The sequence below is a fragment of the Balaenoptera acutorostrata genome, chromosome 4, assembly GCF_949987535.1.
Source record: "Balaenoptera acutorostrata chromosome 4, mBalAcu1.1, whole genome shotgun sequence".
NCBI classification, from domain to species: Eukaryota; Metazoa; Chordata; class Mammalia; order Artiodactyla; family Balaenopteridae; genus Balaenoptera; species Balaenoptera acutorostrata.
The window spans coordinates 116,188,344-116,332,522 of NC_080067.1; the positions used below are offsets into that span (position 1 = coordinate 116,188,344).

General features: G+C 34.8%; 1 long non-coding RNA gene across 2 annotated transcripts; it reads left to right on the forward strand.

The window, feature by feature from the left end:
- Positions 1–29,755: 29,755 nt before the first annotated feature.
- On the forward strand, positions 29,756–101,771 carry LOC130708120 (uncharacterized). Of its 2 annotated transcripts, none has more exons than XR_009008186.1 (4): positions 29,756–30,044; positions 32,998–33,092; positions 81,740–81,899; positions 101,459–101,771. It is a non-coding gene; the product is annotated as an uncharacterized LOC130708120 (long non-coding RNA). The 2 variants fall into 2 exon arrangements; XR_009008187.1 differs by lacking the exon at positions 101,459–101,771 and adding an exon at positions 89,843–92,247.
- Positions 101,772–144,179: the final 42,408 nt, after the last annotated feature.

Consider the following 144,179-nt stretch of genomic DNA (forward strand, 5'->3'; position numbering starts at 1 on the left):
ATTATCTTTTTAATATTATCACTAAAATTAAATACACTTATCATAAAGCACAGAGTCTGGTATACGGTAGAAGTTCATTAAATGTTTGCTGACAGTCTAGAGGCATAAATAAATTGATGGATAGATTAAAGAGTAAAATAAGCTCAGACAAATACATGCATAGATTCAAGAAAGAAGCAATAATTTTAGTAGTAAGATAATAAAGAATAAGTATTTTGTCTGTAAAGAGTAAATGGAGAGACTATAATTTGAAAAAATGGGATGAAGTGCAAGTAAGATGACTCAGACTAGTATCTTTCCTGGTAAAGATGTTCAAGTCTACTTCCAAAAGTCAGACAGTAGTACCTGATGTAAATCTATGTACATGTATTCCTTTCAAATTATTTGTTATCAGTATATCTAATTCCTAAGTTGCATATGGTCAGAGATTTTCATTTTATCTTTAATGTAAATAAAGTAGAACATTCTGTACACACACACACACACACACACACAAAGAGTAAATGGATAGAGTAAGTGCTCTCAATACTTTTAAACATAATTTCATTTAAAAATAAGTTATTTGGAGTAAATGGTTTCCCAAGTCCCTTTCAACTTTAACAGTTCATTACTAATGATACTAATGTTAACTCTGGGTAAACAGCAGATGATTGTGAAATAGATACAAATCTTATTCCCTTGAATTTTAGTTTTCTTAAATGTTTTGATTTTTTTAATGCATTCAGTATTACAGAATTAAGTACTATTCAGTGGATATAGAATATGTGAGAATGATTATGCAGAGAAATAGTGTTGGCGATGTATATGCAACAGAGAACTAAGAGTTACATTATTGTTTCCTTTTGACACTCCTAGGTAACTGTAACATGTTACCTGCTATAAAAAGCACAAAAATAAACTCAAAATAGATTAAAGACCTAAACTTAAGGCCTGATACTATAAAACTCTTAGAGGAAAACATAGGCAGAACACTCTTTGATGCAAATCGCAGCAAGATCTTTTTTGATCCACCTCCTAGAGTTATGAAAATAAAAACAAAAATAAACAAATGGGACCTAATGAAACTTAAAAGCTTTTGCACAGCAAAGGAAACTATAAACAAAATGAAAAGACAACCCTCAAAACGAGAGAAAATATTTGCAAATGAAGCAACTGACAAAGGATTAACCTCCAAAATATACAAACAGCTTATGCAGCTCAATATCACAAAAACAAACAACCCAATCAAAAAATGGGTGGAAGATCTACGTAGACATTTCTCCAAAGAAGACATACAGGTGGACAAAAAGCACATGAAAAGATGCTCAACATCACTAATTATCAGAGAAATGCAAATCAAAACTACAATGAAGCATTACCTCACACCGGTCAGAATGGCCATTATCAAAAAATCTACAAACAATAAATGCTGGAAAGGGTGTGGAGAAAAGGGAACCGTCCTACACTGTTGGTGGGAATGTAAACTGGTACAGCCACTATGGAGAACAGTATGGATGTTTTTTAAAAAACTAAAAATAGAGTTACCATATGATCCAGCAATCCCTCTCCTGTACATATACCCAGAGAAAACCGTAATTCGAGAAGATACATGTACGCCAATGTTCATTGCATCACTATTTACAATAGCCAGGACATGGAAGCAACCTAAATGTCCATCAACAGAGGAATAGGTAAAGAAGATGTGGTGCATGTATACAATGGAATATTACTCAGCCATAAAAAAGAATGAAATAATGCCATTTGCAGCAACATGGATGGACCTAGAGATTGTCATACTGAGTGAGGTAAGTCAGACAGAGAAAGACAAATATCATATTATATCACTTATATGTGGAATCTAAAAATAAAGGTACAGGTCTTCCCTGGTGGCACAGTGGTTGAGAATCTGCCTGCTAATGCAGGGGACACGAGTTCGAGCCCTGGTCTGGGAGGATCCCACATGCCGCGGAGCAACTAGGCCCGTGGGCCACAACTACTGAGCCTGCGCATCTGGAGCCTGTGCTCCGCGGCAAGAGAGGCTGCCATAGTGAGAGGCCCACGCACCGCGATGAAGAGTGGCCCCCGCTTGCCACAACTAGAGAAAGCCCTCGCACAGAAATGAAGACCCAACACAGCCAAAAATAAATAAATAAATAATAAAAAAATTAAAAAATTAAAAAAAATAAAGGTACAAATGAACTTTATCTACAAAACAGAAATATAGTTACAGATGTAGAAAATAAACTTATGATTACCAGAGGGTAAGGGAGGGGAGGGATAAATTGGGAGATTGGGATTGACATATACACACTACTATATATATAATAGATAACTAAAAAAGACCTACTGTATATTACAGAGAACTCTACTCAAATAATCTGTAATGGCCTATATGGGAAAAGAATCTATAAAAGAGTAGATATATGTATATGTATAACTGATTCACTTTGCTGTACACCTGAAACTAATACAACATTGTAAATCAACTATACTCCAATAAAAATTTTTAATAAATAAATAGATTTTTCTACCCCCTCAAAAAAAGGAACACATAAACCATTACCTACTTTTCATAAATTCACTATTCAGAAAGCCCTTTTCATGCCACATTTCTTCTTCTCTGTCATCCCAGCAGCATGATGCATTACAACAGCAGAGAATAAATTATATCACACTGACAAGAGTGTCTTGACCATTGCACATTTAAAGAGAGGAGGATGAACATATTGTGAATCCATGGTTAGGTGTCTGGGAACCATCACCACTGGAAGCAGCTATGAGACCATTATGATCAGCAAGCACTAACACTGCAAAGCCTGTAGTTTTTAGATGTATGCATAGTACTGCATTCAAGTCTTTTTAAAAAAAATTTTTTTTTTCAAACTTGGACACATTTTATGAACTGATAAACTACTAGATAAGAAATACTATATCTACAACATCTAACAGAAGACTGTATACTTCAGGGCCTTTTCTGATTTCCAATCACAAAATAAATTTTTTCTTTGAAGTTTTTCTTTTTAATATTGAAGTGAATGCATATTGAGATTCAATAACTAAAAGAATAGACCAATACAGTTTGAAAGTTTAGCTATTTATTTGTCCATTATTGCTCTTCAGTTGAAGCCAAGTTAAAGTATTGGTTTTTCAGGAGAAAATAGACATCCATCTTCCAGTTGGCTAACCTATCTCTTGAATTCCAGATGCTTCATCTCCTAATTTTATATCTTCACCCCTGAGTATTCTATTCCATTTCAAAGTTTTTTATTCATTAATCTTCCCCAGAATATTTTAGAGTACCACATTCTTTGCAGTCATTTCTTTTAAGATTCTAATTACCTTTTGTAACTTACTTGTCTTCAGATGATTCCCAAATTTATCTTTCTTCTTTCTTTTTTTCAATCTTCACTTCAGAATATTGCCCTGGAATAACTCAGGCATGCAATAACTCAGTAAGGTGTTAGTCTAAGTATCTTCTCTCTTTTTCTATCAATTAAGTCATTATCCTTCTGTCTCAATAATTAATCTTACCTTATCCTTGACCTTAAACTTCACTCCTTTATAAAATAAATCTAAAATACATCACTTTTTCTTATCTCCAATATAAAATTTCATTCAGTAAGTTGGACATTTTTAATTTCTTCTTGCCATCTGCCTGTCCTTCCTCTTTACTATTTTGTAATAGTAAAATGCAGTTTGTAGAATGTGGATTGCAATGAAATGAACCACCATAGCCTACACTTCAGGTTAATACAATTCTGTATTCAATTGTTTTACAAAGAAATTTACTGAAAAACAAACTCTATCCATATATTAATACGCACAAAAACCTTATGATTTTTGGAGAGAATCAGAAGATGGTTTTATAAGTGTATGTGACATTTATACCCAATTATTAAAACTGTTGTCCTTTTATCCTTCTCTTACCTGTTATCATAATCTTGTTTGAACTAACCTTCCCTTCACTCAGTTTCCTTTTGCCTTATTCCTTTCTCTTTGTTCTAACTTCCCTTTAGAAATTCCATGTTTCCATCATTAGCTTGTGTTAATGTTTTCTAGATTAGTGGTGTTACTTAATACAAAAATTTAAGTATTAAATACTCATGACTGACAAACCCAGAAGCATTAAAAAATGTACTGATGTAAATGTATTACAGGTATGTATTATGAACTATAAATTAAATTATCAGGGAAAAAATCTCTAAATATGAAAATTTTCTACAGTATTTACCTTTTTCCATTGCTTTGTTCAATGGACTTAAAAATCTTTCTTAATGCTTTGTTAATTATGCTTTAACATTTAGTAAAATAAAATTACATATTTAAGGCCACTGAGCATAAAGGAAATTAGAAACAAGTATAAAACTATAATTGCCATAAAGTAAAACTAGTCTGTACCACTACACAATATATTGATAATTCTCCAAATTTATTAAAGTAAGGGGTATAATATTACCTCTTAAATTCTGCATTTTGATTGTTGTAAGAAAACAAAATCAATGGAAAAATTGAATATAAGATTTAGAAAGTTCAAATGTGTAGACAGGTTCATATCATGTAGTATACATATGGGAAAAAAAAGGCATTAATAGTAGATAAGATTTTACTATGAACTTTTTATTCTGCTTTTTTCTTTCAATAACATTGTAATAAAACTAGATTTTGTTCACCCCAGACAGTAGCTATATTGTATATACAAATAGAACCCACTTATATGACTTTTGTGATAAAGCAATAAATTGGCATCTTTTTATAAAAAGAAGAAAAGTTACAGTACTTAGAACTGCTGCAACAGTCTCAGACTTCTCACCAAGCAACTCCTATGTGTAAGCTAATAAATGATACTTCTCTTTTTGAAGTTGGTTCAAGCTTCTGCTGAGACTTTCAAAATGTGATATATCATTTTAAAGGTAATAGGGAAAACTTTTTTATTACTTTAAATTAAAAGTATTTATAAAGATTTCATTCTGTCCTTCAGCAAAGGTTGTTACATTCTTGCTATTATTGGAAAACAATGGTTGTACTCTTTTACATTTATTTTGATCCCACTGAGCTACCTGCTTGAACAATAATACTTTCTTGAATCTCATTATCTGGTGATGTGATTGTGATATTGGATTTCATTGAGATAATCAACGTAAACATGACTGGAATTTATGTATACTCTATACTCCTGCTGTTTTTAAAATGTCATAAAACTAAAAATTTCCTTAGAGTATGATGTTTCATTTAAAAATAAACCAATATCAGGCACTTTTGAAACAGTTATTAAACAATTTAAGTAAACTTTTTTCCTTACCATCAGGCTTTCTTGTTAGCTCTGTAGATACATAAGATTATATGAGATATACTACACTGTATATTGCAGTTGATTAAATTCATGCATATGTCATTATAGCAAATCACAGGTGAAAATTAACTAGATATATCATTGTTTCTGCTCAAGTATCAAGCTAAAAATGTATACATTTAGACATATATTTGCTATAAACTTCAGTTTCCCTCACATTACCTACTTCTTATAGAACAGTACAAAGAGGTACAGGTTATAAAATACTTCGGTGTCTATCCCTTAAATGGAACATGTTTTTCCCATTGTGAATTTCTATCTTAATGAGAAGTATTAAACAAACAATCTGATGTAATTTTATGTTTGTAAATGTGTTGTTTGGACATTTACAAGCATTCTCTAGAAGTTTTAATATGAAAGTCTCTTGCCTACCATACACCCTCACTCCAGTAAATTTGGTGGAACATGCTTCAGCTGGTAGCCCAGGTATTTTTCCATGCCACAGGATTTTCCTGACAAGTATATAGGACAATTTTAGAGAAAAGACAATAGTGAGCTTTTTCCACTGGTTTGCAGAGTTCCTTCCCTTGCTGAGAGAGCAGGGAGAAGCAGAGAGAGAGATTGAGTGGTGAGCACAGTTTGAAACTGCTGTCATAAAGGTTAGAACTGTACAACATTCAGTTATAAACACCCACTAGAAAACTTGTAAATTTTCTATGATATTAACAACAGAACCACACGTTTGTATTACTCTATGGGATTTGTATGGGGTTTGGGGGTGAGTGGTCTGTCAAAGTGACTAATGAACTCAGTTCACTGAGTGTTCCTTACATTTCTAATAACCCCAGGTCGGCAGGAGGCCTCCCCACTGTTTTGTCCCTGATGTTGCCTAGTTCTATCTCTGTGTCAACCTAGTTTTGAAACAGCTGCCTCTCCACAAGAAATTCAATCACCTCAAGACTTTTCTAGGAACAATGAAGATTTCAGAAACAGTGGGGAGGAATCCCTGGTGTAGCAATCAGCATTCTGTCATCTGGCTTCCCCTCCAATGCTCTGTCTCTTTCTTAAACCCCTACCTGCCCCATGCCCCAGGACCTAATTCTTATCATTTTGTTATGCAGAGTTCCTTCTATCTTGCCTGGAATCCTGGCAGTCAGTCATCACCTGAGCTTTGTATTTCAACCAATAGGCCAAGAGAAGTTATTAAGGTTTAGTCTCAACATTGGCAGGTGCCTCCCTAAGAGAAATTATCAGGGTGACTCATTAGGGAAAATAATTTTAACTCTTTATATAAACAAATATTTTATTCAAAATATATTTAAAATCTGATCTCTTCTCACAATTTCCATGTCACCACATTTGTGATATTGTGATTTATATATAAGAAATATATATCAATATTTGGTCTTAGTACCCTGTTCCTGGCACAGAGCTCCTAAATCCCTCTGAATTTCCCAAGTGAGGAAAGTGATAAAGATGTGGTTTATATGTTAATGAGGTCATTTGGGAAGCTCTTAGGTCACCTAAGGTTGGGGGCTGATTGCCAGCAGGACCAGCCATGTGATTAGTAGTTTGGAACTTTCAGCCCGACCCTCAACCTCTGGGGAGGGGTTAAAGGTTGAGTTTAACTTCAAATGGCCACTGCCTTAACTAATCATGGCTATGTGATGAAGCCTCCATAAAAACCCAAAAGGATGGGGTTCAGAGAGCTTCTAAGTTGATGAGCACGTGGAGATTTGGGGAGAATGGAGCACGTGGAGAGAGCATGGAAGCTCAAGGTCCTTTCCCCATCTCTTACACCTGACTGTTCCTGAGTTATGTCCTTTTTTAATAAACCAGTGATACAGGAAGTAAAATGTTTCTCTGAGTTCTGTGAACCGCTCTAGGAAATTAGTCAAACCCCAGGAAGGGGTCCTTGGAAACTCCAATCTATATATAGCTAGTGGGTCAGAAGCACAGGTGACAATCAGGACTTGCAATTGGCATCTGAAAAGGGGTGGGAAGGAGTCTTGTAGGACTGAGCCATTAACATGTGGGATCTGAAGTTATCTCCTGGTAGAAAGTGCCAGAATTGAGGTGAATTGTGGGACACCTGCTGGTGTTGGAGAACAGTTGAGCGTGGGGAAAAAAAACAGTCATTAGAATTCATGTTGGAATCCTTCCATCTCTTCTGGGTAATTATACACACTTCCTACTGCTTTGCTTGCTTCTACTCTTGCCCCTAACCCACACAGAGCAACCTGAGGGATACTTATGATATGGAAGACAGGTTGTGTCCCTGTTATGTCTAAGATGTTACTGGTGTCCTATCTTACACAGAGTAAAAGAAAATGTTTTCTCTGTTCTTATTTATTCTCTTCCACTTCATCCTTACTCGTGTCAGTGTAGCCTCCTTTTGCACCATCTCCACATCAATCCACTCCTATCAGAGCCTTTGGATTTGCTGTTCCATGCCTAGAATGCTTTTCCTCAAGACATGTGCATAAGTCACTCCCTTTCTCACTTGTTTCATGCCTCAGTGTCATCTTAACAGGGAGGACTGCAAAATATAGCAAGCAATCCTCCACACCCCTACCAGCAACACACTCACAAGTACATGCGTATTCCAATCTCCCTTAACCTGTTTTATTTTTCTTCATAACACTGAACACCTACCCTGTCATCATAAACTGGTAACTTAATAAATGCCAGCTAAGTACTGACTTAAGTCTCAGATTTCTTTCTTTGCAAATAGAATATAAAATATAGTCTTGCAATGCATGCAACATGTATTCATTTATTTAGCCATCTATTCTGCAAATTACTTAGCAGTAATTTTCGTTTACCTCAGTTTATTCAACAGTAAAATTGAAAAAAGTTTTAGCAACTACTACTTACAGTGTTTTAGGCAATATAAATTTAGAAGATATATTTAACTAATTGGCTTAGTGCCTTAGATTAAAATGCCAGTCAGTATTAACTATCAATACTGTAATTTTCTGAAGGACAGGTAATTATATTAATAACAAAATAAATAATAATATCCCTGATTCTATTAGTAGGCATTTTTAGGTCTTAAGAAGCATACCCTGAGATGGGGATTCTTGTTAGGAAGATGAATCAGAGGAACACTCTCAGGAGAGGGAGTGAGGAAAGTAGGATAAAGCAGTGAGGGGGGCGGGGGGATAGAGGTAAGTAATGTGGTACCTGCTAGAATAGCTTAGGCTTGATCTCACAGGGAGCACTGATCCACAAGTTACACCACAGAATCCCACCTAGATGCAAAAGGGTCAAATTTTTGTCCCTCTATGACAGTCATGTATGGCCACAGAGGACATGGGGGGCTCAAAGTGGAGGCTCCCAGGCAAGGAGGTCTGCCTTTGCCTGAAAATGATCCTCTTGAGAAGAGAGTACCTGTTGAGTTGTTAGTGGCCAACACTCACTACTGAAGGATGGGTGCACCCCTGCTAATGGGATTTGGGTAGATGTGGGGGGAAGGATAAATTATAATTTATTTTTATTGGAAAACAAATGTACAATTTGGAATGGATCTGAGGCAAATTGTGCCCTAAGCAGATTTTCTTTAAGTAGCTAAACCAAAGTTTAAAAAGCAAGTAACAATAAAATATATGTTTCTGGTACAGGACCAGAGGTACAAAAAAATAGTGTACAAGTACCTGGATGTGTACAATGCACCTGTTTTGCAATAGTGCAGCTTCTAAGTACACACTCCTTAACTCCACACTTCAACAGCGAAATGCTGATAGTTCCTAAAGAAAACTACTTAAAATCCAGATGTTCCCTTATTTGACCAACTCTAAGTTTGTGCAGAAGGGCTTAGAGATATACAGAGTAAGCTACATGCAACATGTTACTTGATCAATTTTCTAAAATAAGGTTTCAGGACAATGATAGTAAGATGAGGGAAGAAACACTGTCTACAACTTCCAAAATTTTATCATAATTAAAAAAATTAAAGATACTGAATGTAGGGTTTAAAATTCATTGACGAATGGCTCCATATTTGTTTCAGTACGGATAATTCATGTCCTTTCCACTTCTTCCTACCTTGTAATTGAAATCCAATTTTAGATTGGTGATCACACTCAATTTTGTAGCCTCCCAGGAATCCCTGAAACTAATGGAGCATGCAGTGGGATGGTGATTGATTTCTTTGGGTTTGTTTATCTGAAATTTCAAGCAGATTAACAGATGGAATGTCAGATTCAAATGAAGCTTTATTGCTTCAAGTGAAGGAGCAGCAATTAGATTGTTGTTTAAGTAGATTAACACTCTGAACCCCTCCCTACCTGGTCCAAATACTTACCACTAGGACATACAACTGTAGACTCTAGGCAGCTGAAACAGCAGCCAAAACATACTCAGCCATTGATAAAACTTTTTCTCCTTTAGTTATATTTTCTGTTGAACCTCTTTGCCAATAATATAGCTCTTCTGTTACTTATTGCCCAAATATATGCTGAATAGAATACATTTTAAAGATTTTGATGTTCCATGTTAAAATATGATAAACTGAGAAACATTTAACGATTAAAGTGTTAACAATTGCAATGCAGACCATAAAGCACTTGATGTGGCAAATAAATAAGAGAAATAGTCCCTGGGTTATTGAGAAATCAGGACTATTTTAAAAGGTCCATTTTAAATAATTAACAATCCACTAAGACGGCACCTCATGAATGTCTTCTTGACTCAAGCTTAGCTCTTTGGTCTTACAGAATGAATGTAGTGAAAGGGTTTTAATAACCAAATTTACAATATTTTGTACTCCTGTATATTTTAAATCAATTCCAGATAGATGGCCATCCTTTATCTGATTTACTGGTCAACAATTCACGCTAAAGAAACCTGTGATACGCTCCTTTCAAAAGACACATAAAATCGATAGTGCAAAGAGTGACAAAAGGAAATACATAATTATATACAGTCACTAGATAGAATTATTATAACTATTTGCTAAGTACTGAATTAAAAGTGGCTAACTGTATACAATATCCTATAGCAGGGTTTCTCAACCTTGGCACTATTGATATTTTGGGACAGATAATTCTTTATTGTAGGCTAGACTGTGCATTGTAGGGTGTTTGTTGTTGTTGTTGTTGTTTGACCTCTACTCACTAGACACTGTTAGCAATCTTCTACCCAAATTGTGACAATCAAAAATGACTCCAGGGCTTCCCTGGTGGCGCAGCGGTTGAGAGTCTGCCTGCCAATGCAGGGGACACGGGTTCGAGTCCTGGTCTGGGAAGATCCCACATGCCACGGAGCAACTAGGCCCGTGAGCCACAATTACTGAGCCTGTGCGTCTGGAGCTTGTGCTCCGCAACAAGAGAGGCCGCGATAGTGAGAGGCCCACGCACCGCGATGAAGAGTGGCCCCCACTTGCCGTAACTAGAGAAAGCCCTTACACAGAAACGAAGACCCAACACAGCCATAAATAAATAAATAAATGGATCATCACGTTTAAAAAAAAATGTCTCCAGATATTGCCAAATGTCCTAGGGGGCAAAACCCCCAACTGAGGACCACTGCCTATTAATATGCTATGTCTGATGATAGATATAAAATTATGTTAATTATTGAGGGTGCCAAAGATACAGAACAGGGGCTCAGTACTCAGAAATATTGCTGTTTATTCCAAGGCTATCAGAGACTCTTCAGGCTGCTGAAGATGCAGTCTTAGGCAAACTGAACAGTCAGAGAAGCCTGGTAGGTAGAGAAGGCACAGGAGAGGGTGCTAAGTCTACTTTACTATGAGCCAAACAATGTGCAACCCAACTCCCCAGAAGCACCTCTCAGGCAAAGAAAATACAACACCTACCTGTATTCACAGGATTCACTATCATGTTATGAACAACATGCAGACAACTTAGGAAGATGTCTTTATTATTTTTATATGTATAAGTATAGCATCGCTGCCCTCCAACCACTCCTGACTGTGTGGAACACCAGTCTGTATGGACCATAGTCTGTGAACTCATGGTTATAATGTATGCTTGTTTATGTGTGTGTATGACTAAAGACAATTTTAATTTCCTAGACCCCTGTCTTAACTCCCAGCACAAAAATTCTTTATGCCAAAGTTTTGTGGTACCTATACCTATAATTAAAATATATGAGAGAATATTAAATTTTCTCTCCCAATATCCCATTAGAATGCTAAAGTGCATCCCATAACAGTTTTAGGAATCTGGAAAAAAATTGTTAGGAACCAAATTTCCAGAAGTCTGTCACATTTTTGCATGTCTTGTCACCAGAAACACTGACTACCTTTATTCCAGATTATTTTCATGGATATTTGTATGAAATCCAAATGAAATATCTTGGAAGGTACAGATAATATCTTCATCCAGGGACAAGAGAGGCATGCTTACTGTCTAGTATAATGAAGATAATATTTCCCTATGGAACAAAAATCAGTCAGGTTTATTGCCTATTTAAAAGATTTGGGTTACCTGAGCTCAAAGCTCCTTGTTTGGAACACAACTCACTGTATGCAAAGGTATATCCTTGCACTTTCCACATCACCCTGTGGCAATTAGGACTCAGGGAACAGTACAGGAAAATGCTTATATGCTGTCTGCTGCCTTTGCTGTGAGTAAGAGAGTCTTTTCTCTCACCCAGGAATGGCATGTCTTCTTTCAACATACATGAAAATTGTGGCAGGCAAACTTACACTTTCTACTCCTCTATGCTGCTGCTCTATACAGAGTCTTTCTTTATGAAGGCTGTGTACAAGTTAAGTGACCATCCATCCTGGTCTGCCTAGACTTTCCCAGGTTTAGCACTGAATATTCCACATCTAAGGAAACCCTTTGGTCCTGGAGAAACCAGGACAGTTGGTCACTATACATATGCAAATTTGCTTCCTGTTTCTTCTCTTTTCTTTCTTCACCTTTTTAATTTTTTTATCTTTCTTCTTTTATTTCTTTCTTTTTTCCTTCTCCTCTACCTTCTCCTCCTCCTTCTTCTTCCTCTTCTTTTTCTTCTTCTTTCCTCTCTCTCTTTCTCCTTCTTTCTTTCCTTTTTTTTCCATCCTATTCAATTATTCAATCAGGTTTTTAAAAAGAAGGCAAAGAAGAACTAGTTTCAAATGCTGGGCATCAATAAGACACACCTTTAGAACAGGAACAGTAGGTTTCATAATTAACTGGGAAACTGATAGGAACCGATTCTTGATGTTTTAATAGTTTTCACCTTTATTACCTACTATTTATAGATAATTTTTCATGGATTCCAAAATTGATTGTATAACTATTCTCAAATATTTGCTGCCCGTATCTGTGGGAGAAGGTAATCCTCATCTCATTCACTGGACCTGGACATGAGATTTGAATGTTTCTTTCTGTGGGGGGTTTAGCTTCACATTTCACTGAAATCAGCATTGCCTCTGTGATTTACTTTAGTCAAGAAAATGTGAGCAGAATGACACACAGCCCTTCCAAAGAGAACTTTCAAGAGGCAGAAAATTATTCCACCATTGCCCTGTGCCATTTGCTCCCAGATTGGCAATGTCTCACATAGGGCCAATGCCAAAATCTGAATCAGTTAACTGTCTCTCCTGTACATTGATACAAACACACAAAATGATAAAGATATCAACTTCGTTCTTTGCTAATGTCTTTCTCATTCTCTATCCATTTTAGCTCGGAAAAAGAAAATTATTTACCACATAGAACAGTCAGAAGTATTGCTGATTAGTTAGTTACCAAAGATCAGTAACATAAAACCAGGAAAGATTCTGTACCTGATTTTTTTAAATTGATTTTTATATTGTAAGCAATATATTTTTTCCAGGACTACTCTATGTATTTGAGGAAGCCCAGTCTCTAAGCCATACAAAAATTAAGAAAATAGAGATAATTAATACTGAGTTGTGAAATTTTAGGTGAAACTACTTTAAGAAAATCACAACAGGACTGATGTCTATAATAAATTATGGCAATAAATTTATGAGGAAAATCATATAACAGTGGGAGAAAAACATACACACAGAGAGAGGACACAAATTACTAATAACAGAAATGAAAGAAGGGACACCACTATAGCTCCCATGAGCATTAAAAGGATAATTAAGGAATACTATGAACAACTCTATGCCAACAAACTTCATAACCTAGATGAAATGGACCAATTCATGGAAAGAAACAATCTTCCAAAACTCACAGACACAAAAAATATATACAATATGAACAGAAGGCACCAGGCCCAGATAGGTTCACTGGTGAATTCTACCAAATGTTCAAGAAGAAAATTGTACCAATTCTTTATCATCTCTTTTAGAGGACAGAAGCAGAGGGAATACTTCCTAACTCATGCTATGAGGTCAGCATGATCCTAACACCAAAACCAGACAGAGACATTATAAAAAAAGAAAACTACAGACCAATATCTCACTGAGCATAGATGCAAAAATCCTTAACAAAATATTAGCAAATTGAATCCAGGTAGGATTTATCCCAGGTATACAACACTGATTTAACATTTGGAAGTCAATTAGTGTAATCTCACACATCAACATGCTAAAAGATAAGAGCTACATGATCATATAAATAGATAACAAGAAAATCATTTGGCAAAATGCAACACCCATCCATGATAAAAACTCTCAGTAACTAGAAGTAGAAAGGAAATTTCTTAACTTGATAAAGAATATACCTGCAAAACCATCTACAGCTAATACTAGTGAGAAACTCAAAATTTTCCACTAAGATCAGGAACTAGGCAAGGTTGTCCCCTCTCACCACTGCTTTTCAACATTGTGCTGGAAGTCTTTTAGCTAATGAAATAAGATGAGGAAAGGATTTAATAGGACTACGTATTGAGAAGGAAGAAATAAAACTGTATTTTTTCATGAATAACATATCATTTAATTCAGAAAATCCCAAGGTATTGACAAAAAAAACTCCTGGAACTAAAGCAATTATACCAAGGTTATAGGATACAAGGTTAATATACAAAAGTCAATCACCTTTTTAAAAAAAATTAAGCTTTATGGAACCAGTAACCTACAGGTCACCTTTTAAAGTTAAAACAACTTCTTTTTGATTGCCAAATTTTTTGCATGCTTCTTTTTTTAACTGTTGCATATTTAGTTGAGAAATGACTTAACCTAGTAATAGATTTTGGTGATATAGGAACCCTGTTAATTCTGAATGACTATCTCAAAATAAATGAGTGAAAGAAATAATTTTGAGTTAAATACTTACCAAAAAGTCACTTGGGGACTTCCCTCGTGGTACAGTGGTTAAGAATCTGCCTGCCAATGCAGCGGACACGGGTTCGAGCCCTGGTCCGGGAAGATCCCACATGCCGCAGAGCAACTGAGCCCATGTGCCACAACTACTGAAGCCCGCACTCCTAGAGCCCGTGCTCTTCAACAAGACAAGCCACTGCAATGAGAAGCCCATGCACTGCAACAAAGAGTAACCCCCGCTCGCCACAACTAGAGAAAGTCTGTGCACAGCAAAGAAGACCCAATGCAGCCAAAAATAAATAAATTAAAATAAATTAATTAAAAAAAATAAGTCACTTGGATACATTATCACTATTAGAGAGATAAATGTAGGACACTGACTGACAAATATTTCAAATTGTAGCAGATCCCTTAAAATATACATTCTAGTTATTGTTTTTATGACTTATTCTAGCACATTTAAAAAATCATGTTTGAAGTGTTCCATTTTTTCTATTTTTGTAAGATAAAAAAAATCATAATTTCACACACACAAAAAAAGTCAATCACTTTCCTATATGCCATCAATGAACAAGTGGAATTTAAATTAAAAACAAAATACCATTGTGTATATGTGCCACAACTTCTTTATCCATTCCTCTGTTGATGGACACTTAGGTGGCCTCCATGTCCTGACTATTGTAAATAATGCTGCAATGAACATAGTGGTGCATGTATCTTTTCGAATTATGGTTTTCTCTGGATGTACACAATGGAATATTACTAGGCCATAAAAAAGAACGTAATAATGTCATTTGCAGCAACACGGATGTACCTAGAGATTATTATATTGAGTGAAGTAAGTCAGAGAAAGAAAAATATCATATGATATCACTTATATGTGAAATCAAAAAAAGAAGGGTACAAATGAACTTATCTACAAACTGAAATAGAGTTACAGGTGTAGGAAAAAAAATTATGGTTACCACAGGGTAAGTGTGGGGTGGGAGACAGATAAATCGGAAGATTGGGATTGACATATACACACTACTATACATAAAATAGATAACTAATAAGGACCTACTGTATAGCACAGGGAACTCTACTCAATACACTGTAATGGCCTACATGGGAAAAGAATCTAAAAAGCAGTGGATATATGTATATGTATAACTGATTCACTCTGCTGTGCACTTGAAACTAACAAAACATTAAATCAACTATACTCCAATAAAATATTTTTTCCTTTCTTTTTTTTAACATCTTTATTAGAGTATAATTGCTTAAATTGTTGTGTTAGCTGTTGCTGTATAACAAAGTGAATCAGCTATATGTATACATACATCCCCATATCCCCTCCCTCTTGCGTCTTCCTCCCACCCTCCCTATACCAACCCTCTAGGTGATCACAAAGCACCGAGCTGATCTCTCTGTGCTAGCGGCAGCTTCCCACTAGCTATCTATTTTACATTTGGTAGTGTATATGTGTCAATGCCACTCTCCCACTTTGTCCCAGCTTACCCTTCCCCCTGCCTGTGTCCTCAAGTCCATTTTCTACATCTGCATCTTTATTCCTGTCCTGCCCCTAGGTTCTTCAGAACCATTTTTTAAAATAGATTCCATATATATGTGTTAGCATACGGTATTTGTTTTCTTGTTCTGACTTACTTCACTCTGTATGACAGACTCTAGGTCCACTGACCTCATGACAAATAACCCAATTTCTTTGATTTTTATGACTGAGTAATATTCCATTGTATATATGTGTCACATATTCCTTATCCATTCATCTGTCAATGGACACGGGTTGGTTCCATGTCCAGGCTATTGTAAATAGTGCTGCAATGAACACTGTGGTACATGACTCTTTTGAATTATGGCTTTCTCAGGGTATATGCCTAGTACTGGGATTGCTGGGTCATATGGTAGTTCTATTTTTATTTTCCTAAGGAACCTCCATACTGTTCTCCATAGTGGCTGTATCAATTTACTTTCCCACCAACAGTGCAAGAGGGTTCCCTTTTCTCCAAACCCTCTACAGCATTTATTGTTGGTAGATTTTTTGATGATGGCCATTCTGACTGGTGTGAGGTGATACCTCAATGTAGTTTTGATTTGCATTTCTCTAATGATTAGTGATGATGAGCATCCTTTCATGTGTTTGTTGGCAATCTGTATATCTTCTTTGGAGAAATGTCTGTTTAGATCTTCTGCCCATTTTTGGATTGGGTTGTTTGATTTCTTGATATTGAGCTGCATGAGCTGCTTGTCTAATTTGGAGATTAATCCTTTGTCAGTTGCTTCAATTCTGAGGGTTGTCTTTTAGTCTTGTTTATGGTTTCCTTTGCTCTGCAAAAGTTTTAAGTTTCATTAGGTCCCATTTTTTAATTTTTGTTTTTATTTCCATTTCTCTAGGATGTGGGTCAAAAAGGATCTTGCTGTGATTTATGTCATAGAGTTTTCTGTCTATGTTTTCCTCTAAGAGTTTTATAGTGTCTGGCCTTACATTTAGGTCTTTAATACATTTTGAGTTTATTTTTGTGCACGGTGTTAGGAAGTGCTCTACTTTCATCCTTTTACAGGTAGCTGTCCAGTTTTCCCAGCACCACTTGGCGAAGAGGCTGTCTTTTCTCCATTGTATATTCTTGCCTCATTTATCAAAGATAAGGTGGCCATATGTGGGTTTATCTCTAGGTTTTCTAATCTATTCCATTTATCTATATTTCTGTTTTTGTGCCAGTACCATACTGTCTTGATTACTGTAGCTTTGTAATATAGTCTGAACTTGGGTAGCCTGATTCCTCCAGCTCCGTTTTTCTTTCTCAAGATTGTTTTGGCTATTCAGGGTCTTTTGTATTTCCATATACATTGTGAAATATTTTGTTCTAGTTCTGTGAAAAATGCCATTGGTAGTTTGATGGGGATTGCATTGAATCTGTAGATTGCTCTGGGTAGTATAGTCATTTTCACAATGTTGATTCTTCCAATCCAAGAACATGGTATATTTCTCCATCTGTTTGTATAATCTTTAATTTCTTTCATCTGTCTCTTATACTTTTCTGTATTCAGTTCTTTTGTCTCCTTAGGTAGGTTTATTCCTAGGTATTTTATTCTTTTTGTTGCAATGATAAATGGGAGTGTTTCCTTAATTTCTCTTTCAGATTTTTCATCTTTAGTGTATAGGAATGCAAGAGATTTCTGTGCATTAATTTTGGATCCTGCTACTTTACCAAATTCATTGATTAGCTCTAGAAGTTTTTTAGTAGCATCTTAGGATTCTCTAGGTATAGTATCATGTTGTCTGCAAACAGTGACTGTTTTACTTCTTCTTTTGTGATTTGGAATACTTTCATTTCTTTTTCATCTCTGATTGCTGTGGCTAAAACTTCCAAAACTATGTTGAATAATAGTGGTGAGAGTGGGCAACCTTTTCTTTTTCCTGATCTTAGTGGAAAATGGTTTCAGTTTTCCACCATTGAGAACAATGTTGGCTGGAGTTTGTCATATATGGCCTTTATTATGTTGAGGTCAGTTCCCTCTATGCCTACTTTCTGGAGATATTTTATCACAAATGGGTGCTGAATTTTGTCAAAAGTTTTTTCTGCATCTATTGAAATGATCACATGGTTTTTATCCTTCCATTTGTTAATATGGTGTATCACACTGATTGATTTGCATATATTGAAGAATCCTTTTATTCCTGGGATAAGCCCCACTTGATCATGTTGTATATTCCTTTTAATGCATTGCTGGATTCTGTTTGTTAGTACCTTGTTGAGGATTTTTGCATCTATGTTCATCAGTGATATTGGCCTGTAGTTTTGTGTGTGTGTGTGTGTGACATCTTTGTCTGGTTTTGGTATCAGGGTGATGGTGGCCTCATAAAATGAGTTTGGGAGCGTTCCTCCCTCTGTTATATATTGGAAGAGTTTGAGAAGGATAGGTGTTAGCTCTTCTCTAAATGCTAGATAGAATTCTCCCATGAAGCCATCTGGTCCTAGGTTTTTGATTGTTGAAGATTTTTAATCACAATTTCAATTTCAGGGCTTGTGATTGATCTGTTTATATTTTCTATTTCTTCCTGGTTCAGTCTCAGAAGATTGTCCTCTTCTAAGCATTTGTCCATTTCTTGCAGGTTGTCTATTTTATTGGCATAGAGTTGCTTGTAGTAATCTCTCATGATCCTTTGTACTTCTGCAGTGTCAGTTGTTACTTTTCCTTTTTCATCTCTAATTCTATTGATTTGAGCCTTCTCCCTTTTTTTCTTGATGAGTCTGGCTAATGGTTTATCAATTTTGTTTATCTTCTCAAAGAACCAGCTTTTAGTTTTATTGATCTTTGCTATTGTTTCCTTCATTTCTTTTTACATTTATTTATGATCTGATCTTTATGATTTCTTTCCTTCTGCTAACTTTGGGGTTTTTTTGTTCTTCTTTTTCTAATTGCTTTAGGTGTAAGGTTAGTTTGTTTATTTGAGATTTTTCTTGTTTCTTGAGGTAGGATTGTATTCCTATAAACTTCCCTCTTAGAACTGCTTTTGCTGTATCCCATAGGTTTTGGGTCGTCGTGTTTTCATTGTCATTTGTTTCTAGGTATTTTTAAATTTCTTCAGTGATCTCTTCGTTATTTAGTAGCATATTGTTTAGTCTCCATGTGTTCGTACGTTTTACAGTTTTTTTTCTTTAATTGATATCTATTCTCATAGTGTTGTTGTCAGAAAAGATACTAGATATGATTTCAATTTTCTTAAATTCACCAATGCTTGATTTGTGACTCAACATATGATCTAACCTGGAGAATGTTCCATGAGTACTTGAGAAGAAAGTGTATTCTGTTGTTTTGGATGGAATGTCCTATAAATATCAATTAAGTCCATCTTGTTTAATGTATCATTTAAAGCTTGTGTTTCCTTATTTATTTCCATTGGTGAAAGTGGGGTGTTAAAGTACCCTACTATGATTGTGTTACTGTCGATTTCCCCTTTATGGCTGTTAGCATTTGCCTTATGTTTTGAGGTGCTCCTATGTTGGCTGCATAAATGTTTACAATTGTTACATCTTCTTCTTGGATTGATCCCTTGATCATTATGTAGTGTCCTTCTTTGTCTCTTGTAATAGTCTTTATTTTAAAGTCTATTTTGTCTGATATGAGAATTGCTACTCCAGCTTTCTTTTGATTTCCATTTGCATGGAATATGTATTTCCATCCCCTTCTTGGATTGATCCCTTGATCATTATATAGTGCCTTTCTCTGTCTCTTGTAATAGTCTTTATTTTAAAGTCTATTTTGTCTAATATGAGAATTGCTACTCCAGCTTTCTTTTGATTTCCATTTGCATGGAACATGTTTTTCCATCCCCTCACTTTCAGTCTGTATGTGTCCCTAGGTCTGAAATGGGTCTCTTGTAGACAGCATATGTATGGGTCTTGTTTTTGTATCCATTCAGCTAGTCTATGTCTTTTGGTTGGAGCATTTAATCCACTTACATTTAAGGTAGTTATTGATATGTATGTTCCTATTACCATTTTCTTAATTGTTTTGGGTCTGTTTTTCTACGTCTTTTCCTTCTCTTGTGTTTCCTGCCTAGAGAAATTCCTTTAGCTTTTCTTGTTTGGTTGTGCTGAATTCTCTTAGCTTTCGCTGTCTGTAAAGGTTTTAAATTCTCCGTCAAATCTGAATGAGATCCTTGCTGGATAGAGTAATCTTGGTTGTAGGTTTTTCCCTTTCATCACTTTAAATATGTCCTTCCACTCCCTTCTGGCTTGCAGAGTTTCTGCTGAAAGATCAGCTCTTATCCTTATGGGGATTCCCTTGTATGTTATTTGCTGCTTTTCCCTTTCTGCTTTTAATATTTTTTCTTTGTATTTAATTTTTGATATTTTGATTAATATGTTTCTTGGCATGTTTCTCCTTGGATTTATCCTGTATGGGACTCTCTGCGCTTCAGGGACTTGATTGACTTTTCCTTTCTCATATTATGGAAGCTTTCAACTATAATCTCTTCAAATATTTTCTCAGTCACTTTCTTTTTCTCTTCTTCTGGTACCCCTATAATTCGAATATTGGTGCATTTAATGTTGTTCCAGAGGTCTCTGAGACTGTCCTCAATTCTTTTCATTCTTTTTTCTTTATTCTGCTCTGTGGTAGTTATCTCCACTATTTTATCTTCCATGTCAGTATCCGTTTTTCTGCATCAGTTATTCTGCTACTAATGTATTCTAGAGAATTTTTAATTTCATTTATTGTGTTGTTCATCATTGTTTGTTTGCTCTTTAGTTCTTTTAGGTCCTTGTTAAATGTTTCTTTTATTTTCTCCATTCTATTTCCAAGATTTTGGATCACCTTTGGTATCATTACTCTGAATTCTTTTTCAGGTATACTGCCTATTTCATCTTCATTTGTTTGGTCTGGTGGGTTTTTACCTTGCTCCTTCATCTGCTGCGTATTTCTCCATCTTCTCATTTTGCTTAACTTACTGTGTTTGGGGTCTCCTTTTTGCAGGGTGTAGGTTCGTAGTTCCCGTTGTTTTTGGTGTTTTCCCCCAGTGGGTAAAGTTGGTTCAGTGTGTTGTGTACGTTTCCTGGTGCCTGTGTTCGGCGGATGAGGCTAGATCTTGTCTTTCCGGTGGGCAGGACTGTGTCCGCTGGTTTGTTTTGGGGTGTCTCTGAACTTATTATGATTTTAGGCAGCCTGTCTACTAACGGGTGCGGTTGTGTTCCTGTCTTGCTAGTTGTTGGGCATGGGTTGTCCAGCACTGTAGCTTGCTGGTCGTTGAGTGGAGCTGTGTACTGTTGAGACAGAGATCTCTGAAAGAGCTCTCACTGATTGATATTATATTGGGCCAGGAAGTCTCTGTCAGTCCAATGTCTTGAACTCAGCTCTCCCACCTGAGAGGCTCAGGCCTGACACCCGGCTGGAGCACCATGACCTTCTCAGCCACACAGCTCAGAAGAAAAGGTAGAAAAGAAAGAAAGAAAGAAAAATAAATAAAATAAAATTACTAAAATTAAAAATAAAAAATATATTATTAAAATAAAATTAAAAGAAGAGAGCAAGCAAACCAATAAACAAATCTACCAATGATAACAAGCACTAAAAACTAAACTAAGATAAACATATTTATCAGAAACTAGTCCGTCACATACAGCAAACCCCAAGTCTGCAGTTGTTCCCGAAGTCCACCGCCTCAATTTTGGGATGATTTGTTGTCTATTCAGGTGTTCCACAGATGCAGGGTACATCAAGTTGATTGTGGAGATTTAATCCACTGCTCCTGAGGCTGCACTGAGAAATTTCCCTTTCTCTTCTTTGTTCGCACAGCTCCTTGGGTCCACCTTTGGATTTGGCTCTGGATCTGCATGTAGGTTGCCCTCTGGAGTCTGTTGTTCGCCCAGACAGGACAGCATTAAAGCAGTGGCTTATTAGGGCACTCTGACTTACTCAGGCGGAGGGAGAGGGTGGGGTGTGGAATGCAGGGTGAGCCTGCAGTGGCAGAGGCCTGCATGACATTGCAACAGCATGAGGCGTGCCGTGTTTTCTCCCGGGGAAATTGTCTGTGGATCATGGGACCCTGGCAGTGGCGGGCTGCACAGGCTCCCAGTAGGGGAGGTGTGGATAGTGACCTGTGCTTGCACACAGGCTTCTTGGTGGCTGCAGCAGCAGCTTTAACATTTCATGCCGGTCTCTGGTGTTTGTGCTGATAGCTGCAGCTCATGTCTGTCCCCAGAGCTCGTTTAGGCAGCGCTCTGAATCTCCTCTCCTCATGCACCCCGAAACAATGGTCTCTTGCCTCTTAGCCCAGTCCAGAGATTTTCCTGGAATCCCTCACATCTAGCTGTGGCACACTAGCCCCCTTCAGGCTGTGTTCACACAGCCAACCCCAGTCCTCTCCCTGGGATCTGACCTCCAATGACTGAGCCTCAGCTCCCAGCCCCCACCCACCCTGGTCAGTGAGCAGACAAGCCTCTCAGGCTGGTGAGTGTTGGTCAACACTGATCCTCTGTGCGGGAATCTCTCTGCTTTGCCCTCTGCACCCCTGTTGCTGCACTCTCCTCCATGGCTCCGAAGCTTCCCCCCCATCCACACCCCATCTCCGCCAGTGAAGGGGTTTCCTTGTGCATAGAAACTTTTCCTCCTTCACAGCTCTCTCCCAGAGGTGCAGGATTTGTCCCTATTCTTTTGTCTCTGTTTCTTCTCTTTTTTTTGCCCTACCCAGGTATATGTGGTGTTTCTTGCCTTTTGGGAAGTCTGAGGTGTTCTGCCAGTGTTCAGTAGGTGTTCTGTAGGAGTTATTCCACATGTAGATATATTTTTGATGTATTTGTGGGGAGGAAGGTGATCTCCACGTCTTTGTCCTCCACCATCTTGAAGGTCTTCCCAATAAAAATTTTAAAAAAATAGCATCTATATTCACAACCCCCCAGATGAAATACCTCGGTATATAATTATGTACCAACAAAATATGTACAAAATCTATATGAGGAAAATTATGAAAGTCTGATAAAAGAAAGCAAAGAAGATCTAAATAAATGGAGAGCTATTCCATGTTCATGAACGGGAAGACTCAATATTGTCAAGAAGTCAGCTCTTCCCAACTTGATCTATAGATTCACTGCAATCCCAATCAATCAAAATCCCAGAAGTTATGTGTGGATATCAACAAACTGATTCTAAAGATTACATAGAGAGGCAAAAGACCCAGAATAGCCAAAAAATATTAAAAGGGAAGAACAAAGTTGGACAGACACTAACCCAGTTCAAGACTTACTGTAAAGTTTCATTAATGAAGACTGTTTGGCATAGCAAAAAACAGACAAATAGGGCTTCCCTGGTGGCGCAATGGTTAAGAATCTGCCTGCCAATGCAGGGGACACAGGCTCGAGCCCTGGTCCGGGAAAGTCCCACATGCCATGGAACAACTAAGCCCGTGAGCCACAACTACTCAGCCTGTGCTCTAGAGTCCGCGAGCCACAACTACTAAGCCTGTGTGTCACAACTACTGAAGCCTGCACTCCTAGAGCCCATGCTCCACAACAAGAGAAGCCACCACAATGAAAAGCCCGGACACCACAACGAAGAGTATCCCCCGCTCGCCGCAACTAGGGAAAGCCCTTGAGCAGCAGCTAAGACCCAATGCAGCCAAAAATAAATAAAAATAAACATAAATAAATTTATTTTAAAAAATAGAATAGACAGATAGATCAAGGGAACAGAAGAGAGAGCATAGAAATATACCCAAATAAATACCGTCAACAGATCTTTGACAAATGTACAAAAGAAATACAATGGAGCAAAGATAGTCTTTCTAACAAATGGTGCTGGAACAACTGGAATCCACATGCAAAAATTCACTCTAGACATAGACTTTACACCCGTCACAAATATTAACTCAAAATGTCTTATACACCTAAATGTAAAATGCCAAACTATAAAACTCCTGGAAGATAACATAGGAGAAACCTGAACAACCTCGGATACGGCAATGTCTTTATATACAACACCAAAATCACGATCCATGAAAGATATAATTGATAAGCTGGACTTCATTAAAAGTAATAATTTCTGCTTTGTGAAAGACACTGGCAAGAGAATGAAAACACAAGCTGAATTGGGAGAAAATATTTGCAAACACATATCTGATAGAGGACCATTATCCCAAATATTTTTTAAAAAGCTCTTAAAACAGTAAGAAAACAAACCACAACTGACTAAAAAATGGGCCAAAATCTTAACAGACACCTTGCTAAATAAGATAGGCAGTTGGCAAATAAGCACATGAAAAGTTGTTCCACATCACATGTCATCAGGGAAATACAAACTAAAAAAAAAGAACAAAAGATATACTACACTCCTATTAGAATAGTCAAAATCCAGAACACTGACACCACCAGATCCTAGTAAGGATGCATTGCTGGTGGCAATACAAAATGATACAGCCACTTTGAGAACTGTTTGGTGATTTCTTATAAAACTAATCATATTCTTACCATACAATCCAGCAATTGCTCTTCTTGGTGTTTACACAAATGAGTTGACAACTTTTGTCCACAGTCTTATTTATAATTGCCAAAACTGGAAGGAACCAAGATGCCTTTCAATAAGTGAATGGATGAATACACTGTGGTACATCAGGACAATGGAATGTTATTCAATACTAAAAAGAACTTAGTACAGAAAAGACATGGAGAAATCTTAAATGCATATTACTAAGTGAAAGGAGCCAATCTGAAAAACTGGCTCCATACTGTGAATCCAACTATATGTTATTCTGGAAAAAGCCTAACTATGGAGGCAGTAAAAAAAAAAAAAAAAAAGTGGTTTCCAGGGTTACAGAAGAGGGAGGGATGATTAGATGGAGTACAGAGGATTTTAGAGCAGTGGAACTACTCAGTGTAGTGTAGTGGAACTATTCAGTGGAACTGTAAAGGTAGATATATGTCATTATACATTTGTTCAATCACATAGAATGTACAACACCAAGAGTGAACCCCAGTGTGAACTATGGACTTTAGGTGATTATGATTTGTCAGTGTAGGTTCATCAATTGTAACAAATGTACCACTCTGGTGGGAGATGTTGATAAAAGGGGAAGCTATATATATGTGCGGACAGGAGGCATATGGGAATTCTCTGTACCTTCCACTCAACTTTGCTGTGAACATAAATCTTCTCAAAAGAAAAAATGTATATTCTATTAACACACACATACACACACACACACACACACACACACACACACACACAGTATTGACAGCCTGGATACCGATTCTAGTTCTTGTTTTCCATAATTAGCTGTCTGATTATATGTAGGTCACAACAGATTTCTGTAGTTATTTCCTTATTGAAAAGTGAAATGATTAAGAAGGTCGCTAAGGTTCCTTCAATTCTAACATTTAGTAATCTCTCTCCACTTCAATAAAAGCATTAAATTTTATGATAGTAATTTTCTGCTTTCATGAGCAGAATACATATTTTTATAATGCCATGTTCTGATATTGGGGTTACTCTGCCTTTCTCTAAAATCATTGAGTGTTCATGTTTACTTTATCCATTGGTACAAGTAGTCAGTGTCATTAATGCAAAATATGTAATTTAGGACTGTTTTCAATAACACTGCTGTTCAACCAGTGTAGAAAGACAGAGCAGCTGAAAAGGTGCAGACCAAATATTCTTCTTTACAGACAATTCTGGACATACTTTTATGCAAAGTTCAAGCTCTGCTATCTCCAATGTTAAGATTAAATGAAGATGTAAGAATTCAGTAGGATTCATTGTGTGTTATTTCTGAAGGAACACAGTTGTCATGAGTCACCATTTGAGTCAATAGTAATTAAGGCTCAAATTACCACCTTTCTAAATGGCATGCTGGCTCTCCATGGAGAGTAACAATAGGCTGTATAAATGTGGAGTCAATTTAACTTGTACTACGCATCATGTGAATCATTCTCACTGTAAAAGGAATTTGCGTATAAATTAAGGTATGTTTAGTTCTTTCTCCAGATCATAGATGGCTAAAGACTCCAAATGAGGTGTTCCTCCAAAGATTGGGAACTAGTAGGAAAATTTCACTCTGATCTTGAAGCTGGAAAGATTCTACATAAATTAATGAGATTAGCCATCTGCAGAAGTGACCTATTCTAACAGATGGTTCCTAAATGTGAGAATGATTACACAGGGGGGCTTCTCAAATCTCATTAAAGAGACTCAGATAAAGCCAATATAAGATAAACTGTGACCTAATTAATTGTAACTTCTTCTATGTAAAGTCAGCAGAAGGCTAAGGCATGACTGAAATCTGCGGGAAAAAATGGAGAGCCAAAAGGCCAGAATCTGACACTGGCATCCATTCAGGCAACATTTCTTGAGTGTCTACTTATGGGCCAAGCACTTAGCAATATGTTGGCTCTTACTTAGAGAATAGGAATCACAACACTGAAGATAAATGTTTATATTTGTTTGGCAAATATGTCCTTTTGTATAAAGGGTTGGATTAAACTACCAGATTTTATTAATGTTACTAATTAAAATCCTCAAATTTCCTCCAATCAGATCTTTTAATAAATTTGAACTGATTAACCAGTATAAATATTTTGTTTAACTGTTTTTTAAAATCTCAGCATACTTAATTAAATTATTTTATTGAGAAAATACTAAGTAGAAGATATTTTGCATAAAGCTATGGAGAATGCAATAATTAATATGTCAATGTCTTATCTGCTGCCTTAAAATTATGTAATCATAGGGGAAATAAATCCATGAAAACATAGCTACAATATTAAGTAAAAAGATATAGAAAAGAATTAATAATTCTTCATCTGGCATTTGGAAGCAGAGGGTAGAATAGGAGAAGATTTCATGAAAGGTATAACATGAGCTGAATCTGTAGAGATGTAAACGTCTCTTGAAAGGAGGAATAGCACGCCAAGTGGAGGGTATAATGTAGTTAACTCATAAAAGGAAAAAGGTGAAACTGGAAAAATTTCTGGAATATAGCGGGTATGGAGAGGAGTAATCACAGATAAGTGTAGAAATATGTTCAGAATAAGGTCACTGTATATCACATGCCAAGATAAATATATTAAACTTAATTCTTTAGAATGCAGGAAGCTACTAAAGTATTGAGTTAGCATGTAAATGGGGATCATGATTAAACATTTGAATGTCTCCATGCACAGTTATAAAACTGCTTTCTGACTTTTAAATTAATCTATTGTTATTTGGATGAATATACTAGCATATGAACATCCCTAGGTAGACTGATAAGAATCAATATCCAGATTATAAAGTACTGAGAACCAGACTCTGGTCCCATGATATAAATGTCTCATGAAGTCATAAGATAACAAAACACTGCTGTAGATGTTTTTACTCACCCTCTTTCCTCTAGACTATGATAAAGCCAAAATTTTAAAAGCTGAATTATCACTGAATTAAAAACTGAATTTAGTCAAACTATGATTCATTTAGTGAAATAATAAGTCTTTATTAAAAAAAGAAAACTTTTTTCTTCCTCAAAACTACTTAGATAATTACATTGTTGTACATGTATCCTCCTTAGAATTTGAAATTTCACGTACTTTGAGATTAGAACATTGTTTCAGCTATCTTCTTTTTAATGAAAAACACATCTTTTGAGAGTAACTTTTAAAAATATATTTTAATTTGTACTTCAAGTCACAGATTATAGTTTTAAAGTACTTTTCCATTTAAGTTTTCTTCAGTGAAGAATTTTTAACATCATTGACATTAATAATTTCTACCTAGCTGCTTTTCTTTTCAATGTATCCCTGAATTAGAGACCAAAATGTCAAGTTATGTGCTCCTAGAGTCCATTACTTAGAAGATCATCATAAACCCTGAAAAAAAGAAAGATAACCAATTTATTAACTTCAATGTAAATGAAATTTGTCTTCTGGTTCTTTTAATTACTTGATTCCATAACTAAAACAAATTTCTGCTTAATATCACAGATTTTGATACAAAGTAAAACTGAGAAAATCATTTCATACTTATGTGTCACTTGGCTATACATTATATCAACAGTATATTTGTCTGGAAGCACTTTTTAATTTTTAATTTCCTAATGAAAGGATATTGGTGTATTGTTCTTTTCTTCTAGATAAGTGGTGTCTAACACTATAGAGATTCCCATGGAAATAAGCAAAAAGAAATAAAAATAGAAAATTAAAAATCAAAAAGTTCTTCCATACCACCAAAGAAATGGGAAAAATAGGATTCTCTCACAGGATCATGTAATATTAAGCTGCCAGAATGGTGCTAATGTTATGATTTTGGTTAACTCTCATTCATGTCAGAGGTAGGATTAGTTTAGAACTCATGTTCTCCAACAACACATTGCTAACGCTTGGGCTTGAGCCACAGGTGTGGGCTAGAATAGCTCAGTCCCATTTGATTTCAACCATGCAGCCCACCTCACCTCCACAACACTCAGGAGCAGTGGGGGTGGTATTAGGCATCTTTTACCCTAGGTGTAGCCTATCATTGGCACCAAGGGCAGTTACCCCACCCCTTCTGCAAGCTCTATGTCAAACATCAGGCAGTCAGCCAAGAACAGTACTCTGGATTGAACTGTGACTCCTTAAAACGTGTTGAAGTCCTAATGCCCGGTATCTGTGATTGTGACCTTATTTGGAAATAGAGGCTTTGCAGATGATCAAGTTAAGATGAAGTCATTAGGATAAACACTAATCCAATATGTCTGTATCCTTCCAAAAAGGATAAACTTGGACATCGAGACTGAGAAAGAGAGAAAATGCCATTGGGGGATTTGAATTACAATGCCACACGCCAAAGAACACCAAAGATTGCCAGCAAACCACCAGGAACTAGGAGACAGGCATGGAACAGTTTCTCCCTCATAGTCATTGGAAGGAAACAATCCTAGCCTCCAGAGAGGTGAGACAATAAATTTCCATTGTTTAATCCATATAGTTTGTAGTATTTTGTTATGGCAGCCCTATGAAACTAAAACAAGTGACCACAACTATCTCCTCTGAGAGAATATAAGACTGTTACTCCACAGTACAGACCAGCCCTTCCAATCAATGTGGTCACTTCCTATGTCTTCTAGGATGGTCTTCTAGGATGCTCTTCCAGATAAGGGACAAACATTCTTATTGTCCCTTCTGATGGTAGCTGCAAAAGACATGGGTACGTCAAAACTGGAACAGATCCCAACCTCGAAATGCAGTGGTTATTGTCTAAAGACTTTCAGAGTGCTGTTTTTGGAAGATGTGTTATTCAATGTTAATGCTATAAAATTCTAAACAGTCAGTTTAACATGACTAAAAACTGAATCATTGTTCACAATTTTCTGTGTATTCTGGGTAAGACTGATTTGTGATTACCATCAACAAAGCACAGTAACAATCTTTAAGAGAGTCATCAGGAGCCAGCTGTCATGGGCAGCATGATAGATGATCAACATAATGAGTAATGATGAAACCCTAGAATTATGTAAATATTAGGGAAATGTAGAGGCAAAAAGGTCTGTATAGTTTCAGTACAGACAAATTCTATATTGAATATAGGGCCATGGAACAGTGAGTAATAGCAGAGTCTCTATCTTTTTCTTGTGATGAGAGGTATAAAATTAGCCAGTGCTATAGAAGAATATTTGTGTTCCCACCTAATTCATAGGTTGAAACCTAATCCCCAATGTGACGATGTTTGGCAGTGGACTTTTGGGATGTGATTAGGTCATGAGGGTGGAGTCCTTGTGAATGGAATTAGTGTCCTTATTAGGAATCTCAGAACTCTCCTTCCACCCTTCATTCACGTGAGGACACAGGGAGAATGCAGCCATCTATAAACCAGGAAGTGAGCTCTTACCAGACACTGAATCTACTGGTACCTTGATCTCGGATTTTCTAGCCTCCAGAACTATAAGAAATAAATGTTCATTGTTTAAGCTACCCAGTATACAGTACTTTTGTTACAGCAGCCCAAATGGACTAAAACAACCAGATATGACACATTTACAAATAAGAATGCAGAGGGATGATTCCTGGAACTGAATAAGAAGAGATGGTACTAGATACTAATAAGAATATTCACGTCCACAGATTGGAGAATGAATGTGTGAGTACCTCTTTTATATCCATTATTTGAAATCTTCATTGATAAATCACTACTTTTTACAAGGGCTCACAGATTTTGCATCATGTTTTTTAACCAGCCTGTTTATATAGCAAAAGGGGTTAGAAGTGAGGGTTGGTAGTAGGCAATGGGTGGGGAGAGCGTTTCTCCAGAAAGAGGACCAGGGTTTTATGTTACAAGACCAAGATAGATCACAAGAACAAGTGATCCTTTGAAAATTATTCCCAGATCTCCTTGGCTGCCCTCATATCCGTTCCTTACCCTTCCCCTGATCTTCACTGAACTGCAAGGCACCTGACATGTGCCAGCTTAGTATTTCTAAGTCCAGTGTCAATTTGTTGGTTGCAAACTAGGATTTATCATTGGGAGACACTGGTGGGAAATTGGAGGATTGATGAAAGAATTCAGTATATTGCTGTCACAGTTTCAGGCTTATAAGGCTTTCTGGCCAAGGCTGTTGCTTCTCTGTGGTTTCAGCTCCCACTGGGTAAGTCCACTGTGTGCTTGTTCCACTGTCCCCAGGGCTCAGTGACAGTCTCCACTCAGATTCTGTCTAGCTTAAGGGTAATAGTGTCTTGCTAAACAATAACCTGAGATGCAAATATCTGGAGGACCTCAAAGTGTTTCAGACACCAGCTATTGATTATGCAAATAACCAATGCCCTGAATAAATCCTATTATAAATATTTGTGACAACTGCCTTATTTACCTACACCAGTAATATTTATCTACTTCAGCAGTGCCTTCATTTTCCATGTGGTACACCAACTGTGGCAAATCAAGTCCTATTTCTGGATTTCTTTACAAGCTTTCTTTTAATTCTACCATTTCCCCACCCATGGCCCTGAGTATGGCATGAGCAGTACAAGAGTCCACTTGAAGGTGGTATCCTCTGGAAAAATGTAAATGTAAACAAGACCCAGGACAACACAAAGGCTCTTGTAACCAGCCCCAGCTGGCCAGAATATGCAGCCTCCACATACACATGACAAGGCATCTTTAACAGTCTCCTTTTTCACTTGTACTAATGACGGTTGAAAACTGGTGGGAGAATTTCACCTCAGAGCTGATGTTTTCTGTCAGTTGGCTCTGTATTTTCCTACCATTTCTTTTAGAGATGGGGCCTGAAGTGAATGAATATTGGTCCCCTTTTAAGAAAGACACCAGTAGCACTATTCTTTCTACCTAAGGGTGTTTGGGTCTTGGGATACAAAAGGTTGATTGGTGACTCCCATCAAAGGTACTCCTGTCTGTATGTCATAGACAGTTAAAATAGTGAAGCACTGAAGTTCATAGGGGAAGATTCCTTGGTTGGCTTTAATGGGTTAGACCACTAATGACTGATGCATCTGCTATGGTGTAGATGGACACCCTACACTTAGAATAGTACACTGCCAAGGTTTACTCCAAACAAAGTGTTAGGCCAGTCAGAGAATAATGGCAATACACTGGCTAGTGTTAGGATGCTGTATAAATTGAAAGGAAAGTGTTTGTTGCAGGGGTAAATCTCCCTGCCATGGTTAGTTCTGGAGAGAGTTCTTCTCTGGCTACTGGAACCCTTATTATGCCAAAACAAAACAAAAGAATATTTTTTCTTCATTCATTTCCTGAGACAGAAATATTTGCAAAACTACACACGATTTATGGGTGTGTCTTCCAGTCTATTTCTAATAGTTGAAAAATATAGTTTTTTCTCTGTAAATATAAGAAAAAATCAAGGAGACATAAGATAAAATTCAGTAATTAAAAGTTTAAAAAGAGAATCAAATAGGAACAAATACCTCTTATACTATCAGGAAAACACTTCTGAAATTTTCTAATTCACATTCCAAATAATATTTCCTCTCTGAAACAAGAAAAGTCAGCTATAAAGGATGATAAAATAACACTGTGGTGAGCAATTACTTTTCACTCTCCCTCTCCTGTCCTTTATTTTAGGGATAGTGGCTAAAATGGATGGTCAATTGCTCCAGCTTTGAAAGCATTTTGTACTTTTCAGTGCCAAACTGTGTTAGTTATTTTCTGTTGTGCTGTTCAAAGAAGAAACATTCTGTACCTGTGCAGGGCTTTGTTTGGTTTCTTGCTTTGTGTTGTTTTGTCTTGGTTTTGTTTCAGGGTCAAATGATGGTGGTGGGACAGATCCTTCCAAAATTAATGTGTTTTCACAGCACATTGCGTTGCTGCTTGTAGCACCCCAGGATTTCACAGCCTTCTTCTTTCATATTCAGTGGTTTAATGATACATTTTTGCAGTTCTGTATCACAGTTCTTTAATTCGGCAATTGAAGTCACTCATAAATAATGATCGGCATAGGATGGAGAATGTCTGTTCAATATTAAAATGATCTCAACTTCAGTTCTCTGAAAATTGCTGATGATATGGCTGTCTTGACTAAAATCTGAAGTTTTATTTTTCAAACATAGTTTCTATAAACAATCTGGTTATGAAGACAATAGTCTTTTCTTTCAAATCAATACATATGTGAGATATTTTTCTGTGTCAACAGTCACTGGCTATAAGGTGTATTTTACCTTTAAGAACTTCAGGGAGTAGTCATTCTGTCTTGTCTTTATTCTCTAGAAGAAAACTGTGTTCAAACTGAAGTCCCAGTAATGAAAGGTTTTTTTATGTTGCAGAGAGGCCATTTTCAGGAGGCATCACAAAGGTAAACTGTTCTGAAGTCACTGAATCCTGTAAGAAACTAGCCCTAGAACCTGAGATGGACATTTCCAAGCTCATCTTCTCAATGATTTTTTTTTTTGGCTGCTTATTAGAATTCAACTAATCTATCAGCAAGTACCAATTGAGCTCCAACAAACACAAAACTAGGCTCAGTAATGTAGAGAATATAAAGAAAATGTCAGCTTCAATTCTAGCTCTTAAGTAGTCTATGAGAGTTCTCTTAACTGACCTCACTCTTTTATCACTTCTTTAGACAAAATTGTTTCAGAGATGGCGAAGACTACATGTTTGGAGATATCAACGTTTCTCGCCTAATTCTGGAAATTCTGAAGTTTCAGTTTCAGGCAGGTACTGATAACTAAATTTACATGAGTTCTTAATTTTTAGAGTTGATGAGTGGTTTGCAGAATATGTCTAAATACTGTCAACTTTCTTGTCACAGATGCTTGCCTTTAACCACTTTGTTACTACTACACAATGTAACCTAACAATTTAAAGTAATGAATCTCATCCCAATATCTGAGAATCATAAAAGACTGTGATTTCCAGTTGCTTAAAGAAGAATTTGGGTGTATAAATTGGTGGAATCTCTATTCATCATAAGAACAAACATTAAAAGTAATTGACACATTTTGTTATAAAATGTACATCATTCAGAGAATTTAGATTTTTATCTCTACTTTGACACAGATTGTAAGGAGTTCTGGAATTTCCCATTTATATCCGTACCCTCAGTTAGGTGGAAGACAGGCCAGCAGATATATTGGTTAAATAAATTATGACATACAGTTGATGGAATATCTCTGTAGCAATTAGTTAGGATGTGCCAGGATGTTGACCGATGACATAATATCACGTACATGTTTATGGCAGGCAGAATAATGACCCCTCAAACTTGTCTATATCCTAATCCCTGGAACCTGTGAATACGTTACCTTACATGGCAAAGGGGACTTTGCATATGCGATTAAAAGTTAAGGATCTTGAGATAGGAAGATAATCCTGAATTATTCATGTGGGCCCAATGTAATCACTAGGGTTTTTATAAGAGCAAGAAGGATGCAGAAGAGTCAGAGAAGATGTGACAATTAAGCAGATCTTAGAGTGATTCAGCCATTAGACAAGGAACCTGAGCAGCCTCCAGAAGCTGGAAAAGGAAGCAATAGATTCTTCCCTAGAATCTCCAGAAGGAACTCAGTGGTGCTAAGACTTTGATTTTAGTCCCATAAGACCCATTTTTAGACTTCTGAACTCCAAGTTATAAGATAATATTTGTGTTGCTGTAAGCCACTAAGTTTGTGGTAATTTGTTACAGAAACAACAGAAAATTAATTCTTTGAGTTTAAAAAATCATATTAGAAATTTTAGTTCAAGTTAGCAGAAGAAGCAACCTTATCTGCCCTCTAGTTCCCCCTAAATCTTATTGCTGTGAAGTACAAAATGTTAAAATCTGTAATAGCAAAGAGTACAGTGTCCATAGCAGAGATGGGTCATTAACATGCAAACACAATTAAAAATATTTCTGACAGGTTGAAAATCAAGACATACAAAATGAGAAATTAATCAGAATAGAAGCAGCTGCAATCTTGCACAAAAAATCAAAGTAGAAAGAGTAGAGATGGGAGGTAATATTTTTTTAAAGCCCACGACTTTGGGACAGGTAAGTTTTGACAGTGGGAATGAGTAGTGGGGCAGAAAACGGGTTGATTAATTGAAAGGCTTTCTGTGGTAAAATTTGCTAGGTCATTTGGCCCGACTCATCCTCTGTCCCCCACCCAATTCAGCTTATATAGGGCTTTAGCACCTGGCGTTTTTCCCAAGGAAAATACTGGAGCTCTGTTTATAGAAATTGCATGGCTGGGGGAAAATGAAGTTTTCTAAGATGAAGTTAGGACTTCAAAGTTATTTCATCTCGTTTGAGATTTGCAGAGGAGGGCTAGGAGCAACAGTGGGTCTGCTTCTGGTTTCCACATACGGTTACCAAAGCTTGCCTGCAAGTCCCACAGCTCTCCCCAATATCTTTAACTGCCAGTCAGACTTATAATCAAGGAAACAGGGCTTTGGAGAAACTAAGTTTCAATACATAACCACAGAGGAAACCCAAGACACCTACATACAGTGATCAACATGCAAATGCTATTAAAGTATTTCAGACAGATTGAATAACAAGGCACACATATTGAGAAATGTATCCAAATAGAAGAAGCTGTGATCCAAACTAACTCTTTATTCTTAAATATTAACAGAAAGCCAGAGTCACCAGATCTTTGAGAAAATAGCACTTTGGATAAGAAGGAGAAAACTGGAGAAATGTTTATATATTTTAAGTTTGTATCCTCGGAGTTGTTTGATAAGTTATTGAGGCCATAAAATACAAACAAGAAAAGTTTGCTGTAAAAATTGCGGAGAGGGCTTCCCTGGTGGCACAGTGGTTGAGAGTCTGCCTGCCAATGCAGGGAACACGGGTTCGAGCCCTGGTCTGGGAAGATCCCACATTCTGCGGAGCAACCGGGCCCGTGAGCCACAACTACTGAGCCTGCGCGGCTGGAGCCTGTGCTCCGCAACAAGAGAGGCTGCGACAGTGAGAGGCCCGCGCGCCGCGATGAAGAGTGGTCCCCACTCGCCGCAACTAGAGAAAGCCCTCGCACAGAAACGAAGACCCAACACAGCCAAAAATAAATAAATTAATTAATTAATTTAAAAAAAAATTGCAGAGAATGCAAAAGAAATTTGCAAATTTAAAAAATATAATTTGAATAAGTAAATACAGTCGGAGTAATGGCAAAGAGGAAAAGAGTGTGAAAAAAAACAGTCAAAACACAGAGGATTGATTGGGAAGATAACATTCAACTAACAAAATAAATGAAAAGAAAAAATTAAAATGAGCGAATTATGCCCCCAAATATTGAAATAATTTTCCAAATTGAACAGGACCACTAAGTTCCTGGAGAGTCAAATATCAGAAAATCAAAAGAGAACCAAGATCAACAGCAAACAAAATAAAGAGAAGATTCCAACTGGTATCAAATATTTCTGTAGTTCACTTACAGGAAACTTTAAAATGATAAATTATAAACTTATTGTTGGAAATAGCTTTTAGTAACATTTAAATAAGTTCAAAGGTTTTCTAAGCAATTGTTATAATGCAGCTAAATACCTCTTCCTAATACTTGGCCCTGTTTCTCTTCATTTCTCCACAATCTGCCTCAGCTGCAATCTGGTTCCCAACCAGGATGTTGCCTCTTGTTTATCATCAGGCTCTGTCCCTCTGGACTTGGCATTTCCCTGGGTATTCTCAGCAAGTTTCTGGTTACCCTCGTGGACTCTGGCTCAGTATCACACTGACCTTCCCCACAGTGAGTCACTTCTGAGAGCTCACGGCCTCTCATATCCTGCAAGCCCAATAACCAACCAGAAAATCCTCTATGTTGGGGAGAATGGGAAAGTCTTATGGTTTTTGCTTGAAATGGCCAAATTCATTTTAATCCATCAGGGGGCTGTGACAATTTTTGTTGGGGAGCAGTTTCGTATTTTTCTTGTTGCTTTGATTTTAGTTTATTCCCTCAGTTATTGAAATGACATACATTTTTTTCTTGTAGTATTTCTGTCAATGTTCTTTCAGTCATCCAGAGTTTGCTCACTGTAAAGTATGTTTTTGAGCCATCTGCAGCTACGATTCACAGCCCATTCATGTCCAGATCAGCCAAACACATTTCAGGAGACATAAGTTGAATGGTGATAGATTCAGAAGTGACACTAATGGAAACGCTCAAAATACAAGATTTGTTGCCTGTCACACTGCCAAAAATTACAGCCATATTGAAAATTAGATGTGCATGCGGCACAAGTCCTCAAAGTCTGAAGAAGTTTCTCATCCTAAGATGGTTTCTAAGAAAATGCTACATGATTTAAAAATGCAACCATTCATGAACACAGACAAGAAAGTGATGTGAGAACTATTGTGTGCAGTTTTATGTGTTACCACAGCAGTCACTTCTTACTGTAGGAATGAGGTGGTAGAGACCTTCCCAAGAAGAGTTCCTGAATGGCTCTAAAGCCTAAAATCAATGTTTACCCATGTTTTTAATAGCACTTTGCTTTCAACATTAACTGAGTTTATTGAAAACTCCCACTGTCCGCTTTAAGTATCAAGTTAAATTGAAAGTTCCCAGTGGTGCTACTGAAACCTACAACTAGCAGGCACCCCTGGTTTTTCAAAGAGCCAATGACCCTGACTATCATTGGTTGCTTAAACCCTTGGCAAGCAGCCGCAGGATTTCTGAAATTAGCTGCTTTTCTAGCCTGTTTTCATTGAATTAAAAAAAAAAAAAAAAAGCTTTATAGAAAGTAATTACAAAGTCTTTCCATTAATTCTAGTAATTAAAGATGACTACACCTATTATTAGCTTCTGTTCTTTTCTGCATTACTAAGAGAGGCAAAGGGAGCTTGACATAAAAGTTTATCCCTAGCTGGACATGAATTTTTTAAATCAAATAAATGGGAATATTACAAATGTATTCTGTTTGAATAACTTGGAAAATTGAGAATTTTTGCTTTGAGTGGAAAGAGGCATTAATTTCATAATAAAAGTAAAATGTGACCAGGTCAAAGAACACTAAAATGACCAAATCCCATTTCCTCATTCAAGTATTTTTTCAAAGAAAAACTAGTATGGAGGATAGCAGGAATTCAGAGACCAGTAGAAGTGGATTCTCTTTCCTAAACTGCCTGTACCTTAATTTGGAAAATGGCATTCTGGAGAAAAAAAGTGTGTGTTCCCTTTGCTCTCTCCATATGATGTTTATGGCATTTTGACTAATGCCCATGTACTTAAGAACATCATCCAGCTATTACCAGTTTAGCATAAGAAGAATGACCAAAAACAAGATTCAGAAGACCTCTTTATATGGCCATTTTACGATAGTTGTGTATTAATATCTAGAAAGTAGTTGTTTCTTCCTATGACATCCATAAGTAAGTCCAGTGTGGAGAAGCATGAACAATGTATTTAATATTTTAATGATTATTTATTATTTATCCTCTCTTGTATTTAAACTATTTAAAATTAGAGGGTTTATCATGATATTCTCCGAGGGACACAGTAGAATATTAATTACTGCAGTGGACACGTGTTTGTTTTCTCCTAAGCACTCATTGTTACTGCGTACTCTTTATCATTGTCCCTAGTTTCTAAGTGCTATTCCAGGGAGGTTAACCAAACTCCCATCTAGGGAAGTAAGCATGAATCCCTGACTATACCAATCATCACAATTCATCCCCTGGTCACAGTATTTGCTTTAGCTATGAGAATGTGTTTAAGTTGGCCCAATCAAAGCGGAGCATAAAACCTCTGCTCACAGTTCTGACATATACACTCTCTCCAATCAGGATGATGTACTGGAAAGATGCACATTTTGTTATAAAATGGACGCAAGCCTTAGGATGAGCTTATATGTGGAAAGGGCAGAGCCTCGGAAAACAATGAGTGATCAAGATGGAGACACAATTAGGCCAATCCTGGATCCCACCTTTTTCTGTGAACTTTTGTTTTATTTTGGGTTTTTTTGTGAACTTTTGTTTTATTTTGGGTTTTTTTGTGAACTTTTGTTTTATTTTGGGTTTTCTTGTGAACTCCTAAATCAGTTTGATTTGGATTATGTTCTTGTAACCAAGAGTCTTGACAGTTATAATAATAAGAGAAGATAATAAAGAAATAATTTACCTGTGAAATTAACAAAAGATTTTTAAGCCAAAAGAAATGGAGTTTAACAAATATTCTTGATACTCTGCTTCTCAGTCAGGGCACCATGGTACAGTGATAAATCCCAAGCTCTCCACAGTCATATCAATAAATTCTAGTTAATACATAACATGTATTTTTGGTAAAACTGAGTATATTCATTGTTTTGATGAATCATAAAACACTTATTATACTATACCTAGGTTTTGTCAGTTGCCCTAATCAGGAATTTGAACTCCAAGGGTGTTCAGTTATAATTAAATTTATAAAATCTAAATTTGGGAGTAATGACTAAAAGCACTTCTAATATCCATATCTCAAACAATACTAGGCCTTTTCCAAATAGCATAATAAATCTTAGAAATATGTCTCTATTGCTGAAACATAACTAGTGGTTTGTTAATCACCATGATGAATATTAGCAAGGGATTCTTAGCAAAATTAATAGTATTCAAGATATGTAAATTGACTAAAATAATTAAGAACCACTCCTCATCTTTGCATTATCAGAGCATAAAATTCTCACAAAACTTGATCAGCAAATGGTCTTGTGTCCAACTACTGAGTTCAAAAATTTCTAATTTTTGTTATCAACTAAAAGGAAAATAGAATTTTATCTCTGGAATATTAGCATGTCTGCCTTATATGAACCTTTCATTCAAAGTGGGGTTGAAGCATCAAAAGGTCAGAGAGCTGGGGTTTCACTGAACTTAGAAAATAAGTGGCATGAACTATTTTATATCTACTTGGTAATGTTTGCTTAATATATTTCTGTATATGTGGATGGAATTGGCCTAAGGGTTTCTTTCCATTTAAGAATATAGCAAGACTCTAGGGGTAGAGCTAATCTTCACCTACCTCAAATTTCACCAGAGGTTATCATTATCCAACAAAAAGAACCTAAGCACTCACTGTGCAGGGCCAAAATGGCCTAGAGAATTTTTTAATACCTATTGTTAAAGCAGTGTCTCTCAGGTAACATTGTGATGCATGCATTTGATGATATGGTTTACAGTGAGACACAACCTGTTTCAAGACATAGGTAAGAATTATAATCTTGTCAAAGATGATCTAGAACAGAAAACAGTTATATTCCAATGCTGACATAAAGCTAAATGGTAACTATTAGGCCTAACATTAGGCCTGGGATTATATATATTTTTAATCTAAGCTATTATTGTATTATCTTAAGCTGATTTTTAAACAAAAACTTTAATTATGTAAATAACAAATATTTTTTCATGGAAAAATACTAAACTATTGTATATAAGAATGAAGTCACAAATATTGATTTTAATACACCAATCTCAGTCTTCTTATTGGTTACTAACTGCTGTGCATATCCTATACTTGTTTTCTATGTATTCACACACACACACACACACACACACACACACACACACAGTCATGGGAAATAGACACATTATTTAGGAGGGAAGAAGAAAAGTTATAGAAGTAGTATATTCTTTTTTCATTTAGCATTGTCTCAGCAAAGTAATGCACAAAATTCCAATTTATTTTAACCTAATCATATTAATTGATGTTTATTTTTCTTTTTTTTCTAATACAAACAATGCTGTGGTATATATTATGATTTTTTCTTAGGTTAATATAGGAGGATTTCTTATGTTAATATAGCAGTATTTCTCCCAATCTAAATTCTAATAATTTGAAGTAGAATTGCTGAGTCATAGAAAATGTATGTGTAAAATTTTAATGGATGTTGCTCATTGTCCTTTAAGTTTTATCAGATGAGAGAACCTGTTTCCATATACTGATGTCCCTTTCAACACTTGATATTATCATATTTTAATTGTTTGCTAATCTCACAGAAGAAATCAGTATCCCATTCATGCTTTAGTTAGCAATTCTCTGATTTCATGCAAGGTTAAAAACTGTTTTGTAAGTTTATTAGTGATTAGAATTTCCTCCTCTATAAATTTCCTGTTCATATTTCTGGCCTAGAAATGCTTTCACAGATACTTATCATTGCTACACAGGACTAGTAATTAATAATGATTTCCAACTAGCTTGATGTTTTGATACTTTTAATTCCTCAGTGGTATAACATATCAAAACAATCTAATGTTTTAATGGTATACAGCAAAAAATTATTGTGAATTACTGCTAAAATTTAATTTAAAAATATTTACATAAACTCATATATCTATAGTAAAAAAAGTGTTCAGTCTCCCTGAAGAGGAATTATGGGAGGAAACCACCAATATTTTGTTCTTTTAATTTGTTTTTGTACTTTATATTCAAAGGCATAAAAAAACAGTAGTAATTTGTTCCTAAATCCCAAATAACAAATCACAGTTATGAAAGGTTTATTTTTCAGAAAAAGAAAAGACCACAAATTTCTTATAATGCATCCATAAAGAAAAAAATATTCAATGAATTTCATTTCATCCATGGTACAGAAATACCAAAATATTTGTCACAAAATACTTCAAAATGAAGTGTTTAAGTATTTGGAGTCTTACTTAATTCTAATTTTTCTCTACACCTTAAACAAATTGCTTAACCTCTCTGGTTTTTATTGTTCTTTTTTGCAAAGTGGCAAAATATTTAGCTCATGTTGTTGTTTCAAATTACTGTACTAAGGATGCAGACAAATTAAACACTGCAGAAATAGTTTGAGAGCAAGACAGGAGTAAAAACTCCCTTCGTTATATTAAAGAGGGTTAAAAAAAATACAAGGAATTATACCTTGGGGGCGGGGGAAAGACATATTCTTCTTTAACTTTCATTATCTTCTCTAAAAATTCTGGATAATAATTTTGTCTTTTTAAAAGTTTTAGATTTTTTAAACATGGCTGTCAGGTACATTCTAACACATTTTGTCCTAGTATTTCCTTAAGACATTTTGTCTTTGAATTCTCTTAGAATATTTCACAAAAAAGATACTACAGTTACTGAAATGTCATAGATTTACATAATAGGAATTCAAATTTAGGGCTTAATTAGAAAACCTTCAACAGGTTTCATGTGTCTCTAGTGTTTCCTCTTCCTTTTATGAAGAATGCCTTTTTCTTACCAGAAAAAGTCCAATTGTTTTATTATCCAACACAAAAACATCCAGTTTCAACCATTGCTTTTGTGGTCTCCTGAAGTCATTGTCTTCCTATCTATAGGTTTACATTATCTAACTAGGTACTATGATAGGAAGTGTGCTGTTTTCTTTTTGAAAGAGGTAGTTTGTTGCAAGTTTTAACTTGTAAGTTATTTCCCCTACCTCTGTTGTAGTATTTTTATGCTCTCCATTCTGTAAGATTTCTGATTATTAAAATGAATGGTAATATAGTTTGTTTGAAGAGCATTGATTTATCAATCATGCCACCATTTTTTATGATGAGTATCTCTGACTGTTCAGAGTGATTTCCAAGGAAATTCACTGTTTTAGAGCTGTTTTAAAGAACATGAATAAAAGTTCTACTCTCTGGTTCAATATACCATAGATTTTTAGGAAGATGGTTGGGAGAGTTGTGAAAGCAATTTAAGTTATGCCTCCCACTCCATGTATTTTGTCTAACTTCCAATAATACATTTGGTTGAAAATCTTTGACTATGCCAAGAACTTACAGAACAGCTAGGGAAGTTACACAAATAGATCTTGAGTCGGACATGGAAAATATAGTTATGAATTAATTGATTACCCTTTAGTTTGACTTAATTAAATAGAAAGTTAATACCAGTGGGAAAACTAAATCCTCATTCATAACATAAATTAATATCAAATTATTAGAGGAAAATTATAAAGCAACAATGATGTTTTTATTCTTTGCTACCAGTAGGCATCCATAGATGGCCTAAAAACACATTTATATAAAACATTATATTAAATTAGCACTAGTGATTGTCCCTCATTGAGACATCTGGAAAAGATACTTCAGATAAAGGAATGATATTCGTGAATTCCTGAGACAGGCATTACTGGTAGCAGGTTTTAGAAGATCATGTATTATCACATTAGAATACCTGGCCAATGAATGGCTTGCTTACATTTCAGACAAGGGAAGTGATATTCTCTAATGTTACGTGTAAATTGTTCTTTCTATAAATTTAGTTCTCATGTATGACATTCTTGAAAAAAATATATTGTCATTACTCCCTATATAAATTATTTTTTTAAAGCACACAATATTATCCCATAATGAAGGTGGTTATGTTTTCTTTCAGGTTTTTTCCTCATTTTTTAAAAAAATTAAGCTTTATTTATTTTTGCAGGAGGCAAAGAGAACCAGGGGAAAAGGTCCATGCTGGAAACTAACATGTTTGCCAAAATCATTTGTGTTATTCAGAAATAAAAATAACATACTATTTTTCAGATGTTTTCCATGTTGGAGTTTTAATTACAGCATTGGTGGCAGCAACCTATGTTTTTTTCCTTGTTCTTATGCAGGACCTAGGAAGTGATAAACTAGAAATAGAAAATATTAATGAATAATAGATTATTTATTTGATTTATATTCTTGCTGAAATTACAGAGGTTGGTGTTAATTATATGATTCTTATATAATGTCTTTTGTTTGACTTCAGAAAGGTGATAACAATTAATCTAGATAAGTCTAGAAGCATACTAAATTGTACAAATCAGAAGACAAAGTCAATTTAAAAACGGCCTCATCATGATTTCATTTCAGTCAGACTGTTTTCTACATTTATTTGTATAATACTTAAAGACATTTCCTATAAGAACTATAATTTTTGGTATGCTTTTTTGAATGCTGCTTTTTTCCCCAAAACTTTTAACTATATGATGGAATATAAGGATATAAATGTTCATTTTAAAAGACCAGTCCTTGCATATTTGGGGTGTGCACAGACCAAGAACGGTCCTTAGGGAAGAAAATATCACCCAGTCAACCACTTATTATGTCTCAGGAGTCCTAGGCTAAGTTGTAAGGAAACAAGGCAATTAGTATGCACCCAGTCTAATGGGGCACACCATATAAAAGAGGAGATAGGTTTATAAGCAGTTAACAATATAAGTGTTAATCTAGCACTATGACTGAAGTAGTTATAGAATTATAGAGAAAGAAACAAATTAATTTCTGAGTAGAAAGACTTCATAGAAGAGACAATATTTACACTGGGCCTTAAAGGATGACCAGCATTTTTTCAGGTGAAGAAAGAGCAGGAAGGGTAGGAAGGTGTTCCGGCAGAGGGAGGAACATAAGTAAAGGCATCTAGGTGCATAGGGCATCTGGGGGTCACAGGCCCCATGGGGAGAAGTTGTAGGAAAGGAGGCCAAATTGTGGATGGCAATATATTCATTTGGACTATGATTAGCCACAAAAAAGAAGTGACATGCTACAGTAAGTGATGATAATTACTTTGAATATTGGAGAGGGAGGGGCTGGAAGCAAGGGTGCCATTAGGAGAGCACTGAAATAATGTGAGCAAGTGATGATATCAACTGGATAAAGACAAGTAGAATTAGAGTGAAAACAGGTCCTTAGCGGTATTTTAGACATTAATTTACAGGGTCTAGGGTAAAATTTCTTCTAGAGAGTGAAGCAAAGGAATAAAAATCATAGGAGTGTCTGTTGGGTCCCTGGGTACATGAGAATATATTATTTACATTTCTTTCTGATATAAGAAATCCAGGAAAAGGAATGTGTGAGGGTGAGGACAAGAGACTATACTTATAGTTGAACTTGGTACACTTGACAACACTACACATACCCAAGTGGAGAGAGCCAGTTGCAGTTGAAATATACATCTGGATTTGACAAAATTGTTTGATCCTATAGCTAGTGCTTTGGGAATCATTGGCATATTGTCAGCAATTGAAAAGGGATAAAATTAACAATCAATACTTAAGATAAGGAATAAACAAAAGGTCTCAGCTTAAAGCTTGAGAGCTTTACCAGGAGCTCTCTTCCCTTGCACAGCAGGTATTCCCATCTTTCTCACAACTCTGTGGACAGCTGCAATCTCTCCTTAGCTTTTGAGCCTCCTAACGGCTGCTTTTGGTCTAGTTTCTTGGAATCTTGCCCCAGATATGTAGCATTATATTCAGGTTATTGACCCTTTAAGTCTTGACTGCTTTGATAGCCTTAAATCCAATATTTTTCTACTCAGCTCAGTGAGACACAACAAGCTTGAGGCTGTTACTTCATCTACGGGTCTGTTTCTTGCTGTGAATAAACCAAATTCCTTGACAGGGAAAGTCTACAGAAAAATTCAGCTCACCACAACACATTTTCCTTCTCTCTGGGATATTGACTACTAAATTCTTGGCTTTTTTTTTTTTCTTTTCTGATGACTTCAAATAGTTTTTGTTTTTTTTTTTCAAAATATTATATCCAGATTCTGTAGTTTTTCAGGTGGGATGATTAATCTGGTAACAAGGATTCTATCACATGCAAATATGGAATTCTCCCCTGTAGCTTCTTGTATGTAGCTGTTAAAGAACCACTGCAGTGTGCTTTTATTATAGATATACCCCTTTCTCTTATTAGACTTAAGAACAGGAAATTGTTAATTACTTTATTATATCTTCCTTTAAAGTCCCAGCACTTAGTATCTGGCATCAATAAATGATACATGGATAAATAAAAAGCTTTGAAGAGTACATGAAAGTTTCTGAGAGCTATAAGAGAAGGAGATTGACCCTGAAGAAAAATAAAAGAACCTGTCTTTACATCCCACTTTGTGGAATATGTCTGACTCCTTCACACTTTACCTTCCAGTTATTCTGAACTTCTTGATGGCTCCTACCATCCTGTCTTTTAACCACATTTCATCGACATAAAATAACCTATTTTGTTTTTCTTATCTCTCTATGAAACTCCTTTTCCTTTCTCAAATTCTGGCTAAGCAGCATCTCCTCAGTGAAGGGATCCTCAATCTCCTCCCTCCCTTATGCTACTTTAATATTTTGCATATTTAGTGTTACACTTATTGTGGCTGACATGCCTGTCTCTTCTATGGAGATAACTGAATGTGGTAGAGTCTGCACCTTACCATTTCCCAAACTTCTGGGAGTGTTATTACCCAGTCTCCATGGAGGGCTTGCAGGCTATGGATAAGAGTTTGCTTGCATTTTTTTTTTCCTTTAAATTTCACACACACACACAAACACACACACACACACACACACACACACACACACACACTATGATGTAAATATTATTAGTTCCATTTTATAAAAGAAAAAACTGAGGTTCAGAGAATTTAGGAAAATTATCCAAATCTACAAAGATAGTAAGCAACATAACAGGTCTCAGAACGCTTATTTTTAATTTCTATGCTTCCTGCCCACGGTAGTGTCTGGCACCAGGCAAGCACTATATAAATCTTATGGAACAGAATATAATTATTTTATTATATTATATTATTATGTTGTTGTGTTATATTACATTATATTGTATTACATTGTAGTAAGATATAATAAGTAGGGATTATTTTATCAAGGTTACCCATTTGTAGGTTAATCACCAAGCAGTGAGTCTGAATCACCTTCAGCTATTTTAGGCAAAACAATGAAAAGACAGCAATGAATCATTTACTCAAGAAAATTGATCACATGAAAACTAGAATATTTTAGTAAGAAAAGTTACATAGATCTTTGGTTTTCTTAAAATTATAGACCTTCCAGATACAAGGAATGTGTTAGTAAAATGTTTTATTTCAACAATTTTATAATCTGGGTAAAGGAAAGTAATAGGTTGGTTTCATTTGTAACTCAACAAATGTGCCATCATTGAAATAACGTAAGAGATGACTACTTGTGACAACATATAAATGTAGGCAAGAAACTTAGGGCTTGAGTTTTAACAGTGCATCCTGAATGTCACTGGATTTTATGTCTACTATATCACATTAGTCATTTGAATTGGCTGCTGAAGGAATTTTTAATATTAAAGAATATTAAAATCATTTCTTGAGAAGTAATCAACGCTAGTCAGAGGAAAGACTTTCCCTCCATGAGATTGGAATAAGAATCATATTACCATGAGTTCAACCATGAGAAAGAATCAATTCAGAGAGTAGTGAATTGTTATCTTCATGAAAAATCTACTATTCATTATATCTAATCATGTATTATGTATTAAAATACAACTTATGTACACAATACAAAGGATGCTAAAGAGCTATGGTATTCCCTGAATCACTTTTTATGCTACTACATTGTGAATCACATAGTAAAAAAAGTGGTAACACATGGTATTTCAGGAACAGAATTAAAGAATTAAAGGACATATAATCAACAGAATTACTTACATTCACATGTGCGTGAGCGCACACACGCATGCACACACACACACGTTTACACAGTCAAATCTTTGCAACCAATAAACAGGTTCTGTGCTTTGTGAAAGATCAACAGTGTATATTCTTAGTTTCCCTTTTGCACTATGACCTAGTATTTTCCTAGGCTGTCTTGTTCCCTAATTATTTTGTGTGCATTGAAATAATTTGAAGTAATTTTAATCATTTGAGAACTAATTTACTCAAGTAAATTACAAAATGCTTTCTAAAGTAAATAGAAAGAGTCTGATTATTGATGCCCTTATTTTATATACTTATCAATAAATCCATAATCTGATTTTATTAAGAGATTAGCAAGCTCCAGGTCAACAGCGTTACTGGTAGTTTCCAAAGTTCCACACAAGCTGACCCCAGGTTTATTTTCAAAGATAACTTATTGGGTTGAATGGGACCACTGTGGAAGTTTGAAAAGAAAGATAAAATAAATAGCACATATATACAGATTTTCAAAGTGCCTTTATTTCTTGCATTAGTTGGATTACATACATACACACACATACAGCAGACCACTGGGGTAGGCCAGCCTTTATTGGGTATTTCATAAAGGGAGGGAGGAGGAATTCTAAAACAATGGAACAACTATTAATCAGGAATTTAATGTCCATAACCTACTCAATCTATCAGCTCTTTATAAAAGATATTTTACTGATACTAGGGTACTAGGATATTATGTGTGATAACTACTATAAGAAAACACCAAAAATTAGTATGACAATTCTAAAAAATTGATATTTTTCAATGCTGTCACTTGTTTTTTTATATTCAAAATTCATGAAAAGTGCTTTCTAAATCATCAAAGAGAATATATATGTATATGTGTATAAATATATATATATATATACATACATATATATGTACATATTTGACATCTTTCTATGCAGTGAGTTATTTCATTTTATTTACAGTATTTATAAATCAGTGTTATCTATATGGTAACTCTAACTAAACCAGAATAGTAAAATGACCAGTTTATTCCAAAACCACTCTTAGTAAATCTTAGCTTACAATACAATAACATCACGATATTTTCTAAGGAATTATACACATATTTGTTATTTTTCTCTCTAGTTCAACCTCCTACAGGAAGAGAATTCTGGTTTGCACCAGAAACTTAATAGTGCAACATTACTGGCTCCTTTTTCTAAATACCAGCACTAGGCCAAGACTATGAACAAATATGACAATGTCAATATAAAGAAATCAATCTGGCACAAAGAACGTGGTAATCAAAGTACCTTCCTTTCTTTGAGCACTACTTCCTCAAGAGATATTGGCTGGAGTAGTGAAGTCTGGACTGACTGTGAATTCCTCTTAGCAGAGTCTTTGCTTTGGAAGGTGAAAGAAGATTGGGGTATGATACAAGTTGCAGTGAAGGCATCTCAGGTATATACTTGCAGAGAAAAAGGTGAAGGAGGATATGAGAAGGCTTCCATGATATCAAACACATGATGTTAGAATAGGAAAGTAATTAGGATTCAGCAGAAACATTAGGATTTGCAGAAAGTTACACTTAACTGAGTTGTTTCTTTTTTTTTTTTCTTTTTTTCTTTTCTTTTTAGTTCTCAGTAACTTGATTTTAACAATTGGGGTATTGGGGGAAATAGTTGAAATAAAACAATCCTAGAGCCTGGAAAACTCCAGAAATTACATCACACCATGAATTTCTTAAAACTAATTAACTACAATTTATGAACAAAGAAATATATAATAGTTAAATTTCCCATACATATACCATGTCTGTTAGGTATGAAAATTTTGCAAAGGCCCTATGTTACAAATATCTCTCAAATACACAATAATGTCCCTAAAATTGATATGCTTTATGCTTCTAATGACTGATAACAAAAAAAAAGAAAATATGTTTAAACTAAAGTTGTTAAATCATACAGTGAGGTTATGCAAGAGCAGAACATAAGACATGAAGGTAGAAAGTCCTTATTATGGCTGTATATTTTCACAACCACTTCAAAATGTTTCTTTAATTCTTTGCATATATGGAAATGTGTTCTTTGTTCTTCTTTGTACTTTGTATTTTATGGTGATAATATTAACATAGCCACAAAGAGTAACTTAATAAAGGCCAAGACTGTCCATTAGTGTTCCTAAATTTTCCATACATATTTTGTTACATATCTAAAACTAGGTAAAATGTTAGAGACACCTTTACTAGCTACTTTAGTGATTACTTGCTACACATGAGCTATACACATACCATGTACTACATATTCTGTACATAGTGACGCTTTGAAACCTCATAACAACCCAATGGGAAAAATAATACCATATTTTCATTTTATAGAGTATCTTGTGTAAGTTCATACAGCCAGTGAATACAACTACATCCAGGCAGTCTGGCTGTAAAAGCTGTACTCTTAAGTATTACTCTAAAAAGCCTACATTAATAAGTACCATTTATATAGCATATACTGTGTAGCTAAGTGTTTTGATTATATTTCCCTTTTATTTTTCATGTCATCCAATTCTACAAATTCAGATATTGAGGGTTAGAGACTTCAAGTTCAAGTGATTTGGTGAAAGTTCCAGTGACTATTCCAGTTCCTGGTAACTAATGGAAAATTCTTAAGTTTAACAATTGACTGAATCAATACATGACCACATTTTTAAAACTCAATCACTAAAGAAAAATATATTTATCATTATGCAAAGGTTTTCTTATGTTAAACTGCTAAACTAAATTCTGCAGTCTTATGTAAAATAGATAACTAATAAGGACCTACTATATAGCACAAGGAACTCTATTCAGTACTCTGTAATGACCTATATGGAAAAAGAATCTAAAAAAGAAAGGAGTTAAAGATATATATAAATATACCTATATATAATCTAGATATCTATCTATCTATATATATCTGATTCACTTTGCTGTACACCTGAAACTAACATTGTAAATCAACTATACTCCAATAAAAATTTTTAAAAATTAAAAAATAATAATTTTTTTTAATCTTCAGTCTTTTTCTGCTTTAAAACTTCTACTTTTAAAAGTTCATTGCATAACCTTGAATTAATTAAAATTATTGAAGAGCAATTAAAGTGTTTTGAAAAGAAAAAATAAAGTTCATTGCAGAGGAAGAATGGCCCCCAAGAACAGTGAGAACAAGTCAACATTCTGTGGAAATGATACATGGGGATGATTTCAGAGATCTGGGCTGCTTCATACACTGTATTATAATAAAATTATATATGGTGAAGTGCCTCAGGGTAAAGATATCCAGCCAAGTTTAACAGTAAGGGCATACTTTGCCAGGCAGAAAGACAAAGCCCTAACCTGGGATGCAAGTAGCATGAATCACAATTTAAATGTCGGTAGATTTCACCTATGCTAAATTTTTAAAGACAGATTGTGTTGGGGAGGCAGGTAATTGTGAGGAAGAACTAATTTTAAGTTAAAATGAGCTACATATATTTTGGGGACAATAACTAAAATAATTGTCCTGGAAGGTTAATAACATTATAAAATATAAAAGGAAAATGGTAGTACAAAAGATCCCTATGCTGTTTGATAATTAAATACCTGGAGAGTGAAGGAATAAAGTTATTTATAACATATTCATTAGACATTAAAATTACAGACTGGAAACATTGTTCAAGTTTAATAATAAAGTAACAAAACACAATGGAGAAGAACTGAAATACCATGCTTCTTCCCCCTTAATTTCCCAAGCTCTCTTTCTTAAGGGAAATGTGGCATCAGGTAAGTAAGATTCATCTCCACTTTAGATCAGTAATGGCCTATTAAGAGGTGGCTATGCATACAGTATCATGGGTTATCCTAAAACCTTGCAGCCAACACACCTTCCCAGAGATTAGGCTTATCATTCTAAAAATATCTTTAAAATTCAGTTCCATTCCATTCTTCCTCAAAATCTAGACCATGAACCCAGATCTCAACATTGCACTTTATAGATTTCAAGAAAGATGAGAAACATTTTCTTCCAAGCATAGGAACTGATAATCAGTTTCAGTAGCAAAGTAAGATCCTAAGGCAGACACATGCACTGATATATTTAATCAGGACTATTTGGCTGCTCAAGCTGGAAACATGGATGACAGAGTTTTATTAATTTCCTTTAGCATATAAGTCTGAGTCCTTATGATTAAATGAGAGTCTATTTTAGTTCTGTTTCTTCTTCGCCATTATTACTATCTTTGCTTTATGTTTCTTATCTTGACTATCACAACGTCCTTTAGAAAACATTTCACATTTCATATGCTTTTAATTTTAAAATACTCTCTAGTTTATTCTCCATTCTCCCACCCCACAGCCAGAGGGATGTTTCTAAAATGCATAATTATGATATTTCTCTACTTCAAATTTCTTCAACACTCCACTTGAATATAGGATAAAGTTCAAATGCCTTTGCATAAAATGGAAAGCTCTTTACCACAGTCATACAGAGCAATCTAGTTTTCCCTAAATAGACTATATAACATCTTCTGTTTCTTATGTCTTTAATGACATTTTATATGCATCAAGGTTGATTTACAAACATAAAACCATTCTTCAAACTGCAACTTATTTGACATCTACTTAAGGAAAACACTCTTGCATCTCCAGACAGTTAGGTTCTTCCTCTTGTGAGATTCCCTAGCCCCTTGATTATGGCCTTTTATAAAACTTATCACATTGATGAGAATTTACAATAATATATTGTGGGCTATTCATCTGTGTATTCTTGGTTATTAGTGATGTCAATAAAGTATGCTGAAGAAAAGAAGGGAAAGAAGAATAGAGAGAAGGAGAAATAAGAACAAAGCAGTTGTACCATTAATTCTAATTTCAGGTTGCTCTTAGCTCTTCTCAAATTCTACTAACTTATAAATGTTTGATATTATTTTTATTACACATATGCATTGTGGTAGTTAATTTTATGTGTCGATTTGATTGGGCCACAGGGTGTCCAGACATTTGGTCAAACGTTATTCTGGGGGTGTCTGTGAGGGTGTTTCTTGATGAGATTATCATTTAAATAAACTGAATAAAGCAGATTACCCTCCCTAATATGGGCAGGCCCATTCAATCCACTGAAGGTTTAGATAGAACAAAAGAGCTGGCACTCCCATGAGTAAGAGGGATTTTCCTCCTGCCTGACTGCCTTGATCTGGGATATCGTTGGTTTATTTATTATTATTATTATTTTTCTGCCATTGAACTTAAACTGAAATATCAGCTCTTCCTGAATCTTAAGCCTGCAGGTCTTTGGACTAAACCTACACCATCCACTCTCCTGGGTTTCCAGTTTGCTGACTGCAGATCTTGGGACCTGTCAGCCTCCATAATCAAAGGGGCTAATTCTTTATGATCAATATCTCCCTCTCTCCCTCTCTCTCTCTCTATATATATATGTAAATAATATAATTATATATAATATGTATATATAATTGGTCCTATTTCTTTGGATAATCTTGACTGATATGCACATATACATAAAGATTAAAATGTGCAAGTATGACAGAGGTACATTTTGAATATATTGTATTCAGAGTAAAATGTAATCAGCTTTTCAAACCACAAGAATCAATGACTCATAATAGCTACTTGTATCTATCACTGAAAACTTCGGAAAGCAAAGGACAAAAGTGCACAGGTGTCCTTAGGAAAGGAAAGAAACAATTCTCTGGTTCCACCATTTTCCTGAGTTGGCCTAAATTATCTTAAATCATTCAATCTTCTTAACTTTCTTAAATTTTCTAATGAATTTTTTTCCCCTGGGAAGATATATATACACAATTTCATAGGAATTTTGTTCTTGATCCTTTTAACACAGGTGAACATAGCCTCTAATAATGTGTGAAGTTTTTGCTGATTTCCTTGTTTAACAAAACTAACTCTACAGAGTGCTTAGATTTTAGAGGGATCTGTAGTTCAACCACTTGATTGCATTTGACAGCTGGAGCATTCTAAGGCTCTTGTCTAGGAGACAGTGCTGGAGTTGAAGGCATTGCAAGAACAGCAGGCTGAATAAGAAAAAGACGAAGCGAACACCCTTACATATGTGACTAGATACAAAGAGTAAATTTGAACTGCCTTATAATTATGCTTGTGATGGATAATTGTAATCCAAATAAGACAGGGGGGCATGTAGTAATATTAATAGAATAATTACAAGAGTAAGTAATAGTTAATAATTAATACTAATTAATATTTACTGAGTGTATATAATGTCCAAAAACTACTGTAAACACATTTTATACATGCTACCGAATTTAGTTAACAATTTCTTTAAAAGATAATACTATTATTATCTCCAATATACAGATAAGTTTTCTAAGGCATAGAGAATAAAGGACAATTTTTTTTTTACTAGTTCATAGAACTAGTAAGAAGGAGAGACAAGGTTCAGTTCAGGGCCTGTGTTCTTATCACTGTTCAATTCTACTGCTCACATTGTAACAAGTCTACCAAGTAGGCACCTACCCACAAAGACAGGTAACAGGGAAAAACAGAGTACTGTTTTCAGGGTTTCACAAATACTACGTATTTAAATATTATTACAATAAGTGAGTATGCTGGAGCCAATAATCCATTTATATAAATAGATGGTGAAATGTAAAGTGTTTCCATTTTCATTAAAGTATATTATTTTCAAGTGGAAATTTATTATTTTTAAAAACCCTTTCTGACACTCATGTTGGCCCTCCTGCCTAGATACATAGTAAATATTTAAGAAAGACGGCCCAAATGTATAGTCTGCAAAGAGTGCCAATTTGTGGCAGTTTAACCTGGTTAAGATGTCTACCCCAAAAGTACAAAGGAGTAGACAAATCATTATTTTCATAACGAACTGCTGACAGTATTACATAGCAGGGAATATTGTGACGAGGTGGCATAAAGAAAGTGGCAGGTGGAGAGAGTCAGCAAGCATGCATGTGAAAAGATCAGCTTCAAAGTTCCCTCAGGTTATTGGCAGGTTCATTTCCTTGCAACTACAGAACTCATGGTCACTTTCTCATTGAAAGTCAGCAGAATAATCTTTGCTCCTTTGGGTTTCTGACTTCTAGACTCTCTTCTAAAGGGCTCATCTTTTGTTTAATATAAATAATTTCCCTTGATTAATACCTGTTTTGATTAATTTAAAGTCAATTGATTTGGAACCTTAGTACATTTGCATAATCCCTTCACCTTTGTCATTTTTTTGTTTAGAAGGAACAAACTCAAGGGAAATGGATTATACAAGGGGATAGGTCATTGCCGGGGGTGGGGTCATCTGAGAATTCTTCCTGCCTACATTTACCATGAGAAGTAGACTAACCAATCAGTACAAAGAATTTTCAACTCCAGGTGCTTTATTACAAGGGTTAAGACTTTCCTGGGTTGGAATCAAATTTAAGACCTAGTCTAGCCCAGATACAAATTGAACTAATGCTAGTCTTGAAAATTTATAGACTACAGAGTACAAAACTTCCTATCTTTAATACCTAAATCACGGAACTCTTCTCTTATCAATACTCCCAATTAAGTCTATGTTATTATATTCTGACTTTCATGGTAGCAGGAAATCATTAGCATTTTCTTAAAACACTCCCTTGTTTATTGCCAGCTTCAAATACTCTTGTATCACCAATGGATCACATTTTTCGTGTAAATAGAATTGTCCATTTTTTTTATATTGGTGCCTCCAGTTTTTCAAAATGTATTTTAAATAAATTGAAACCCTCAGCTGAATATGAGATGAGTCAATGAGAGCTTAAAATATGTTTGTATTCCAACAAACACACTTTCTGGTTTTTATAAACAGTATCATAGGGTTAATATATCTTCAACTTACGTTGCACTGAGGAAGTAAATACTTCACTGACATTATCAGTACAAATTATTTTCCAATTTGTATTTGTTTAATATTGATTTATATCATTTTTTCTGATGATTTTTTTCCTAATATTTTACAGTGGTTTAGTATGCTAAACCTATCCTTAAAGAGTACCTTTTCCATGTTGTTATCTAGGTCATGAATGAAAATGTTAAATAGAACTGGGCCAAGTCTCTATAGAGCATTTCTTATTATGTCTTCCAGTCTCAGCCTGAACTATTGATAATGATGTTTTAGATAAGCCATGTACACAGTCATTCTACAATTGCATTTGAGTCTAATAGTTCAGTTGAACAGGCTATTGATGAATATGTCATGTGGAACAAAGTCAAAAGTCTTGCTAATATGAAGACTGATTACATTTATTATTTTTCTTGTATCTTCTAAAGCCATTATTTGGTATGACAAGAGTTTTTAATCTTAAAAAATTCTATGGTGCATCTTTCTCTAACTACTAGAAAAATTTTTCTTTTGTTAGTTAAGTTACAAGCACAAAAGATAAATAAATGTACACTTTTCAGCAGAACTTTTTTTTTTTATTTTAGCTGTAGCTAAAGACTCTTCAGATATCCTGCTGATTCTCAATGAATTATAAGAAACAGTCTAACAGCTTTTTTTCATGATTCAAATCATCAGTGCCTAATACTTTTAACATACCCAGGATATGCACATTTGCAAATGTGCTTTCTCTAACCATTCTTTTCCCCATTGCATCTTTGTTCTTTGCCCTCTTATTCTACAGGTCCCCATTTCAATTGCTTTTAATGGCACAAATTAAAATAAGCAACATTAGAAATTTCTGCCTTTTTTAAGTGTCATCTATTAATAGCTTTACCCAGTTTTTTTTTGTCCTATCTCTTTCAGGCCTGCCCTATGAAATGAATGTTTTACAATTCCCTTTATGCCCTGTGTAATAACATCTAATTTTGTTTTCTTTTTTTTCTCTCCAAATATTCACTAATTCTTTTTTTTTTTTTTTTGATAATTAACATCTTCCTTTTAGTAGTAGTGTCCATGTGTTAAACTTCTAATATTGTGGACTTAACCAAACAGGTTTACTATATTATTTTATTGGTACAATGATTGAGCCCATATACTACATGCTTTTCTAAATAATAACTTGTTTGGATCAAAATGTTTTCAAACTTTAGTGAGAATGGAGGATAAAAATCTTATTCAGTAAGAAAATGCTTTGTAACTTGGAAAAGGGATGATGACACAATTAGTAAGACAAAATGAATTTTGTTTATCTTCAACATATCCTCAATGAAATTAAATAATTTTAGTATGCCAAAATATGTGTTTACTGCCACATAAATGAAGCCTTCCATACCTAAGGCAACATGGTAAAAATGCAAGTAAGGAAAAGAAAAACTAGATTTCTGAGGTCTTATACTAAATATTTCACAGTACCACCCACTTCAAGATGACCTGCTGTATACTATACTAAATGGGAAATAGAATGTGGTACTGTTAGGCATATGACAATATCCCAAAATTTAAAAAGAAATTTAATATCAAAGCAATTAATACTATACCTAGTATAAAATTTTTATTGACTACAAATGACTCATTATTATTGAACTGATTACATACAGCCAGACATGACAATTTGGTGCCTGTAGGTGATGATGGTGGTGGTGGTGGTGTGTAATCTACTTAATGCATGAAGAAATCAAATATCTTATATTTCTTACTTACTGCAGCTTCTCAGACAGTAAAATACCTTGCACTTAATTTTCATGAAAATTATATTTTCCTAAGTTTTTATGGTTTTATCTTCTATTTTCATGTCAGTATATTGGAGATGAGTTGATCCATGAGGATTTACAATTCTATTCATGTTTAGCTCTAAGCCATTATTCAAATTCCAGCTGACCATACATTGGCCATTTTTTAGAATGCTCATTATTTTGTTCTATCATGTAATAAATGTTTTATATAGTTATGACTAAAACATTGCACTGATCATGGGCAATAACAAAGAAGAGCAATAACATAATAAAAGAGGGGCTTCCCTGGTGGTGCAGTGGTTGAGAATCCGCCTGCCAATGCAGGGGACGCAGGTTCGAGCCCTGGTCTGGGAAGATCCCACATGCCGCAGAGCAACTGGGCCCGTGAGCCACAACTACTGAGCCTGCGCGTCTGGAGCCTGTGCTCCGCAACAAGAGAGGTCGCGATAGTGAGAGGCCCGCGCATCGCGATGAAGAGTGGCCCCCACTTGCCACAACTAGAGAAAGCCCTCGCACAGAAGCGAAGACCCAACACAGCCAAAAATAAATAAATTAATTAATAAAAAAAAAAAAAAGAAAGGTTTGATGAGGATATGGAGCAGTAAGAACTCTCACATGTTAGTGAAAGTACTAGAAACACTCTGGACATCTATTTGGTAGCACTGATTAAAGCATACCTTACAACCCAGTAATTCTACTAGATATATACAAATCATAAATCCATACATATGTGCACAAACAGCCTTATTAAAATATGACCAAAATGGAATTAACTATAATAGCCAAAGACTAGAACTAAGAAAATGTCCATAAACTGTAGAATGAATAATGAAAATACATTGTATTAACTGAAGAATGTTTTATAAGCATTGAAAAATAATTATATTACATACAATGACATGGATGAAATTGTATAAATGTTAATATTGAATAAAGAAAGCCAGATATATAAGAATATATATGTTATGACTTCAATTATATAAATTTTGAAAACAAAGAAAAATAATCTTTGGTGTTAGAAATCAGTATAGTTGTTTCTTTGGGTGAGGAAGAGAGTGGGAATATTGAATTGACGGTGGCAAGAAGGAGGCTCCTGGATGCTGAGAACGAGCCTTAATTCGGTTACACAGGTGTGTATACTCTGGAACTTCATTGAACTGTACTGCTTTGTATGTATGCTATACTTTAATAAAAAGGAATGTTATGTATTTGTACAACTGCAAGCCATTTGGAGGGAAATTTCTAAATTGATTAAAGATTTAAAATATTAAATGGCCATAAATTTATGATGATAATAAAAGTGCTTGAAGAAAATATAAGTGAATATCTTTAATATTGGATTTAAAAAGAACATTCCAAGATTTATACCCAATCCAGGAATGACAAGAGAAAAGAAGAAAAGTCCTAAAAGTCATAAAGATTAAGACAACAGAGAAAAACTAAAAAAAAGAATGGGAAACAAGAAATATAATTGCATATGAAAGATACAGGGTTAACTAACTGATCCCCTTACAAGGATAGCAACAAATCATTGTCTAGAAAACTGGCAAATAAACATAAAGAATTTAACATTTATCCTTTTTTCTTATATTAATACTACCATAGGGTAGAAACTAGCAGTTGAGGGGAAGCTTCTCTTTATAGAACATTCTGTCAATTAGTGAAAATACTTATATAATTAGAACATCAGCGTTTTGTAATACTCTATGAAGTAATGCACCTAGATACAGGCTGTCAATGTAAAAATAAAAATGCATCATGGGTGATATAGCTATAAAACAACTGTAAGATTCAGAAGTGTTTTCATTTGAAGGGAGAGAAGAGGTCATTCTTGGGATGGGTCACATGTAATGTCTAGCAAAATTCTATTTCATGACCTTGGTATTTGGGTCAATATTATGAGGGTACTTAACTTATGGTAATTCATTGAGCTACATGTTTATTTTATACAGTTTCCTACATCTTTGTTTTATTATATAATAAAATATTTTAAATGAATTAGCACTAAAATGTATATAGGAAAATTTTAAAGTAGATAAAAAGTTGAATGTTACACATAAGAGAAAATGAACCTAGAGAGTCAATTTAGGAAAAATAATAAAAATTTAAAATAATTATTGCCAGCAACGTATGAGATTCAAATTCTAAAAATAAGATTTATTTCATCTAGTGCATTGTAAAAGATTGAGAAGACTGATACAACACAGGATTAGACATGAGTATATAACCCTTCTGGGCAGGCATTTGGTAATGTGTATACGTCGAACTGTCACTCCTCTGAAGTAACGAAACAAGCATGTTAAAAGACAAATGTAAACAATTTCCTCCCTACCATGTTCTATAACAACAAATAATTGGAAATGATCTAACCATTTAGCAGCGGTAATTACATAAATAAATGTTGGCCTAACCATAAAATGGACTACCATGCATTCATTAAAAATTATGATACAGACCTTTATCTGTTTACTTGAAAATTTGTCTAATATAGAATGTTAACTAATTAAAAATCAGGGGGATTGGAGAAGATGGCGGAAGAGTAAGACGCGGAGATCACCTTCCTTCCCACAGATACAGTAGAAATACATCTACACGTGGAACTGCTCCTACAGAACACCCACTGAACGCTGGCAGAAAACGTCCGACCTCCAAAAAGGCAAGAAACTCCCCCCCGTACTTGGGTAGGGCAAAAGAAAAAAGAAATAACAGAGACAAAAGAATAGGGACGGCACCTGCACCAGTGGGAGGGAGCTGTGAAGGAGGAAAGGTTTCCACACACTAGGAGCCCCTTCGCGGACAGAGACTGCGGGTGGCAGAGGGGGGGAAGCTTTGGAGCCACGGAGGAGAGCGCAACCACAGAGGTGCGGAGGGCAAAGCGGAGAGGTTCCCGCACGGAGGATCAGTGCCGACCAGCACTCACCAGCCCGAGAGGCTTGTCTGCTCAGCCCCCCGGGGCGGGCGGGGCTGGGAGCTGAGGCTGGGCTTCAGTCGGATCGCAGGGAGAGGACTGGGGCTGGCGGCGTGAACACAGCCTGAAGGGGTTGGCGCACCACAGCTAGCCCGGAGGGAGTCCGGGAAAAAGTCTGCAGCTGCCGAAGAGGCAAGAGACTTTTTCTTGCCTCTTTGTTTCGCGGCGGGCAAGGAGAGGGGATTCAGAGCGCCGCCTAAACGAACTCCAGAGAAGGGCGCGAGCCGCGGTGATCAGCGCGGATCCCACAGCAACAGGGGCGCAGAGGGAAAAACGGAGAGACTCCCGCACAGAGGCTCAGCGCCGAGCAGCGCTCACCAGCCCGAGATGCTTGTCTGCTCACCCGCCGGGGCGGGCGGGGCTGGGAGCTGAGGCTCGGCTTCAGTCGGATCGCAGGGAGAGGACTGGGGCTGGCGGCGTGAACACAGCCTGAAGGGGTTGGCGCACCACAGCTAGCCGGGAGGGAGACCGGGAAAAGGTCTGCAGCTGCCGAAGAGGCAAGAGACTTTTTCTTGCCTCTTTGTTTTTCTGCGCGCAAGGAGAGGGGATTCAGAGCGCCGCCTAAACGAGCTCCAGAGATGGGCGCGAGCCGCGGCGATCAGCGCGGACCCCAGAGACGGGCGTGAGACGCTGGGGCTGCTGCTGCCGCCTCCAAAAAGCCTGTGTGTGAGCACAGGTCACTCTCCACACCGCCCCTCCCGGGAGCCTGTGCAGCCCGCCACTGCCAGGGTCCCGGGATCCGGGGACAACATCCCCGGGAGAACGCACTGCGCGCCTCAGGCTGGTGCAACGTCACGACGCCTCTGCCGCCGCAGGCTCGCCCCGCCTCCTCTGTACCCCTCCCTCCCCGCGGCCTGAGTGAGCCAGAGCCCCCGAAGCAGCTGCTCCTTTAACCCCGTCCTGTCTGGGCGGGGAACAGACGCCCTCAGGTGACCTACACGCAGAGGCGGGTCCAAATCCAAAGCTGAACCCCAGGAGCTGTGCGAACAGGGAAGAGAAGGGGAAATCTCTCCCAGCAGCCTCAGAAGCAGCGGATTAAAGCTCCACAAACAACCTGATGTGCCTGCATCTGCTGAACACCTGAATAGACAACGAATCAGCCCAAGTTCAGGAGGGGGACTCTGGGAGCAGGAGATATTAATTTTTCCCCTTTTCCTTTTTTTGTGAGTGTATAGGTGTATGCTTCTGGGTGAGATTTTGTCTGTATAGCTTTGCTTTACAATAGCTTTATTTTACTTCACTATATTATAGCCTCTTTCTTTCTTTCTTTCTATTTTTTCTCCCTTTTACTCTGAGCCGTGTGGACGATAGACTCTTGGTGCTCCAGCCAGGCATCAGGGCCATGCCTCTGAGGTGGGAGAGCCAACTTCAGAACACTGGTCCACAAGAGACCTCCCAGCTCCACGTAATACAAAATGGCAAAAATCTCCCAGAGATCTCCATCTCAACATCAAGACCCAGCTTCACCCAACGACCAGCAAGCTACAGTGCTGGACACCCTATGCCAAACAACTAGCTAGACAGGAACACAACCCCATCCATTAGCAGAGAGGCTGCCTAAAATCATAATAAGGCCACAGACACCCCAAAATACACCAGCAGACGTGGACGTGCCCACCAGAAAGACAAGATCTAGCCTCATCCACCAGAACTCAGGCACTAGTTCCCTCCACCAGGAAGCCTACACAACCCACTGAACCAACCTTAGCCACTGGGGACAGATACCAAAAACAACGGGAACTACGAACCTGCAGCCTGTGAAAAGGAGACCCCAAACACAGTAAGATAAGCAAAATGAGATGACAGAAAAACACACAGCAGATGAAGGAGCAGGGTCAAAACACACCAGATCTAACAAATGAAGAGGAAATAGGTAGTCTACCTGAAAAAGAATTCAGAATAATGATAGTAAGGATGATCCAAAATCTTGGAAATAGAATAGACAAAATGCAAGAAACATTTAACAAGGATGTAGAAGAACTAAAGAGGAACCAAGCAATGATGAAAAACACAATAAATGAAATTAAAAATACTCTAGATGGGATCAATAGTAGAATAACTGAGGCAGAAGAAAGGATAAGTGACCTGGAAGATAAAATGGTGGAAATAACTACTACAGAGCAGGATAAAGAAAAAAGAATGAAAAGAACTGAGGACAGTCTCAGGGACCTCTGGGACAACATTAAACGCTCCAACATTCGAATTATAGGGGTACCAGAAGAAGAAGAGAAAAAGAAAGGGACTGAGAAAATTTTTGAAGAGATTATAGTTGAAAACTTCCCTAATATGGGAAAGAAAATAGTTAATCAAGTCCTGGAAGCACAGAGAGTCCCATACAGGATAAACCCAAGGAGGAACACGCCAAGACACATATTAATCAAACTGTCAAAAATTAAATATAAGGAAAACATATTAAAGGCAGCAAGGGAAAAAAAAAACAAATAACACACAAGGGAATCCCCATAAGGTTAACATCTGATCTCTCAGCAGAAACTCTGCAAGCCAGAAGGGAGTGGCAGGATATACTTAAAGTGATGAAGGAGAAAAACCTACAACCAAGATTACTCTACCCAGCAAGGATCTCATTCAGATTCGATGGAGAAATTAAAACCTTTACAGACAAGCAAAAGCTGAGAGAGTTCAGCACCACCAAACCAGCTTTACAACAAATGCTAAAGGAACTTCTCTAGGCAAGAAACACAAGAGAAGGAAAACACCTACAATAACAAACCCAAAACATTTAAGAAAATGGGAATAGGAACATAAATATCGATAATTACCTTGAATGTAAATGGATTAAATGCTCCCACCAAAAGACACAGGCTGGATGAATGGATACAGAAACAAGACCCATATATATGCTGTCTACAAGAGACCCACTTCAGACCTAGAGACACATACAGACTGAAAGTGAGGGGATGGAAAAAGATATTCCATGCAAATGGAAATCAAAAGAAAGCTGGAGTAGCAATTCTCATATCAGACAAAATAGACTTTAAAATAAAGACTATTACAAGAAACAAAGAAGGACACTATATAATGATCAAGGGATCGATCCAAGAGGAAGGTATAACAATTATAAATATTTATGCACCCAACATAGGAGCACCTCAATACATAAGGCAAATACTAACAGCCATAAAAGGGGAAATCAACAGCAACACAATCATAGTAGGGGACTTTAACACCCCACTTTCACCAATGGACAGATCATCCAAAATGAAAATAAATAAGGAAACACAAGCTTTAAATGATACATTAAACAATATGGACTTAATTGATATTTATAGGACATTCCACCCAAAAACAACAGAATACACATTTTTCTCAAGTGCTCATGGAACATTCTCCAGGACAGATCATATCTTGGGTCACAAATCAAGCCTTGGTAAATTTAAGAAAATTGAAATCGTATCAAGTATCTTTTCCGACCACAACGCTATGAGACTAGATATCAATTACAGGAAAAGATCTGTAAAAAATACAAACACATGGAGGCTACACAATACATTACTTAATAACGAAGTGATTACTGAAGAAATCAAGGGGAAATCAAAAAATACCTAGAAACAAATGACAATGGAGACACGACGACCCAAAACCTATGGGACGCAGCAAAAGCAGTGCTAAGAGGGAAATTTATAGCAATACAAGCCTACCTCAAGAACAGGAAACAACTCGAATAAACAACCTAACCTTGCACCTAAAGCAATTAGAGAAAGAAGAACAAAAAAACCCCAAAGCCAGCAGAAGGAAAGAAATTATAAAGATCAGGTCAGAAATAAATGAAAAAGAAATGAAGGAAACAATAGCAAAAATCAATGAAACTAAAAGCTGGTTCTTTGAGAAGATAAACAAAATTGATAAACCATTAGCCAGACTCATCAAGAGAAAAAGGGAGAAGACTCAGATCAATAGAATTAGAAATGAAAAAGGAGAAGTAACCACTGACACTGCAGAAATACAAAAGATCATGAGAGATTACTACAGGCAACTCTATGCCAATAAAATGGACAACCTGGAAGAAATGGACAGATTCTTAGAAATGCACAAACTGCCGAGACTGAACCAGGAAGAAATAGAAAATATGAACAGACCAATCACAAGCACTGAAATTGAAACTGTGATTAAAAACCTTCCAACAAACAAAAGCCCAGGACCAGATGGCTTCACAGGTGAATTCTATCAAACATTTAGAGAAGAGCTAACACCTATCCTTCTCAAACTCTTCCAAAATATTGCAGAGGGAGGAACACTCCCAAACTCATTCTACGAGGCCACCATCACCCTGATACCAAAACCAGACAAAGATGTCACAAAGAAAGAAAACTACAGGCCAATATCACTGATGAACATAGATGCAAAAATCCTCAACAAAATACTAGCAAACAGAATCCAACAGCACATTAAAAGGATCATACACCATGATCAAGTGGGGTTTATCCCAGGAATGCAAGGATTCTTCAATATACACAAATCAATCAATGTGATACACCATATTAACAAATTGAAGGAGAAAAACCATATGATCATCTCAATAGATGCAGAGAAAGCTTTCGACAAAATTCAACACCCATTTATGATAAAAGCCCTGCAGAAAGTAGGCATAGAGGGAACTTTCCTCAACATAATAAAGGCCATATATGACAAACCCACAGCCAACATTGTCCTCAATGGTGAAAAACTGAAACCATTTCCACTAAGATCAGGAACAAGACAAGGTTGCCCACTCTCACCACTACTATTCAACATAGTTCTGGAAGTCCTAGCCACAGCAATCAGAGAAGACAAAGAAATAAAAGGAATCCAAATCGGAAAAGAAGAAGTAAAGCTGTCACTATTTGCAGATGACATGATACTATACATAGAGAATCCTAAAGATGCTACCAGAAAACTCCTAGAGCTAATCAATGAATTTGGTAAAGTAGCAGGATACAAAATTAATGCACAGAAATCTCTTGCATTTCTATACACTAATGACGAAAAATCTGAAAGTGAAATTAAGAAAACACTCCCATTTACCATTGCAACAAAAAGAATAAAATATCTAGGAATAAACCTACCTAAGGAGACAAAAGACCTGTATGCAGAAAATTATAAGACACTGATGAAAGAAATTAAAGATGATACAAATAGATGGAGAGATATACCATGTTCCTGGATTGGAAGAATCAACATTGTGAAAATGACTCTACTTCCCAAAGCAATCTACAGATTAAATGCAATCCCTATCAAACTACCACTGGCATTTTTCACAGAACTAGAACAAAAAATTTCACAATTTGTATGGAAACACAAAAGACCCCGAATAGCCAAAGCCATCTTGAGAACGAAAAATGGAGCTGGGGGAATCAGGCTCCCTGACTTCAGACTATATTACAAAGCTTCAGTAATCAAGACAGTTTGGTACTGGCACAAAAACAGAAATATAGATCAATGGAACAGGATAGAAAGCCCAGAGATAAACCCACACACATATGGTCACCTTATCTTTGATAAAGGAGGCAAGCATATACAGTGGAGAAAAGACAGCCTCTTCAATAAGTGGTGCTGGGAAAATTGGACAGGAACATGTAAAAGTATGAAATTAGAACACTCCCTGACACCATGCTCAAAAATAAACTCAAAATGGATTAAAGACCTAAGTGTAAGGGCAGACACTATCAAACTCTTAGAGGAAAACATAGGCAGAACACTCTATGACATACATCACAGCAAGATTCTTTTTGACCCAGCTCCCAGAGAAATGGAAATAAGAACACAAATAAACAAATGGGACCTAATGAAACTTAAAAGCTTTTGCACAGCAAAGGAAACCATAAACAAGACCAAAAGACAACCCTCAGAATGGGAGAAAATATTTGCAAATGAAGCAACTGACAAAGGATTAATCTCCAAGATTTACAAGCAGCTCATGCAGCTCAATAACAAAAAAACGAACAACCCAATCCAAAAATGGGCAGAAGATCTAAATAGACATTTCTCCAAAGAAGATATACAGATGGCCTACAGACACATGAAAGAATGCTCAACATCATTAATCATTAGAGAAATGCAAATCAAAACTACAATGAGATATCATCTCACACCGGTCAGAATGGCCATCATCAAAAAATCTAGAAACAATAAATGCTGGAGAGGGTGTGGAGGAAAGGGAACACTCTTGCACTGCTGGTGGGAATGTAAATTGATACAGCCACTATGGAGAACAGTATGGAGGTTCCTTAAAAAACTACAAATAGAACTACCATACGACCCAGCAATCCCACTACTGGGCATATACCCTGAGAAAACCATAGGTCAAAAAGAGTCATGTACCAAAATGTTCATTGCAGCTCTATTTACAATAGCCAGGACATGGAAGCAACCTAAATGTCCATCGACAGATGAATGGATAAAGAAGATGTGGCACATATATACAATGGAATATTACTCAGCCATAAAAAGAAATGAAATGGAGGTATTTGTAATGAGGTGGATGGAGTTAGAGTCTGTCATACAGAGTGAAGTAAGTCAGAAAGAGAAAAACAAATACAGTATGCTAACACATATATACGGAATCTAAGGGAAAAAAAAAAAAAAAGGCCATGAAGAACCTAGTGGCAAGACGGGAATAAAGACACAGACCTACTAGAGAATGGACTTGAGGATATGGGGAGGGGGTGGGGTGAGATGTGACAGGGTAAGAGAGTGTCATGGACATATATACACTACCAAATGTAAAATAGATAACTAGTGGGAAGCAGCCGCATAGCACAGGGAGATCAGCTCGGTGCTTTGTGACCACCTAGAGGGGTAGGATGGGGAGGGTGGGAGGGAGGGAGATGCAAGAGGGAAGAGAAATGGGAACATATTGTATATGTATAACTGATTCACTTTGTTATAAAGCAGAAGCTAACACACCATTGTAAGGCAATTATACTTCAATAAAGATGTTTAAAAAATATCAGTATGTATAATACTATATGTATATTTTGTAAAAACAGACACATAAGAAATTCTGGCATCTTTTAGGCAATAAATTATCTGCTGTTTTTATATCTTTTTTCACATTTGAACATTTTACATGAGTTCATATTATTTTTAATCAGGAAAAATTTGAGGCTGTTGCTACTGAATAAATGATTTCTAAAATCTAATTTGTCTTCTCAAGTACAGAGTCAATATATTTTCCAATTGTCTATATTTAAAAATTTTTCCTCCTAAGGTAAATGTATATTTATCCATTCATTCATTAGTTTCACCAGAATTAATCTGAAGTTTCTATGTGTAGCCTGTGAAAATATACAGTAATATTCTCTATCTTTTTACTTTTTATGTAAGTAGGTATTTTATATATCTTTTGGCAGTTTAAGATTTCTTATCCATTTTTACTTTTTATTATATTTTCAGGTCTATACATGTAGCTCTAATTCATTTTAACTAATATATATAGTCTTCCATTGTATGAATATCCTACATGTTCTTTATTCCATCCTATTTTTGGACATTGAGGACGTTTCCATTTTTTTCCTATTAGGAAAAAATGTTGAGTTGAATAGTTTTATGCAAAGTCCTTCTTGTGAACATATGCAAGAGTTCCTCTAGGACAAGAAGAATTATTTCAACACTGGGTATGCATATTTTTACCTATGTTAGATATCGTCAAAATGTACCCCAATATGCTTATACCAAGTATTACTCCCACCAGCATTATTTGGTATCACCATATATACACTATCACCCATATCCTCATCCAAACCTATAATTGTCAGATTTATAATTTTAGCCTATCCATAGTATCTCACAGTTGTAATCTGCATTTTCCTAATGACTACTGAAGTTAAGCATTTTTTATACCTATATACCTATGTTTACTATTGAAGCTTTTCTTTTCTGTGAATAATGTCCTGTTCATAATCTTTATTCATTTCTAATTGGTTTGATTTTTTATTATCTAATTTATCTTGTAGTGAATCTGAATAATAACCCTTGCAATCTGTCAGATCTCCTGATACTTTGTGCTTTATTTCCTCTGTGCTATCATTTTAATTTAAATATAATTAAATTTAGCAGTATGTCTTTTATGGTTGGTGATATTTATGAATGCATGTGTCTTACTTATAAGTCCCAATCCCAAAGAGTTAAAATTAGCTTTATATGTTTTCCTGTAAGTATAAAATGTTTGTTTTAAATATTTTTTATATTTAGCCCTTTAATTCATCTGGAATACATCTCAGTGAGGTGTGAGGTAGGGATGTAATTTTATTTTTCCAAAGAAATAGCCACATGTCCCAATACTAATCAAAAAGCTCATCTTTTCCCCACTAGCTTATAATGCTGCTTCTGTCATATGCCAAATAACTCCATGTGCTTTTGTGTCAGTTTTGGGGCCTTCTGTTTTAATCTTTTGGTGTATTTGTTTATCTGAGATACACAGTCCTAATTAATATAACTTTATACTTAGCCTTGCTATTTACCTTTGCTCATAAACCACATTATTCTCAACACTTTCTTAGATATTTTTGACCCACAACTACTTCATATTTATTTTAGAATCTTCATTCAAGTTACAAACACATTTTTAAATGATAAGATTGTGATTGGACTTGCTTTCAGTTTATTAATTCAGGGAGAACTGATATTTTGAAAATATTGAAGTTTTCCATTCATGTGTGTGTCACATATTTGCATATATCACATTTTTCAGTTCCTTTAAGGAAGTTTCATCATTAATTCATAACATTTTTTGTTTTGTTATATTTGATCTTATATACCTTACATTTTTGTTACTAATGTAAATGGCATCTTTTTTAAATTATATTTTCTAGTTACATGTTGCTTGTGGGAACACAACTGCCTTTTATATACTAACTTTTGTCCAGCAGCCTTGCATTTATTCATTCTGATTTTCTTCTGTATATTTTCTTAAAACATAACTATCTTGTGTTTATTTCTTTTCAACATTTATAACTTTGCTATCATATTTCTGTACAATCTGCTGGACAGAACATCAAGTACAGTAGTGAATAGAAGGTGTAATAATTCAAAAAAACCCTTATGTTATTTCTGATTTTAAAAAGAAATGCTTGTATTTTCACCCTTATATATAAAGTTTGCTGTAGGATTTTGTTACTCTTTATAAGACTTTCTAGAATTTGTCATGTATTTTTTCTATTGCTACATTTGCTTTTTTAATATTTTATTTAGGGTTTTTGCATGTATTTATATCAGTGAAATTTTCCTCTAGATTTGTTCTTATAATGTATTTAAATGTTTTTAATATCAATTATATATAATACTAGCTTCCTAAAATAAACTAGGTAGATTTACCATGTTTTTCTATTCTTTAGAAAATATTATATAATATAGGAAACATTTCTTCCTGGAGTATTTGACAGAATTGACTCATAGCAGTCTAGGACTGACTGACTGACTGACTGATTAGTAGATTTACCAAAGGCAGAAGTAGGGTGATTTTTTTTTTTTTTTTTTACATTTTACTTAGTTTTTATAATAATTATAGATCTACTCAGATATTCTCTTCTGTCAGTTTTGGAATCTACACTTTTGGCTTAAAATTGTTCAATTTTTTAATATTTTCAAATGTATTGACATTTTAGAATATTTGTTAGGAATACATAATATTTATTGATGTTATATTGCTTATTTCATACTTTACATATTTATGCCTTCTGTTGCAATGTTCTGCACCAATAAGATCATAGTTTTATCTTTAAAAAACTTTTCCGTGATGTATTATTTTGTTTTGTTAATTTTCTCCTGTTTTGCATTTTATCTCAATTTCTGCTCTGATTTTCATTATTTTACTTTCATCAAGTTTACTCTATCATTTTTTAATATAATGAGTCAAACACCTTACTAACTCACTTTAGTCTTTCTTCTTTGCAATGTATTCATTAATGATTGTATAAACTACTTTTAAAATATTGCTTTATCTATATCCTAGAAATTTTGCCATATAGGGTTTCATCTTTCTCGGGTCTGAATAGTGTGTAGTTCCACTATAATTTCTTCTTCAACTTACATACTGAATTTTATTACTTTCCAAATATATGTATGATTATTAATTTATCTATTAATTTTGATTTTTTTATTCATAGAGAACTTAGATAATATGAAATTGATTCTTGCTTTTTGGCCCAAGGCACAAAAATTTTCTGTAATATTATTTCATTTGTGCTTAAAAATAAATATTCATCTTGACGTGCAATATATGGATTAGTTCCCTCTTTTGTGTTCTCACATACCAATATATCATCTCTTCCATTCCAGTGCTTATCACATTGTATGATAATTACCTTGTTACGCATTCATTCCCTTCACCAAATTTTGAGTTTTACATATGTTGGGACCATAGCTATGTGGTTTACTTGTGTATCCTTAACGTCTAACAATTTCCAAATGCCATCTACAAATATCTGCTGTATGAATAGATTCAGAATAAATATTCCAATCTTGATTGAAAGCCAGGTAGATCTATCACTTCTCTGCATGTATTTATAATATCAGTCACTTGTAACACTTCGGTTCATGATTATACAATGTGGATATCTAGTGCTATTATGAGTTATTTGTCTCTTTCTTGGTCTTTTTCTATATGGAGAGCTTTCAAAGGACAAATAGTTTGCTTTTCCATATTTATACTCTTCTCACTTTGCCCAGTGTCTGACACACACTAGGTTTAATAATTATCTATTGAATGATTAAATTACTATCAATTTTACATTTGTAATGTTTTTCATATTATTTCTTTTCTTTCCATGCTATTGTTACCATCCTTACCTAGTTTTTAATGACCCATTTGTAGTATTGTTGTATATTTTTAATTGCTTTTCCTTTCTGTGCTTTCTCACCTTCTAATTTATTCTGCACACAGCTAATCAGATGATAATCTGACAATTTTTTCTAAAAACCCACTTTTCTAATGTCATAAATCAGCTCAGGAACTATACTTCTTTCAAGACCAATTCTAAGCTCCTTAATATATCTTGAATTTCAAAACCCTTTATTGTCCATAATCCTTGATTGCTATGGGATAAGTGACCATGTATTTTATTTATAATTACCCATGCCTGTACATAGCATTTAACCAAGCACATCATGATTGCTCAGTGAGAATTTATGAAAGAGAAAATATGTTTACTGATACTGTGCTTCCTAAAATGACCCCATGAAAAACATCTGTATATGACTAAGTACTTATGTTTTTTAAAAATTTATATTCAGGAGTAACTTATTTTATAACTTCTATAAAGATGATACATATAAGTGAAAAAGATAAACACTTGCTTTGATTTAGAAAATAAACTGTAAGTAGACCCATTCACCAATTTAATTATTAGCAACAACATAATGCCATGTAAACTTTAATTTGGATGACATTTTGGAACATAGATAAATGATTCATTGTTCACTTAGAAGAATATCATCATGAAAAGAAGAGAAAAATATTTGAAAATAAAAATTGATCTGAAAAGCTTTGACCTAGAAGGCCAACATCAATAGGTAGAAAGATACTAATCAGAAATAGCCAAGCTCCAAATAAATACTCCAGACCCTTTGTGAAGGAGAGGGTATTAATGAAATATTATGAAGCAGTTAGTTCACAACCAATCGGGGAAAAAGCAAAACAAATATACAGATTATATCTTCACTTCACAATGTACACCAAAGGAAATATCAAGTAAAGTTAAAAGGTTAATTATAAAAAATGAAATGAAAGGAAAACTAGATGAAAGTGAATCTATTATACTCTAGGTAAGGAATTTCTCAGCTCAGATATTATTGGCAAAATCATAAAGAAATATTACTTGACTATAAAAAATTTTAATTTTTGTTAAGTATGAAATCAAATAGCTCATACTTGCTACAAAAATTACAGAGAAAGGCTTAAAAGTGTAGTATGAATATCACTAATATTGATGCTTGAGAAACATTTTAGTAGTTTGAGAGCTTAGCCAGAGACCCCCCCCTTATAATAACAAATACAAATAGTAAACGAATATATGAAAAAGTTAATCATAGTTAATAACCACAGAAATGAAAAATAAAATATAAACCATTTTTTCTCATATAGCATATTAAAAAAACTTGAAAAATCTTAAAACCCAAATATGACAAATATGAGATAAACAACTTACTTTCAAAAATCAGTAGAAGTAAGGTAAATTAGGAAAGCTCATTTAGGAAAAAAAAAAAAAAAAAATATATATATATATATATATACACATATATATATGTATATATATAGAGAGAGAGAGAGAAAGAGGAGAGGAGTGATTAAATTATATTATGTTGAATTATAACTATATATATTTTACATATATTGTCAATTTATAAAAGAGAGTTTACTGGTATTTTGATTGAGATTGCACTGATAATAGGCATTTTAACAATGTTGAGTGTTCTCCCTGTGAACATGGTTATCTCTGTGATTTAGGTGTTCTTTACTTTCTCAGAAATGTTTTACAGTTTTCAGTATAAAGGCCCTATACACATTTTTCAGATATATAACTATTTTATATTTTTAATACTTTCATATACAGTGCAATATTTTGTCAATTTGCTCACCTCACTTGTTATGTCTAACAGTTTTTTTATAGCTATCATTGGATTTCTAAATAGACAATCATGTTGTCTGAGAATGAAGACAGTTTTAGTACTTTCTGCCAGTCGAGATGCATTTTACTTTTTTCTTGCTGTGTTGAATGGTGAGGACTATTAGTACAATAAAGTGATGAGAGCAGTCATTTTGAGGTTGGAAGATGCCTCCCCCCAAAAAATAAATAAAATAAAATAAAATGAAAAGTTTGCCATTTGTAGAGAAAGAGTTTGAGATATTAGAGTTATACAGTAACACAAAAGTGATAAATCCCACATTATTAAAAACACTGAGCTAAAATCTATAGCAATTTTATTTTAACTTCAAATCCAGGGAACTTTGTATAAACCCGGGATTTCCCATAGCTGAACTGATTTTATGAAAGGAAGCATTAACAATGTCCTTAAAGCACTATAATAGAAAAAAAAAAAAAGCGCTAAAATATGCCATAAAATTGAAATGATGTCTTACCCTAACTTTGGTAACTACAATGTTAGTATTATGGAATTTAGAAAAAGGAAGAGTCTTTAAAATTAAGCTAGTCTTATGGTCCATTTAATGACTGAATTCCCTCTACGAAGTGTTTGAATATCTTCATTGACAAAAAATTTGCTACTTTCTACAATATCTCATTCTATTTTTGGATTTTACTAATTGTTAACATATTCATTGTTAAGTCTTCAGTTGAACAGTGTCTCTCTAAGTATTTTTTAATCCACTGGTCCCTTTTCTAGTCTTTTTCTTCTCTGAGACATCTGTTCTCAATGTTAAAGTTAATATGTGACATCAAATATATTTATGATGATATAATTCCATGTCTTCTCTCTATCCTGATCTATCTTCTGAACAAAATTTAACGTTTCTAAACCCATAGTAAAAGTGTTATGTGCAAAACTGATTCCATTTTACATACGGAAAATAAAGGGTCACTAATTATTTAAAACAGAATACCAATTTGACTTGTATGTGCTCTTCAGTATCTTTGCTCCGTATCTTCTCCTTTCAGTAGAAAAAATCTTTCTGATACCAGGTTATACAGTTCAAGGTACAGAAGATAACAATTTTATCTTTGGCTAATTTCTATTGGGGCAATATTGTTATTCATTCACTCATGAAATATTTGTTGTGCTTAGGTTAAACAGGTTCTGAGCTAGGTACTGGAATTACCAAGTGAAGAAAGCAAGTTCATGCCCTCAGTAGTTCACAAGACAGTGGTCTTTACATTACAGTATAATAAATGTTACATAGAAGTATGTATAAAGTTAATAACAAATAGATAAGGGCCTATTTAACTCTGCCTAGGGGAACCTAAAAGAGGATGTGACATTTCATCTCAAGAATGTTTAGGAATGATTAGAAGTAACCAAGTTGAAAGGAGACACAGACATAGAGAACGGACATGTGGACCCGGGGGTGGGAGGGTAAGAGGGGGTGGGATGAATTGGGAGATTGGGATTGACATATATACACTACCATGTGTAAAACAGATAGCTAGTGGGAACATGCTGTATAGCACATGGAGCTCAGGTCCATGCTCTGTGGTGACCTAGATGTGTGGGATGGCGGGGAGGGAAGTTCAAGAGGAAGGGGATTATATGTATACATATAGCTGATTCACTTTGTTGTACAGCAGAAACATGACATTGTAAAGCAACTATACCCCAATTAAAAAAAAAAAAAAAGAAAAGAAAAGGATGGAAGGACATTCCAAGCCTAGCGAGCTGCATAGACAAAGAAATTGAGGTACAGTAACTTTAGGAGTTATAAGAGTTGGGGTCTGAATTATTTTATGCTTCATATTTGAATTTTCAGGTTTCCTTTGTTGTTTGTTACTTCTCTTTGCTGTGTCTCTTTCTTTGGAAAGTACTTGCGAGATTAGCTGTTTTCCTGCTTTTATCCATGGACTAATATGTGGAGGAATTTGGTGTGTCTAAAATTGGCATTTCAAATAAGAATGCCTATTTGAAAGATTTTTTAAAATCTTCTTCACTAATATACAAAACAGGGAAGAGAGTAGCTTAAGTTCTAATACTTTAATAAAATGGTACGAATGCTAAACTGGACAAAACTGTGACACTGGCAGAGGCCTTATTGAGAGCCTATTGAGATGGGCAGTGTCACCGGATTGATGAAATATGTCGGCACAGTTTTATATTAATGAAAATAAAAGTCTTTGTGAAAAGCTTTAGCATTAGTACTCTTAGTAGCAACAGCTGCTGTGTCTGTCTTTGCTTTAGCAGCTGTTTCATGTAGGTGACAGGCTGACAGGAGAACAATCAGGGGTTTATTTCTGGTTGAATTTTTAGTTTCTTCTTTCATTTGTGGGTTATTGTTTGGTGGTGTACCCATATTCTCTACTTTGTCAGTAGTCTTCCTTTTCAAGTTTTTGAAGCTTGTCACAGATGGCTAGCAAACAACTGAAATTTTTAAAGCTTTTTATTATATGTGTATGATGTCCTCTATGACTTTGAGTTTGAAATAAGTAAAATGAAGTTATCCATGCTTAAAAATTGGGTTTTGGCATATATGTAATAAAACTAGTTTAACCTGAATAATTACTGGTATCCTTGTAGAATTGTCACTCTGGCTTGCTTAGTGCACTACTGACATACGGTAAATGTTGAAATAAATCATAACAATGGGCTTTCAAATCTGAATAGAATTAGAGTAATTTCGCTTATTTTGAGAAAGTGAGTTACTTTAAGTGTATAAGTATTAATCCCACGTCTTCACTGGTTGGAAGATTTTTTTCTCATGAATTTTTCCCAGGTAAAGTAAGGCATTTTTGAAGATACAGTAATGCTCTTGGTCTAGAGTACCAATTAACTCACTACAGAGATACTTTTCCAAGTGGTACCCTAGTCCACTGAAAGACTTAATGTCGTGCCTAATCACCTCTATAATCAACATTCTAATAGGAAGTTTCTGGATATTTTCTAAACAAAATGATTTAAAGCAGTAATAATTGAAAACTGAAAAACTTGTTTTTTTCCCTGTATTAGGCTTCTTTATAAGTCAGGAATGATTGGTGATAACTCCTTCTAAGAGCTCATAAAGCTCAAGTAAAACATTAGAGGAATATTAAATTTACATAGACTTGGCAAGAAGGGACTGCCATGATACTACACAATGCAGATTATTCTACAAAATAGAAAAAAAAAAAACAATGAATACATATGCTCTGATTGTGAATAATGGGCAAGATGTTTCTAATCACTTTGAAATGACATTTATTGAGTGCTTATTATGTACAATGTATATATTTCAAATGCATCATCTCATTTAATTCTATAAGAAATATAAGGTAGGAAATTAATTATCTTTATTTTATAGATAAATAATTGTTTTTCAGAGAGGTTAAGTAATCTAAGATTGATTACAACTACTGCCCATGTTTTTAAGGATAAAAAAATGCTGAGCATAGGGTCAATGATACTATATAAATTCATTTTGCTATTTGATTAAGAACATACTTGTCAGCTAATAATATTTTATTGACAGTTTATTCAGTTACCAAGCATTGATTGAGCAACATTAAACTTCTTGATAGACAACCCAAGGAGGCCCAAAATTAAGGTAAATTTTATAGTCATATAATTCTAAAAAAAAAAAAAAAAAAAAAAAAGTGAATGGCCCAAGAAGAGTAAAATTTTAGGACAGCTAAGTTTTCAATGAGTTTACCTTTATTATTAGAAGGGGCTTGGAGAAGAAAGAAATGGAATATTAAGATATATTTGAGACTAGTAAATTGGTAATGCATAGTCCCATGATAACATTCAAGGAATGAGTATATTTAAAGTAAATTTTACTTTATTTTATATTACATTCAAAAATTAAGAGAATACTACTACAGTGTGCTTTTTTTCCACACATGCAAAACTTCTCCTTCTCAGCTGAAAGAATAGGCATAAATATTTTAAAATTTGGCTGAAAGTAAGACTAGCAAATGATGTTTTAAAAACAGAATTAGCTCACGTAGGTATAACAAATACAAATATTGTAGTCTACTTCATCTCAGTTATACCTTAAAACCTAAAACATGCAGAAATGCTATATTTGGGTTAATCAATAGTAAAGTGGTATAATACATGTGTATAAGATTAGTGTGCTCCAGAGAAAAGAACCAGTAGGATATATATAAATAAGATTTTTTGCAGAGATCATATATACATATATATATATAATTATATTATCTGATATATATATATATATATATATACACATATATGTATATATATGGGGCCACAGAGAGACACAGTGACAGAGTCAGAAACAGAGACACAGAGAGAGAAAGAGAGAGATTTGTTATAGGGAGTGACCCATGAGATTATGGACTGTTATCAAGAAGTCCCATGATCTGCCCTCTGCAAATTGGAGAACCAGGAAAGCCAATGATGTAGTTCAGTCTGAGTCTGAAGAGGCCCAAGAACCAGGAGTGCCAATATTCAAGGGCAAGATAAAGTGTATGTTCCAGTTCAACAGAGAAAAATTTTACTCTTCTTCCACCTTTTTGTTCTATTCAGGCCCTCAACATATTGGATGATATCATCCACATTGATAAGGGAGATCTTCTTAGTCTACCAATTCAAATGCTAATCTCTTCCAGAACACCCTCACAGACAAACCCAGAAATAATGTTTTGCCAGCTATCTGGGCATCCATTAGCCCAGTCAAATTGACACGTTAAAAATACTAACCATCACATGTTAATTGAAAACATTTAGTTAAAACAGAAAAGTATAAGGCAGAATATTATAAAATCTTTAATCAGACTGCACAAGGGTAATCACAGTTAACACTTTGTTGCATATCTTTGATCATTCATTTATTCATTTAAAACTATTTATAGATCACTTACAATGTATATGCTCTTTACCAGTCAACAGGAACATATTCCTGCCCTCATAGATATTACATTCTGGTGGGAAACCTAGGCACATCAACAGAGAGTTTGATGAGTCTGTTGATAGAATTGCAGCAAGGTTTGGGATGAGACCCTAATCCAGATTTACTGATCATAAAAAGATGTCCAAATCAAGTGATGCCAAAACTAAGACTTGGAGATTTTAGCTCAGGGGAAGTGTTAGGAAAGGGGAGAGAAGAAAAAGAGGAGAAATGTTTCTCAGACAGAGAATAGCATGTGCAGAGATCTAGAGATGAGAGAGAACAACATTGCATTCAAAAAAGTTAAAAAAAAAAAATTTTAGTTTCGGTAACAAAATTTTCTGGAAGTGAAGTGGAGAGAAGTGAGAAATAAATATGAGAAAGATCACATAGCGTTTTTAAAGTCATGGTAAGAACTTTGAATTTCATCCTAAAAGCAATGGGACCACAAAAGACTTTTAAATAGGCAAGTAACTGTGAGCAGATTCACATCTGGGAGAGATTGTGTTGGAGGATGCTAAACAGTGGGCAGTTAGGCCAGTTAGAAAGCTGAAGCAGTTATTCAAGTAAGAGACCATGATGACTTGAACTAGGTTGATGATAGTGGGGACAGAAAGAGGTGGATGGATTGGAGAGCTTACTTTCTGGTTTAGAGAAAATTTATTGTTGAGATGTAGGGGAGAGAGAGAAACAAATCAAAAGTGAAGACAAAGTTTTTGATTTTGCAGCTGGGTAAATAAAGTCACTATTGGCTGAGATAGGTCATCTAGGAGGATAATCAGATTTAATAAGAAAAATAATAATTCAATTTTAGAGATGCTGAATTTGAGGTTTTGATACTCAGGTAGACATGTCAAGCATACAACTGAAGATATGAATAGTTACAGATCCAAGCATCAGGGACATCATTACCAGATTTGTTATTAGGATGACTGGGGAGTATGAGTAAAGAAGGCTCAGGACATAAGCCATATTTAGGGCTGGGCAGATTAAGAAGAAATTACGATGGTAATGTTAAAAGGAAAAGTCAGAGAGATCCATCCACTTATTTTCTATATATTTATTGGACATCTGAGAGGCAGGAACCGTTTTTAGGTGTTAGGGAAAATATAACAGTCTAAGGTTCCTGCCCTTGGTGTGGGCCATGGAAATCAAGAAGGGGGACACAGTGCTTCAGGAAGTAAGTGGGAGATGTTTAAGTTTCTAAAAACTATATAGTAATCTTTCCAAATGTTCCATTTTTACCCATTGAATAATGGGAGTCTATGAAAATCTGGTATTTTCTAAAAATATAATGACTGGGCACTCCTTAGATGCCCTCACATTTATCGTAGATTTGATTAGGTTCCTCTCGGATCCTCTTAGAGGGCACATTGATATTAGTCTAAGTATCTTCTGCAATGGTTGGGAACTGGGGGAGCTGTATTGTCAGCAAGAGAATTTCATCTTTGTATTAGTCAACTCTGTTTGGAGAAGACTCTATACTGGGAACATCGCTGTGTGCTTTTATTGGCTTGGATCTCACTGCAGAACATAGTGTGTCTGTGCCTGTAGAAAACTCCCTGCCCTTATGTTTTCCAAATGGGTGCACCACTGGTCTTCCTCCTGTTACTATTGCCAACCTGCTTATCTTTAAGGGTAAAGACAATCCAGGAGGAATGTTCTCTATCACATTGCCAGTCCTAATAATCCCCTTTGTCCTTCAAACTCTATGGCTAAGTTCTCCTCTACACACTTCCTGTGATATTGTGCTCCTTTCTCAGGAAAACAATATTTTATTCAGCTTTCTCTATTATGATTCTGCACCCAGTTACAATGTGGGAGGAGGTGGTTTTCCCACACCACCAAGCAATTCTAGGACACCAGCTTTATGTCCTATATTCAATTTTGACACTTGCTAGAGATAGCATCAGATCCCACAGGTGAAGAGTCCTACAAGATTGCCCCCTACCCCACTTCACTTGCCAATCTCAAGTCTAGGTTGCCACCTGAATTTCTGACCCACTAGCTGAAGATTGGGTGTTCCAATGACTCCCCTCCTTGGGTTTGATTAATTTGCTAGAGCAGCTCACAGAATTTAGAGAAATATTTTGCTTACTAGATTGAAGGTAACTCAGAAGAGCCAGGTGGCAGAATGCATAGGGTAATATGAGGAAAGGACACAGAGCTCCCAAGCCCTCTCCAGGCACAACAATATCCCAAATTTCCAGGAGTTCACCAACCCAGAAGCTCTCTGAACCATGTCCTTTTGGGGTTTTATGGAGGCTTATTCCATAGGCATGATTGATTGAATCATTAGCTATTTGGCCATCAATTCAACCTCCAGCCCTTCTCCACTCTCCAGAGATCAGGGGGTAAGACCGAAAGTTCCAACCCTCCAATCACATGGTTGGTTCTTCTGGCAACCAGCAGAAAGTTACCCAATTAAAATAACAAAAGATACCTTTATGCTCTCATCACTTACGAAATTCCAAGGGTTTTAGAAGCTCTGTGCCAGAAATGGATGAAGACTAGATATATAATTATTATAAATCACAATATCAAAACTATATTTTCCAATCTGGTTCCATGTGAACTATTTTTGGTCAAAACCTTGATATTTCAGGCACAGGCATGCCCTGTGAACTTAGTTTCTGCAACTGATCATGCTCTTCTCCCCTTATTTTCAGTTCTTTGGAACATGTCAGTGTTAAATCCTGCTCCAATATTGGGTAATGGATGGAATAGGAGGTGAAGGAAGAAAAATCTTAAGTTTTTAATGTTACCTTAAATTCCTCAAATTACCATAAATTTGACAAGCAAAATTCATGAACACTGATAGGTACATCAGTTAAGAATTAAATCAAAATATCAGGGAGAATAAGAATTTGATATTTCAAAGTTAATAAAATTTTATATTAAATTATATAAGAACCAGTCTTCCTTATCTTCTACATAAATATCAGCTTAGCATACAATTTTAATATAGCCTCACTCACTTCCTTGATGTTCCAGGAACACACCAAACACTTTTGCCCTCAGGGCCTTTGCACTTGGTTCCCTTCTACCTTGGACACCTTCAAGGCTTGCTCTATCCCTTCCCTAAAATATTTATTCTAGCTCGATTACCTTTTCAGAGAGGCCTTCCCAGGCAGCCTTCTATTTCTTCATAGCATTATCACAAACTGATCTATATTTGTTTGTTTATATTCTTTCTACTTCTACTAGTTTCAAACTCCAAGATAAAACACATTTTGCTTATTTCAGTTATTGCTCAACTTACAGTGTCAAGAAGAGAGTTTGACTCATAGCTGGCATTCAATAAATAGTTGTTGAGTGAATTAATGAATAAGTCATTTATCTCCTATTGTATAGATCATTTGGCACAATGTTATTATTCCAATTAAACAAAAATAAGACAGCTAAAGATGATTACATTTTAATTTCTTAAACATTTATTAGCTTTATATACATATCATCTGCTTTTTGGAGATCAGGGAGAATCAAAATCTTTATGAAAAAATGTAGAAAAATGTTTAAAGTGTACATAATACAAACAAAAAAAAAGCCTAATCCCACTGCTAAATAATTTTACCATGTTTAGTTGTTATCATTTGAGGTTTAGTCCTGATTTCTCAGCTGTGTTTCATGTATCTCTTCACTGCAAGAAACTCCAAGGTCGGCTCCCATTTATTTATTCAAATTTTATAAGGATAAGTTATAAGTTATAAGCACAAGGATAAGTTATAACTCCTTGAGACAGAGCATCTCATTTTCCAAGCCACCCCACAGATATCAGCAATTACACTGCTATACAAAAGGTTTCCATCCAAGCAAATAATTTGTTTTCCAGTGAAAAATAAAGGATATCTCACCTCTGAAGAGAGATTTTTTGTTTCTTTCATAACTGCGAATGACCTGTGTGACCCACCTGGTCTTTCCACAAATGAAAGAAAGAAAATCCTTCAAGGGTAAAATATGAGTTATTCTATGAGAAAACAATTTTAAATTAAAAAAAAAGAAAGTGTTTGGCTTGTATCACGGCATGTGTCTGATTTGAATCACTTTCAGCTAGTACTGTTGTACCAGTTAAAATATTTTTGTTGTATAATGCATATGTAAAAGGAAGAAAATATTTTATTTCAGAATAAGCATTTGCAATAAGCATGAAAACCGTTCTCACATTATCAGAATAAATGAAATATTGTACATGAATATTTTATAGCTTACTGACAAATAAAGTCAAATAATGTCTTTGCACCTATACACATTTTTCTATGAAAAATTTCCAAAATTATACTGAAAAATATCTCTGCCTCATATAGAGGATGGAAATAGTAACTCAGCCATTTTGCAGAATACATAAAATAACTGAATGAGCCAAAATAAAACACAGTGCTTCCATGATTGTGGAAACATACTGAATAGTTTTAATTAGCTTAATTTTAAACTGTCTTTCAGTGGATTATTTTTGCACATAGATAATAATTTTTCATCAAGCATTGCTTCAATTAATTTTGTGAAAGCTCAACATTCTAGGTCACATGATTAAAAGACATTCACCAAATTTTATGCCAAAGCATTTGTTTCTCTTCCCTTCACAGGAAACTCCTTGGCTCAAATCTGCATTATATTTAATCTAGATATTTTAATCAACTCCCAACCTGTCTTACTGCCAATAATTTCAACTCAAGTGCTACTCAACACCATTTCTAGATAAATCTCTAATATAAGGGAAAACAGAGTAGTGAATTAAACAAACTGTAAAAAATCTTATAACTTTTTATAGATGCATGACTTTAGATAAATCAATTAACCTATCTGATTCAGTATCCTTGTCTGTAAATTGAAGATGATATCAGCTCTAGGATTTCTGTGAAAATAAAATAACATACCATTTGGCAAGAAGCATCAGAGGTTGAACATGGCAAGTGCTAACCTAATGCTAGTTCTCTTTCTTTTCCTTCCTAGGACATAAAATTATTCAAGTCCACTCACTGGTGTCTTCCTGTCTCTTTCATGATAAACTCCAAAATCACTAAGGCAAACAAATTCTCCATGATACATCAATATTCCCAACATCATTTCTCCCTGTGCTTCCTCCAGAATGCACCTGATGCTACAACAATGGGTAAGGCTGTGCAGCTACACAAAATACTATTTTCTGTGTTGTTGTTTTATTTTTCAAATAATCTGTAAGTTCTTTGTGGGGAGACACTGTATTTTGCTACTCCAAATATGCCTGAATTTAGAACTTTCCACTGTGGCTGATTAACTAGAAACCTATCCTCTATCCTTGTCCAGTTATCCCTTGCAATACTTCATGTAGTCTCAAGATACCCTTACCTCAGTTTGAAGAATAAGCCAATAGTATTCTCTCCAGAGATAATACATAACAATGTAATGGCAGAACAACAACTTTAAAATGTCAAATGGCTATGTAATAGGCTTTTTAAAAATCAGATGTACGGTTAAAGATGGCAATTAAAATATTTTATGTTACTAGTGTTCTCCACAGAAAAAAGACAAACCATAAATGATAAAATAGATATTTTAGTACATTTTCTTAAAGTTATGGAATAGACATTATAAAAATCGCCTCAATACTTCTTGTATCAAAGCCATTTTCAATGTAACTTTCAAACCACATCATCCATAGAAAGGGTATATTTCCCCAAACATTGAATATAGGCTAACCCTGTGGCTTGCTTGGTCCAACAGAATGTTTGTGTGAAATTCCAAGCAGGGATCTCAAAGGTCTTAATATACTTCTACACAGAACCTGGTTACTGCCAACTTAACAAATCCAGAAAAGCCTGCTGGAATATAAGAGATGATGTGGAGAAGAGTCTAATTGTCACAGATGAGGAAATCACAGACTAATGTAAAGATATTTGACCCTCAAACATATGACACAGCCCTTCTAAAACTGGCAGAGCTGAGCATTCAAAACAAGGTTGACTATAGACTTGAGTAAGCTCAGCTCAGATAAGAACAAACCAGGTGATCTATAGACGCATGAACACTAATAAATTTTTCAAGCTGCTGCATTTTGAGGTGGCAACTATTAAACTTTGTATTCTTTTAATTCACACTATTAAGCCAGAATACTATGTTATACAATATTCAAAGTACTGTCTTGAGGAAATTTTTAAAATGTGAAAATAAATTTCACATTTATTTCCTTACACCAATTTAAAATATCTTAGTCCTATATATATTTGGCATTCACTCTTTATTATACTTTACACTGCATTCTACTCTTCTTTATTATATTGTATACTGCTTCAGTTGTCAGTTCACACTGGATATGGAAATAAATGTCTTAACATTCATAGTAATTTATTTAAAAGATCCGTATTGAGTACTGGCTGAAGGCAAAGGCAGCCTACTCTAAATCAGGGGTGGAGAGGTTAAACAGTAACTGTCCTGAGATAACCCGCCAATGAAACTTTTTAGTCAGGACAGCCAAGAAGCATATGCTGTCCACGGCTTTGGCAAATGGAAAATCATTTTCACTTCACACTCCAATTAGGATTTTCCATTTCCCACCGGAAATTAAAAAAAAAAAGACCAACAACAACATCCTCCATCCCTCACTGTACTGTGACATGTTGATGTATACACCAGAATATGACAGAGCACACTGCCTCAGGACACGATATTCAACTCAAAGGAGATAGATACTGCTACAGCCCCAATCATCCTTCCTAGGATATAGAAGCAAAGCAAGAATTTAGCAGCATGAAGTGTATGATGTAAGAAGGAAAATCCTCTTTAGCAATGTTGTTCTCTCATATAACATTAAGGATCCTGGTGTAGGAAAATGTGACCCCAGTGTAAAACACATTAAAAAAGATTAGCAGAATTTGAAGAATTCTAGAAAAAGGAGGTCAGTATACATTGTACAAGAATATTACTGTTCCAGCCATACTGGCTTAAGGATTTCCAAAGAACAAATTGGGAAATAATACCATTGAGGAGAGTGTGAGAAATTTTATTAGCATACGATGGCACAGAATCCATAATTTGTTGTATTTATAATTAAATTAACAGAGTAGCAAAGCTTATTGTATATTATATAAAGCTGATTTCGGAGTACAGTATGACTATTTTTAAGACTTGGATTGTCATCATAAAGTTCTGAATCAACTCAATCCTTCAGGTAAACTATAGATATCTATAGCAGTTGGATGCTGACAACAATTATTAAGAGGACACTTCAGGAAATACTGTTTGATAAGGGCTGTTGGTTTGTTTATTTCTGTGTGTGTGATGTCACATGTTACATAAACCACCTGCTGGGCAATGAGAAGGAAAAAAGGATTAAGATGACACAATCTCCTGAACTCAGAAACTCACAATCTAGTTTGTCAGTTGAAATTGGCACTGCATTTAGAAAACTACTAGAATAGTAGTAGCATTAAAAAGCACTTTATAGTACTTCCTATGCCTCAGGTTCAGATCGAAGTGCTTTACCTAGGTATGCTCAATGAATTATCACAACAAATCTATCTATGAGCTAGGGACCACTGTTACGCTTATTTTGCAAATGAGGAAAGTGAGGCACACATTAGTAATTGTCATTAGAAACTCAGCTGGAAAGTATTGGGTTGGCAAAAACTTCATTCGGGTTTGAGTAAACTAACCGAATGAACTTTTTGGCCAGGCCAATAAATAAAATGGGACTTGAAGGCAGCCAATCTGGCTCCAGTGTGTGTGCCCTTAACCACTATACTCTACAGATTCTCTTGGCACCTTTAAAATACTTTGGAGAGCAGTTATTTGCTTCAATTTGTTCAATGTCATTCTAGGTTGGTACCTCCGTATCTTAGAGTCTGTGTAGCTAAAAAGCTCTATAAGAGCATTTCAGTCTATAAAACATTTTATTCATTTATACAACTCACATCAGGATAAATTATCCATGATGTCTTTTTTTTTTAACATCTTTATTGGAGTATAATTGCTTTACAGTGTTGTGTTAGTTTCTGCTGTATAAAAAAGTGAATCAGCTATATGCGTACGTATATCCCCATATCCCCCCTCCCTCTTGCATCTCCCTCCTTATCCCATCCCTCTAGGTGGTTGCAAAGCACTGAGCTGATCTCCCTGTGCAGCTGGTTCCCACTAGCTATCTATTTTACATTTGGTAGTGTATATATGTCAAGGCTACTCTCTCACTTCGTCCCAGCTTACACTTCCCCCTCCCCGTTGCCTCAAGTCCATTTTCTACGCTTGTGTCTTTATTCCTGTCCTGCCCCTAGGTTCATCAGAACCATTTTTTTTTTTTTAGATTCCATATATATGTGTTAGCATACAGTATTTGCTTTTCTCTTTCTGACTTACTTCACTCTGTATGACAGACTCTAGGTCCATCCACCTCACTACAAATAACTCAATTTCATTTCTTTTTATGGCTGAGTAATATTCCATTGTATATATGTGCCACATCTTCTTTATCCATTCATCTGTCAATGGACACTTAGGTTGCTTCCATGTCCTGGCTATTGTAAATAGTGCTGCAGTGAACATTGTGCTACATGACTCTTTTTGAATTATGGTTTTCTCAGGGTATATACCCAGTAGTGGGATTCCTGGGTCATATGGTAGTTTTATTTTTAGTTTTTTAAGAAAGCTCCATACTGTTCTCCATAGTGGCTGTATCAATTTACATTCCTACCAATAGTGCAAGAGGGTTCCCTTTTCTCCACACCCTCTCCAGCATTTACTGTTTGTAGACTTTTTATGATGGCCATTCTGACCAGTGTGAGGTGATACCTCATTGTAGTTTTGATTTTCATTTCGCTAATGATTCTGATGTTGAGCATCTTTTCATGTGTTTGTTGGCAACCTGTATATCTTCTTTAGAGAAATGTCTGCGTAGGTCTTCTGCCCATTTTTGGATTGGGTTGTTTGTTTTTTTGATATTGAGCTGCATGAGCTGCTTGTATATTTTGGACATTAATCCTTTGTCAGTTGCAAAAATGTCATTTGTAAATATTTTCTCCCATTCTGAGGGTTAGCTTTTCATTTCGTTTAGGTTTCCTTTGCTGTGCAAAAGTTTTTAAGTCTCATTAGGTCCCATTTGTTTATTTATGTTTTTATTTCCGTTTCTCTAGGAGGTGGGTCAAAAAGGATCCTTCTATGATTTATGTCATAGAGTGTTCTGCCTATGTTCTCCTCTAAGAGTTTTGTAGTCTCTGGCCTACATTTAGGTCTTTAATCCATTTTGAGTTTATTTTTGTGTATGGCGTGAGGAAGTGTTCTAATTTCATTCTTTTACATGTAGCGGTCGAGTTTTCCCAGCACCACTTACTGAAGAAACTGTCTTTTCTCCATTGTACGCTCTTGCCCCCTTTATCAAAGATAAGGTAACCATATGTGCGTGGGTTTATCTCTGGGCTTTCTATCCTGTTCCATTGATATATATATCTGCTTTTGTTCCAGTACCATACTGTCTTGGTTATTGTAGCTTTGTAGTATAGTCTGAAGTCCAGGAGCCTGATTTCTCCAGCTCCGTTTTTCTTTCTCAAGATTGCTTTGGCTATTCAGGGTCTTTTGTGTTTCCATACAAATTGTGCAATTTTTTCTTCTAGTTCTGTGAAAAATGCCATCAGTAGTTTGATAGGGATTGCATTGAATCTATAGATTGCTTTGGGTAGTATAGTCATTCTCACAATGTTGATTCTTCCAATCCAAGAGCATGGTATATCTCTCCAACTGTTTGTATCATCTTTAATTTCTTTCATCACTGTCTTATAGTTTTCTGCATACAGGTCTTTTGTCTCCTTAGGTAGGTTTATTCCTAGGTATTTTATTCTTTTTGTTGCAATGGTAAATGGGAGTGTTTCCTTAATTTCTCTTTCAGATTTTTCATCATTATTGTATATGAATGCAAGAGATTTCTGTGCATTAATTTTGTATCCTGCTACTCTACCAAATTCGTTGATTAGCTCTAGTAGTTTTCTGGTAGCATCTTTAGGATTCTCTATGTATAGTATCATGTCATCTGCAAACAGTGACAGCTTTACTTCTTCTTTTCTGATTTGGATTCCTTTTATTTCTTTTTCATCTCTGACTGCTCTGGCTAAAAGTTCCAAAACTATGTTGAATAACAGTGGTGAGAGTGGGCAATCTTTTCTTGTTCCTGATCTTAGTGGAAATGGTTTCAGTTTTTCACCATTGAGAACAATGTTGGCTGTGGGTCTGTCATATATGGCCTTTATTATATTCAGGTAGGTTCTGTCTGTGCCTACTTTCTGGAGAGTTTTTACCATAAATGGGTGTTGAATTTTGTCAAAAGCTTTTTCTGCATCTATTGAGATTATCATATAGTTTTTATCCTTCAGTTTGTTAATATGGTGTATCACATTGATTGATTTGCATATATTGAAGAATCCTTGCATTCCTGGGATAAACCCCACTTGATCATGGTGTATGATCCTTTTAATGTGCTGTTGGATTCTGTTTGCCAGTATTTTGTTGAGGATTTTTGCATGTATGTTCATCAGAGATATTGGTCTGTAGTTTTCTTTTTTTGTGACATCTTTGTCTGGTTTTGGTATCAGGGTGATGGTGGCCTTGTAGAATGAATTTGGGAGGGTTCCTCTCTCTGCTATATTTTGGAAGAGTCTGAGAAGGATAGGTGTTAGCTCTTCTTTAAATGTTTGATAGAATTCGCCTATGAAGCCATCTGGTCCTGGGCTTTTGTTTGTTGGATGATTTTTAATCACAATTTCAGTTTCAGTGCTTGTGATTGGTCTGTTTATATTTTCTATTTCTTCCTGGTTCTGTCTCAGAAGGTTGTGCTTTTCTAAGAATTTGTCCATTTCTTCCAGGTTGTCCATTTTATTGGCATAGAGTTGCTTGCAGTAATTTCTCATGATCCTTTGTATTTCTGCAGTGTCAGTTGTTACTTCTCCTTTTTCATTTCTAATTCTGTTGATTTGAGTCTTCTCCCCTTTTTTCTTGATGAGTCTGGCTAATGGTTTATCAATTTTGTTTATCTTCTTGAAGAACCAGCTTTTAGTTTTATTGATCTTTGCTATTGTTTCCTTTATTTCTTTTACATTTATTTCTGATCTGCTCTTTATGATTTCTTTCCTTCTGCTAACTCTGGGGGTTTTTTGTTCTCCTTTCTCTAATTGCTTTAGGTGTAAGTTTAGGTTGTTTATTTGAGACTTTTCTTGTTTCTTGAGGTAGGATTGTATTGTTATAAACTTCCCTCTTAGAACTGCTTTTGCTGCATCCCATTGGCTTTGGGTCGTCATGTTTTCATTGTCATTTGTTTCTAGGTATTTTTTGATTTCTTCAGTGATCTCTTGGTTATTTAGTAGTGTATTGTTTAGCCTCCATGTGTTTGTATTTTTTTTTTGTATTTTTTATAGTTTTTTTTTCCTGTAACTGATGTCTAGGCTCATAACATTGTGATCGGAAATGATACTTGATACAATTTCAATTTTCTTAAGTTTACCAAGGCTTGATTTGTGACCCAAGATATGATGTATCCTGGAAAATGTTCCATGAGCACTTGAGAAGAAAGTGTATTCTGTTGTTTTTGGATGGAATGTCCTATAAATATCAATTAAGTCTATCTTGTTTAATGTGTCATTTAAAGCTTGTGTTTCCTTATTTATTTTCATTTTGGATGATCTGTCCATTGGTGAAAGTGGGGTGTTAAAGTCCCCGAATCAAGATGGCATACTAGGAGGACATGGAATTTGCACGTCGTCACAACTAGTGCACCTACACGGCACTAGTGGGGGACCATGGACACCTAAAGGGACGGGAGGAACCCCCAGTAACTGAGTAGGATGTGGGGCATGGTGGGACTGAAGGGGGAGGAGAAGTGAAGGCAGGACGGGACTGGCACCCCTGAGTGGTGGCTGGGGGAGAGGAAGGGATCCCAAGCCCGAGGGAGAAACTGTGGAACAATTGGGAGAGCAGAGGATCAAAAGTGAGCACGGCCAGGTTTCTCCTGACCACTTGGGCCACCAGAAGCCTGCTGAGATCCCAGGCCTGATCCTCTGCCCACCAAGATCCCCTCAAGATGCGTGGGTCCTGAGGGAGTGGGAGGGAGGGAAGAGGGAGCAAAAGTAAAGGCCGGACCTCCGGGACTGGCGCCCCTGAGGGGTGGCTGGGGGAGAGGAAGAGTTCCTACACCCACCAGCACCCACCCACAGTTAGGGGTCCAGTGGGGACAGGGAGACCCTGGGGGAGATGGTGGGGGAGGGGCGCAAGGGAACGGAAGGGAATGGGGACACTGCTTTCCCTGTCCACTTAGGTACCGGGAAGAGTGTTGGGCTCCCAGGCCTAATCCTCTGCCCTTGGAGCCTCCTTCATGTTGTGCGGAGCCCAAACCCCACCCCTACACCCCCACACAGAGCCCTACCTCTACACTCGGAGACCCCTTCAATGAGCTGGGCCACACACACTCACTCAGGGCCCTACCTCCAAACTGTGGAATGCCGCACTCCAGACACCCTCCTTTTGAAATGCTGCCTCTCCCCTTCCACGCAGGTCCTAAGCAGAGGCTCTGCCCCAGGCTTGAATGTCACCCTACCTGGGCCTCGCCTCCAGGGCCTTTTCCGACTACATGGGTCCTGAGCCTAGGCCCCACCCAAAGCTCAAACGTCACCCCCCACACTTGCCTAGGTCCTGCCCCACCCTAAACCCTGCCCCTGCCTAAGTTCCACCCTCGCCTAAACTCCACCCCCATAATCATGGCTTTTCTTTGTTTTTTCCTCTTTTAGATTGGGGTTGCATTTTAACTTGTTGATTCATTGTTCTTGATTCTTTTATTTTTTAGTTTTCCTAATAAATCTTTTAATTTTCTAATTTTATTTTATTCTTTATAATTTCTTACTGTTCTCTCCTTTTGGCTTGTTTCCCCCCCCCCCTTTTTTTTTTCTTTTTTCTGTTGTGGTGTTATTTTACTTTGTTGCAGTTGTTTCAACTATAGTCTTATTTTTCCTAATATACTTTTTGTCTTTCTAAATTTATTTTGTTTTTTATTCTTTGATATTGTACTGCTCCTTTTATTCTTTCTTTTTTTTTTTTTTCTGTGCCACAAAGCTTGCAGGATCTTGGCTCCCAGGCCAGAGGTCAGGCCCAAGCTGCTGTGGTGGGGGCTCCAAGTTCAAACCACTGGACTAACAGAGAATCTCAGACCCCAGAGAATATCAATCGGAGTGAGACCTCCCAGAAGTCCTCATCTCAGCACCAAGACCCAGCTCTGTCCAACTGCCTGCAAACTCTAGTGCTGGACGTCTCAGGCCAAACAACCAGTAAGACAGGAATACAGCACCACCCATCAAAAAAAAAAAAAAAGAAAATGAAATGACAAAAAAGTATGTTATAGATGAAGGAGCAAGATAAAACCCTACAAGACCAAATAAATGAAGGTGAGATAGGCAACCTACCTGAAAAAGAATTCAGAGTAATGATAGTAAAGATGATCCTAAATCTCAGAAACAGAATGGAGAAAATACAAGAAACATTTAACAAGGATCTAGAAGAACTAAAGAGCAAACAGACAGTGATGAACAACACAATTACTGAAATTAAAAATACTCTAGAAGGAATCAATAACAGAATAACTGAGGCAGAAGAATGGATAAGTGAGCTGGAAGATAAAATGGTGGAAATAACTGCCAGGGAGCAGAATAAAGAAAAAAGAATGAAAAGAATTGAGGACAGTCTCAGAGACCTCTGGGACCACATTAAATGTACCAACATTCGAAGTATAGGGGTCCCAGAAGAAGAAGAGGAAAGGAAAGGGTCTGAGAAAATATTTGAAGAGATTATAGTCAAAAACTTCCCTAACATGGGAAAGGAAATAATCAGTCAAGCCCAGGAAACACAGAGAGCACCATACAGGATAAACCCAAAGAGAAACACGCCGAAATGCACATTAATCAAACTATCAAAAATTAAACACAAAGAATATTAAAAGCAGCAAGGGAAAAGAAACAAATAACATACAAGTGAATCCCCATAAGGTTAATAGCTGATCTTTCAGCAGAAACTCTGCAAGCCAGAAGGGAGTGGCAGGACATATTTAAAGGGATGAAAGGGAAAAACCTACAACCAAGATTACTCTACCCAGCAAGGATCTCATTCACATTCGATGGGCAAATTAAATCCTTTACAAATAAGCAGAAGTTAAGAGAATTCAGCATCTCCAAACCAGCTTTAAAACAAATGCTAAAGGAACTTCTCTAGGCAGGAAACACAAGAGAAGGAAAAGACCTACAAAAACAAACACAAAACAATTAAGAAAATGGTAATAGGAACTTACATATCGATAATTACCTTAAATGTAAGTGGATTAAATGCTCCAACCAAAAGACATAGACTAGCTGAATGGATACAAAAATAAGACCTGCACATATGCTGTCTGCAAGAGACCCACTTCAGACCTATGGACACATACAGACTGAAAGTGAGGGAATGGGAAAAGATATTCCATGCAAATGGAAATCAAAAGAAAGCTGGAGTAGCAATTCTCATATCAGACAAAATAGACTTTAAAATAAAGACTATTACAAGAGACAAAGAAGGACACTACATAATGATCAAGGGATCAATCCAAGAAGAAGATATAACAATTATAAATATTTATGCATGCAACATAGGAGCACCTCAATACACAAGGCAAATGCTAACAACCATAAAAGGGGATATCCAGGATATCTTAATATGACTAATTATAAGAAATAGTTTTTTGATACACAGTCTGAATAAGAGGCATGTTTTCCTTCACTGACTCTGAAATGAGATTTAAATGTATGAGCAGTCCAACAAGGCTAATTTTCAAGTTGTTACATGTTTGTACCCTAAACTTGAAATGTATTATCAAATAAGAGCAGTTTTATATCCCCCTTTATATTTGAGCATTTTTTTCTCTTCCCTTCGCTTCTTCCCTGTTTTGCTTCTTCTCAGACCATTTTTGACATTAAAAAAAAAAAAAAGGCTTCCCTGGTGGTGCAGTGGTTGGGAGTCTGCCTGCCAATGCAGGGAACATGGGTTTGAGCCCTGGTCCGGGAGGATCCCACATGCCGCGGAGCAGCTGGGCCTGTGCGCCACAACTACTGAGCCTGCGCTCTCGAACCCATGAGCCACAACAACTGAAGCCTGTGCACCTGGAGCCTGTGCTCCACAAGAGAAGCCACCGCAATGAGAAGCCTACGCACCGCAACGAAGAGTGGCCCCCACTCACCACAACTAGAGAAAGCCTGCGCGCAGCAACGAAGATCCAACGCAGCCAAAAATACAATAAATAATTTTTTTTTAAAAATGTATAACTTCAGGGAGTTTACAATCTAGTTGGAAACAACAATACAAGACAGGAATATGAAAATATACTTTATGCTATAGGGATTAAGAAAAGATCAAAATGTAGCAAAATAATTAAGGATAATTTTAAGATTGAATTATCCTTATACAATTATATTGAACACTGAAGTGTTGCAAGGCAGACAAATATATAGAAGACTGAAAAATCCAGTTGGATGGAAAACACCAGTGCATACAGGAAAAATCATTTGGTTTTTCTGGAGCCAATACTTTGCACTGTGATGTAAGGACTCCTAGGATTATATTAGTAGTATAGAACCAGATCACTAAGGACTATGAAAATTACTTCAAAGAATTGGAGACCAGTTATCAAAACTTTTAAAATTGCTGACTGCCTCAATATAAAATGTTTACACATTCACTAAATAGATAAATGTTTTCATTTATATAAAATTATTATATTAATTGATATAAATAATGTTTCATAAGACACTGTATAATGTGCATTATATATATATATACACATTTAGAAATTAAAATTATCACATACAGAGGAGCTAAGTAACATTTTAAAATGTAAAGCTATACACAATGCTACTATTAGCTAAAATTCCATTTACACTTAGGGAAACACCCTCCTGAGAATTGCTATTTGGGGGCTGAATTCTTGTCAGATAGCACTGTCTTTTTAAAATGTATATTAACTTAACAACATACTTGCTGAATTCATAAATATTGCTAAGTGTAACATTAGGTCTGCTCATTTCTTGTTTAACTCTGCTGATTCAATATGTTACCCAGAGGAATCATTTTAGACAACATCAACACTTTATGGTGATAATTTCATTGGTAATATATATTTAAAACCCTGGACACAGTTAAATTATAATACATAGAAATGCACTTAAAGCAAACAAAAGAGTGGAGGTATCACTGTCAACCCCTCTGTGTGGTGAAACCTCAACCATTCCTCAGGATGCCTTTGATACCTTGTGTGACACATACAACAGCATTTTTATGTAACTTATTAATAAAGAATAATTATAGATTTTAAGTCAAAATGTTGACATAAAGATAAATTCTCATGTTTCCTTTACACACTAATGAAGGTAGACTGGGTAACCAGGATTTAATGCACAGAAATTTAACATGAAACTTTAGAAGGAAACAATATAAGACCTGTAGGTGACTATGGCTTCAGACAACAGAGAGTAACTGTAAGAAATTTATAAGAAGATAGAGTGTCCTGTGAAAAATCGTCTTGTATAATTTGATAGAAAAGTGCTCAGGAAAAAGAAAATTTGAGTGAGGAAGTGTGGTTGACTATTGATTCCTGCCTGACAGTGCTTTGCTTTGCCCCATTTTCTCCCGATCGTTTATTTGCACTAAGATTGCTGATATTAGCTTGGCTTCCCCCAGTTTTGAAAGGAATGTTGAACTCCATTTATAATTTTAGCCTGGGATCTCCAATTTAAAGTCCTATTCATTCAAGACATAAATTATAGAAAAAATTAAATAAAATTGTATCACCCACAAAGACAAAAAGATTGGTAGATGATTCAGATGCAGAAAACAACAACATTTGGGCTATGTCAAGCAACTTTGGGTATGGGGCAAGTTGGCAAAACAGCTTGGATTCTTCTCCAGAGTGAAAAACAAAATTTTGATGAAATGTAGGGAAGGGGAAAGACATGATTCAGGTTTTAGTCTAATTTAGATTAATGAATTTAGACCAATTAAATTAGACAAAATTTAGAGAAGAAACAAAAAGAGGGTTCAGAGGAGACAGACATTGATGAGATACATAAACACGTAGCAGAGGTAGACAAAGAAGAAAAGGGAAAAATGAATATGAAAAGGAGAAAGACAAACTCTAAATTTAGAACCATATCTAGGACCAGGCTAAGAATGGGGTCTTGAACGTGTCTGATATGTGTGTTCAACTGAAATGGAAAACAATTCTTTGCTTTTACTCCCATCAGTAGACGAGATCTAATTTCTCTCTGCTTGATGACTCAGTTTACCAATAAAATTTGGCAGAAGTGATGTTCTGGGCTTGCTAATACTAAGTCAAAAGAAGATTTGCATGTTCCACCTGGCTCTCATAGCACACTCACTACTGGAATCCATCTGTAACGTTGAAATGACCATGAAGTCTCATGGAGAGGCTCACATAGAGAGAACGAAACCTCCAACCAAAAGCCCCAGCTGAGCTCAAAACAGATAGCCAACATCAACTTGGCAATCATATCACTAAGCACACATGCGAATAGGTTCTCCAGCCCAACTGAGCCACTCTAACTTATGCTATAGAAGGCAGAGATCTTACAAGACGTATTTTTGTTCAGTTCTTAACCCCTAGCAAACTGACACATATAGAAAATATTTAATGGATATTTGTTGAATGAATGAACGAACAAATGCACTGTTATGCTCAAAAGCATACTTCACTGACCAGTAGGTTTTTAAAAATTAGGAGTAGGTTATGACTCGCAAGTCTCAGAAGGAGTTTCTCACCTTCAAGCAGTCTCACATATTGGATAAGTTTCAGTTTATTTTGGCACATCCACCATGACATGGCCATTTTGATGGCGTGGCCGTTGAGAAACAGAATGCAAAAACCTCCAGAGAAAACTGTTTTTATTTATATTTGGTGATAGTCTCCACTTGTCAATCAGAATTGGCACTCTGGTGGAAACTAATTAACCAACTTGACCTAGATTCCAGAATATGACTCTTAGGAAAAACCATCTTTAATGTACTTTATGCATCTTGAGGATGTGAATCAAGTTGTGGCTCTAACACTCCTCACCCCTTTTTTATTAGATGTTGAAGAAAGAAATTAAAATACATCACAAATTATAATGTTTTTTTAAAAACAGTGGTTGAATAAATCTATTTTCTCCTAAAAATTAGATCTTTTTTAATATAAGTTTAGACTTCTACAACTGATATTTGATCCTAGGCATCAAATTTTTCAGTCTGATGTAAACATTTGTTTTTAAAGTGTACATTTAAAAAACTTTAAAATGTTAAAACCAGGTTGTATTCTATCAAATATTATCTTTGTTCATACCTATGGAGGTACTTCATGAAGTCAGATACTACTAGGAAATGTGAAACAAAATATATAATTTTCCAATGTTTAATACTGCAAAGAATGAAATATTATTCAAACATATAAATGTCCTTCTGGGGATGATGACTACTGCAGTAAGGATAGGGTTTCACAACATAAAATTTGGTTTTTATTTTAAAATGCTTTGTAAAACTAAAAAGTACAGAGTAATTTAACATAGACATGTAGTATCTCCAAAAAAGACAGAGTGTAGATAATACTCATGCCTATTCTAGCCTCCTTTTATGCCTTTTCTCCATTCTACATGCTGCTACAACCAATTAATTCAAAGTTCTTTGCACATGGCAGTGTTTTTCAAAGTGTAGTTTATGAACTTCTCTTGGCCTGTGAAACAAATACAGTAGCAAATATTACTTATACTACTACTAACAATGATAATTTTTAGTCCCATAATAATAATAATAATATTTTAAATATAGAATAAATAATAGAATCATATTACCTGCAAGTATGCCTTCATGACACTTTTGTTTCACTGTGTATGTTTGTATGTGCTGATCTCACGTGTACTATAAATAAATATACTTGAGTAAGTAATACCGAAGAAAATTTGAAAGCCATTGTATGAAGAGTGATAGCAAGTTGAATTGGATATTCTGCCTGTTGTTAGAATTAGAATTTGTGCCAAAGCCAAGAGTTCACTGAACAGAAGCCAGTTGATATTCTCTCCCAAGTTTCTTGTTCTTAGAGAGGAAAGTTATTGCCATTTATTCTTAAGCATGATTTAGTCTATTTCTGTACTTCAGATATTTAAAGAGACTATTTTCAGTGTTGCTTTGAAATTAAGTGACTCACAACTTCAATCCCGTAATGTTTAGACTAGTTATGAAGCTCTTGGAAGTATAATTATGCTTCAGATATTTTCACCTCCATTAAGATTGAAGTTACCCAGTAGAAAAATCCCCAGAGCCCAGGAGGAAAGAAGAGGCAAGTAGGTCATCCCAGCTCCTAGTCTAGTCAAGTGTTCCAGAATAGTTTAGCTGGTTCAACATGCCTTTTATGATAAAGGCACAGAATTAAAGAACAAAGTCAGTAATGAGAAATGTTACATGAATTGTATGGAAAGGAGTTTATAAGAAAACAGAAGATAATAAATTTGGATAAACTCAATTTAGGCTATTAAATAGACATAGACACTGAAATGCATTTCAAAATGAAAAATAGAGGTAAGCTTTGATGAAAATATAATAAGGTCTGGCCTTGAAGAGGTTACATGAGTCCACAATCACTCACTTATTTTTTTACTCAACAAATATTAAAGACTAAATATCCCAAGGAGAATATAATGATGAAAATTCTAACTTTAAGGAAGTTTCATAAAAAATTTGATAGAAATATGAGCCAAGTGCATGTAATCCCCATAAAGCCTTGCTACCTGCAGTCAAGTCTGAGCTTCATGTAAAATTCAAAGAAATGCCAACCAGTTCAAAATCTAATAAGGATTTGAAAGGCATTATATTTACTGTTCCTTAAAAAATGCAAATATAACTTATAAAATCCATTATGCAATTTATTATAGGTTATAAAAACTTATCTACCATATGTTCAAGTTTTTCTTTCTATAAAGTCTCTATAACTTTTCCCCAAACTAAGCACAAACTGATTCTTTCTTCTCTGTTCATCTCATCTTTAGATCTATTAACTGATCTTCTGACTGAGATTGTCTGTACTTGCCTATTTAAATCTATCAAATCTATAAATATTCATACATATTTTCTGTCCCATGTAAAAGTAAATAAAATATTGATACAATATGGAAAATATAATGGGAAAATGATACTAATAGAAATAAAGAGCACTGAAAAAAAATAATGTTGAGAGAGAGAAGATTCATTCAGTGCCAGAGGCATTAATGCAAGTTGTTGGTAAAATTCAAAATGGATTATTTCTAATGAATACTTTCAAATGTTGGGTATAAACTTTAGTGAGGTAAAATATTTGGATTTATAAGAACAGGGAGGTATTGTTACATCGTAAATTGCCTGAGACTGCAAAGAGTGAGAGTTTTGTTGATGAAGAGACAAGTTTTAAGTAAGATTCCTGGGAAACAACTCTATTAAGTGGATAAGACAAAAGAATGAGCCAGATAACAGATGGCAAGAGGAAAAGAAGACTGAATAATTCTGTGTCAGGTAATAAACAAGATTAGAAAATAACAGATGCCACAAACAGATCAAGAAGTTCAATGATATACAGGGCTATCTGATATATACTGTGAGACTATTCTTGTGCTGTGGGTAAAATTTCCTTTGAAAGATATAAAAAATGATGTCATAAAATTGTTCACTTTTTCCAAAATATTAACAATTTTGCCTATTTTTGAGAAAAATTATTGTAGGATATAAACTGTCTGCTAAGACTAAAATAAAAATTACAATATAGCAATACCATACTCTATGAACGTACTTAGGGAATTTTTGTTTGCTTATTTGATATTTTTTGTTTTTTAAAATTAAGATGAGCTATCAAAGAATGAAAGATGTAAAATTACTCCTAAATAAGTCTGCTTAGAAAATAATATGAACAACTGTTTCTTTGACTCAAAATTATGTTAGTGAATATATCCTGGGAAAGAATTAATAGAGATGTAGGAATTACTGTTTTGTTTTGCTTTAAGTAAGCATAATATAATTCAGTATCCCATTTTATATCAAATAATAATTGACAAAGATCATCAATTACCTGAGTCTGTCCCCCTTTTACTACTTTTACTTCATATGGATTAATGAATACTAGAAATTGATAAAACACTGTATGCTATTTAAAATATAGCTTTTTACTTATTCTAATATGTGAAACAATTTAAGCAACAAAGTAATTTTTATCTAAGAATATTACTTCTCTGACCTAAAATCAGTGACTTCTTCAGGTTATCAGATGGATTTATAGAAAATAAACATAGCTGAGCAAGTCTCATGTGGTATCTAACAGTTAAGGAATGCAAATGACATTTGTTGGATTTCATTCACCACAGTGAGGCAAATTATAAAGCCAGGTAAGAGTGAGAAATAAAGAATACTTTCTCCTAATCTAAGTAAACGTAAGAGCCTACAGCTAGGAACCTACTGCAGAAAACTAACTTTCTTATTTTTCTTGTCTGTCTTCAGGCTTGATTAGCTGAGCTGGTCTGAGTCAATTTTAAGATTAATCCAGGTAGTGTTGAACTGACCAGCTGACCAGCTGACTGAAAAATATCTGCCCTTGGTAAACAAAGGGACCAGGAATTAGAAAGTGAAAATTTCACTACTATGGGTCAGGCAATTTAAACATATTCTACAATAACTCTTTATATGTTAAAAAAATATTATATTACCTTATGTGCTGTGTGTTATTTGCACTTAGAGAAAGTTAACCTTTGTGATTAAATGATGTTGTATTGGAAAAATGGTTACATGAATACATTCTCACAGTTTATTCACCCTTTTTTTGAAGAATGTCATCTTTCAATTTTTTCTTTGTACGTTATTAGTTTCTGAGCTCCTTCTTTTTCACTTTAGCTCAATTTTATCTAACACTTTGGTTTTGCCTCAGTGAGATTCAAACTTTTCAAGTTTATACCTGTCTTAACATGTTAACCTTATAAAGCTTCTGTATCCATCTATTCCTCTAGAGATCAGATTGTCAATTATAGTTGCAATTTACAATGCATCTAGTTTTTAAAAACTTCTACTAGCACCAGTAAGGTATACTTCAATAATTACTCTACTTCACTTTTTTTCCATGTTATTTTCCCTAATTACTTAACTGGAATCCAAATGATTAAGATAACTATGTTCAAAAATCAATAGTTTGAAATCATTTTTAACCCCACTGAGGTATAATGATTTTAGGAAGATTCTGTAGTTATTCTTAAAAAGTAGTATATAAACCTGTCTGGTGCATTCCATATATCTCAAGTGAGTCTAGATTTAAACCTGAGGTGGCATAACAGACAACTAATTTTATTGAAACTTGTTAACAAAGAATCTAATGTCTATGTAACCAGAAAATGATTTGATTTTTGTCTTCAGTCTAATCCCCAATATTCTTATTTCACCAATCTTCCCTTCAGCATTCTACTACTTTCAAAGTTAGTTGTTATAGGATGTCTTTTCTTTTGCTTCATAACCAAATTAATTTAAACAAAAAAAGAGGTATTCAACTGCTCTCAAACTAATGCATTATCTTTCTGCATAACAGGATTGAAATTGTGACTTTAACATTAAAAAAAGGACTTGAGAAATAATAGCTAAAAGACAATTGTCACATTCGACCCTTACACCAAAAGGCCCAAAACTTTTACTCTCCTAGATGAGGGGAAATAATGTATAAAAATAGCATTGGTTCTTAAAAATTGATTCATTCACCCGTTCAATAAATTGTTGTTAAGCATTTCCAAATATTCTAACAAATAAATGGACAATCACATGCTGAGAAAAGTGTTCAAAAGGAAGTGATAATAGTTTCACAAAACATTATTTTAAAATCTTGATTCATTTTAGGAGGAGAGAATAGGAAAGCTGTCTCTAAAAAGCAATAATTGTGCTGGATTTGGGGAGTGAACTTATTATCTCAGCAAAGTTATCCCAATTACATTTCCTTACACAAAATTCTTTTTAAGGAATTTATAACACCATACCAGTAAGGAAGGTTTAAAAAATAGGGTAATATATTACCCAGGACTCTCTCAGCTGCAGGTATGAAAACACAGTTCTCATGATGCTAAAAAGAAGCAACAGGATGTTCATAGTTGAGATCCAGCTATTGAATCCAACTGTCAAGATTAACTCCCTGGTTCCTCTTGTGACATCCTGAACTAGTTACTGTGGTAGACACAGTGATATACCACCCAGATCCCCCTTCAGTGAGGGACTTGATGCCATGTCTGTGGAAAGTGCCCTGGCAGAAGCCTTCAATTGTTAGTCCCTCCAATAATTGCCTCAAGTGAAGAGATCCACCTTTTCTAAAGTCCCACCCTCTTCCCGAGATGAGGCAAATCTAAGAACTGATGAATTGGTCTATAAAGAACCAAGCTCTTGCCCCAACAGCATATCATTGAAGTAGAGTTACAGACCCAGAGCTCCCAGAGACAATTCCAAGACTGTCTTTAGGTCTGCACTACAGCTCAACTTCTCTCTCTACCCACTTGTACTTGCTTCCCTTCCCTTTCACAGGTATTGGTCTCAAGAGCAGTCCTTAATAAACACCCTGAATGCTAAACTCCATACAAGGGGCTGTTTCCTGGGAAATGTCATCTGTGACACCTATATTCTCTGACCTCTGTTTTCCCATCAATAAAAAGAGAATAATAAAACCTTTCTCCCTGGATTTTTATGAAACTTCATTGAGGACATTCATAGAAGGTTCTTAGTCTGATGATTTATATGTAGTAAATAGTCTATACATTTTATTTATGATGATGATTATGATGATTGGGGAAGAGAAACTGGGATGTACAGGTATGGTTGAATTCAGGATTCCAAATGATGTCATTATCTTCTATCACTTTCTTGCTCTCTCCAATTTATTTATTTATTTTTTTAATGAGCAACCATATTTTCTCAGCTTCATGTGTTTTCCTCATTTGTTCTAACTACAAACCAGCACTATCCATGTGGTAGAAAGAGGCCAGACATGAACTGAATGACAGAATAAATCTTTTCTTTTCCCCCTCTTCAAGAGGGATGTACTTTGATTTTATGCCTGGTCTGGGTCATGTAATGTTACTTATTACCCTGTAACTTTTACCAACACTCCAGATAAAATCTACCTGAAATACTGACAGTGGTCAAACTTTTACTGAAAGTTAAAGCTTTTGTCCTTTTTGAAATGTTCATCTTCTAGGAAGAGCTAATTCTTTACATACTTTAAGAGATGAATGAAACTTTTTTCTTTTTCTCAGATCGTTTTCTGAGAGTAGACACTGACAAAGAGAATAAAACAGAGAGAAATGAAGGGTACCATAGGGGAGGGCTGGAAAAAAGGGGAAGAAAAAAGAACTAAGAAGCTTAACACTCCTAAAGATACATGTTCTCTACTTTATAATACAGAATTGGGCCAGTGTTACATCACAGTGTCAAATATAAATATTTGGGCAAAAATATGTTCTCCCTTGATGGTGACATCAAAATTGATATTACTATTATAAAGTACAGTAACACTTAACCTATTCAGAAGATGTTTATTTATTTGTTGGCTATTTGGAAAACAATCAGTGAAATAATAAAATGGAAAAAATATACATAAAAATATTAATACCTTTTTCCTCTTCACAGTCACAAAGTGAGGACACTGGAGGAGAAAGGAAATATTACAAGAGAACTCAAGAACCCTGAAATGACTTTCATCAATCAAGGACCCAGAGGAGACTGCTCCCTTGCTGAAGGATATGCAATTCCTACAGATACTGTCAGATCCAAGGAAGATGAAAACATAATCTCTGGACATAGGAACTTGAATTTGTCTTTCAAAAATAAAAAATCCTAGCTTACAAAATATTTTTATCTTGGACTATGGTAGTTTGGCTTTCTACCTCAGTAAATCATGTAATTTAGCTTGCCTGGCAGAACAGGGCAGCCTCAGGTTAAAAGAAAAGTCTTTATTCTAGTCACACTTTTGTCTGAGCACCCAAATCTCCTCAGTTAGTTTTTGTGTTTGCCTCTTGACCCAACTTTCTGTCTACCTAGACAGACAAGTCCGTTTTATTTTTCCTTTTTTAATTTAATTATAAAAACTATTAAACATAATTAGGACTCCAGAAGAAAATGATTAAAATAATTATAATCCAACCATCCTACTATAACTCTTCCTATCATTTTAATATATTATTTCCTAGTCATTTTTTTCTCCAGTGCATGTTCCTGTTGTCACTGAATGATATTTTGTATCCTGCATTTTCTACTTAACATCTTATAATAAGCATTTACTTGTGTATTTACCAAGGCTTCATAACTAATTTCTAATGGTTGCAATTATTCCAAACAAATTTTTTTATTATTTTCCTGATTTCCCACTATTAGACAGTTTGATATTTTCCAATATTCACAACTGTAATTAATACTTACCTGGCAAAATTTTTTACACACACAAGTTTTTCTATGTTTTGTATTATTTCTTCTTTAGAATAAAGGTCTAATAAGATATTGTTGAATAAAGTTAAGAGCCTTTTAAAATTTGACAGTGAACTGGATGAGAAAAAATTGTGTATGTGTAAATGTTCTAAGCATCAGGGTAACATTTCTTTTTAAGGTGAAAGCACAGTGGTCAGAGACACTGCCCCACATGCTCAGACATTGCTTGCCATCCGTCTGCCTGCAAACTATGCTCCTTTCTTTGGAAGTTTATCTGTTACAGTCTTAGGACACCCTCCCCTCAATCTGATACTGATCTTCTCTGGGGCACTTGGTTTCCCTGGGCAAAGAGCCAAGCCTCAGCTTCCTTCAATGCTACACACTTCACTGAAAGCTTAGAAAAAACACAACTAAATTCCAATAAAGATATTTTTAAATGTCACACTAAATATGACTTCCTTAAGAGTCCAAAAGCCCAATTCCTCCTACAGAATTTTCCACAGATTTGCAGTTTCTTACTAAGCTAATGTCTTGTTTCACTGCAGTAGAGGAAAGACAATCACATCTGGCCAGCATTCCCATTCACAGTGAGGAAGGCCCTGGGCATCAATTCCTCCTGTCTCTCTAAGGTTTAGAGAGAGACAACTCTTCACCCTTCACACCAATGTAGTCCTACCCTCTAAGTACTAATCTTCTGCTAGAGAATTAGCTTTGGACACCAGGATGATCATCAGGAGACAGTAAACACCACCTCCAGCCTCAAGAGTATGGTTACAAAAGGACAAGGATTTAACTTCCAAAGTATACAAATAGCTCATACAACTCAGCAACAAAAAAAACAGACAACCCAATTAAAAAATGGTCAGAAGACCTAAATAGACAGTTCTCCAAAGAAGACATACAGATGGCACATGAAAAGATGTTCAACACTGTGAATTATTAGAGAAATGCAAACCAAAACACCACCTCAGCCAGTCAGAATGGCCATCAATAAAAAATCTACAAATAACAAATGCTGGAGAGGGTGTGGAGAAAAGGGAGCCCTCCTACACTGTTGGTGGGAATGTAAACTCATGCAGCCACTATGGAAAACTGTATGGAGGTTCTTCAAAAAACTAAAAATAGAGTTGCTATATGATCCAGCAATCCCACTCCTAGGCATATACCCTGACAAAACTATAATTCAAAAAGATGCATGCACCTCTGTGTTCATAGCAGCACTATTCACAATAGCCAAGACATGGAAACAACTTAAATATCTATCAACAGATGATTGGATAAAGATGTGATACATACATACAATGGAATACTACTCAGCATAAAAAAAAATGAAATAATGCCATTTGCAGCAACATGGGTGGACCTAGAGATTGTCATACTAAGTAAAATAAGTCAGAAAGAGAAATACCATATGATATCACTTATATGTAGAATCTAAAATATGACATAAATGAACTTATCTATGAAACAGAAACTTTCTCTGAGACATAGAGAAGAGACTTGTGGTTGCCAAGTTGCGGGTGGGAAGGGATGGACTGGGAATTTGGGATTAGCAGATGCAAACTATTATATATAGAATGGATAAACAACAGGTCTTACTGTATAGCACGGGGAAATATATTCAATATCCTGTAATAAACCATAATGGAAAAGAATGTGAAAAAGAGTGTATATATATGCATAACTGAATCAATTTGCTGTATAGCAGAAATTAATAAAACATTGTAAATCACTATGCTTCAATAATTTTTTTTAGAAAACAGTGTACAGTTACAAAACGAAATAAAAAACCCAGTCCAATTTCAAGGTATTTGCAAAGGTCTAAGTTATTGGGTATGAAGTAACTCCACATATAGGACTTCACAGTATAATCCATACTGCACAGCACAAAGCTTTTTTCTGCTTCTATTTGGTTTCTCCAGGCTTTAGGTGGGGGGACAGTATGGCTCTATATGTCTTCTGCCAGCCTCTCCTTGTGATGGCTCAAGTAACAGCACATAGAACACTGAACAGACATGTGTTCGTATATAATCATGGCACTTGTGGAGAGGAGAGGTGTGATTCCATATTTTAAAACACAAATATATACCAGGAACATAATTTATGGAGGGAAAATTACAAAATACAACTAATTATATTACTAAACAGGATTTTTTAAGAAGATTCTTTGTTCTTAAGTTTTAGATGCACTTAATTTAAATGATCACTCAAAGGCTTTTTCAAAGAACAGAGACACAATTAGTTCCAAAGTTAAATTTAAAAACCCACTCATAGGAAGCAGAAGCTGCTTGCAACTTTATTTTTTTAAATCTTTATTGGAGTATAGGTGATTTACAATGTTGTGTTAGTTTCAGGTGTACAGCAAAGTGGCAACTTTATTTTCTTTCATATTTTTACTGCTATTTCTGAACATGTTTACAGATAATAATAATACCAACCACGACAACAACAACAATGAAGATACCCTGCTGTATTGGGACTCTTCCATACTGATATCTAAGAAATGTGAAGTTTCAAAATGAAAAGCTGTCTGGAAGCATTAAATAGAGGTGATGAAAGCTGCAAAAATTTGAATGAAGAGTGCTGAAGATTTCAATATATTAGAATGTTTTAAAAGGTGATATTCACTCATTTGAGGACCAATTGGGTTAAATACAATTCTTAGACTTTTGGGTAGGCTGTGGCTGTCAATGAAAAATTTAAGGTAAGTAAAGATGACTTATACCCGCCAAAATTTTGCTGCCAAATTATAACTAGAACACACTTTAGACCAAAGTTTGCCACAATTATTTTTACCATACAAATACTTGTTAAACAATATTAACAAGAAAGTACATAAAATAATATATCTTATTCTTTAAACCAAATGAAGTCAGACTTTGGTCATTTTAGTTGTTTTGGACACTACCTTGCATAAAAGGTTTATTTAAGGCTTACCAGCCAATGTTCTGGAAGTAGGACTCTGTTACATTTATAGTTGACATTAGGCATCCAGCATCTTCAGTATTCTCAGCCAAACAAATTTATTTGGGAAAGTAGTTTAGAATATCATCCTTAAAGATATATGCTATTTACCTAGCAGAGTTGTCTCTTTCATGTAATAGTCGGGGGCTGTCTCTAAGATACTTCAGTCATCCAGATATGTAGGATACCATTCATTTCATAAGTGAAAGTCATTTCTAACATTTGTTACATTAATTAGCAAAGCCTTGGCTTTTGATTGAGATATGGATTACAAAAGCAATTTTTATAGCCACCTGTGGATTAAATAGAATTCTGTATAACTTTGTCTTAAGTGTGATTGCCTTATGATGAATCTTGAAATCAGTTAATTAAGTCCTCCAACTTTGTTATTATTTTTCAAAGTTGTTTTAGCTGTTCTAGATCCTTGTATTTCTATATGAATATTAGAATCAGTTTGTCAGTTTCTACAAAAATGCCTGATAGGATTTTGATTTAGATAGCTATGAGTCTAAACATTAGTTTGGAGAAAATTAACAGTTTAGCAACATTGAATGTTCTGATCCATTAATACATTATACATCTCCATTTATTTATTCTTTGATATATCACAGAAGTATTTTGCACATTTCAATGTATAATTTTGCATGGTTTTAAATCATGTTTCTCCTAAAGTATTTCATATTTTTGATGTTGATGTAAATTTTATTGAATTTTTATTTCAATTTCCCAGTGTACACTGTTAGGATATAAAAACAATTTATTGGGGGTATATGAATCTTTTACCCTATACAATTATTAGTTTATACTATTGGTGATACTAAAATACCTATTATTTTAGCAGCTTTTTTGTTGATTCCATAGGATTTCCATATAGATGACTTTCTGAGAATAAAGATAACTTTACTCCTTTAACCCAATCTAAGTGGCTTTAATTTATTTCAGTTTTATTGAGGTAAAATTGACATACAAAATTGTAAGATATTTAAAGTGTACATCATGGCAATTTAATATATGAATACATTGTGAAAGGATTTCCCCCATCTAATTAATAGTTAATTGACATATCCATCAGCTCACATAATTATCTTTTTATTTCCTTTTTCCTATTTTTTTCTTTTTCTGTTTTCTTTTTTTTTGGTGAAAACATTTAAGTTCTACTCTCTTAGCAAACTTCACTTATATGATACAGTGTTATCAACTATTGTCATCATGTTTTACATTAGATCCTTAGACTTTACTTATCTTAGGGTTTTTTTTTTTTCTTAATCACAAGTGGAACACATCCATTCTTTCACAATTAAATATGATATTAGGTACGGGTTTTTCATAGATACTCTATGAGACAGAATTTTTTTTTTCCCCCCCCAGATTGCTGACATTTTTTTTTAATGGATTTCTTTTTTGTCAATTGTTTTTTCTGTCTCTAGTGAAATGACTATGTGGGTTCCCATTTTCATTTGTTGAATGGCATACCATCCTTGCACTCCTGGAATAATCCTCATTTACTTGGGATATAGTATCAATTTGGTGTATTATTGAATTCAATTTGTTAAGGTTTTATTTAAATTTTTTGTACCTATGTTGTTGAGAGATATTTATTCTCTAGTTTTCTTATGATATCTTTGTCTTGTTTTGGTATCAGGTTAAATTCTGGCCTCATAGAATTGTGTTGGAAAGTATTCTATCTGTGATTTCTGCAAGAGTTTGTTTAGAATTGCTTTTAAAATTCTTTCTTAAATGTTTCTTTCATGGCATTTGCCAAAGGTAACTACTTGATATTAATTTCCATTTTCCAACAGAAATCATGCCTGTTTTTCTTGTCATTATATCTTTAGAGTCTAAAAGATGTTGGCTTCATAGTAGCAGCCCAGGAAATATATATGGATTGTATAAAAGATTTTTAAAAAACAACAATAAAATGAATTCCAGTCTTATTATGTTCTTTGTTGTTGATTTAGGAAACACTGAGTTTTCATCTTAATATTAATTCAAAATTCTATAACCATTAATTAATTTTTAAAAAGTATACCTGAGGTCTTATTTTATGCATTTATTTATTTTTTTTATCAGGCATAGTTTTAATAATTTAGTGATGAAATTATTTATTGAAAGTAATTAACAGCTTCCATATGTAGACACACAAGTAAAATACCTATCACCTTTTCTGCCTTTTTAAAAGAATAGTATTCATTTAATTACTGTCTTACTAAAAAGGACATGATATGTTTAAATGCTTAAATATTTTCTATTGCACATGCCAAAGAACAAGTGGCTTTAATAGTGTTTTCTCAGCTCTATGTTTGTAGTTCAACAACATCCAATGTTTCTGTTCAATTCCACTACTCAGTATAAATTTGCAACTTCAACTTGGTATTTACTAATTATCCACCACCCTGACATCTAATTTTTTTAAATAATTTGAATTTCTAAATCACTTCAAAACCTAATGGAACTCAAATGCTATTACAGCTGAAACCACTTAATAGGGCCTTGTTAATAAAGACAATCTAGTTAAATGAGGCACTTTCAGTGAACATATTTTATCTTGGTCACTTGACGTAATCCAAAATAATAATAATGGCTAATAAGTACAGCTTGATAACAGGACATTTTCTCCATTAACCATTTGCCTGGGCTGTTGGGATTTTTCTGCTTCAGGGTTAAGAAGAGTCACTGATTTGAGAGATTCCATTATAAATTCTGATATGTGGTTTACAGAGAAGAAAACAAGCACTCATAATGCAGTGATATCAGTATAATTTAAGTATGTATACAAAAGCCTGTTCAATAATATATAATTGTTATATCCCTTCCCAGAAAACTAACCATATTTAGATCCTTCTTGAAATAGGTCATTGCTATTTTTATTTTAGTTCTATTAGCTATCAGAATTGAAATATCACAAACTCTCATTAACAGTATCTTACATGGGTGAAACACTTTGCAAACTGTGCATTATAGTTATCAATTTTAAGATACTTAATATACTACAAGTTTAAAGAACAGCTAACAATTTCAAAAATTTATCATAAACATTGAAATACAGTGTCATATTAGAGTTTATGTTTTCTATCTCTTCATTGTAATTTAGTCAAATGTTAAGCTGCTTCTCTAAATAGCATGACACTTCACTTAAGTGCATTTTATATAATCTGTTAAGAAGTATATAAAATTCTTCTGTATAAGAAGAATAAAGGAGATATTTCATTTAAACAAAACGTTTTGATGAATATTATAATGGCAATATAATATTGTAACTACTAAAAGTAGTTTTCTTTTTCCAAAAGTTCATGAATCTTTAAACAAATTTGTATAACCAATTCCTTACCAGAACTGATTCTTTCATTCAGTCTTCAATATTTATCAAGTACCAACTATATATTAAATATTATGCTATGCTTCATTAACATAAATATGAATAGTGCCAAATTTTCCATTGTCAACTTGGCATTATCCTACCCATTCTATATTCTTTCCAGTAGGGGAGAAGTCCAGAACTACATTTGTTTGAATTCTTTTACACTGTTATTCTGGGTTAGATCTACCAATGAGGGCTCTCTAATGAGATCTTTAGGAGAAAACTAGGCCATTTTTCTATAGTTGTGCTGTGTTCAGGCAGTTAAGATCATCTACAATGTCTTCTCCTGGCTTTCAGGGGTCCTTCTGGAAGTCACTGTTGTGAGCATCCAACTAACATCTCCAGTGTAGACTTCTCTTGGATTCCAAATTGGTAAGGTCGGTTACTCTGGAAAATCACTCACTATGGGGTTGTAGGTCATTGACATCACTAGAAGAAGCTTGCCAGAAATTTTTGCACTTTAGGATATCTTGGAAAAGGCTTTTCTGATCTTAGGCTCCAAAACTCCCAAAGGTTGTATGATTTCTAGTTCCTGATTTAAATTATTTTTCTACTTTAGCTTTTAGCTATAACCAAGAAACATGAAATGAATTTGCCCTGTTATCTAAAACAAATTTAAAAATGAGATAAACTATAAAACAGGGGTCCCCAACCCCCAGGCCACAGACCGGTACTGGTCTGCAGCCTGTCAGGAACTGGGCTGCACAGCAGGATGTTAGCAACAGGAGAGGGAGTGAAGCTTCATCTGCCACTCCCTATCGCTCTCCATTGCTCACATTACCACCTGAACCATTCCCCACCCCCGTGCCATCCGTGGAAAAATTGTCTTCCACGAAACCAGTCTCTTGGTGCCAAAAAGGTTGGGGACCAGTGCTATAAAACATGTTTTTCAAGGATTGTGTACCAGGCAGTCCAAAACATTGATCCTTTTAAGACAGAAAACAAACAAACAGAATTCAATGATTGGCTCACTTTACTGTCTAGAGAGAATTTTTTAGCCACAGTCCAGGGAAGGGGAACACAGGCAGATCTTGGCGGTCTCCCTGAGTTGAGGATATGGAGAAAAATGTTCACGAACTTACCACAAACTTGGTGGCTTGAGGTTTGCAAGACAGTATACCAAAGAAGAGAGACTTACACAGTCTCTCTGGAGGCTTCTCCAGAGATCTACAGAGGATTCCTCTTGAGTCTTTAGATTACTGAGAAAATTACCCAAGAACTACTTAAAAGGAGCCTGTAGAGCTATCTTCAAAACTTACACAGGGCTGCTCTCAAATAACTTAGAACCTAGCAGAAGTCAGAAATGTAACAAGTTACATATACTAAATTGTGTGTAATACAATATGTTACAACAGTAGTCTGAAGAATATGCAACTAGGATCTAAAAATAAATGGCCAATAGGCAGAAGATAAGTAGCTCAGTATAGCCGACATAGAGGAGAAGAGGAGAATATAGACAAAATACAAAGCTCAACAGATAAATATGAAACCAATCATTAGCAGCTTTTTCTGTACAAAGAAGGGCTATAGGTGTTAAGAAGTCATACAGGATATTTATAGGAGAGCAACATGAGGATATATATCAAGACACACATGGAAAAACTAACTGCAGTTTAGAAACTTTTGGTTGAAAGTGACAGAAAATTGAACTCAAATTGTCTTAGGCAAATAAGTTTAAAAAATTTATTGGCTCATATATTTTAAAATGAACTGTTTGGCTAAACCACTGTTTGATTCAGAGACTAAAATGATGTTTCTGGATAGGGTTTCTCTCCATTATTTTGCTCTTTAATCTCCAAGCTGACTGCCTTCTCAATCTCCATTTAGTATTAAGATAATCTACCAGTAGTTCTCATTCTACAAATTCCAAGGTACAAAACCAGTGGGAAAAGGTCTACATTTCCTTTCCAGTAGTCCTACCAAACATTTATTTGAATCTCAATAGCCTTGATTGGGTCAAAAGTCCTTAATTGATCCATGTCAAGATAGTGCTATGTTCTGATTGTCTAACTTGCAAACAAGTCATATACTTACACCTGTAACTGTGAGGTTAGGGGATAGAGTGGTTGCCCAAAGGGAAATTTGGATAATGTTAGCAGAAAAATTGAAATGACATGTAAATGACAAAAAACTACAGGGATAAAAGTTTCCTATGGGGAAGAAATATGTAATGAGTGCATTTGTAAAGGTATCTGTAGTTCCAGAGGCTGTTAACTGTGGGATTTCCTTTTTTTTTGGTGTTCTCTGGGAAGTAAAAATGACATATATTATACCAAAAAATATTTATTGAGTGTCCACTGAGAGCTAATTATTTTGCTGTGTAATAAAGACACTAAATCAAACAAGATGTGGTTCCCGTACACAGTAAATTTGTAGCTTAGTGTGGGAAATAAGCAAGTTTGTTAAATGCTACAGAAAAAGTTTGCAAGGAGCCCAAGGAAGAACTTCAAGATCACAGTCGGAGTGAGCACTGTTGTTGCTTCAGCCAAATTTGAAAGGGCAGGAGTTAGTTAAATGAAACAATATCACAGAGTGGGGATAATAAGAATATTACAGCAGAGGTATCAGTATAGAAACCGTTAAAGACTTTGTATATTAATGATACTGATGTAGAGGATAGTGGAGTGTGGGAATATGAGAATAAATAAAGTTAGACACATAGACAGGGAGCATACCAACAAAGACTCTGTATACTAAGCTAAGAAGCTTGAAGCTTTTGTGGAAAATATTGTGAACCTACCAAGTTATTGCAGTGATGGAATAACTACCAAGTTATTACGTTACAGGAAGACCCTTTTGACAACTGAATGGAAAATATATATATTGGAGAAGGTCCAGAGTGTCAACAGGGAGATTCCCTAAAAGGTTCTGGCAATAATTAAGATGAGTGACAATAAGAGCCAGGAAAATAGAAACGAGGCAGTTGAGCAGATGTTAAGGTAAAAGACACTATGCTCCACAGGAGAATGGAGGCTTTGGTGATTTTTGTCTGGATGGGATTGTGAAGTGAATGAGAGAGTGAAAGGGAAGAACTTATGGTGATTCTAAGTTTTATGCCTTGTAAGAATGAGGAAATGTGGTACTATTTAACAACAACAACAAAAATAACTGAATTACTTTTATTCTGCATTTATCACTTAGAATCTGGAAACCCAAAAATGGTGACCTTTTAATTATTTCCTTAAAAATAATGTATCTCCCTGCCTTTGTGTGTCCAGGTTCCTAGGATTCATCTTTTACTAAGGTTATGTACTTGTTTTAGCCTAAAAAACCTCACTTATGTAAAGTTCCAGCCTAGGGGCTGAGTTCCTACTACTACATCTCCGTGGACTGGAGTCCTATTCCCAAGGGATGGCAGATCATGGTTCAGGAAATGTGCTAAGAGAAATTGTTTTTCACTTTCGTAACTAGAATTTTTTTGATTACTTTTATGCAAGTAGTCAAACAGAAAATATTATGAGCAGAATCAAAAGTGCAAAGGCCTAAAATGCTAATGGAGATCAATCTTTCAATAAATTTAAAGAAAGAGTTTCATGGGAGAGTTTGAGAACAACTCAAACCTAACCAGGTGTGGATAGGGGGTTACCTCTTTAAGAATATAGGAGATCTAGGCATCCATATGAATAAAGTGATAGCAATTATGAGAAAGTTACTGAAAATGTATGAGAGAGTTAAGATAATTGAAGGAACAAAATCCTTCCTCAGTCTATAGTAAAGGTAAAAAAAGAAATAGATGATACTGAAGAGAAATTCTGAGATGGAGTGAAAGGAAGTTGTAATGACATGTTGAGGATCTTCAATTTTATTGGTTGAGTAGGAATCAAGGTCATCCAGCTATATGTTGTTCTACTGAAATGTGCTGAAAAGCTGAGAATACAAACTTAAACACATGATTACATAAACAGAGATAATGTTCTGCATTTCAGTTAACAAGATCTCCTGTAGCAATCTGCTTTAATAGAAACCTACCTAAAAAAAAATCTTTGTGTTCTGATTGACTATAAGGTCAATATGAACCAAAAGATGGCATGGCACTTGATGCAATATTGAGCAAAATAACACAAGTCTAGAGTCAGGTAAAGAGGGTAATCATCCCACTGAAATCAGCAATGTTTGGGTCACAACTGAGTGTATATGTTCTATGCTGGGCTCTGCAGTTTACGCAAGGTTTATTTTTTTCTTAGTCACAGTAATATGCTCTTTGTAAAATGTTTGGAAAGTGCACAAAAATACAAAGAAGATAATAAACATTTTTCATAATCCCACCAACCTTCAATGATGACTAATAACAATGCAGAATATTTCTTCAAGTTTTTTTCTTAATGCACACAATCATGCAGAGGCATAGCATATCTAAATTTTGATCTGAACTAAACACCCAATTACTAAACTATATTAAGCATTAAATCATTCAGATGACTCTGAAATCATTCTTTACTGAATTTGGGTCTCTTCTGGGAATATTGTGTGGATATTTGCTGTACGATAATCCAAAATTATGTACTCAAGGACATTTGTCCAAAAATAGACAGTATGTCTCAGAGGAAAATCCAGACCTACAACTCTTAGTAGGCAAAAAGTTGCTACAGTTTTTAAGTGAGAGTATTTCCCTTTTCAATAGTCAAGATTTGAAAGAAAAATTTTAGAGTTCAATTTCATCCAGGATATCTACACACATGTAAATATGTGTACCTATATTTACATAAAGATCTTACATGTTATACAGTTTTATAATTACAATTCTACAGTTTATTCATTTACTTCAGTTTTTTTTAATTTTATTTTTATTTTTGGTTGTGTTGGGTCTTCGTTGCTGCATGGGCTTTCTCTAGTTGTGGCAAGCGGGGGCTACTCTTCATTGAGGCGCACAGGCTTCTCATTGAGGTGGCTTTTCTTGTTGTGGAGCATGGGCTCTAAGTACGGAGCCTTCAGTAGTTGCAGCACATGGGCTCAGTAGTTCTGGTGCATGGGCTCTGGGGCATGTGGGCTTAAGTAGTTGTGGTGTGCAGGTTTCTGTAGTTGCAGCACATGGGCTCAGTAGTTGTGGCACACAGGGTCTAGGGCATGCAGGCTTCAGTAGTTGTGGTGTACAGGTTTAGTTGCTCCACGGCATGTGGGATCATCCCTGACCAGGGATTGAACCCATGTCCCCTGTGTTGGCAGGTGGATTCTTAACCACTGCACCACCAGGGAAGACCTACTTCAGATTTTAAGTATAAAAATACCACACATACAAAATGTACAGAACGTGCATGTACAGTTTTAAAGCAACAATATAAAAAATTAGTATGTGGTTACCACAAACTAGCTGAAAATAAAATATTGCCAAATCCTTTGAAACCCCTCTGTGTCTTTCACTAACCATATTCTTCTTTGTCACCCAAAGATAACCACTGTCCTGAATTCCCTGTTTTTCTTTTTAGCTTTGCCATACACAAAAAAACTGTACCCCCAAACAATCTATCTGTGAAGTTTTACATTTTAAGCACATGACAATTCCTGGCGGGACTTTTATTTAAATGGTATTAAATCTACACAGCAATTTTGGGAGAACTGACATCCTTTCATTATTAAATCCCCTCTCTGTGAACCTAGCTTAGGTTTTCTTTAATGTTTTTCTATAAAATTTTATATATCAGTGTATCAAAATTTGTGTCATATTCTTCTATTTTTTTGCAACAGATAGGATACATTATTTTTAAGAAATATATGAATTTTATTTATGATTTAAATTTTATTTGTATAAGAGTGTTTATAACATATTATCACTTTTTTTTTAATTTTTATTTATTATTTATTTATTATGTTTATTTTTGGCTGTGTTGGGTCTTCGTTTTTGTGTGAGGGCTTTCTCCAGTTGCGGCGAGTGGGGGCCACTCTTCATCGCGGTGCATGGGCCTGTCACTATCGCGGCCTCTCTTGTTGCGGAGCAGAGGCTCCAGATGCTCAGGCTCAGTAGTTGTGGCTCACGGGCCCAGTTGCTCCGCGGCATGTGGGATCTTCCCAGACCAGGGCTCGAACCCGTGTCCCCTGCATTGGCAGGCAGATTCTCAACCACTGCGCCACCAGGGAAGCCCACATATTATCACTTTAATGTTAGTATAATCTTTAATAATCCTTTACATTCCTTTTTTTTTTCTTTTTTACATCAGTCTTATATGATGTTCAATTTTATTGGTCTTTCAAAGAAACATTTCATTTTGATAATACTTTCTATTTTATGTCTGTATTCTATTTAATTCATTTCTTCTATTTACTTTGCATTTATTTTATTGTTCTTTTTGTATTTTGTTGAGATGGAGGTTTATTAATTTTCCACCTTTCTTATTTTCTATTCCATATTTGTAAATTTGTCTACTTGCTAAAATTTATTTGTAATAAGCTATAGACTGAATGTTTGTGTTCCTCCAAAATCTGTATGTTGAAACTTAATCCCCAGTGAAATGGCATTTCAAATTGGGGCCTTTCGGAGGTGATTAGGTAATGAGGGGGAAACCCTCATGAAGGGAATTAGTGTTCCTGTAAAAGAGACTCCAGAGAGTTCCCTCAGCCCTTCTACCATGTGAGGAGGGTGCAACAAGAAGACACCAATCTATGAACTAGGAAGTCACTCTCACCAGACATTGAATATGTCAACACCTTGATCTTGGACTTCCCAGTCTCCAGGACTGTCAAAAATAAATTTCTGTTGTTGATAAGTCACCCAGTGTATGGTAGTCTTTTATAGCAGCCAGAAAAGACTAAGACATAACCTCAAAATCAATACTTATGTTGTTTTTACAGTCATCTGTGGACATGCACAACGATGTGAAATATCTGAGTCTCTGATATGCATGTTTCCAGATGAGTCAAATGAAGTAACATTCTGCCCTCTTGTTTCAATTCTCATGCTGTAAATATGTGCCCTTTTCATGGTCTATATAAGTGTTTCATTTTAGTGTCATATTTTACATGCTTTTGCTTTTTGTTGGTGATTTTTCTGTTTAAAATACCCCCCAAATAAATGGAAAAAGAAATTTCATGGAAACAGAATTGACAAGAAAGCAGGGGTCACAATACACACACATATCAGACAAAACAGACTTTAAAACAAAGGCCATAAAGAAAGGCACTATATGATGATAAAAGGATCAACACAAGAGGAGGATATTCTATTCATCAACATATATGCACCCAATATAGGAACACTCAAATATATTAAACAAATACTAACAGACATAAAGGGAGAAATTAATGGGAATACAATAATAGTAGGAGACTTTAACACCTCATTCATATTAATGGATAGATCTTCTAGACAGGAAATCAATAAGGCAACAGAGATTCTAAGTGATACAATAGAACAGTTAGACTTAATTGATATTTTTAGGACATTACAGCCCAAAAAAACTAGAATACACATTCTTTTCAAGTGCACACGGAATATTTTGTAGGATTGACAACACACAAGGGCACAAAACAAGCCATAAAAAATTTAAGAGTATAGAAATTATCTCAAGCATCTTTTCTGAACACAAGGGCATGAAAATTAGAGATCAACCACAGAGAAAGAAATGAGAAAAAAATGATTACATGGAGACTAAACAACATGCTACTAGTGGGTCTAATGGATCACCAGTGAAATCAAAGAGGAAATTAAAATGCCCCCCAATATAGTGCTGAAGTGCTGCTTAGTATTCCTAAGCATAAGAAGGCTGTCATGTGTTTTACAGAGAAAATACATATGGTTAGATAAAATTCATTCAAGCATGAGCTTTAGTGCTGTTGACTACAAGTTCAATGTTAATATATATTGAAGCATCTTTAAAGAGAAACACACATAAAACAAGGTTATGTATTGATGAAAGTTGATGAAAATGTGAACAGAGGCTCGTGAGAACCTAATCCCATATTTCCCTTTGGAACAATGGTTTAGTATTCACTAATTCAGTGTTTACAGAAAACTTCTAGAACATAACTACTGTAAAAAATGAGAATCAATTGTTATAGCTTTAACAGTATCTTCTATGTCACTTTCTTTATTTTTCTTTCTTTTCTCTCTGTTTTATTCTGGATATTTTCTTCTGATTTATATTCCAGTTTTAATCTGTTGGCAAATTCATAATTCACTTATCTTATTTTTTGGTCCTGGAATATCTATACTTTTTCATGTTTACTTCTATATTATTTCAATTTATCTGGAAATTCCTCAATCTTGTCTTTTGTTTTCTTGAATACATTAAACTTAATTTTTTTTTAAATCTATATCTGATAATTCCAAATAATAGTAGCTGTTGTGGGTCTGTTTTTATTGGCTATTGTTTCACCTGGGTCTCACTCATTTGTCTTATCTCATTGGATGCCTGGTTATTTTTTTTTATTATTATTATTGTTTGCAGGACACTGTAGTTGAAAAATTACAAAAATGATGTTAAGACCCAGGATGATGTTATCTTATTTCAGATTTTTTTTTTTTTTTTTTGCCTCTCACAGATTCCTGGGGATATAGCAATGTCCTATGACCTGAATTCAATTTCAAAGATTGAGATGATTCAAATTTGGGCTGTAGTCCCTGTGGAGAGTGAACTACTTTAGATTCACTGTTATTTCTGTTGTATACTTCTTTGGAGTCCTTGGCGGGTACCAGTACTCAGCTTGTATCCTGCTAGCCCAGAAGGTTGACAAAAGTGCTATGCAGCTTCTTAGTCTCTCAACCACCAATTGTGACATCAGCAGTCATCCCTAGGTGAAAAGTGGCTCCCAACATCATACTTATCACCGAATTTCCATCTTACTTCAGATGCTGGCTTTACAAAAGCCTTTTTATAAATATATATATTTTGATCAGAGTGACAAACTTAGCACAAATTACCTAGTCAGTTATTACTGGAAGCCTCCTTAAATTTTTAATATTCAATTATTCATTACTTCTAAATCATCTATTTAGTATTTATCAAATTTGTTTAGTTAAGTTTAATAATTTTTTTACCTTCACTCTTCTATATTTTTATTCAGATTAAAATATTTATTTTATATTCTATGATTAATAATTCCCTGTGGGTCTCTTACTGTTGTTATTTCTGATGACTCCTGATCATATTGGCTTATTACTTTTGGGTTTAGTAATTTTTTAATTATAAACTTGTATTTCTTTGAAAATTATTCAGGGGAACCCTATTATATTTGTGTTTAAACTGTATTACTAAACAGACATTTTGATTTGACCTAGCACTTTTCTTTTTTTAAATAGCAATATAATGAAAAATACTTACATTTAAACATTTGTCTACAAGTTTAATTATTTTCTTAGGACAAAATCCTATATTTGGGATTACTGGGTCAAAGTAGTGCATATTACATTTTGCAGCAATATTTGGACTGTGTATTTTAAGATGAATATTGACAAAATTACTTATCCTGAAAAGGGTAACTAGTATGATGATAGGACTGAAGCCCAAGCTCCATATAAAAAGATAAAAGAATATTAGTGTATATACTATTATATGTTTTCACCTGCTAACTTTGTCAAACATAAGTCTAGGCAATAAACATGCCAAGTTTATGGTAGGTTCCCTTTGAATGTATTGATTAATCCACTTGCTTACTCATTTAACAATATTTTATGAGTGACTAATATATGTCAGGCAACAAATGAGACATGAGGGATTCAACTAAGATAGTATGAAATTTACAGTCTGGTGGAGGAGACTCTTAATAAGAGGTTAAAAACAAAATATATAAAGTGAAGAGGAAAAAGGGTATGGAGCACTAGAGAAGAGACTTCTATTAGCTTGCTTATCTAGAGTGGTTTAGGGAAGTCTCTTGTATTATATTATCATTTAGGTGTGTGTAGGTGATGTATTAAGGGTAGAAATAAACCCCAAGAAAAAGTACAAACATCCTGAAGAAAGATGCTTGCATGGTGGCAAACTTAGTGATAGAGTAACATGAGGTAAATTTGCAAAAGAAAAGCAGTGACTAAGTCAAGCAAAGTTCTGTAGATCAAGGTAAGGAATTTGGATATAATTCTCAGGACACCAACACATTTTTGAAGGTTGTTTTTAGCAGATTTATCATACAAACTGACTTATATTTTTAGACGTTTACTCTACATTCTTTGAACGGTTTGTAGACGATCAACAGTGGAAGCAGGAAGACAAAGTAGGAAATTATTGCAGTAGTCTACTTGAGAGATGGTGATGGCTTGGAATGCAGAGCTTGTAGGGAGATTGAAAGATATGAATGCATTCAAGCTACATTTTAGAGGTATAAACAATAAAACTAAATGATAGACTGGCTAAGGGAATGAGGAAAAAGGTAGAATCAAGAATGATTTTTGGTTTTCTGGCTTGAAAAACTGAATACATAATGGTTTAAGTGAATGAAACAGAAAGAGAGGCACCTAGAATCCTGTATGCCATCCTGTTACCTTGTTTATGTTTGTCCAAAACAATGCTCTAAACCTCCCCTGGATAGGAACTTTCTTTATCTACTCTTGCATCCCTGTCGCCTAGCACAATGACTAGCATGGGTAATGCACCCAGTAAGTACTTGCTGAATGATGGATGAATACATGATTAAAAGAAAAAATGATTATCCTTTTTCTTTTCATACTGGACAACTAGAAATAATGGCTCATAATTACAGGCAGACAGATTTCAGTTCTATGTAAATATTGCCAGATAATTAGAACTCCATAAATGAAAGAGTTTGATTTCAGAAGAGCATGTTCTCTGATAACTAGAAATATTTAAACAGAATTTTGTTGAAAATAAGACAGGTGTCTAATTTTGAAATAGAATTGGAAATTAACTCAGGCAGAAAATATTAATTCTTCTAACCTTCTACTTAATCCCTCTTTGAGTTCAGAATACTTTTCATTGTCTATACCCCTGAACAATGACTTTTATTTCCTGTTAATTGAGTTAGTGAACTTATGCTAAAAGAATGTCTTCAAATACTGGAAAGAAAACTAAAATAACTGCTTTTTCTTTTCAGATGCATAAAATCTAGGGTTTATACTTTCCAATGTTCAGCCAGGGTACCAAGATGTCTGGCCCAACTGATCTTGACTAAAGAGAGAGCATGAAGCATTTGCTTGCTCCCCCTGATGAGATTCTCTTTCCATGCCTTATCAAGTAATAAGGATGTAGGAAGTTAGGGTATTTTGTTTAGAAGAAGATTGCTAGAACTGCAGGATTGGACTTTACTAGTTGGTAGACTTTTTGAGTTTAGGAAATCTTTCTGTAAGCCTCTATTCTGCACTGGACCTAAGACTCTACTTAAGCCCCATGGCACGGAGAAGGCAAAGGGCCTAAAAAAATCTGATTCTTCCAGAAAAAGTATATCGTTCTCTTATATTCTTATTTAAAAATTTAGAGACCACAATTACGAAAATAGATAGATCTTGGTAACCATAATGATTCTCGTTGAATATCAGTTAGAATGTTCTTTTCCTTGTGGGGGAGGGGACAGTAGAGTGAGCGGGGATCCCCGATCGCTACTGCCACTTTCACCTAAAGCAGTCAGCCTTTACAGGTTTTATTGCATTCCCCACTCAGTTTATTTTGAAGAAAAAAGCTATACCTAGAAAGAGTCTCGATACCAGTGGACAATTTCACTTTTATGACATTTTATATCTTGAATGTCCCATGGACACGTCTCACTATTCAATTTATCTAATTACTCAGGCAGGATACCCCTTCTATTGTATATTAAGAGTACATTGTTGCTTTGATTTGGATATACAGAACCTAGAAAATAACATGTAGAAGATAAGTTAGAAGTGCATGCTCTTTTGCTCTTACCAAATTTTATCAGAAATTTTTAGAAACTCTGCATAAAAGGGGGGTCCCCAAAAATTCAGTAATTAAAAGTCTGGCATACTGAGCTGAAATTCCTGTACATCAAGAGTATGAAGTAAATACTTATTAAAATGATGTTTTTGCAGCTGTGTTACTTTGGTGTTGTGAATTAGTATAGTTGATTTTTTTTTAGAACATCTAAACTTTTAAATGTTTTATCATGACATAAAAAATTTTGCAGATGTTCTTTTATATAATAGGATTTTGTCTAGTTTTTATCTATATTTCAATCATACATGAAAAGCATGAACAGACACAAGGAAAATAATGAAAAGCTACCCATTAAAGTCTCTCCACAGCCAGTCAGCTACATATTGCAGCATGTTTACGGGCAAGTTCTTTATAATTACTTTTAGAGTGATTGAAAAAGGATTCCCTCTTTCTTTCCTTTGTTATTAGCTACTTGCAATACTTTTAAATTATCTTTTAATCTCATTTTATTTCTGTGGTCCTGGCCCTATATTTAGCTTTTCTCCTTTTCTCTGTACTACATCTCCTCAACACATCCTCCCATGGAACTGGCAATACTCTATAGGCGTGTTTAATAAGATTTTTTTTTAACCCCTTGAAAGATATGTCCCATTCCCACACACATTTCCCTGTAGAAGATTTCTACCATCAGTTATAAAAATAACACAGTGAAGATTAGGTAGTTCTGAAAAAGACTGTCTTGAAATTAAGTTGTCAAAATGCCTGGATCAAACACTAGTAGCTTGAGAATTAGAGCAACAATGATAATCAAAATATCACTAAACACTAAATATAGTGTGCACCAGTAAATTAATTAATTGATTAATTTATTCAGCAAACACATATTAAAAACCTCTTTTATATTAGGTACAACTTTAGAAGCTAGGGATAGAGCAGTGATCATTCCCCACTTACACAACCTTTATAATCTAATGAGACAAGACAGGAAAAGAAGGAAAATAATATGATTTCAGTTAAAGATGACTGCTATAAAGAAAATAAAGCAGGGTCTTGGTAAGGAGGATCACAAGGAATTTGATAATTATGCTTGGTAGAATGGTTAAGGAAGTCTTATCATCTGGATAAGTCTTATCTTAAATAGCCTTTGGCTGACTCCACTGGCTTTATTCCCACCATAAGTAGATCAAGAGTGTTGTATAATAAAGTCACTGTAAAAGGATATGAGTTGGAAAGAGGAGATCTAGCCATAATCTATGGCAATAATTTTTGAAAAGCTGGCAGAGTAGATACACTGACTAATCCTGACTATAGGATGCACTTACCTTTTATATCACACAAATATTTTCTCAACACAGCACTTTAATCTTCTACATCTATATTGTAGGGAAGTGATGGGAAAAAAATTTCATCAGGAGAAGGATCATGCTGATCGATGCTTGGTTCTTTAGTCTCAGATGGCCCAGACTCCAAGGTGCCCAAGCCCAACACAGGAAAACATACACCCTACAGTTTATGGATCTGATAAGAGAAAGTGGTCATTTTAAAATTTTCTCCAGTATTTGAAGGCATTCTTTTAGTATAACTTTGCTAACTTAAAATCGGGAAATAGTCTCAGGGGTTGGTGACATCCCCTCTGTCAAAATTTAAAGTAAACTACCAAGAATCAATCCAATCTTTTTTTTTTTTTTTTTTCAAATAGAAACATCTCTACAAATGAGACTCATTTTGGCATCATTTTGCTGTAGTTAGCCTAAATATGTCTATCTTTGGTTCATTTGACAGCATTTTTTGCATTTTATTTTTACTTAGCAACTTGCTTGCTAGTTTTTCAAATTCCTATGAAATTCAATTGCACAACTGAACTTTCAAAGTCAATAAAGTATAAGCAGATAATAATTCAAAAGAAGTCTGTAGGTTAAGTTATTAGGAAAAAGGAGGCACTTGCTAATGTGAATCTTGGTAAGTTAAATTGGTTTATACATTTAGAAATTTCTAGCATTTTTCCCTTTTTAAAAAATCAATATTACTATTTTGTCTTTCAAGATGGTAGTTTCTGGCTTTTTAAAATAAATTTTTCTCAAATACTTTTACATGTGATGTCATCTACCACATTGCTGCCAAAAATAACAAAATGAACTTCACAAGTACATGTTTAAAATCCTCATAAATGTCAACTCTGTTAAGAATGATTCATTCAACACAGCAAGAATCAAACCTCAGGAACTGTAGGAACGTGGATGTATTCTTACACTAGGAAGTTAGAGATAATGGCCATTACACCCAAGCTAGGCTCAGACCTTGGTTGTACTAATCCATTCAAGTGTTTTTCTGAGACTATTTCCTGGCTCTAACAAAGCTTACCCAACTAGAAGAACTGGATTAGAGAAAATGATATCAGCCGTGAATTCTGACACCCCAGTTATTGTGCCTCCTTATTCCTTAAGTACAGCTCTAAATTCAATATCTGTGGGAAGCATATCAGGCTTGTATTAGTCATGTGATAAAGTGAAAAGAAAAAAATAAACCTGTCAGGAACTTAGGCTATCTACGATTTATTCTAGACTCTACTACTAATCTGATGACCTTGCACAAGACATTTCAATTCTTCGGGGAAGGCTCTAATTCCTCACCTGTAAAATAAGAATGTTGAACTAGGTATCTTACAGATGTAGACTTCTGAGTGTGTTGTAGACTGAACTGTGTCCCCCCAAAATTAATACACTGAAGCCCTGAACCCAGTACCTCAGAATGTAACTATATTCAGAGAAAGGACTTTGAAAGAGGTGACTAAGTTAAAATAAGGTCGTTAGGGTGAGCTCTAATCCAATCTGACTCGTATTTTTATAAGAAGAGAAAACTTGGGCACACAAAGAACATCCAAGGATGCATGTGCACGGAGGAAAGACTATGTGATCACACAGTGAGAAGGTGGCTGGCTATCTGTGAGCCAAAGAGAGGGTCCTCAGAAGATACCAACTCTGCCACACTTTGATCTTGTACTTGTAGCCTACAGAACTGTGAGAATAAGTTTCTATTGTTTAAGCCATCCAGTCTCTGGTATTTTGTTATGGCAGCCCTAGCAAATTAGTACAAAGTAGAATTACAGAATAGTGTTCACAAAGCTCTCTCAACCAAAAATAGCACTCACTGAAAAGCGCTCACTGGCTGGACAATTCTTTCGGCCAGCACTACCCACACTGCTTTGAAATATTGCACTGTTATTTTATTCATATTCATATTATTTTTAATTCTCCCTAATAACCATCACAGTGTCTTGTACAGTCTTCAACAATTGTATTATTTTTAGTTGATTGATCTTGTCCTACCCCACCACTACTTTTTCTTACCTGTGAAATGAGTTCCTTAAAACAAAAAAAAAGCCTGTTGTAGTACTTGATAAACCACCAATATTCTCTCATCCCTATGGCAAGTGTAGCTCAAGAATAGACAAATGAATATAAAGATATGTAAGAAAGATTTTGTTATTAGAAATATCTAAAGCAGGGAGTCAAACAGAGAGCAAAAGAATATGTATGTGCCAGATCATTTATTAAAAACTTGTTTTAGGATTAAGACATTTGGGATATTTGACATCCTGAGTTCCAGCATCTATTAACTTCTAATATTTTTAGAGATATTCCAGTGCCACATAAATTCTCTTTTATTTTCTCAGCACAGTGTTTATGAGAACTGTTATACATCTATAGCTAATCATCCTCCCAGAATCGCTCATTGAAGTACAGTCTACTTAGCTTTCAGAAAAGATCTGGTCTAAGCCATAGTATCTGTAGTGAGTGTTGTTTATCACTAGGCAAAATACAGATTTTTGTACTAATTTACAATGGGATATACCCATCCTTTTCCTTCACAGTTGGTTTTTCATTCACAGTTCATGAGTTGTGGCTTTAAGATGCAAAGAAGCTTTTTACTTCAATTCATTGGCATTCCAAAAGACTTTATAACAGTTTAAAAACACTTCAACTGTTTCTTAATAGACTTTATCTTAAAAGCTTTCTGAAATATTTGACTATGAAAGGCCAACAATTTGCCATAATTCAACAGGTTAGAACCAACCAATACAAACCAATATTGGACAAATGACCCACAGGACAGCTGCAAAAATTCAGTATTAATATGGCATTGGAACAGAATGCTCTACATAGATAAGATTCAATAAATTGGGTTTTCTTATGTACCTGATTATTAATTTTCCTATTAACTATTATTCTCTCTGGAGATAAAATTTATATAAAATTAATATTGTTGTTACTATTAGTATTATTAAATCATTGTTTTGAAATAAAGACTATCTACTCAGTTTTTTTTCATGGACCATAAGCATCAATTATTACCTGGGAGCTGGTTAGAAACACAGAATCTCAGGCTCCACCTCAGACTGTCTGAATGAGAATCTTCATTTTTAACAAGGTTTCCAAGTGCTTAGTCTGCACCTTCATATCTGAGAAGCGCTCAATGAAAGGATTTAGTCTTGGTATTTAATAAATATTCCTGAAATTTCCATTACAGATAACTTATCATTCAAATATAGAAAATAATAGAAAGACCTTAAAAAATAATTTAAACTTTGATGCTAAAACAAAAAGAAGAGAGATGTCCATTTGGGTTAAATTCATTGTGAGCAGTTAATATTAAAAACAACTTTGTAATATATTTTAAATGTATAATCTCACATGCTATTACTGTAAGATATAAAACAAAGTTTCCTCCGTAAAATGAAGGAAAGCAGAAATTCTGTCTCTCTCTTATGTCTTTGTCTCTGTCTGTCTCACACACCCACATCCACACACCCACACCCCCCCCACACACACACATGGAAATTTCTGATAGAGTAAACCTATGTGACAGTCCTATCCTTCTTATACCATTTAACATCTATCCCTCTATGACATTAAAGCTTGATCTCTTTAAAAATATAAAGTTAAAAATGTTATGTATCCTCTGTAGCTATATTTATCATAGTACTTTTTCTTTTCTCCTTTCAGAACTGACATATTATAAGTTAATATACTGAACGTTTTTCAGCTTTACAAAAATGAGAAAGGAGGTGACAAAGGGTTAGAGTTACTATTTATACTAAGAATGAATGAACATTTTCTGTCTGCTTTATTCCTGGAAAGTCAAATGCATAAAAATGGTTGCTTTTTGCTTTGGTGTTCTTTTCTTTTTTGTAATGAAAAGCAAAAAAATACATGTACCAGAAATTTACAGCCTTATAAACTCTCTTTCTCTCTCTCTCTCTCTCTCTCTCTATACACACACACACACACACACACACACACACACACACACACAAACTCTATATATGTATATACACACACACAATAAATATCTCTACTTATATATACATACTAAATATATAGTATAAAAGCATAGATGTTAGTATGTATATATCTATACATATATACACATTATATAGATCTATACAGATGTTATATAGATATTCATACACACATACATTGTATATATGTATATATATACCTACATACTAAATATATACTCTTTATATATATATACTCAAGAAAACTATCAGAAAACCAACTGTATTTAAAATTGAAATTTACACCGAAAATGAAGCACTGTGAGATGTCTGTAATTAATTTTAATACAAATAAAAATAGGGCAAAATTAAATGTACTAACAATTTAAGACTTCGGCGACTCTGCTTTGTACGTATGTGAGTAGTTTCTGATGCACTCACAACATTGCGAAGATATGGCATTTTCAAGTTGTCATCATGAAAACTTGGGGGAGGAGAGAACCAAGGTCAATCAAGCAAGAAAAAAAGTTAAACAGGCAAATTGGGCACAACTGTGATTCGGAAGCCAATCTAAGTGGCTGATTATAGTTTGCCTGACTACTTAAACTTGCAGCTGTGCTTAGGAGGAAAAAACAGTAGGGAGGGAGCAGAACCGCTATGAAAAGGTCATATATAGACTGTTTTTGAAAGTGAGCTTTATTCTCCACCTATGTCAGCCTCTTTAAGTACTTCCAGAAGGAAATGTCTGACTCAAGGAATATTAAAGTGACATTAGCAATGTAATAAGACCTGACACAACAGAGCTTTAACGTAACATCATGGACTGGATTTCTATCATAGCAATCACAAAAGCCATTCTCATTTGAAACCCATCACTTCTTTAACATACTGTAAGTCTAATGAAATTCTTTTCTGGTATTTTTTTTTTAATTTTGCTTTTAATTTAAATTCTTTCTCACTATAGATTATATTGAATATGTTTAGAACTGCATGCATACGTGTGGTTGCGTGGGCATAGTTGTGTGTTGTGGCTAGGGAGAGAACAGAGTTGAACAGAAATGGGTAAGCCAATTTCACAATATAAACATTGAATGTTAACTTTGGATAGAGGCTTAAAGACTACTTTGTTCCACTAGTCAAGGGAATAGGCTGAAATAGGTAAATAACTCTCATATGCATATATGCCATAATTATTTAATGGTCAAACCAGAACTAAAGTCCAGCCTCTTAATTCCTAATCCTGAGGTTCTTTACACTTCTTTAATCTTTCTAGGCCTTGATGAATTTTTATCTTTAAGAAAGGAAGGTAAGAAAGACGGATAGGTCTTAACTGCTGTCAAGGCCCTTTCCATTCTCATTTTATGACCTTTCAAAGTTAATCAAATTGTGCCTCCCAACTAAAGTGAATGAAAGCTAATTTTTCCTAAGCATCAACTCTCATCCTGTTATTTATTTAAAAGATTAATAATATCTTACTTAATGAATTCAACTTACCAATAACATGTCACTATCATCAATTCCTTTTGATAAATGTAAAATTTACAACTGAAAGCAGTTAAATAACTTGTCCAAGATATACCAATTATAAGTAGCAGATCAATTATTTAAACCCAGGTCATTCTATCAGACACTAAAGCCCATGCTTTTCCCATTAGGTCAAACTGCTTTGTCTGAATGTCAGCCCTGCTTACAAGAAAAAGTGTGGTAGTGTGGAACCATGGTAGATATCACTGGACTTTTCACTGATCAATCCATTCATTCTTTCATTACTATTCTATCAAGTGTCTCCTATGTGATCACAGATATTAAGTGTCATAAGTGATATGAAAATACAAGGCCAATATCCTACCTTCAAGCAAGTTATGATCTAGTAAATTTCACTGAACAGACTCCAGAGCAGTGGTTGTCAATGCTCAGAAATATTTTAGACTAGGGATTGTCAAACTACAGCCCATAGTCCAAATCTAGCCTGCTGCCTGTTTTTATTAAAAATAATTTTTAGAGGGCATTTACTGTCTATGGTTGCTTTGTGCTGCAACAGCAGAGTTGAATGTTATCAGAGACATTATTATACACACAGTTTAAAATATTTACTACCTGGCCTCTTACAGAAAAACTTTGCTAACCCCTTTCCAAGACCATTTTATGATTTGATTTAGGCATGCATCGTCTAATTTCCCTTATCACCCCAGGTGATATATCATTCTATGACAACACTTTTGTATCTTATACTTGAATACATGCCTTGCTAGGTAAATCTGCCCTCAGGTTCAATAGTTGCATGAATCTGGTTCTCTGATAAAAAATATGGACTATTATTATAAAATACTTGGGAAATTTAAAATATGTATAAACAAATAGTTTTGTTATATTAAAATATAGTTATCTTTTATATATGGTTTATATACATACCTCAAAGGCCAAATCATATACTTTTGTCTCTTTTTTTCTCTTACCATTACTATTATCATGAGAATTTTCCCATAGAACGAAACTTTCATAATTACCATGTTGTTCTGCCCTGACATTTATATATATACATATATATATATATGTATATATATATATATACATATATATATATATATGTATATATGAAAGAGAAAGAGAGAGAGACAGAGGTAATCATACTGACTCTGACTTTGAACATTATTCATGCTTTGTAAATTCAAGTTCACATTAGTTATATAAACTCCAAAGTAAAGAGAAGCAAACTCAATTTCCTACATGACTCAGACAAAAAAATAAAATAAAAAATTGAATCAGGTTAGATACACAACACTACACAGAGGAATCAAGTTTATGATGACATGGAAGTACTAAAGTGTTGTCATAGCCAAACAAGATCAATTCTTAGGTTCAATAAACTATAGTTGGCTCTTAAACAACTGAGGTTTGAACTGCATAGTTTCACTATTTGTGGATTTTTTCAATAGTAAATACTACAGTACTACAATGATCCACAGTTGTTTGAGTAGTGGATTCGGAACCACAGATATGAAGGTCTACTATAAGCTATGTGCAAATTTTTTACTAACTCTAACCCCCATGTTGTTCAAGTGTCACTGTACAAGTTTGAAATTCCTTAAGGAAAATATTGCTTACTATTCCTTTTCCAAATTCTTTGCCAATATGAACTACCATTCTTCTCATCTATTCTCATCTCTCATCTACCATTTATTCCTCCCTTTAACCAGTATAACTGAGAGTATTAATAATTTTTTCTCTTCCCAACATGGACAATTTAAAGCCTTCTTGATTAGGTTGACCTGCATACAATGTCAAGTTGGATGGTATCCAAGTTAAATATAAGCATGCCTAGCTGGTTAGTAGATCATATAACTTCTTGTATCACTTGAATTAGTATTTGAAATGTCAAAAGACAATGATATATGGATTTTTAAAACATTATGAAACTGCTAATATGTCTGTTTTTGTCAATAGCACCATTAATCACTCAGGAAATCATGTTTAAATTTTTGTATTATCACTTATTCAATACATTCCTTTCTCTCAATAGTGATGCAAGTAATACAGTACTGTTTTCTAGGTCTTCAAAGTACCTTTTCTTTAGTAATCCTTTATGTTAGATTATATGTAACAATATTCTCTGAATTATAATAATTACAATGAAATTTTTTGCATTTGACAATCTTCTCACTCACATAGAATAAAATATACCAATGAGGTGCTCTAACTCATTTTAGCTTTTGGTAAGATTGTCTAAATATGTGCTATACTACTCTGAAATAATGTTTGAGTGTTGCTTCATGAATTTTGGTAAAGGACTTTTTTTCTGAAATAACAAGATAGACTTCATATATCTCTATTTTAAATTTTGATTTTTCCTACTTATTTTATTTATTTGACTCCCATTTTGAGACACAGTACCCTATTTATTGGTATTTCACATAACCTAAAGATGTTGAAATGTATTCACAAATCTTTACATTTAGAAAGAAAATTTGTGTATTTATTTGCTTGGTTAATAAACATGTGTCAGCAGCTATTAATGATTTTAATAAGTAATTCTCAAATATTTTTTACCTCTGACATCTATCTTACGGATCACTTCAGTAACTGACTAAACCCCTCACACATCTATAAACTGTTCTTTTCTATATCCAATAATCAGAACTTTAACCCTTCAGTTCACATTACTCAGAATCATTTAGTGAGTGCAATAATAAGCTGCATTGAGTGTAGGAAAACTTGCAGTAGAAGTGTACTCTTTTTGAAGAATTTTGCTATACAATAATGCATGATTACATGGTATCATGTTTGAACAAAGCACCAGTTAAAAGACCACTACCTTCAGTCTGCAGATTCATAATAAGAATTCTTTTATAAAATATAGAAGTATAAAATACAGAAAAATGTCTATTATATTAAATTTTAGTGTTACTTGATTATCAAATTTGATGGGAGACAAATGTGCATATGGCATGTTTAGGAAGCTTCAGTGTGTCATAGAAAGCAGTGCATTCTCTTTTGAAGTACTTGGTGTAAGAAGCAAAGAAAGTATCTCAGAGGCAGCCTCTGTGACTTCATGTAGGGATTATATGCCATCCCTCCAAAGCAAAGCAAAAAATTCTTGCAAAATCTATTTCGCAATTTCTTCTGAAGTACTGCAGTGGGAAAAAAAAAAAAAAGTGGCTTTCAAACTTTCAAAGTCCCAGATTCAATTAAAAATAAAACAGAGGAGTTCCCTATAGCTAAGAAGTGTCCATTATTGAGCTTGAACATCAACAAAGAAAGAAACTGCCCAAAGAATAAAATCAGGATACGGAAACCCAGCAAAAAAAAAAAAAAAAAAAAAAAAGTTTAAAATTTCTACTACAAATAGGCTACTTGCGGAAACTAGTTTTCTCTTACAGCCATTTACTTAAGTTACTTACCATTTCTAGAAGGAATGCAGAAAGGATATTGGAGAACAATTAATATGGCTTTTCTTTTTAGTTCTGATTTTTCCTTTCATTTAACTTCTTGCCACAATTTTATTGTGTGTAAAATGGGGTTTACAATTAAACTTTTCACAATGGCAAAATCCTTGAACTTATTTTTCTTCCTTATTCACATGATTTTCTCAGCTCATATCTGACTTTATACATTCCATTTATTCTGATTGTCACCAAAAATGTATCAGATAAAACCTCCTCTCTCAACTCCATATTTGACTATCAACTTGAGTATCCAATGGATGTCTCAAATTAACTTATACAAAAATAAACTTTTGCCTGCAACCTTAGTGTTCCTCACCTGCCCAGTACATTGACAGCACAGTAGGTAAACTCAAAATGTTGACACCATACTTGTCTGCTATTTTTCCTCATATCTCATATGGTAGAGATGACTAACTTTCCACTAATGATTCATTTCTCACTTTGCATAGCAGTTATTATAGGAAAGTAGCTGCCCAAGAAGCAACTGTAATTCCCAGCCCCTGTGCATATAATTTAGGACACAGTGGCTCATCACTGGAAATGATGTTTGCTCAAGATGAGGGCAATATGATTAAGAAGTGAATGTGCTATCTCCATTTTTTTCTTTCTCCATCAGCCAGTTGGATGTCAACACCTGGGCAACCACGGAAGCTACACGTTGAGGTTAGCAGAGTCTCCATCACCCTGCCTCCCTGAATGACTGTGTGAAAAGTACTCCTACCACTACCACCACCACCACCACCACCACCACTCACACACTGACCAGAAACACCACAGTGGACTGTTTAGAGAGCAAAATGAAATTTTAGTTATTCTAAGCCACTGTTAAAATGGAGTGTGTTTGTTACAATAGCTAGTGTTAAAATAACCAACATTCTTCATATCTAATCCAACAGCAAGTCCTTCAAAATATATCCCAAATCCAGCCATCTCTCTCCACGTCTTGTGCCACAATAATGGCACAATAGTCCAAGCCACCATCAATTTTCACCTGAATTATTGCAGTAGTCTACTAATTGGTCTCCTTGCTTTGACTTTTAGCTGTTTTTATCTTGTATCCATTCAGTAGCTAAAGTAATTCTTTTAAAACAGAAATATGCTTATGGAACTTTTCTGCTTGAAATATTTCAGTGGATTTCTAGTACATTTAGAATGGAATCCCAAATCCCAACATGATTTCAAGGTGCTATGTGATCTGAGTCTAGCTACATCTATAGTATCATCCCTTTTATGTCTCCTCTCTTATAGCTAATCCTCAAACAGTTTACTCAGCTCTCACTCCAGATCTTTGCATTCATTAAGCCCTCTTCCCAGGACAGTCTTCCTTCAGATGTCTGCATGACTTGTTACCTTACTTTGTTCATGTCTCCATTCCAATCTCCCTTCATTAGAAAAGAATTTGCTGATGAAAATGGCACCCATCTTGTCTGATGCAACACTGCAGCACATTATCACCTTATTCTGTTTTATTTTCCTTAGTGGTACTTTTTACAACCTAATGTATATTTACTTGCGCTTATTTTTTTTCCTATTTCCCTCAGTAGAACATGAGAAGTGTATATCCCCTGCCTTTGAAAAGAGCTCCTAAAATCATGTCATGCCATGTAGAATAAATATTGTGATAGAAACTACCAATCTCTGTATAATTTGTTGAATGAATGAACATGTCAAAGAAGGAACTAATAAAATGCTTAAAATGTTGCAGGTTACATTGAATTGAAATTAAGTTAATATTGAAATTAACTAAATATTAATTACTTGAATTAATATTCTTATTTCTGCCTAACACTTAAAAATATTTGTCTTCAGAGATTCTCTTTCCTAACCTCCATTATCTAATGTTTGTATCATCTTGATAGAAGTTCTCAGATAAAAAAATTAGATCAACTGTCAATAATTTAATTCATAGTCTTCTTTAATATATCAGCTTTTTAAATGAATAAAATAGGAGATAAGGAAGTTTTTATAACTTTGAACATGCTTCTAAATTTATATTTATTGTTTTATATTATTTTTCTACATGATTTCAAAATACAGTATAAAAATCATATAATCATATCAATAGATGCAGAAAAAGCATTTAACAAAATCCAACACCCATTCATAATAAAAAAAACTCTCAGAAGACTAGGAATAGGGGAGAACTCCCTCAGCTTGATAAAGCACATCTACAAAAGCCTACAATTAATATCATAGTTTAATGTGAGAAACTAGATGGTTTCCCACCAAGATGAAGAACAAGACAAGAATGTCTGCTCTCACCACTCGTATTCAACACCAAATTAAGTCCTAGCTAATGCAAAAATAATAGAAGAAAAGAAAATAAAGTGTATACAGATTTGGAAGGAAGAAATAAAACTGTCTTATCTTGCAGACATAATCACTGTCTTTGTAGGAAATCCAAAATAATTGCCACAAAAAAAAAAAAAAAAAGCAAACTCCTGGAACTAGCAAACGATTATAGCAATGTTACAGGATAAATCGTTAATATACTAATGTCAATTGCTTTCTTGTATACCAGTAAGAAAAATTAAAATTTTCAATGAAAACCACAATACCATTACATTAGCACCAAAAAAGAGAGAAATATTTAGGTATAAATCTAACAAAATATCTACACAATCTCAATGAGGAAAACTGATGAAAAAAATAAAAGTAGATCTAAATAAATGAAGATATATTCCACGTTCATGGATAGGAAGAGTCAACATGGCTAAAACTGAAGTACAATTCATGAAGGAAAAATGATGTTAGACTTCATTAAAATTAAAAACTTCTATTTTGTGAAAGACAGTTAAGATAATGAAAAGATAAGACATAGATTGAGAGGAAATCTTTGCAAAACATTTATTTGAGAAAGTAATGGTATCAAAATATACAAAGAACTCTTAAAACTCAAAAAGTAGAAAACAAACAACCCAATTAAGAAATGGGCAAAAGATCTAAACAGACACCTCACCAAAGAAGTTATATAGGTGGCAAATAAATATAGTAAAAGATATTCAACATTATATGTCATTAGGTTATCACAAATTAAGACAACAATGAGATTCCACTACACTCATTAAAATGGCTAAAATCCAGAGCACTGACACCAAATGCTGGCAAGGATGAACAGGACTTGTCATTCACTGCTGGTGGGGATGCAAATAGTAACAGCCATTTAGGAAGACAGTTTGGCAGTTTCATACAAAACTAAATATATTCCAAATATATGATCCGGCAACTGCATTCCTTGTTGTTTACTCAAATAAGTTGAAAACTTATGTCCAAACAAAAAACCTGCACATAGATATTTATAGCAACTTTATGCATAATAGCCAAAACTTGGAATCAATATGGAGGTCTTTCAATAGGAGATGGATAAACTCTAATATATAGATACAATAGAATATAATCCATCAATAATTTTAAATGAGCTATCAAGCCACCAAAAGGCATGGAGGGAACATAAATATATATAGGTAAGTGAAAGAAGTCAATCTGAAAAGGCTACAAATTCCAACTATATAACAGTCTGCCCTACCACATTTTTTTTATTACTGTAATTTGTAGTAGAGTTTGAAATCAGGGAGTGTGATACCTCCAACTTTGTTCTTCTTAATACTGCTTTGGCTATTCAGGGTCTTTTGTGTTTCCATACAAACTTTGGAATTATTTCTTCTATTTCTGTGAAAAATGCCATTTGATGGGGCTTGCATTAAATCTATAGATTGCCTTGGATAGGATGGACATTTTAACAATATTAATTCTTCCAATCCATGAGCACAGTGTATCTTTTCATTTGTTGTGTTGTCTTTAATTTCTTTCATCAGTGTGTTATAGATTTCTGAGTACAGATCTTTTACCTGCTTGGTTAGATTTATTCCTAGGTATTTTATTCTCTTTGATGTGATTGTAAATAGGATGGTTTATTTAATTTCTCTTTCTGATAGTTTATTGTTATTATATAGAATCACCACAGATTTCTGTATATTAATTTTGTCTACAACTTTACTGAATTCATTGATGAGTTCTAATAGTTATTTGGCATTGTCTTTAGGATTTTCTATATGATATCATGACATCTGCAAAAGTGACAGTTTTACTTCTTCCTTTCCAATTTGGATTCCTTTTATTGATTTTTCTTGTCTGATTTCTATGGCTAGGACTTCCTAGCCATAGAATAAATTCCAATAATATGTTGAATAAAAGTGGTGAGAGTGGGCATCCTTGTCTTGTTCCTGACCTTAGAGGAAATACTTTCAGCTTTTCACCATTGAGTATGCTGTTAGCTGTGGGGTTGTCATATATGTCCTTTATTATGTTGAGACTTGTTCCCTCTATGCCCACTTTTTGAAGAGCTTTTATCATAAATGGATGTTGAATTTTGTCACAGTTGTTTTTGCATGTATTGAGACAATCATATGGCTTTTATTCTTCAGTTTGTTAATGTGATGTACAACATTGATTGATTTGTGGATATTGAACCATACTTGTATCCCTGGGGGATAAATCCCACTTGATAATGGTGTATGATCTTTTTAAAGTATTGTTGGACTTGGTTTCCTAATATTTTGTTGAGGATTTTTACATCTATGTTCATCAGTGATATTACCCTGTAATTTTCTTTTTGTGTGATATTTTTATCTGGTTTTGGTATCAGAGTGATGCTGGCCTTGTAGAATGAGTTCTGAAGTGTTCCTTCCTTTGCAATTTTTTAAAGTACTTTGAGAAGGATACATGTTAGCTTTTCTGTAAATGTTTGATAGAATTCAACTGTGAAGCCGTCTGGTCCTACACTTTTGCTGGGAGGTTTTTTTGGAATTTTTTTTACTGATTCAATTTTACTACTGGTAGTTGGTCTGTTCATATTTTCTTTTTCTTCCTAATTCAATGTTGAGAGATTATACATTTCTTAGAATTTGTCCATTACTTCTAGGTTGTCCATTGTATTGGCATATAATAGACTGCAGTAATCTCTTATGATTTTTTGTATTTCTGTGATCTCAGTTTTAATTCTCCTTTTTTATTTCTGATTTTATTGATTTGGGCCCTCTTTCTTTTTTTTCTTGATGAGTTTGGCTAAAGTTTTATCAACTTTGTTTATCTTTTCAAAGAACAAGTTCTTAGTTTCATTGATCTTTTCTATTGCTTTTTTTAGTCTCTATGTTATTTATTTCTGCTCTGATCTTTATGATTTATTTCCTTCTACTAACTTTTGCTTCTGTTTGTTCTTCTATTTCTAGTTCCTCTAGGTTGCTTTTTGAATTTTTTTTTCTTGTTTCTTGGGTTAAGCTTGTATTGCTATAAACTTCCCTCTTAGAACTGCTTTTGCTGGGTCTCATAGATTTTGGATTACTGTGTTTTCATTTTCATTTGACTCCAAGTATTTGCTGATTTCCTCTTCGATTTCTTCAGTGACCCATTGGTTGTTTAGTAGCATAATGTTTAGCCTCCACAAACACTATTTGTGTTTTTTTCAGTATTTTTCTTATAGTTGATTTCTAGTCTTAACAATATGACATTCTGGAAAAGGCAAAACGATGGAGATAGTAATAAGATCAATAATTTTGACAGAGGTTTAGGGGAAGGGAGGGAGGGGAAAGGAGGCAGGGATAAATAGGAGGAGCACAGGTAATTTTTAGGGCAGCAAAAGTATTCTATATGATACAAAAATGGTAGATATGTGTCATTATATATTTTTCAAAGTCTATGTAATTACATAAGAACTGAACCTTAATGTAAACTATGGACTTTAGTTAATAATAATGGATCAGTATTGTTTCATCAATTGCAAAAATGTACCACATATTTTCCTCTCTATCACAAAGCAGTAAGTAGGACAAAATTTCTTTTTACCCACTGGGTTTTACTGTTTATCCCCATTAACCATTAATAACTAAAAACCAGTTTTTTCATTTGCCCTCTTCTTTTTGTCTTACATGGTTCCACCAGAAAAAAAAAAAAAAAGCTAACCTGTCTAGATTATTAATCAAATAATAATTCATACAAAATAACAAGATGTATTATCTGCAGTTTATTTTTTAAAAGTATGCTTCACTAAAATTATGTTATATTTGATAGTAGGTAAAGGAGCCTTAATTTAAAACATGAAATGTAGGCTATTTGTATTCAAAGTATTTTTTAATTCTAGAGTCTTAATTTAAGTTCTTATGAAAGAAATATGCCATAAAGCTAAATAATTCATTTTTAATCATAAGTTACTTTAAAGAAAAGGAATTGTCCATTGCAAACGGTCTCATTTTCTCTAGCATCTATGATAGAAAGGGTTGATATTTAATTATTTTCTTAAGAGTAGGCTGATTCATTCAATCTAAACTTTTATCCCTACTACCTTTATAACAATTAATCTAAGTGGATGATGATTTCACAGGTTTGTCATGTTTCTTCAAATAGATTTGTATTGTGTTTCTTAAACCATTATTTCTATAGGACAATATGTTGCAATGTCAAACTCCTTGAAGTAAATATCAAAGCATACAAGAAATACCAATAAAAGTATGCACACAGTGATACTCTGAAATGGCCTCATATCCTTAAATGCATACATACATAGCAGGTATGCATGTGGGGAAAAGTATACATATTAATGTGTCTGTTACTTTTCATGTAACTAGAATGATTGACACTGCCTTAATCATCTAATTTGAAACATGTTTATTTAATTTACATCATTTATTTTAATCAGCTTTTAGTTCCTAGTGAAAACCTCACAATTTACTAAGCATCACTAACATTTCTTGTTTTCTTCACAAATTGAAGTGAAATAATTATACCAGTTCCTTAAAAAAAAACACAAAATAAAACAAAAAATTATTTTGTCATTTAGTGGGCACCTACTATTGTGTCCAACTAAAAGCTATCAGTAGTCATGATTTCTAAGAGGTGTCTTGTATTTTTCCTTGATTTTCAATTTCATTGTGTTACAATGTCATTAATTGATTAATATGTACAGTATACAACCTACTTTCACTTAACTCAGAAAAATTTATTACATTAAGATAGTATAGATAAGGCCACTCTCATGATTTAAATGAATTGTGTTCATCCCCAAAATGAGGTCAAATTTTGAAAACAAATTTGGGCTATTTTTTTAGAAGATGTAAAATAAATGCGGTAGAACAAACGTGTCTTAAATTAACCCAGTTTTAAAGTAACTGTATCCAGTAACACCAATATATGAAAATTCCTCTTTATTCCCACCTCTGTGGTTTGATTATAAATTAGGCCCCTACTTCATGTGAGACCACATAAATGAGTCAGTTGATAGATGTAAGCTATCTTTTTTCTTTATATTTATTTTGTATGTTATATTTATTTAATATTTTTATTATATTTATAATTTAAGAGTAAAGAATCAAAGTGTGGTCATCTATTTGTTCCATCTAAAGGAGTGAAGTTCAGTTATTTTAAACCAGAATAGTGTTTTGTATTGTTTTGCTTTAAGATATTACTGATCTCAATCCATTAATAAGACATAGTATAAAACAGATAACCATAGTAACATTAAAAATTAATTAAGTTTGCAACTATATACAAAAATATATTAAGGGTCCATGAATTTCCTTCTAGATGTTTTGAGACTTCACTCAATACCTGAAAAACCAAGCAAGAAACAAAAAGTCAAGATGCAAAATATCAGATTTCATTTCATTCTTCCATGTTTAGAGGTTTTTCTCAGAGTTTCTGGTGATTCTTGAAAAGCCTTTCACCTTTGAGAAGGTGACTCTAAAAAGCTGATGGTTGTTCCATGTGTATGAGTGGGACTGAGTACCTAGGAAATCAGGCCAGGCTGTCAGTGATCTTGGAGCCCAAAGGAGAGAAAAGGAGTAGAGATCTCGCTTTTCATCATGCAGACTTCCACTTATCCCCTCAGTCTCAAAGAGACACCCCACAATCTGCACCTGCTGTCCCTTAGTCCCTAGGCCCTCTGGTTGAACCTCTCCAGAGGGTAAAACTCCTGGATCCTTTTGGAGTAAGAAGTGGAGAATAATGTTCTGGCTATGAAGAGTGGTGATGAAAGTTCAAGGCCCTATGAATTTATACAGATTTTTAATCAATCCTTCAATTTCAGCAACACTCCCCATCCTCACCCCAAACATCCACCAACTACAGAGGTAGGTGGTGCTTTAGATTTGAGCCTTTTCTCAATACCGCAGCATAAATGGGTTGTGTATTGACTTTCCCAAACTTCCACTCCTATTTGCTTTGTCCATTCATCTGTTAATGGACGCTTAGGTTGCTTCCATGTCTTAGCTATTGTAGATAGTGCTGCTAAGAACATAAGGGTGCATGTACCTTTTCGAATTATAGTTTTGTCCGGACATATGCCCAGGAGTGGTATTGCTGGGTCATATGGTAACTCTACTTTTAGTTTTTAAAGAAGTCTCCATACCCCATAGTCGCTGCACCAATTTACATTCCCACCAACAGTGTAGGAGGGCTCCCTTTTCTCCATACCCTCTCCATCATTTGTTATTTATAGACTTTTTGATGATGGCCATTCTGACTGGTGTGAGGTAATAACCTCATCATAGTCTTGATTTGCATTTACCTAATAATTAGCATTGTTGAGCATCTTTTCATGTGTCTATTGGCCATCTGTATGACTTCTTTGGAGAAATATCTATTTAGGTGTTCTGCCCATTTTTTGACTGGTTTGTTTTTTGATTTTGGGTTTGTTTTTTTTTTATATTGAGATGTATGAGCTGTTTGTATATTTTGGAAATTGAACCCTTGTTGGTCGCATCGTTTGTGAATATTTTCTCCCAGTCCATAGGTTGTCTTTTCATTTTGTTTATGAAATGAGCTATGCAAAATCTTGTAAGTTTGATTAGGTCCCATCAGTTTATTTTTGCTTTAATTTCTTTTGTCTTGGGAGACTGACCTAAGAAAACATTTCAATAATTTATGTCAGAGAATGTTTTACCCATGTTCTCTCCAGGAGTTTTATGGTATCATGTCTTATATTTGTCTTTAAGCCATTTTGAGTTTATTTTTGTGTATGGTATAAGGGGGTGTTCTAACTTCACTGATTTACATACGACTGTCCAGCTTTCCCAACACCACTTGCTGAAGAGACTGTCTTTTCTCCATTGTATACTCTTGCCTCCTTTGTCAAAGATTAATTGGTCTTAGGTGTGTGGGTTTATTTCTGGGCTCAATGATAAACTAATTTTATAATTGATATTTCTGACCCTCAATTTTCGTCTGAGGTCCAGAATCCCATTTCTAAAGGTCTTCTCAATATTGCTCCCTGGATACATGGTAACATCTGTAATTCTATAGGTTCACAAATAAACTCATTGCCTTCTCTTGAAAAACATGTATTCTTATTATATTTATTGTGATGTTAATGTCCTCAGCACCCATTCAGTTTCTCATGCTGAAAGTCTCCAATTATCCTCAACTTCTTCTCTTCTTTATCTCATAAGACCAAATTATTAACCATATGTGCCTTATTCAACAGTAAAATCTCCCTTAAATCAGAGTTATTATCACTTTTCACATAATTATTGCAAAACAAAACTGCCTCTAGCTTTTTATTTCCCTTCTCTCAAAGGCTCACCTGTGCTAATTGAATAAAACAGAGCTGGTTTTGTCACCTCCACTTAAAAAGAAAGAAAAAACACACTTTGCTGGAAAAAACATACATACACATAAGCACGCACACACACACACACACACACACATACAAACAATATTTCATGAGTTTCTAGTATTCATTTCTAATTGTATAGAATAGTATTTGTAACTCTGGTTTCTAACTTAAAGTCAGATGATTCTTTGATTCTACTTCCTTACAGATTATAGCTCTTTGACATGCACACTCAGTTCTAGTAAAACAAGACTGCTGACTATTCTCTAATTCTCTTGTCAGTATAATGGAAAATCTTTTTCTTACCCTTTCTTCTTCTGGTCACATTGAATTCATTCTTGTAGGCCTAGCTCAGTTTTATGTCCTCAAGAAATCTTGTCCATTCTTTAACCCTAATCTTTCATTTGTTTACAACCATATTGTGAGGTATATGCGTACATATATGTGTCTACAATATATTCATTTCCCTATGAAGAAACTGAGTGTTTATTTCTCAACTTTATATTTCCACAGAGGTCATGGCATAAGTATTTGGGCCATGATGATTAATACTCATAATGTGTTTGTTCTAGCTAGATGCAAACAGTGAGGGACATAACCTTATTAGTCCTAAAACATAAAACAATTACAGCTGATAATGATCCCAGACTATTTTCAAGAATTGTGAAAGTCTGAGATTTTAAATCTATTTTCAACCTAACCACTGTTTCATGGATGGTGGAAGGAATATGACACTGTTGAATTAGAGACAAAGTATTTTATTACTTACATCAATAGCAGTAATCAGATCATCAGTATTTGTGCCAGTCTTCCAAACCCTAATACCCACAGTGTAACACAAAGAGGAACAAGTGATGCTGCAGTGGGTTATGTTAAAGAACAGGGATTCTGAGTTTAGAGAGCCCCAATCTTTTATAAAGGACAGAAATCTTTCCTGAATTTTGTCCTGAAGATACATACTATCTTTACTACTCTGTCAAGAAATAAATCTACCCTCTGCCCCAGAGGGACACATGGTTTCTGTCTTATAAGGCTGTCTGTAAACATCCTTGAAAAATTAATCCAGAACAAAAGAAGTCAGTGACTCTGCTCACAAGATAGGCGGAAAAGCAAGAAACCAACTGAGAATTGCCTCCTAATGCCTGTTTTTAGCCATAACATTCTGATGCATATATAAAGGACAATTACAATAGGGGGAAACTGAAGCATTTGGAGTACAAGACTAGAAGTATCATTCAGTCACTCATCAGTTCAATTAATATTTATCAAGTGTCTTCTACAGACCAGACACATCAAATTCTGGTGATAGAGCAGTGAACAAAACAGTGTTTCTGCCTTCTTGAATTTTACATTCTACAAAGACGGGAGTCAGCTTGATTCCAAAAGTTCTAGTCTAATCAATTATAAGCAAGAAAAAACAGTCAGGAAGATACTACATAAGCACCCATTTTAAGCGTACTCTTATACTCTGCCACTATATATTTCTGAAGGCATATTTTTTCAATATTATCTTAGCATGTTCCATATTTTTCATTAAATTGCCTGCAATCATCAAAGTACTTAGAAAGCTCAGAGCAAACTCTATTAAAAGTAGGATGTTCCAGATTCTAATTTTCATGTTGAAATATATAAATATTTCAGCCCAAGTATTTTCATAGGTACGATTTTTACTTGCATAAAAAGTAAGGCTCTTTGACAAAATATTTTGCAAGACAAAAAATTTCAAATAAATTATCATTATAAATAATTTTTTTGCATATTTTACCAATTTCAGTCTAAAAATTCATAGAAATTCTCAATTTAATTCCATTTTTATACAGAACATATCTTTATACTAATAAAATAGAAATTTTTATCAAATATTTTTCTACAAATGAAGATATTTTAAAACAAAATCACAGAATTTCAAGGGCTCAAATAATTCTAAAGTTATAATGAACACCACACAGAGAAAGCACATACTGCCACACTGAAAGAGGTTTTCATTAAAAACATCAGCTTTCCAGGACTTCCCTGTTGGTCCAGTGGTAAAGAATCTGCCTTACAATGCAGGGGATGCGGGTTCGATTCCTGGTCAGGGAACTAAGTTCCCACATGCTGTGGGGCAACTAAGCTCGCGCGCCACAGCTACTGAGCTTGTATTCTTCAAACTACAGAGCCCATGCACTCTGGAACCCACGCACCACAACTACAGAGCCCATGTGCCCTGGAGCCTGCGTGCCACAACTAGAGAGAAAAACACCCACGCCACAGCTAGAGAGAAACCTGTGTGCCACAATGAAGATCATGTGTGCCTCAACTAAGACCCAATGCAGCCAAAAAGTAAATAAATAAATAAAAACCAAAACACCAGCTTTCCACAAACATATTGTGGCTCAGTTATTCTGTGTATGTATAAAAATATTTCTTTGGTAACCACAGTTTCTTTTTCAATTGGTAGAACATCATTTCTGTGTCAATTCTGGTCATCTGAAAAGGAGAAGCCAAGATAGGATAGACTGCAAGAGAATTATTGGGAATCACCAGTGAAGGCTAAAGGGCAGAGAACAAAGGAAGACAGGGAGAGCTTTAGACAGCAATGCATATCTGACACCTGAAAAAAAAAAGTGTAAAGGAAGGAGGATTGGGTAGAAACAGCTTCAGTCTACACTTCTAATGCAGTTTTGAGAGAGTCTCATTCAGGATAATGGGGAGTCCCTGAGCAAAGACTGCTCAATAGAGTTGTCCTGCATTGGGCAGGAATTGTCTGGCTCTAGTACCACTGCCATGCTCAGACACTTGCTGGAAGAAGTTGGGGGTGGGGGTGGGGAGCAGGGCTTTGACAGGAATATCACAATGAATCTGAGGAAGCATAGATTCAACTATACTCCCCATGGCACATTCTCTTGAAGGGAGAGTTGAGCAGTGCACCTCACAGCTGCCATCGTCTCTGACTGGAATTAATTGATATTCTTTATGAAATGTAAGGTAACAAACATTAAGATAAACCCTTCATTACTTAACTCTTTTCAAATATTTTATTCTGCTAATGGAGTCAACTAAGTAACTGCTATAACTTCACTTTGCATATGTACAAATAAAAATTGGCATCAACAATGAACAAAATTAATTTAGAAGAACATTTTTTGGACTAAAGGAAATGTGTTTTACAGAGTGATAAGTAAACACAACTTCTTCAGCTGCATGTCTTAAACTGTCATCTCTAGGCACATTCTACTAAAATAACTGATTGTATTTCTTTAACAGATTTGTTTCTTCTGGTTCTCTTGTGGCCACTATGCTCCTTATGTTGGATCATAAATGTTGAGATGCATTTTGTGCAAGTTAATTTTTCATCATCAAAACTTCCTTACTCTTGCATTGTAAAAATTCATTTTCATTTTTCTTTTTACTTACTAATGGCAAATGGGTTCATTACAAAATAAAAAGCATTACTAAACATTAAAATTAATAGTTGTAGATTTATACCTCTGTAGTGAGAGTAATCAGATTACTTTCTATAAAACCACATCAAATCACTCAGACTTTATTCCTCATACATATTTCATGTACACCTAACCTGTCATTTACCAAATTTTCCATGATGACTGCTGGCTGTGTATGGTCACTGCTGACCCCTACATGGATCACAGCAACTAGCTGTTACACACACAGACAGCAAGACTGCAGCAGCAACCATTTCTCTCAACGCTGCCACACACAAGACAAAGTTAGCTGTCCTGATTTCTCTTATGTAAGCATCTTTTCTTTAATTAGTGTGTATCCTGCGTGTTCTCTTGAAGGAAGGGTTTAACTAAGTAGAGTTTGAAAATGGTCAGAAAAAGAGAGTTATTCTTTCAGATTAAACCATGTGTTAAAAGTGAGAATTCTGTTCACCACATATGAATAACACAAATTACTAAATGATATTATGACAAAAACTAGAATTACATGGTGAAGGTCTTGCTAACCTATCTCAGCTCATTTTCATGCAACTGTTAATCATAACAACACATTGTTTATAAATGA